Genomic DNA, 123,518 nt, shown 5'->3' with positions numbered 1-123,518 from the left:
CAGTAAAATGACATTTATGTATATAGTATTTTGTTATGATGATATTGTTACTAGAAATCTGGACAGATTTAAAGAGAATAAATCTATATTTATGAATGTGGAGCTCAGACAAGGATTTACATCAGTTCTAGATCAGCTCACAAACATGAAACAGCTGCTCTGTTGTTTCTATATTTATGTGGGTGTGGTTATGGTGCGTCCAATACATCCACAGGTGTGTCGCTTTGAATGTTGCTGCCCCAAGGAATTGGTGAAGCTCTCTGTCAGAGTCCACTGAGACTTCAAAATAAAATCTATAGTGAAGGAATGTATGAGGATGTATGAAACCAGAGATGCTGCTGTTCATCATATCAACTGTAATGAATTAATAGTGAGCAAAACATATAAAAGCAGACAACACAGAGGTTTACTTACTGTCATCAACACTGAGGGAACTGAGTCCCCCCTCCATGTGTAAGGTCAGAGCACCCTCTACTGGTTCAGACTCTCCTCTTTCAGTCTTCAGTCTGAATTGTGCTGTAACAGAGCTGGTCCTGACCTTCCCGGGGGCCCTAAGCAAAGTTCTGCTAAGGGCCCATGATTATTATTTACTGAGAAATCTGCTTCCATGGTGCCCAGTATAAACGCCTAATGAAGAGTGTAGAGACACTGATGTGTTTTGACATGATGTGTGTCTCTGAGGAGCCATCACAACTGTATACTGTCTGCACTGGTCCCCACAGAGGCTGCAGCTGGAGACACCACTGCTGTTGGCTTTCATCGAACCTCTTCACACACAAAGACACAGACCAGAGACTGGAGGCAGCATGTGAGACACAGACAGAGAGACACTGTCCAGCTCTATCAGAGAGACAGAGAGATGTTCATTAGCTTAATGCTGCAGTTATCTCCTGACCTCAGACCTGGGTAGAGGAGAACAAGTTGACCTTATTCTTGTTCCTGATACTCACTCTCACTCAGCTTGCATAGAGAGCATGAAGGGCCACCCTCTGGACCCTTGGGGGTCCTCTGGTCCTCAGGCTCAGATGGAAACAATGAACCTCAGGTGTAACTCAATAAATATTTAAACATAGCTCATGGTCGAGTCGCGTCGGTTTATCACCACCTGTTTCCTCAACAGCGTCACTGATCACCTGTGCAGACTGATGAGGTGTCAGTGTGTTTTCTTCTGGATTTGACAGGTGCGTGAGTCAAGTCTTTTACTTCTCTTCAGATGCAAAAGACATGTTCGTGTTCAGTTCTGTTGTAGCATTAAACAGTTTCACCTGGATGTTCACCTTTTAGTCCCTGAATTAACTTTCTAACCTACATAAAGATCCATGAGTTTAAAGGATGACAGGTTTTTGTGCTGCCTTCACGTTACCCTGACTGAAAAACATGTCACTGTTCTCAACGTTGATCATATAGAAAAGACTACTGTGGCTTTTGGTTTAATTTCTTAGCAAAAACATGGTTAAGCCAGTTAGCAGCTAATATTTAGCATCTCTTGTTTTATGGCTGCATTGTTGCACTAAATGGAAATATTGCAGTTGTGCATCTCTTCATTTCCAGAAATCAGTGTGACATCTGGATTCATGAAAAGACTCAGATGACTGAAAAAGCTGAGTGGACATGAAGTTAGATTTTTCTGGTGAAGAACAAACGTTCAGATTTGTGTGGGTTTAATCAGTGGTTGTTGACCCCGGTGATCCAGTACTGTTTAAGGGCAGTATGGGGATTTGAGTGTAGATAATATTCTGTTGTGTTAAGGAAAATGTATCGTTTTCTAAGAGGAGTCTTGTATAGAGTAAAATACGTTGTTGTGTTGCAGTGTTGTGAGGTGTGTATGAGTGGTGAGATTAGCAGACAAAGTGTCATTGATAGACCAGGATCAAACACTGATCTGTTATTGATCTGTTCATCTTGTAAATGTGGATGAATTCAGAGTGAACTGTCCTGTGTGCTGGAGGAAAGAGAGAGGTGACAGGTAGACAGGACCTGACGCCTCCTCAACCAAAGCACAATCATTACACAGCTCAGAATAAAAAAGGCTAAATAAATTATTGAAGAGTTGATGCCCTTGCACCGAGAAGCAACTAATTAGCTTGTCATCATTAGTGGAGGTGGTCAGTGTGTGACAGTTGTGAAGCCATTGATTGTGCCCGGCGATTTGGTCGACAATCCCTGGGGGTTAATCATTGACAGGATGGAGGGGTCAGCCTCTCCACGGCTCAAGGCGTACGGGGTCGGTCGATAACCCTTCATCTGGAACTCCCTGAGAATTTGTCTCAAGAGCTGCCGCTCCTCAAATCACCGATAGCTCCAACTTTATGAAGAGATTAGGGACATGGAGGCCTCGGAGGACGAGGAGGATGAGGAGGGCGAGGAGGATGAGGAGGGCGAGGAGGATGAGGAGGCAGCAGGTTCAGGTGAGCTGTCTGTCTGAAAACACTTAGACGATGAAGACAATGGAAAGCAGGTTATTAATGTTTTCTACAACAGAGGGACAACACCCTTGTGTTCTCTGAGCACATGAACTAAACTTACCTGCATGGGAAGGACAAAAAAAATTACTTATGTATTTATTTCTGTTTTTTTTACATTTTTATATTTATTTATTTCTATGTCTGTATATAAATTAGGTGGGTGGTCCTACCTCAGTCTAAAGCTAGATTGGTCATAAGGGTGTAATGGATCAACTGCCTTGACTTGACTGCTACACAGAGCACTAAACATTTGAGTTAAATTGTGTCATAATTAATGGATGAATTCATGAGTTAGGCCAAAAAGCTGTTTTGTAAGGTCACAGTGACCTATGACCCTTGACAACCAGATTCTAATCAGTTCATCCTTGAGTCCAACGGAATTTTGTTAAATCTGAAGAAGTTTCCTCAGGCGTTAGTAAGATATGAGGTTGATGAGGATGAGACAAGCTGAAAACATGAAGCTTCCCACTCTGACAGTCATTCACATTTATTCACATGAAATACACTGTGGATCTCACATGTGACTGTGATGTGATGTGATGTGTAGATGAAGCAGGAAAGTAAGTATTCCAGATTTCATCAGTGCAAGTGAGAAAATTCATGGTCGCTCATTTCAAGGGTTAATTTGTAAACTGTGATGGCCCTGCTCTCAGATGTACAGCTAACACAGCACTACGTTCTCACAATTCACCTGGATCTTTGGGTCCATTATAATTTGTCCTAGAGCCTGCAGCAGAGATGATGAGGGGGGGCTACAGAGGACAGAGGTCTGTCTGACTGGGGGGGTTTAGTCTAGATGACTCCTACAGGTGAGAGGTGACAGGTGTGGTGCTGCTACAGCCTACTGACCTACCTGTTCACCTCTGTGTTTACTGTGCAAACATCTTTACACTCCTTTCAAACCTGAGGCCACACACCTGAACAGTTTGAAACAGTGAAAAACCTCCTGAGAACAGGATGTCTCTATTTTTTAATGTGTATATAATATAATATAATATAATATAATATAATATAATATAATATAATATAATATAATATAATATAATATAATATAATATAATATAATATAATATATAATCCCAAAGTGAGACAAGGTCACCTGCCATATCTGAGTTATATCTGTGAGTTATCTGATGTCTGAATGAAGCTTCATAAATAAACTGAAACACAGTACACACTGTACACATTGTACACATAGTACACACTGTACACATTGTACACACTGTACACACTTTATACACAGTACTAACTGTACACACAGTACTAACTGTACACATTGTAAACACAGTGCACATTATACACACTGCACACACAGTACAGACTGTACACATTGTGAACACAGTACACACTGTACACACTGTACACACAGAACAGACTGTACACACAGTACACATAGGATACACCTACAGTAATAGCAGCTGTCCATAGTCACAGTGATGATCTACAGGTGCTGGTCATATAATTAGAATATCATGAAAAAGTTGATTTATTTCAGTAATTATATTCAAAAAGCTAAACTTGTATAATGAGTACATTCATTCCACACAGACTGATATATTTCAAGTGTTTATTTCTTTTAATTTTGATGATTATAATTGACAACTAATGAAAACCACAAATTCAGTATCTCAGAAAATTAGAATATTGTGAAAAGGTTCAATATTGAAGACACCTGGTGCCACACTCTAATCAGCTAATTAACTCAAAACACCTGCAAAGGCCTTTAAATGGTCTCTCAGTCTAGTTCTGTAGCTACACAATCATGGGGAAGACGGCTGACCTGACAGTTGTCCAAAAGCCGACCATTGACACCTTGCACAAGGAGGGCAAGACACAAAAGGTCATTGCTAAAGAGGCTGGCTGTTCACAGGGCTCTGTGTCCAAGCACATTAATAGAGAGGCGAAGGGAAGGAAAACATGTGGTAGAAAAACGTGTACAAGCAATAGGGATAACCACACCCTGGAGAGGATTGTGACACAAAACCCATTCAAAAATGTGGGGGAGATTCACAAAGAGTGGACTGCAGCTGGAGTCAGCGCTTCAAGAACCACCACGCACAGACGTATGCAAGACATGGGTTTCAGCTGTCGCATTCCTTGTGTCAAGCCACTCTTGAACAAGAGACAGCGTCAGAAGCGTCTCGCCTGGGCTAAAGACAAAAAGGACTGGACTGCTGCTGAGTGGTCCAAAGTTATGTCCTCTGATGAAAGTAAATTTGGCATTTCCTTTGGAAATCAAGGTCCCAGAGTCTGGAGGAAGAGAGGAGAGGCACAGAATCCATGTTTCTTGAGGTCCAGTGTAAAGTTTCCACAGTCACTGATGGTTTGGGGTGCCATGTCATCTGCTGGTGTTGGTCCACTGTGTTTTCTGAGGTCCAAGGTCAACGCAGCCATCTACCAAGACGTTTTAGAGCACTTCATGCTTCCTGCTGCTGACCAACTTTATGGAGATGCAGATTTCATTTTCCAACAGGACTTGGCAGCTGCACACAGTGCCAAAGCTACCAGTACCTGGTTTAAGGACCATGGTATCCCTGTTCTTAATTGGCCAGCAAACTCGCCTGACCTTAACCCCATAGAAAATCTATGGGGTATTGTGAAGAGGAAGATGCGATACACCAGACCCAACAATGCAGAAGAGCTGAAGGCCACTATCATAACACCTGAGCAGTGCCACAGACTCCATGCCACGCCGCATTGCTGCAGTAATTCAGGCAAAAGGAGCCCCAACTAAGTAGTGAGTGCTGTACATGCTCATACTTTTCATGTTCATACTTTTCAGTTGGCCAACATTTCTAAAAATCCTTTTTTTGTACTGGTCTTAAGCAATATTCTAATTTTCTGAGATACTGAATTTGTGGTTTTCATTAGTTGTCAGTTATAATCATCAAAATTAAAAGAACTAAACATTTGAAATATATCAGTCTGTGTAATGAATGAATACAATATACAAGTTTCACTTTTTGAATGTAATTACTGAAATAAATCAACTTTTTCATGATATTCTAATTATATGACCAGCACCTGTATAAGTCCACTCCAGGACTTGAGCAGCTCCTCTAGGGTCCTCTGAGGAGCCACTGGGAGGCGCTGTTCTCCAGCACACTGTGTCACTACAGTGTTCGGCTGCTGCTGTCTGAGACTGAAGTTCAAACAGCTCCCTTAAAACCAACCTGATGTTATTAGTCAGGCTCTGACCATCCTCTTCCTCCGTGACCCTCAGATCAAACTGATGAAGATCCTGATAAAGGACCTGTGTCACAGGAGATCCTGTTCCTGACTCCACGGCTCTGGGGTCTCATCAGGTTCTGACTGAGATGAGGCAACACGTCCCTGCGTGAGACCAGATCTCTGTGGCAAGGTCAGTCTCAGACTAGAACCAGCATTCTGCCCCATTCTGGTGTCCCAGTACAGACAGGTATGGGTGTGCACAGGTGACTCCTCTGTCTAACATGATGACATCACAGCAGCAGGATGGTCTTCAGTGTGTCTCACTGTGGACAGTTAAACTCAAACCAAGTCAGCCAGGTTTGTTTCATGCTACTTAGTAAGAGTCACGTCAAACAGAGAGGAAAAGGTGAAGTTTATTTTTGTCTGACATGTGACACAACCTCAGGTTACACAGCTGCTTTAATATAAATATATATATATATATATATATATATATATATATATATATATATATATATATATATATATATATATATATATATATATATATATATATATATACACACACACACACACAACTAAACTGAGTTCTGCTACATGACCGTCTGTCTTTCTTTCTGTCTTTCTTTCTTTCTGAGCCTGCTGGTGATCATTGATCTGCTTCAGGTAAATGACACCTGCTCCGTCACGCTGAGTCTTAATTGTAGTGTCAGTGTGTCAGTGCTGGTTCACACAGATGATCTTTACAGAGCAGGTTTCACCTCACACTGTGTCAGACTGAGAGAAGATGGGATTTAAAGTAAAGTTACTTTATAAAGCAGGTGGATGTTGCTAAGGTGGAGCAAACAGTGGCGAAGGAGGATGTTGTTAAGGTGGAACAGGCCTCAGCGGGTGGATGTTGTTAAGGTGGAACAGGCCTCAGCAGGTGGATGTTGTTAAGGTGGTGGAGGACAGGTGACCTTTTTCTCTCCATCTGTCCTCCTGAAACAAACGAGCCCACAGGTCGTCTGTCAGCAGGTTATTCTGACCCATAGTTAGGTTTTGTTGCTAGGTGACATCTAGTGGTCATAGTAATGATGACAGGAGCAGAGGGAAAAGTGTGATGACGTAGTTTATAGAGCGACAAAGTCCACGTCAAAGTAGCAGTTTATGTTGTTTCTATTATCCATGACCATTTGTTGTTATTATTGTAACCATGACAGCAAAGATCTGCCCCTGCTATTTCAGGAGATGCTCCTATGGGTGATATGAGAGGATTTAAAAAAAAATGACCTGGGGTTACGTTTCTATGTCAAGATAATAGTAGTGAACACACAAGTGAATGCACAGGTGAAGGGTCCTGTAGAGCTCAGTGGTGTAGTGTACTTTGTTTTAGTGGGTATATTGTAGCCCCTGCACAAATTAACCCCCCCCCCCCCCCCCCCCCCCCACCCACAGATTTTCTGATACTAATTTACAACTGATTATTTGGTTGGGTGTCTGTGCACCACCAGCACTGTTATAAAATAGGTTGTGCTTAAAGTTGAATTTTAACCTTCATCCCCCAAATCTAAGTGGATGGATGGAATATTGGCCTGATCAATTAGCTGATTATTGCCTTATTACCTATGTTTGTTATTGTATAATATGTCCTAACATAGACTATAATATAATCCATAGTTGGGAATATATAATCAGTTAAACAATGGGCTGTACCATGTCTACTCCGAAGTCTGGAGTATAAGGAATTGAATGATTCCACTCACATGTAGCTGCTGTGGTATACAGGTAACACCTGCAGCTGCTGTTTCAGGTCATACATCCCTCCGCGGGCGATTGTGTCTGTTTCTTTATTGTGACAGCCACGGTGAGAGAGAGGCAGGACAGTCCGGGAGAAAGAGAGGAGGACCTGCAGAAAAAGGCCGCGGGATGGATTCGAACCCGCATCGCTGAGGTTTGAACAGAGGTTTAACCCGGTTAGCCACCGCTACAACGTGCTGTGGCTCATCAGTGTAGAAGGAATCCACTGACACACTGACGTGTATTTTTCTCACAGCACACGGAGCTCGTCGGATTCACAGCTCCCGTTTTTACATGAACACATTGTTGAAGTGAAAGTTCCTTTGTTCCGGATCCTTGGGCATTTTTAAGTGGTTATACGGGAATTCCCAGAGCTTTCCCAGTGAGTACACGGCGTATACCTGTGTATTACATAGAATACACCACTGGTAGAACTGGTCCATGCATTTATCAGACTCATACAGTTTTAAACAGGATGGATCTAAGGATGTATTATGGTCAAATCAGAGAGCAGCAGCAGCTTTATGACAACAGTGGATTTGAGGATTTTTTACATCAGCGTGATGAGGACAGAGGACATACAGAATGTTCAGGATCTCATAGCCTATATATATATATATATATATATATATATATATATATATATATATATATATATATATATATATATATACACATATACACACACACATATACAAAATCTTCACTATAATTCACCTCATTTAGCAAATTAGATTGCATTAAATGAAGAGAGGCGCTGACAGGAGCCGGGCCTCGCTCTCAGCTCCTCCGTATTGACGCGCTGCAGCAGGGGGCTGATCTCTGCCTCCAGAGGTCATCCTCTCCACTGTTACCACTTGTTGCCAAAGCAGCTCGAAGCTCCGCCGATCAACACCAAACACACTTCAACTATTAACTCAGACTGCTGCCCGGACCTGGATGCTGAATGCGGAGACTCGGACCCAGGACTGAAAGAAGACTCCGATCCCTCTGATAATCATTTCTCGCGTCTGACGGAGAGAAGCATGGTTGATAACACGAGTATAGCAACTAAATCTGCATTGGTAAGCGGCCGGGACTCCTCATTTCTACCGGACACAGGGGACTCTGTCTGAGCTTTATTCTACTAATGTTACACACTGACTCAGTGTGTGTGTGTGTGTGTGGCAGAGAGAGAGAGTGTGTGTGTGGACAGTTTAACAGTGTTTTATCTGCTCAGTAGAAGTTTTCACCTCCGTCTGTGTGTTAATGTGAGATCTTTCAGAACCAGAACCAGACTCAGATCCCGTACCTGTGTGAGTCTGTGATCAGGATCACAGGTAGACCTTGTGTGTTTTCCTGGTAAAGTACCGGTGAATTTTTTTTACCGACCGTCCTCTCGTCCCTCCGCAGCAAGGCTCCTTCTCGACCGCCGGCAGCCTCCCCCTCCAGGCTCCCTCTGCCTCCTCCCACAGCCCGTTCCCCGGCTCCCTGTCCCACCAGGCCGGCAGCGGCGGCATGAAGCTCGAGGCGGTCATGGAGAACCTGCAGCGCCAGCAGGCAGCCCGGCTGGCTCTGGAGGAGAAGCTCCGGCAGGCGGAGAAAGAGAAAGACCTGAGGTCCATGGTGGAGTCCCAGATCCACCAACAAGCCCTGGCGTTCCGCCACTACCAGGCGGCGATGCGCGGCGCCCTGGCCGCCGGAGTGGCCGGATCATCCCCGGTGGTGACGCTCCCTCACATGGAGGTCCGCAGGGTGGAGGGGGACGGGAGCTCCTCCAGACCGGGCAGCGAGAAGGAGCGGGACGAGGAGGGAGAGGACACGGAGGAGCAGGAGGTCATGGACGAAGAGGAGGAGGACGAGGACGACGTCGGGCTGAACCACTACCAGCACCGACAGTCCTCGCTCCAAGGAGTCTGCCTGTCTCCGAAGGGCGCCCCAATGCACCTCATGGCCCGTGTCCCGGCGGCCCCCGCCCGCCGCGCAGAGTCTCCGTCGGCGCAGCCCCAGTCCCAGCACCACGAGTGGACGTATGAGGAGCAGTTCAAACAGGTAGGACCGCACTGACCATCTCAACACTGATAGACTGGTGCTGAAGCTAATTACACCGAGGCTTTATTAAGGCTTTATAAGCTGGAACTAACAGTTTACTCAAATGTATTATTTAGTAAATTATTTAATAAGAAGAATTTTTAAACCGTCATATTGTGAAAATCCACTTCAGAGGATCTGGAGAATCCAGGTCACGAACATTTCTCTATGAATTGCGACCAAGTAGAAAATAAAAAATTCAATAAGCAGCAGGTTTGACAGTGTCAGGCTGTTTGGTTCGTGTTTGCTAATGAGACAATAACATCATGGTGACCACATGAAGTTATTAATAAACACATTCTGGTTGAAGCTCTTTCTCAGCAGGTAAAAGGTCACATGGTCCTGTCAGTCAAAGGTTTTTTTTTTAATTAATTATTATTAAAGGCTGATAATTGATCTGTGAAGCTTCAGTGGTTTGTTAACTATTAATAAAGCCATTATAAAGTTAGAGTTTGTATTAAACAGAGGCTGCTCCTCCTGGTTAATGTTTCTGCTCACTGACTGTTAGTTTCCCGCCGGCAGCGGCAGATCTATACTGTCTGATGCGCCATGTCATCTCTTATTTATGATGGATCATTTACAGACTTCCCTAAATGTGATGTGTACATTAGTGACTGCATTAGTGCTGCACATTAAAGCAACACAATGCATGGAAATGCATTTTAAATAGGGGCTGAAACCAATAGGCTTAGAACAGAGACAGTAAAGTGTGGAGGATGGTGAGACAAGTCTATGGAGAAACAGTCAGCTTTGTCTTTATTGAAGGTGTATTAATAATTATTCTTGTTGTGAGGTCAGTGTGTGTGTGAGTGGACAGCTTCAGTAAGTTTTTCTCTGTTTAGCATTTAAAACACACCTTCTACTGTCATTACAAAGTTTTTACTTTTATCTGAAAACACTTTTATTTTCATAACAGCTGGCTTCCCGTGGCCGAGCGAGCTGCTCCGTGTAAAATCAGCTTCTATGCTTTAAAGATTCCTCAGGATGTGCCGTTATTGTGGGGGTCATTTGTATGTAGTCATTCAGTGTAATGGTCATGGGACAATAAAAGGATGCTTATGGCTGTTAGGCAGACAGAGTGGAGCCAGCATAGTAAGCATGCCCAAAGCTGCAAAACAAAACCACATTTGAAGGCAGTAAATGCATCTTTGGAAATAGGAACAAGATGTGGGCTAAATATAAAAAGGCCCCAGTGAGGCAGACGAGTTTTAATCGGATCTCAACTTAAAGGGACCAGTCTGTGTTTACACTGGCTCCTGAGTCACTTCGTGTAGTCAGAGCTGAAGCTAAAAGTAGATTGAACTTTTGTTTTTATTTTACATCAGGAATTAAAAGGTGACCAGGAGACAGATATTCAGTGACTGGCTGCAGTGTTCAGCAGAACCTGAAGAGATGAGGCTGGAAAACATAAAAGAAATTCCTGTGGTGACAGAAAAAGATGTTGAGGGGAGATGACAGAGGCAGAGAGGGAGGGGGGAGCTGCTGCTGCATGTAGTTTTGGCAGCAGATCAGGAAATGCAGGAACCTGGACCTGGTGGTATTCCCGCCTGGCTCACACCCAAAAATGCTGGGATCTCCCTGTCTGGCAGCTTGTGTGTAGCTGGGAGTCGGCTTTGTGCCAGACGATTACGACAGAAGAAAATCCGTGCTGTTACACACTTGATGATGTTTCCTCTCTGAAACACACGCGTGTTGTTTACAGGCATGTTGGCGGGGAAATGTGAGCCTGCAGGGATCTGCACAGACAGACAGAGCAGTGAACACAACACACACAGGAGGAGAGTGAAGTGCTCAGAAAGCTGCATGGAAATGAGCTTTATCTGAGGCTGCTGAGTCGTCTGCATATCTGCAGCGTTTCTCACTTTTACAGCCTCAGTCTGATGGTTAAAGGCCACTGGTGAATATACTTTGAACTTTTAGGTTAATTGTTCTGTAGGTTGATTTTCACAAGAACTGAAAACTGTTTATGGGAAGAAGTGAAAAGAAACACAGTGTGTGTGGTTCTGAAGGGAACACGTTGAACTGGGCTGCTCAGGCCTCTGCTGTCTTTTAAATAAAAGAATCACTTTAGTCAGTATTCGGATGCTGATGGAGAAAATACTGCAGTTCAATATACAAGAGCAGAAATGAACGCAACACACAGAAACATGAAGACACATCCAGACATGTGTCAAATACTAAAACAGTCTAACCTCAAACTGAATTACACTCTGGATTTTTCATAATGTTTGTATGAGTTTTAATATTTGGCTTGTTTCATTGACAATGTTTTTAGATTTATAAAATATACCGATTTTATTTATTTTATTGAAATGTAAAGTTAATAAATCCTAAAACACTTGAATTCACACTCTGAATTTAGCATTTTATGATACTTTATTTTGAAATCTGTTGATGTTATATAAAATATAATTGAGTCGTACGAGTGAAAACACCTCAGTGACAGAGAGAAAACCTGCAGTCTGAACCTGGACCGAAGTGAACCGACTGTATGTGTTGTGTGTATGTGTTGTGTTATGTTGTGCATGGTGATGAGACTACAACATTCAGACAGGTCTTTCTCTGACATTGACTCTCGTTTTTAAAGTGAATGATAAGGAAAATTTTCCTTTACACAACCTGAGCCTCTCAGTAAGTGTGACCTCTGTCATCACAGCTCTCTCTCTCTCTCTCTCTCTCTCTCTCTCTCTCTCTCTCTCTCTCTCTCTCTCTCTCTCTCTCTCTCTCTCTCTCTCTCTCTCTCTCTCTCTCTCTCTCTCTCTCTCTCTCTCTCTCTGTGGTTGTTCTGTCATTTCTAGAGGCTTCCTCAGGCTGAACAGTACCTGTTGAGAGAGTTGTTTTTACAGTCTGTGGCAGCTTGTTGAAAACAGGCTCTTCCAAGCAGCTTTGTGTTACTGCTGAAAACCTTCAGGGACAGAGACGTGGCCCCTCCCTGAGTGAATAATGCCATGAACATGTCGGTGTGTGGTTTGTGTTTGTGGAGCCGCTCCTTCTCATGGATTGGGCCTCTTCCAGCTTGTTTTTCCAACAACTATAGAAAAGTGTTGGAGGAGGCGGAGCTGCAGCTCGGCTGGTGTATGATTTCATCCCCTCCCCCTGCCACTCAAAACGTCCACACTGCAAAAATATCCATCTTCACTCATCATGTGGTGCAGCAGTGAGCTCTGTAACACACATTTGTGTAACAAGCAGAGACACAAAGTAAGTCATGAAAATCCCTGAAACGAGCTCTTTGAATGAAGACCATGAATACACATATAAATATGACCAATGCAGCAGATTTATTGATCTGATTCAATAACATCAGATTTTAAGAAGAACACACAGAACGACTTTTGGTTTGGTCTGATGTTTAAGATTTTATTTGCAGTGTGGTTCATTCTGCACCAAATCAAAGGTCCATATAGTCTAAAGGTGGATGTCCATGTGTTTGTGATTATAAAGCAGGTCTAGGTTCTATATTAATACTGTGAAAGTATCAAAGCCTCAGTCCACAGAGAAATGCACACAGCCTGTATTCAGAAACTGAGCCTTAAAACCAGCCATCAGGACTTCTGGAACTTTGTGATGTCACAACAAAGCAGTCACCACCCTCAGCCACGCCCCAAGCCCCGCCCACCTCAACCCATCATTCAAACCTTGCCGGATTTGGTTTCTCTGAGTGTTTACCTGAAATCTGCTATATTTTTATTGGATCACTCAGGAAACAGTCAGCCAATCAGAAGAGAAGATCAGAGCCTTTTTCTTTTTCTGTACAGTTGAATCCAAAATCCACCACAGTGAACAAGAGGCAGGTGTCAAGATTCAACTTTAATATCAAAGAGAAATGAACAGAACCTAAGGATCCCTGTGATAACACACTTCACATTTATACAAGAGACACTGGATATTCATCCAGTGTTTCTCAGCTGTTTATTCAGAGGTTGTGGTCTTGAAAAACAATCAGCCCTCTGATCTGACCCCTCCCCCTCAACCCCTGCACCACCCACTTTAATGTGACCATAAAACCAGGCAGGGAGACCCGGGCGGGAAAACACACACAAACACACACATGGTGCTGCAGCAGGACTCCTGTGTCAACACTGTCAGTGACATGGACACATGAAGCTACCGTAAAACACATCACTTCAAATGCTCTTCGTGGTAAAGAGCTGTTTTTTTTAATTTACATTTCTCAGACAGAGCAGTCAGGCGGTGCATTGTGTGGGGCCCCGGACCCCTGTCAGGAACTCTGGCTCCTCGTATTCATGTAACAGCTGCAGCACACATTAAAATGTGCTCTGTCACTGGACATGCTTTAATGGCATTCCTGGATTCTTTCAGTATGTCGTTACAGTTATATGAGGGGGGGGGGGGGGTCAGGTGTATGTGTGTGTAAGTGTGTGTTTGTGTATGTGTGTGTGTTTGTGTGTGTGTGTGTGTGTAAATCCTGGATAATCTTCAGTTTCACAACTAATACCTGAGCTGGATTTACAAGCCGGGTAATACAGGACCCGGGGCCTGGGGACCCAAAAGCCCAGGTACAGAGTGGCTAATCAGGAGGTACAAGGAGATTCAAGGTGGTTGTGGGTGGGGCTGGTGACCAGGTCAGTAAATGCAATAATTTTACTGACAGATGATAATAGACAGCACATTTAGTCTTTCATTTAACATCAGCTCAGATCTGCAGGACTGAATCTGGATCTTTGTGTGTGTGTTGGTCTGTGTGTGACGGTGAGTGTGACTGTGTGTTGGTCTGTGTGTGTGTGTGTTGGTCTGTGTGTGTGTGTGTTGGTCTCTGTGTGTGTGTTGGTCTGTGTGTGTGTGTGATGGTTTGTGTATGTTGGCCTGTCTGTGTTGGTCTGTGTGTGTGTGTGATGGTCTGTGTGTGAGTGTTGGTCTGTGTGTGTTGGTCTGTGTGTGATCTCCTGGTGGTTCTGGTGGTCCAGTCTGAGTCAGAAGTCCTGGACCAGTCTGTAGGCCACAGTCCCGGTACAGGTCTCTAAATGTGTGTTGGTCTGTTTGTGATGGTCTGTGTGTGTTGGTTTGTGTGTGTGATGGTCTGTGTGTGTGTGTTGGTCTGTGTGGTGGTCTGTGTTTGTGTGATGGTCTGTGTGTGTGTGTTGATCTGTGTGTGATGGTCTGTGTGTGTGTGTTGATCTGTGTGTGATGGTCTGTGTTTGTGTGATGGTCTGTGTGTGTGTGTTGATCTGTGTGTGATGATCTGTGTGTGTGTGTTGGTCTGTGTGGTGGTCTGTGTTTGTGTGATGGTCTGTGTGTGTGTGTGATGATCTGTGTGTGTTGATCTGTGTGTGATGGTCTGTGTGTGTGTGTTGGTCTGTGTGGTGGTCTGTGTTTGTGTGATGGTCTGTGTGTGTGTGTTGATCTGTGTGTGTTGGTCTGTGTGTGGTTAAGGGCCAAACAGCAGATTTCAGGAATTCAGTTTTAATATTTTTTTCTTCCTCTGCTGCAGTGAAAGGAGTCGACTGATTTACTTTAAATTATTCTGGCTAAAAGGAAAACCCAGAGCTACCTGAAGCTAGAGCTCAGTGACTTGAACCATTAATTGATGATTAACATTGTCATTGATTAATTTTCAATAAAGTAATTGGTCATGAATTGTTTTGGCTCTGTGGTGTTTTTATATTTTAAATCCAGTCCTGGATTTTTTCAGTCTGGTTTCTAAGTTTAGACAAATGAGACCAATGATTGCATGATCTTTTCTCCATTTTCAGCAGCATTTACAGAAGCAGCTTCATTCATCTTTAATTCCCCCCTCACACACACACACAGACACAGACACACACACACACACACACAGCCTGGCTCCTGAGGATAGTGTGGCCCTGGGGCTCCTCGCTCTGTCTGTGTGCATGAGCCCGGGAGTCGTCCTGCAGTGAGATCTGGGCTCGGCACAATTGCACCATTGAGAAATCCTTGTTTTTACTGCAGACGGCTCCTCTCTTTTCATTAAAACAGAGGCAGGGTCAGCCTGTTCAAACACTTTCCCCACCCTCAGTGTGGGTGTTACTTTTTAATCGCAGCAGCCTGGAATTTCTGCAGCTGCTTGCAAAAAGCCCCCCCCCCCACCCTATTTACGAGATCTGACTGTTGGGCAAACATTGCCTCATCGCTGCCTCTCAACTCACTTTTTCCACAGTGAGGCCTCAGAATGACCACGACAGTGTGTTATCTTTGGATTAGATACACGTGTGTGTCAGTGTTTAGCGTTGTTGTAGGATAAATGACAATATAAAGACACAGGGCTTCGTGTCAGTAGTTATGGGGCCCTGAGAGGCCCTTAATGGTTGAGTTATTGGGGGGATGAGGGGATGATGTCACAAAAATTAAGGGGCACAAATAAGGTTGTGAAGTGAATCTGACAGTGATGAAATGTTTCTCAAGCTTTATATCAGCTCTAAAATTAGCTCTGTGCAGTCACTGCTCCTCCCCCACACCTGAGAGCATTGAGCCCCGTGCTGTGTGTGCTTTTGAATTGTGTTTTTGACATCATCCATGCAGCTGCTGGTTTCCATTCATTATAGGAGGTTATGAAAGTTAACCTGCAAAAACTGGTTCAGTTAGTCCACTGTGGACACTTTCAAAGTTTTCAAGAAACTAAACCAGGGAACCAAAAGTTCTCTGAAGAACTATGGACAGTTCTCCCCTCAGAGCAGTGACCAGTGTCTGTGGTCGAGAAACTAGATTTAAAGTATGATCAAGGTTCTTATGACCCCCTTGACTACACAACAGTAACAGGACAGAACAGTGATAATTTTAATGGATACTGAATATTTGTTGGTTTTAGATTCTTCTTGTTTCTGTATAGTTTTCTGCTGGTTTGTTGGCTGGTGGATGGTCTTCACAACACACAGTCATGATCCACGATCTGAACTCTTGAGATCCACTGTTGATAGTATTCAGACTGAGACCAGCTGATGGACTCATCGTGTAGTGATCAGTGTCCACATCCTCAGACAAAACCTGTCGCCTCAGTCTCTCCAGTGTTTGTTGATTGTGTTGTTTGACTGGTCTAATGTGTCGGTCAGTGATTGTTTGTGTTTCAGATACAGAGATACAGATGAGGGTTGACCAGGTTGAACTAGACTGCTGCCCAGCAGGGTTTAGAAACACCTGACCTTGTGAAGCTGAACTGTTGCCACACTGCTGACGTCGAGTCCTTTCTTGGCACCACCTCCTCCTCCACCGTGCCATCTGGTCACCCTGTTGGTTTGTGAACGTGAAGGAGTTCAGCTGGTGCAGTGGTACCAGATCATGTAGATCATGGACATCTTGGAGATCGATGATGATATGACATCATCAGATCACCTCAGTGATCAGTGATCAGCTTGAATGATTCCTGGAGACCTGGAAACTCAGCAGACTGAGGAGACTCAGGTGTTCTCTGAGGTGAGCAGGTTAAATGTCTCAGGTTGGTGCTGTGGTGTTATCAGTGTCGTGTCGTCCTGTGTGGACTGGATGTAAAATCCTGCACACAGATCAGACCCTGCCTCAGAGGCCACAGATAACAAACCCAGGGCAGTAAATTCACTGATTCTTCAATATATGTGACCTTCAGCCTCATTTGCATTCACTATAAAGACCATTCAGCATTTTTCTGACCCAGTGTACATAATGAAACGCTCCACAGTCAATGGCTGGAGAGTTGTATGTGCCACCTGGGTAGCTGCTCTGCGTTAACAAGATTGAGCAATCACTGATAGACAAATGCTGAGCCAGCAGATTAGACTGGTGCCATAAAGGTTTGTTTATGAGTCAAGGTCTCTGGTGAGTGAGGAGGGTCTGAGGATCTGAGGTCTGAGGTTCTGAGGATCTGACTTCTGAGGGTCTGAGGATCTGTGGTCTGAGGGTCTAAGGTCTGAGAGCTTACAACCTTTGTGTGTGTGTGTGTGTGTAGATTGAGATAATTATGATGATGTTCACTATCCAGTTCACTGACGAGCTTTTGATTCTTCAGACGCTTCAAGACTTAGGTCAAAGTTCAATAACATCAAATATCACAAAATTTTTCATAATATCAAATTTTCTTTTTTTTGCAGTTTTGCACAGACTGATGTAACAAACTGGACTTTGGGGTCAGGTGTATGCAGATTCAGCCCCCCAGTGCTAAGACTGAGGTCCACTAAGTCTGGGTCAAACCCCGGCTGTTGTGGTTTCACCTGGGCTCTCTGTGGGGCTTATACTGGGTGACATATGCCCAGGTCACTGCTCTGGGTGTTGTTATTCATGGATTACACACCTCCCCTGCTCCCCCAGCCAACTGACGGGGGTTAGGTGAGGGTGGGGGGCAAACAGAGAGACACACACCACTTCCATCTGTTGTATGTCCTGTCATAGATTAATGTGTTTGTGCAGGTGTGTATGCACATAATACATGCCATTCCATTCCTATTGAAGCCAGAGGGGCCTCTCTGTATCAGTGCTGTGACACACTCAGTCAGATAGTGAAGAGTGTGTGTGTGTGTCTGTGTGTGTGTGTGTGTGTGTGTGCGCGTCTGAGCAGCCTGGTCTCTGCTGCAGATCCAGATTGAGGATAATCTGGATTTACCAGGTCAATGGGCCACAAAGATCAGGTGTAACATAAGTTAATTAACCTCTGTGTTAATCCTGCACACTGAGGACGTCTCCTTAAGGCCTCACAGAGAGAGAGAGCGAGAGAGAGGGAGGGAGAGGGAGACAGGGAAGGAGGGAGAGAGAGACAGAGAGGGAGAGGGAGAGGGAGAGAGAGAGAGAGAGAGACAGAGAGGGAGAGTGAGGGAGGGGGAGGGAGGGAGGGAGGGAAAGAGAGAGAGGGAAAGAGAGAGGAAGAGAGAGACAGACAGAGAGAGAGAGAGAGGTGGGAACGAGATGAAGCTCAGATTTACAGCCATCAACAAAACCAGAGTCAGTGAATCTGTGAATCTGTAAATCTGTGCAGAGGAAACAACAGAGTTCACCTTCATCTGCTAGTCCAGGACATTTGTACTTGTGATCCACCGATGATGTTTTTTTACTGCTGATACTGATACTGATCATCTGAGACTGAGATCAGCTGATACTGATCATCTCCTGTGTTTTGTTACAGCAGCTGGTTCAGAGGTTGGGACCTCCGACTGGTAACCTGAGTAACCTGATAAAACGATGACAAACAGTCAACAACATGATTTTACTTTGTTCAACAGATCAGAATAAAAAACTCCCAAAGAGCAAATCCTTCATCTGACAGGAGAACCTGGTTATGACACTGTTTCATTCTTCAAACATCTGCAGTTTCTCTCTATCCTTCATGTAAGTTATATCATCATCATATGAAATCTGTGCAGCAATCACATGGTTCCTACTGATACTGTACAGAGATAGATTTGATAGACTCCCCCGCTCCACTGTGACAATGAGAGAGGAGACCTTCTCAGCAGACGGAGCGTCGTTCCGACCCATGGTGAAATGACGTCATTGACGTGATGAGTGATAGAAAACTGGCTTTTATAACTTCTTTTTGTTGTTGTTTTTACGAGTGGCTGTGCCTCCACCCGACAAGAAGCCGACCTGGGCAGCACATATCTAAATCTACCACTGAGATGTTGTTTGTTATATCAGTGTGATTGGTTCGAAGGTGACTGGTGACTGATTAATTCTGATCTATGGTCATGTATTTTTAATGAAAAACCACCACACACACACACACACACACACACACACACACACACACACACACACACACACACACACACACACACACACACATACACACACACACACACAGAGTCTGACTCTGCTGATCTTCATTTAAACAGATAATTTACATTTTAACAGAAACTTTGACCCATTTTCAAGAAAATAAAGAATCAATCTGGTGAACTGCTGACAGCTCACCTGAGTGTGTTGCTCAGGAAGCTGCTGACAGGATTTTCAGAATAAAACGATGGCTGACAGTAACAAACAGATGAGTTGGAAAAACTGTGGCTCATTTCCTGTGTAATAATTGTTGATGTGTTAATGAGCCTCCTGCTCCTCTGGTGGGGGGATGGGATGGTGGTGGTGGTAGGAGATCATCTTCATCACTCTTCATCATGATGACCAGATCAGACCTCAGATCAGCTCACAGATGGATCACTGTCCATACCTACATCTACACTCACACACTTCAGACTGTCACTGAGACTCATCACATTCTGACACAGCGTTTCTATTTTAAATGCCGCAGCTTGTCTTGCCTTTACGGCACTGGTTATGTGACATTACTCAGCGAATCATTGAGTCAGTGAATGAGACACAGGATAGACGAGAGGTCGGAGAGAGAGGATAGAGGAGGGACAGGAAGAGAAGAGAACGAGTTAAAGCTGCTCAGTGGTTGAGACTGTTTAACGTCAGAGAAGATAAAGTCAAACTACACTTTTAATTTCATTTTATAAATGAACCCTGTGTTTTGTGGTCATTCCTTATCACAACTGTTAAAGAAAGAAGCACCTGTCTCTGCTGATTCTGCTGCTGCCTCCAGGATCAGATAATCGAGTGTCTCTTTAAATGTCTTCAGTCAGGCCGAGGCAGCGAGCTGCCACAGAGGAGGCTGGGAGATTCAAGTCGCAGTGGCAGTTCAGAGCCTCTGATTCAGGAGGTCAGTAACTCCACCCCCATCACTAATCACCATCTCCCCCTGCACACACACAGACCTGCTATCTCAGGTGCCCCCCTTCATGGGGGGTGTGAGTGACAGGGTGACATCCACCTAACAATAGCTGCTGGTCATGTTTCCTGCTCTCCTCTCACACCACTGCAGCCCGGTGGAAAGACAATCCCCTCTGTGGGTGATAGAGAAGTGTGAGGTGACACCTCCCCACTCTGTCCACTAATCAACAGAACCACAACCAGAACCGTCAGGTTACAGGTCATTTACAGAGCTGCAGGAGCACGACATGTTAAAATACTGCCATATACCTGACCAGTATCAGTGAATCAAAACAGTCGATTAATACCATTACAGCAGCAGACTCAGTCAGAGAGCTGCTGGTGGAGACCAAACACAGAGCTTAAAGAGCAGGAGCACTGGACCTGCTGTGATCTGTGAGCGTGCTCTGTCAGTAATACAGCTTCAAAAGAACATTCACTTTATTTATTTCATCATTTATCCCAAAGTTAAATTTAAGGTGAGGAATGAAACTGCAGCAGTTGCAGAGGACACTCCTGAGATTATCTTTACATTATGATGAGATTCATAAGGAGGTCGTTTAAAAACCCACAATTCTGATTTTAATGTAACTGATTTGTGAATCAAAACCACTTTTTAAATGATGGACTCAGCTGATATCACGCAACAATGGCTCCATGTCACGACCATAAACAGCAGCTGAGGTTCTGTCAGGATTAGGTCTCCTGGTCTTTAAAGGTTCCCTGTCATCAGGTCAGGTGGAGGCAGGGTTGATGCAGACTGGCCTTTGTGTTTTAGAATCAGTTTACAGAGAAATCAGAGAGAGGTCACTCACATAATTCTGGAGCAACATCCCTATCACACCAGCTGCAGTTTCCTTCTCCCCTCCCCTCAGTGAGAGGAGTCCTGACACAGGATGAGCTCCGCCCACTGACCATGACGACCATGACACGTGATGATATGACTGTAACCTGGTGATTTGACTGAGGGTCACACCTGTTCCATGCTAATCAAAGCTAACAGTAATACCTCAGCTGGATGTGTGAGCAGTGATGCTATCTGGGTTTTAGTGTTCTCTGTTTCTGAAGAACTTTGGAGAATAGCTCAATGTTCTGTGTTCTGTCTTCCAATAACCATAGTTATCGTTTGTCATCGTTTTATTCATAGTATTTTCCATGTAGAAGTAGCTCTCTAACATCTTGACAGAGATGTGTTTGACAGAGTGAGAGAGTGACAGGGTAAAAGAATGAACAGGTGACAGAGTGACAGAGTGCGAGAGTGACAAGGTGAAAGGATGGCAGAGTGACAGGGTGACAAAGTGATAGAGTGAAAGGGTGAAAGAGTGAAAGGGTGACAAGGTGAGGTTGAGCCTGAGCTCTGAGGTGACACGTTTCCAGTTGAAAGTTGAGTCAGACTCTGTTCTTGAAGAAAACCAGGAGAACTCTCCATCGACAGCTGCAGAAAGTCTGTTCTAAATGACGGACAGGAGGAAATTAGATGTGACGGATGCTGAGTAATTAGCGGCAGGTGTTAATGGGAGCCTGCAGTCAATTATCTGCTCTGTTTTATCCCAGCTGGTGGAGTGGACAGTGAAGCAGACGTGTCGGAGCACGCTCTTTATGATGATGAGAAAACTGGACTTCCTGTTAGCTGAGAGTGCTAACTGCTAATGGCGCCAGAGGTTGGGATGACTAGCTAATGAATGTGTAACCTGATCTTGTACAGGTGATCACAGCTTCACCTGTAGAGGTGGCGACTCTCAGCTGTGTTTGTACAGAGACCACGCCCCCCTCACTTTATTTTCATTTACACTGAAACAGCTGAGTTAAAGCTCTGTGGCTCCTGACACACGTTAAAATTATGTGACCTTCAGCTGCAGCAGTAGAGCCTCTTCTCTCTGTCCCTGCTCAGGTGTGTTAGACTTACACTGAAAACAGCCCTGGAATATTTGATTGGCTAACGCAGCACCGTGTCAGCTGATGTTATGTTGCTGAATCAATTTTTTTGTTGGTCATTACAACAAATTTTATATGTGAAAGTGTTTGAGGAATGTGGAAATATGGTCTTTATGTTTGAGATGATGTGATGAGGTGACAGCTCTGAAGATGAGACTGTACATCAGGGTGTCTCTTGTTGGTGGGGGTAGGGTGGGTGGGGGGGGGGTCGCAGAGGAATTCCACAGTCTGTTGACACATGGAATTGTCTTCATGGTTCTTTGTCCAGGCTTGTTACAAACACCTCAGTACACACAGTGAACAATGGCACAAAGAAAGAGAAGAGACTGCATGGACGCTGGGTGATAAATACCGTACAACACATTCACCAAGTCATTTTAATTGTGACTGAGAGGCTCAGCCAGCAGCATGTTCTCTCTTCACAGGGTCAGGGAAGCAATCAGTAAATTCAAGCTTAAGTGCAGCTGGAATCAATACAAAGCAGATATAGTTCCTAATGTGCTTATGGATTCTGTGGTGTGAAAAAAGGAAACATTCCTACTTCCTGTCTTTGTCTCCTTTTGTTGAGAAAACACTTTTTGTATAAACAGAGGAAGGCTTGCTGCGGCGCGAGAGGAACTGTAATTTATGGAGAGCTCGTGGGGGTGGGGAAATAAGTTGGTGACTTTAATTCACCCTAAACTGCGACGTAATGTTTCTTATTAATAATGACTGGAGTGAATCCAGGTTCACAGCTTTCAAAGTGACACCAGCAGCTGCTGTTCTTCTCTAAAACACATTATCCCATTTTGTGCAGGAGGAGACCTCATGATGTTAAAAAGGTCCTGATGGCCTCACCAGTTTTATCTCCAGTCCCATCCAGGCTCCTGACAAATGCGTCACCGTAGTCAGAACTGGACGTAGAGAAGAATTATTCAGCGTCGCTCACATGGGAATGAAAAATCAATACTGACCTCGATGGAAGAAAGCTCAGGGAGACCTGTGTTATTTGTGAGGGAGTCAGCAGCAGGAGGAAGCGTTGTGTTTGTCAAGCAGACACCATGTGACTGTGTGAGGAGGCTGTTAGTGGACTCTTCTTCTGGTCAGGTCTTCTTCAGGGAGAATCTCTTACTCAGACTCAGTCATTATGTGAAGCTGGTGCCTGTCTTCCACTGTGTGATGCTGATGAAGCAGGAATAATCAGAAGCAGCTACAGTCAGCGCTGTGTCACTTTTATTATTTAGTCCTAAACTCATTGCACTCTGTAAATCACTGCCCTGTCATCAAACATCAGAGAGAGATCAATAAAAATACAAAAGATTTCAGAGAAATCAAATCCTGGGTCATGGCTGAGGGTGGATACTGTTCCGTTGTGTCAGTGGCACATTTTAAACTTCCTCCAAATGTGATTTAAACTAAGTGAAATCCTCTGCTATGACTCATATTTAGTTGAACATGTTTTCATAAAAACTGGTCTGAAGCTCATCTACTCTGACTTCCTGATTGAGAAACCTGCATCAGGCCTTGGCCCCGCCCACCACCTGCTTGCTCCAGGTGTCCAGGTGAAAGAGCAGAGAGGATGAAGATGTTAGAGGAGGAAACATCAGAGACTCAGCCTCATGTTGGAGCCTCAGTCAGACCCAGACTCAGATGAGGAGTCTGTTGAGACCAGAATCAGAGACTAGCAGACGGATCAGAACTGTTAGCATAGTTAGCATCTTTTATTTGTTTATGTTGTTTGTTAGCTTGTAACTGGCAGTGGCTGACACAATGTTAGTGGGTGTGCTAATGCTAACTCTGGCTCTCTATCAGAAGGCTCTGAGCCTCTCTTCTGATTGGCTGGTTGTTTTCTGAGTGATCCATTAAAAATATAGCAGATTTCAGGTAAACACTCAGAGAAACTAAATCCTGCAAGGTTGGATGGTGGGTCCAACCTTGGCATGGCTTGGGGCATGGCTGATAGTGGTGACTGCTTTGTTGTGACATCACTAAGTTCCAGAAGTCCTGACAGCTGGTTTTAAGGCTCAGTTTCTGAGTACAGGCTGTGTGCATTTCTCTGTGGACTGAGGCTTTGATACTTTCACAGTATTAATATAGAACCTAGACCTGCTTTATAATCACAAACACATGGACATCTACCTTTAGACTATATGGAGCTTTAAATCTGTCTGTGTAGACTTGGCCTTATTTCAACACAGCCACTTGAATGTTGCATAAAGCAGTGAGGTCGGTGATGTATCATGGGCAGAACAGACAGACAACTGCTACGCAACAGAAGAGCCACAGACACTGAACAACAACAACACATCAGCTTCTCTCCTAAAATCTGACTCACAAACATGAACCTGTCCTGCATTGGACAATTAATGAGTTAAACCTACATGTCACCTGTTAGATGCTGCTCACTCCTCAGTATCTCACTCTGTCACATGACCTGTAGCCACACCATGATTGGCTGAACCCAAAATGAAAAACAGAACAACATTCAGACATAAACTCCTCACTGAGCAGCTGAACACATGAAGGGTGTTGTTCCATGTGCTTTTTATCAAGTTAACAGTCTGAGGGGTTAACCAACTAAAGCAGTGACACACATTAATGAGCAGTGACAATAATCTGAGCTGTAGCAGAAACAGAGGTCAGAGAATTGTTTCCTGTATGTTGGAGCAACAGCTGATTTGTATTGTGTGTGATGAACTCAGTGTGTGTGTGCAGACAGACACCCTGACTCTGGAGGAATGTGTCTGTGTCTGTAATGTGATCCTCTTTAATCGACGTGCACTCCTCTGAAATCTGACAGGAGCCGCCTGACACTTTACCATAATCGCCCTGTGAAGGCCTCTGACCTACTTGACCATCAGAACGCTGCTTAGTGCTCTTACATACCTAAATTGGTCAGAGATCACTGGGGGGATCCCAGTCAGATTAAAACCACAGATTAGCAATTGAGCAGATGAGGCCGGGGTCGTTTGCGTAAAGGATGAGTTGAGCAGGGAGCGTCAGCTGCTGCTACTGCTTCTGAAATGAAACAAAACCTTTTCATCCTGAGGATTTATCTCCAGTCTTCATCGTGAAGAACTTAGTTTATGGTAGAAGTTTGATGTTAGACGCTCAGATTTGTTGTTGCCCATATGGTTATCTTCTCCTTATGGCATCTTATCAGCTTGCTGTTCTAATCCCACATCCCATTTCAGAGGTGCCAAAGTTCCATGGAGGTACAGACCACTTCCTGTTCCAGCTCAGCAGCAGCTCACATTGTTGAGGTGTTTGTAGTGTAGTGTTGTGTGTTTGTATTTACACATGTGGTCAGCTTCTTCTCACACTGATGTTTACATTCACAGTGTTTTTGTTATCAGTTAATGTTTCAGTCATTTTTTATTACTAATGAAGTAATTCAAATGATGAATTCATTTCCAGAATTTTTGTTTTTAATTTATTATTGAATGTATTCAGAAACTGAGCCATCAGGACTTCTGGAACTTTGTGATGTCACAACAAACCAGTCCCCGCTCTCAATCATGCCACAAACCCTGCCCACCTGGACCCACCATCCAACCTTACAGGATTTGGTTTCTCTGAGTGTTTACCTGAAATCTGCTCTATTTTTATCGGATCACTCATAAAACAGTCAGCCAGTCAGAAGAGAGGCTTCTCAGAGAGAGTTTCTCTTCTGATTGGCTCAGTGACCTGTTGTCACTAGAGCTCCAGAGAGAAGCCTGAGAGAGATTTAAACTACATTGAGATGGTTTTTGCTTCTTAAAACCACAAATATATCTTCTGATGGAGATCAACACTTCAGATAAAACACAGAAGAAGAGCAAAATATGGAGCTTTAAATCATCAATGTCATTTTTAATCTAAATGATTTCGCTTTATTCTCATGCAGCAGCTCTGAGCTCCTCTGTTTCTGTTGTGAGTCACATTGTCGGTCATTGTATCCTTCAACACAAACGCACAAGACAAGTGATGTTGGTTTGCATACTGCCATGGCTCAGGTTTGATATGCAGCTGGGACACAGATGTTCATGTCTGGTCAGCTGATCCATATTATTACCATCACATATTATCAAAAGACAGATCACATTTCCATCAGACCTCCAGACTCAGATCCTGTCTATGGACTCTGAGTACGTGACTGACGTGGTCTGATCCAGACCCTGGAGTCTTCATCTCCCTCTGCTGCCGCTGTGGGTTTAATCTGATTACCATAACTTAATTCATCTAATAGATGGATGCAAATCAGACCATTAATCAAGTGACACTAAACCAGAGCTGCATGACAGGAAGTCTCTGAGCGGGGACATCATTTTTCCTCCATTACTAAAAAATACACTGAGGAGAACACTGAGGCTCCACAGGGTTCTCAGAGGAATCGAGGAAGTGTGGAGCACGTTTATATGAGAGAGGAGGAAAGTGCATGTGGGTAAGTAGGATGGGGGATGGGGTGAGCTGACATGGGGGGGGGGGGGTTTATGGCTCAAAGTGCCACATCACTACAGAGCTGGTATTTCCTGTCAGGACTCCAGGCTGCTCAGACCAGCATCATGTAAGCAGATACTACAAATCTGTACACACACACACTACCTCACACACACACACACACACACACACACACACAAACCTCTGGATGTTTTCATGAGTTGTAGGAGGTGTGTTCATGCTACAAGTGTACATGTTGTGTTAATCATCACAGGCAGAGTGGACCTACACTGAAACAAGAAACTGGACTAACAACACAGAAGACAAACCTTGTGTTACTGCAGTCAGATGAGCAGATGTCGTCTCCTCTGTGTTTCCTCGTTCTCCTGGTTATTTACTCAACATGATCAGGTTTTCAGAGAACACTGGGAACATGTTCCTTTCAGAAACAGACAGGACCTCATAAGACAACTGAACATTACTGTTGGTCATTTTAAAGCCACACTCGGTGTGTTTTCAATAATCTACTGAAAGAGCAATTTGATATCATGAACTTAAAAACAAGTAACTCACAAATGTTGCAAAATAATGTTTACACTCTCATGAGGTTTTTCAGAAGATTAGACAAAGCAATATTTGGCAAAATTGAAATGGAAACACTTTATTCACATTCATGTCATGGCCACTGTCGTATCAGGCCCCAGGGAGCCAGTTCACACAGATGCTGGAAATCTATCGTCACGCTTACTTTGAATGATACAATGAGAGGAGAAAAATCACTTAAATTTAAAAACCTGGTTAATGTCTTAAAATAACTGTTTGGAAGTTTCACTATTGCTACTGAGCCAACATTAGCATAAACAGCTGTTTACTTACTGTAGAAGAAACATTAGCAGATTTCAGATTTCTCTTCTGATTGGCTGGTTGTTTTCTGCGTGATCCAATAAAAATATAGCAGATTTCAGGAAAACACTCAGAGAAACCAAATCCTGTAAGGTTGGATGGTGGGTCCAGGTGGGAGGGGCTTGGGGCGTGGCTGAGGGTGGTGACTGCTTTGTTGTGACATCACAAAGTTCCAGAAGTCCTGACGGCTGGTTTTAAGGCTCAGTGTCTGAATACAGGCTGTGTGCATTTCTCTGTGGACTGAGGCTTTGATACTTTCACAGTATTAATATAGAACCTAAACCTGCTTTATGATCAAAAGCACACCTTTAGACTGTATGGACCTTTAAGTTATGCACTGTCAACACACTGCACATTTCCCAGAATGAACACATGAAACTGGAGCTCAGTCCCTCTCAGCTGTTGTGTTATATAGACATGAGTTAGAACAGAGCAGCTCGGAGCTAAACCTTGTGACACATCCAGGATCTGTGCAGCAAACATATCTGAACCATGAGGACATAGGAAGATGAGTTCAGGTCAAAGTGAATGACCACGGAGCCACATGTTAAGTAAAACGTTAGCCAGCCTCGTGGAGTCATGGTGGACTCAGCCGGGATCAGCTCAGCTCAATGTTGGGGCTCTGTGTGCTCTCTGGGGAGGTGTTTGTTGGAGGCCCTATAAAAACAAAGGTATCATGGGAACAGCAGCCATTTGGAGTTGGCCTGTCAGGTCCTATAAAAGGCCAGAACACACAGGGACAAGCTGTTGATTCGGCAAAGCTCCTCTTATCTACTGCTGAGGTTAATGAGACACTCACACACACAGCAGCCACAGAGTCTGCATCCTCCTGCTGCAGGAAGGGGGGGGGGGGCTCAGCTAGCCCTGTGTGTTTGCTAATATTCACCAGAGGCTTTGTGTCTGTTTGTGTGTGTGCGTGTGTGTGTGTGTGTGTGTTTGCTGTATTCCTCTTGTACAATTCACATTACACTACATCGCAGGTGATAGACAGTAGGTGTGGTCTGTGCAGAGTGAGGCTGGATTAAATTAAAGGAGCTACATGTAATTTTAGCTATTGCTACATAACTAACATTAGCATTAGCTGCTGTTTACTCACCAGTGTAGGAGAAACATTGTGAGTTCAGCATCAAACTTCATTCTGTCTCCAGAGGTGGAGACAAACACCAATGGCAACTCTTGTCTCTGTCACGTCCTTTCTTCTACTGAAGTTAGCATGCTAACCAGCTAGGTCCTCACTGTAGCCTCAAGTCTTTCCAGAAGATGTAGCTGCTCAGGGGACATATTTAACCTCTCGTATTATAAAGACGATGATGGCTGAAACTCTTGTCAAGACTGGTAAGTAAACATCCGCTAATGCTAATGTTGGCTATGTAGCAAAAAACTTGCATACAGCTCCTTTAATGTTTGTGCTGTTGGACCTGCTACACTGGAAGAGCTAAGCGATGGTTCATGAACAGAATCTTTTACCAGACTTCTTGTACCTCACCTAACCTTCATCAAGCTTTGATACTTTCAGGTGAGACAGTCATCATTTAGACTCCCTGGGATAATAGAGCGTGTTGACCAGCTGGTTTTCTTGGGAGCTGGACTGTGAGCTGCTGAGAGGACCACTGGTCTAAAACAGCAGGGGGGTCCTCACATCTCCAGGAACACCTGACAGAGGGCTAGGCTAGGGTTTGTCCTGAGCTCCTCTGTAGTTTGTGATAATGAAGTTCATTCAGGAGTATGTTCATATTTTGATGTAACTACAGTACAGGAAGAGAGCACAGGTAACGACAGAGGAACCAGCCTCATCAGATATTTGATGTTGTGCTTTATTGGTGCATGTTCCCAAACAATAATAAACACAGAGAGTGATTAACTAGTGTGATACTCATCATCAGGCTGACAGTTTTAGGTCTGGTTTCTGCTGGATTTGTTTTTCTGTCCAAAACTTCAGTCTAAAGAAAGAAGGTGTTCATATACACAGTCACACTTACATTACACAGTGATTATGAGGTTTTTTTGATCATGTTATTTATGATATTCTTACATTAGAAAAAGTGTGAGCTTTTTTTAATGCCTGATGTTGTTTGTGTTGTGTTCTGTGGTGTCAAATGAGGAGGCAGAAGGCTGTTAACAAGAGACCACTGACTTCTGTTCTTTTCTTTCCCTTGTGGGGAGGCTAGCATGTTAGTGTTAGCCTTTTTTCTTCATAACAAAATTATTTCAGTGAACTCAAATCTTTAGAGAAGGTGAATCAGATATCACTTAGAACAGACTACAGCAGCTTCGTTACATTCACATTTCAAATAATGGCTTTTTATGAATGTTGATGAACTTGGTTGGCTCAACAGTCACTGATGTTCGGCCATCTTAAAAATGTCTTGGACCAGAGCAGCACGCACACACATCTACGTCACCTGTGAGTGTCCACACACACACATACACACAGAGACTCCACAGCACACATGCAGAAGAAAATAAAACCAAAAATTAGATAATTAATAACAAAGGATGAACTGCTACACAAGCACACACAAAGAGACAGGTGAGACAGGTGACTGAGCCGTCCACCAGGACAATCACACAAAACAAAACAAAACTTTGAAAAAAAAGACAAAACAAAATGGGTGTAGGAAAAAATCAATAATAGAGAAAGAGCTGACACAGATACAACAGCAAAGCTCACAGATGATGTAGTGAAGTCTCATCATGTCACAAATGACCTCCACACCTCCTGGACAAACGTGTATGTTGTGTTTCTTATAATGAAGCTGTTCTTAGCAACAAGTAATTATCACACACACACACACACACACACACACACACACACACACACACACACACACACACACACACACACACACGTTCCTCACTGCCCTGTCACTGACATGTCGGTGTCCCACCACCTCAGTTTGTCGTGTTGCCACTTACTGCTGCCACACTGGTTCTTCACCACCTCCAAAATAAAATGGAGATAATCACAGATGCACACACACACACACACACACACACACACACACACACACTGCTCACTAACACTGACCTTCTCTCCAGTGTCCATGTGAAACCTTCTTCATATAAATCATACACTGTACAAGTTTAATTTAAATTGGGTATCTTCTGAATGATTTGCGATCAGCCTGAAAGTTTGTATGAATGATTAATGAATGCATTAACATTAAACTATCATTTATCTGAGCAGGTGACTCTACAGCTGCTCTAAATAACTTAATCAACCTGTTTTGTCGTCATTATGCCACTGACAGACTTTCATGCTCCTAAACAGTGTCACTGTTGACAGATTTAATGAAAGCAGCAGAAACATCAGCCATGAAAACCAAATGGAGGAAGGTGACAGGAAGGTTGTGTGACTGTGAACACAGACTAAAGACTGAGTGGAGGTGATCTGGTTTCATCTCTCCATCAGTTTCAGTCCAACACTTTGGTCCAGAAGTAGAAGGCTCCCAGAGAACACATCAACCCTCTGAGCTTCCCTCTGAACCACATCAGGAGAAATTCTTATCGGCGACTGAGGCTAAAAGGTCTGACAGCTGGAGGGAAACATTAACACCCACACAGCTGATGGTACTAATGGAAAGTGGGGGCAGGGTCTTCAACAGACTGGGATTGTAGTTGATTAGTTCCAGTTTATTGTGCTGTTCTAATTTACAGACCAGGTTCTAATTTGGATGAAAGTTTCCTGTAACAACGTGTTGGACTTTTATACGTTTAATATCAACAGTGAAAAGGTTGGTTTTATATTGTGAATTCAGTGTTCAATTCAATTCAATTCAATTCAATTCAATTCAATTCAATTCAATTCAATTCAATTCAATTCAATTTTATTTGTATAGCACCAAATCATAATATACATTATCTCAAGGCACTTTACAGGGTCAGGTCAAGACCTTACTTTGTTAAAGAGAAAAACCCAACAGTTCCCACAAAGAGCAGCACTTGGCGACAGGGGGGAGGAAAAACTCCCTTTTAACAGGAAGAAACCTCCAACAGAACCGGGCTCAGGGTGGGCGGCCGTCTGCCTCGACCGGTTGGGTTTAGGAGGAGATAAAAAAGGGGGGAGGGGGGAGGAGAGAGGAGAAAAGAGAGAGAGAGAGACCAGGAACAGCTGTGTAGGTAATGGTGTTATCAATAATAATGACAGTGGTTAATAGTAATGATCAGTAGTGGTGGACCTGAGATACCTGCAAAATGAGGACAGAGAGAGGGAGAGAGAGGAGAAGCAGAAACTACGGGGGAGAGAAAAAAAAATACAAAGTTAATGGCATAAAGTAGTCGAGAGAGAGAGAGAGAGAGAGAGAAAGAGAGAGAGCCCAGTGCATCATGGGAATCCCCCAGCAGTCTAGCTCTGTAGCAGCATAACTAAGGGATGGGTCAGGACATACCTGAGCCAGCCCTAACTATAAGCTTTACTAAACAGGACAGTTTTAAGCCTGATCTTAAAGGTAGAGAGGGTGTCTGCCTCCTGAACCCACACTGGGAGCTGGTTCCACAGGAGAGGAGCCTGATAGCTGAAGGCTCTGCCCCCCATTCTACTCTTACAAACTCTGGGAACCACAAGTTGACCTGCATTTAGAGAGCGAAGTGTCCTATTGGGAAAATAGGGAACTATAAGCTCTCCAAGGTACGATGGTGCCTGACCATTAATGGCTTTGTAGGTGAGGAGGAGGATTTTAAATTCTATCCTGGATTTTACAGGGAGCCAATGCAGAGAAGCTAACACAGGAGAGATGTGATCTCATTTCCTAGTTCCTGTCACTACTTGTGCTTCAGCATTTTGGATCAATTGGAGGCTTTTTACTGAATTTTTGGGACATCCTGACAATAAAGAGTTACAGTAGTCCAGTCTTGAGGAAACAAATGCATGAACTAGCTTTACAGCATCCTTTAGACATAGAATGGGTCTGATTTTAGCAATATTGCGCAGGTGGAAGAAGGCTGTCCTAGAGACTTGCTTTATATGTGAAGTAAAGGACAAGTCCTGGTCAAAAATGACACCAAGGTTTCTGACTGTAGCACTGGAGGCCAAGGTGATGTCATCCAGAGTCAGTATATTATCACATAGTGTATCTCTGAGGTGTTTTGGGCCAATTACAATAACTTCAGTTTTGTCTGAATTTAAGAGTAAGAAATTACTGGTCATCCAGGTTTTTATGTCCTTAAGACAGACCTGAAGCTTGGCTACCTGGTTAGTCTCACCTGGCTTCATGGATAAGTACAGCTGGGTGTCATCTGCGTAACAATGGAAATTTATCTGGTGCCTCCTAATAATGTTTCCTAGAGGAAGCATATATAGACTGAAGAGTATTGGTCCTAGCACCGAACCTTGTGGAACTCCATGACTGACTGTAGTGTTGATAGAAGAGTCATTATTAACATGAACAAACTGGAGTCTATCTGACAGATATGACTTAAACCAGCTTAGTGCGGTTCCTTTAATGCCGACCATATGTTCTAGTCTCTGTAATAGAATCTTATGATCGATGGTGTCAAATGCAGCAGTAAGATCTAGCAGGACAAGTATAGAGACATGTCCATTGTCTGAGGCTATGAGGAGATCATTGGTAACCTTAACCAGAGCTGTTTCTGTGCTATGATGGACTCTAAAACCTGACTGAAAATCTTCAAACAAACCATTCATGTGCAGATAATCACATAATTGGTTTGCAACAACCTTCTCAAGGATTTTGGAAATAAAGGGGAGGTTGGATATAGGTCTATAATTGGCTAAAACGTCAGGATCAAGAGTAGGCTTTTTAAGTAGAGGTTTAATTACTGCAACTTTAAAAGCCTGCGGTACATAACCAGTTGATAAAGATAAGTTAATCAGACTTAATATAGAGGTGTTGATTAAAGGAAAAACTTCTTTGAACAGCCTTGTTGGAACGGGGTCTAGAAGACAAGTCGATGGTTTAGATGAAGAAACTGTTGAAGCGAGCTCAGAGAGATGTACAGGAGAGAAACAGTCAAAATATAAGCCAGTTACAGTGGACTCTGAGGCTGCTGAACTGGACAGTACATCTGAGCCGGCTGTGGGGAGGAGATGGTGAATTTTTTCTCTAACAGAGACAATTTTATTTGTAAAGAAGCTCATAAAGTCATTACAACTGAGGGCTAAAGGTATAGATGGGTCAACAGAGCTGTGGCTGTCTGTCAGCCTGGCTACAGTGCTGAACAGAAACCTGGGATTGTTCTTGTTTTCTTCTATCAATGATGAATAATGGGATGTTCTAGCTTTACGGAGACTTTTTTTATACGCCAACAGGCTGTCTTTCCAAGCCTTTAGAGATTCTTCCAGGTTAGTAGAACGCAACCTTCTTTCTAGCTTCCTTGAATTTTGCTTTAAAGCTCGTGTTTCTGAGTTGTACCATGGAGCTAGCCTTCTCTGACTCACTACCTTCTTCCTCAGAGGGGCCACAATTCAATTCAGTTAGAAGTTATCAGCGAAACAGCAGCAGGCTTGCAGCAGACTTTATAATAAACAGTAATAAACATGCAGCTTGCAACTAGCTTTGCTAGTTGGTACCAAGACCAATGAAAGTCCACAATTCTTGATACCAAATTCACTATCACTGAAAACAACAGAGGCTGCTGCAAACACACACACACACACACACACACGCCTCCATGTAGTCAGTATACAGCTATAGTTTAAAGTGACTAACATGACATAACAAAACACTCTGTAGAGCAATCCCATCGCTGCCAACAATGTAACCGAGCTTACTGGGTTACTATGTTCTGTAATTATTAAAAAGAGACACTGAACACTCCCCATGTGCAGAAACCAGTGGCCATGCCGTCACTTTATTCTCCCCTCTTCACAACCACTGTCTACACTTTTCAGCAGCCCTACGGCAATCCCCCAGGTGACACAATACTTAAACCAACAATGACCAGAGGTCAGCCTAAACAAGCTAATGTTAGCCTAAGCACCCTAATGTTAGCCTAAACAAGCTAATGTCAGCCCAAACACTCGAATGACAGTCTAAACAAGTTAATGTTACTAAACAAGCTAATGCTAGCCTAAATAAGCTAGCGCTAGCCTAAACCTTAAGTATGAGCTTAGATGTCAGTGTCTCAGTTCACAGTCAGTGACAGAAACATGTTGTCGACATGTTGTTAATATAAACTGACACTCTCTGTCTGGACTCTGAACAGATCTGAGGTCTGTCTCTGAGCTGTGTCCTCCCATGGCCCCATTTACACACTGACTGATGACCCTCTATAACTCGTCCTGATGATCTGAGTCAGATACTAAATGTCTCCAAAGGTCAAAGTGGACCTATTGGTGTTGCTTCTGTTATTGTTTACTCTGCCTGTCTTCTTCTTCTACTTCTTCTTCTTCTTCTCTTCTGGTTTAATGTCAGACTTGTGGTTTTATAATACTGCTCTTGTCAGACCAAGAAGAATTACATCTCTAGTACCTTCAACATCTACAGTACCTTCAGTTCCTATGGTACTGTAGAAAAACAAGTACTGTCACAATTACAGAACTTTGGCATCAACTTGGTCCCAAGGTATCGGTTCTCTGGCGTCCCTGTATGGAACGGTCACCGTTTGATTTGGTTTAGGAGCAAAAACTACCTGGTTAGTTTAGGGTTAAAATGATTTATTTCTTAAAGTTACATCACATGACTCGTAATTACTACGGCCACTAGAGGTCACCTAGCTGTGGAGCGTAACGGGCTCAAGTGTGGTGTGCAGCACTTGCTGTGTCATGTGTGTTTGGAGTGCAGGAGCTCCGCGGTACCTCAGCAGTGCCAGTCCCCGTGGCATGTGGTACTCTCCCGCCTATGCATCCTCCAGCTCGTATGTGTCTGCCAGCACTGACGTCACGCCGCACTCTGCCTGACCCTTCTCACAGCGCTTGCACTGCAGACATCTTTGGCAGAGCTTTGGTTGGCCCGGATCCAGCTGGCTGAGTCCCACACAGATGTCTGAAAGCACGGTAGAGTGAGATTTACAAACTCATCAGGAACATGCTGCTGTTTGTGGTTAGCAAGTGTGTCTGTGTGTGCGTGTGTGTGTGTGTGTGTGTGTCTTTGTGTGTGTGTATCCATACTTGTGAGGACCAGTTGGTATTTTAGATCTTCTGGGTGAGGTTAGCTTTATAGTAACAATCAGATCAGATGTTAGATGAGGGTAGAATTTTACTTGTCCTGTTTCGATGTGTTTATGACTGTTTTCGTTCAGTTTCTAAATGCAGTGATTTGTGGAGGATATGGTGAAAGACTGAAGCATCACATTTACTGCAGCAGAAATGATTATTGTGCTGTAACATCCAGATCAGATGATGCAATAAAAATCCAGAAAAATAGGATCTTGACAAAACAAAGAGGACAGCCCAAAATGACAAATGATGAGACAATGATGTGTTCCACATCCATATCCAGAGGCACCCCCCCAAAAACCCTAAAACTTTGGACCTGAATTGAGATCAGACTCTCTCCATTCAGGGGTGGGGGTCATTGGTGGAGAAAGAGTAAGGCCCTCATTATCTTCCCTCCATCTGGTGATGAGGGTGTTAGACAACATTCTCTCTCGTTCAGGTGAAGTGCTGCGCTGTGCAGAGACGGCCTGCAGCAGAAAGGTGTTAAGACTGGTTACCATGCAGAGTGTGGGAGACAGCGAGGACATGTCAGGAGCCGGGTGGGTCATAGTTAAAATCCAGTTCTCCTTACTGATTGTAGTTCTTGTCAAATCCTGGTTCAGGTTCTTGTTGTGTTATTTGAGCAAGAAATTAAAAAACAAGTACATTTAGAGGAAAAACACCAGTTTTACCTGACCCAGAAAGTCTGGAACTGATCTGAACTCCTGCTGCTCAGTAAGAACGTCAGCCCTTTATGTTTTGAACTGCTGGTTTTCTGTTTGGTGCTGAGTGTGGTGGAGGCCATCAGATGGGAGTGGTAGGTGATATAAAATGCTTATCTGATGGGAGGACTGTTGACGAGACAGTCGGTCATTATCCTCCCGGGACGTCAGTGGAGGGAAACCAGGCGTAAGACTGATTAAAGCAGGAGAGGATTTGGGTGTTAGCCTTTCGTCTGGATGTCTAGGTGTGGTTCTGAGGGTGGGGGGTGCTGTCGCAGGCTCATCCACATCGATGGAAGTCTTGGTTTAGCACCCACAGTTTATGGCAGCACAGTTGCCCCTCCTCTCATTCCAGTGGCCTCAGTTGGAGGTGGCCATTTGGCTGATGAAGGCAATAATACTCTGAGAAACTTGAGATCCCAGAGCCTTTAATTAGGTTCCCAAAGTCCTTTGAAATGGTTTCCTCTCCACTGAAATGTTTTCCAGAGGCAGAGGCAGATTTCAGGCTCTCAGCACGGGATAGAGACTTGACTGACATGGTTTAAAGTGAAGGACAGTGAGGGTGAAGAGTCTTGAAGGGTTTCCTCGTTGATGGCTAATTACCCTCTCACCATACATGCCTCTACATGACCAGGAGGCACGTTCATATCTGAACAAAGACACCAGATCCACAGAGGGTATTGTATCTACAGGATCAATTTAGGGACAAAAAGATGTTGATCCTGTAAAGTGACAGTCAGGTTTTGGTTGTAAGTCAACATCTGTAAACCTGTAAAATAAACCTGCTGCAGACGTGATGTCTGTACCTGTGTAAATCTGATTGGACAATGACAATCCAATCACAAATGATGTGGACTATTGTGCTGCTCAGGTGGTTAAATTATATTTGATGATACTTCATAAAATAATAATTATAACTTTATTGTGTGGCCGATGTGTAAACCCACATGTGTGTGGAGGTGGCCGATCAGAAGGCTGGTGGTTCGAACCCCAGCTCCTCCACTCCACATGTTGAAGTGTCCTTAGGCAAATTACTGAACCTCAAACGATCAGTATATGTGTGATGGAGGTGCATTGTATGAATGGGTGAATGTGAATTTATTAAAACTATGAATACAGTCCATTTACAGTACATGCTCAAAGTCTTTTTAACCCTAATATGAGCCCATAGTTTTCAGATGCAGATGTTTTTAAGGTGTCAATTGTTGCTGCTTCAGCCCATTAAGTTTCAGCTCTAATGAACAGTTTACTGCCACAGCTGTTACAACAACAGTCACAGTCTGCAGGCTCAGCACAGCCTGCTCCTAGTCTGTTACTGGGACTCATCTTGACAGACTGGTTTCCCGAGCGTCCTGTGTGGTGGTTGATGGTGTAGGTTTATCTGTACAGTGTGATGTAGTTCAGCTGAACAGACGGTCTCTGTGGACATGACTTTTAAAAATCATATGAAGTGTGAATAAAAACAAAGATACACAACACTTCACAGTAGATCCCTCATATTTAAAACTCCCTACAGACTCTACCAGAGGTCAGAGGTCAGAAACATGTTCAGATCAAAAACCAAAACCTGATGAGTCATGACTTCATGGACCTGGTCCCTGTATCCAGCTCCAGTTACTGTGGGAAAGTAGAAGAATCTGTGGATCACACATACACAGACACACACGCACGCACGCACGCACGCACGCACGCACGCACACACACACACACACACACACGCACACACACACTCTCTCTCTCTCTCTACAGACACCTGGTTGGTCTCCTCTGATCTGTCATTAGACTGAAAACTGTCCAGTGGATTAGATTAAAGGCCAGAGAGGAGCTGAGGGTCTGAGCTGGTCCTGGGAACAGAAGGTGTCATCTGTCAGCAACATGGAGGATGTGATGTCATCACCACAGCGTCACTGTTTGACTGGGAGCTCAGTGAACTGGGTCTTCACATCTTATTCAGATCATATTCAGATCATATTCAGCTCTTCTCTCAGAGGTGACTGAATATTTACAGTTGTTGCTTCAAACCTATGAATCCAGTTTCCATCAGACATCAGCTGTTCTTCCTCCATCTCTGTTTTTAAAGCTCAGCTAAAGACATATTTTTATTCACAGGCCTTTTAGTCTGTTGTCATGTTCATGATTGTGTATTTGCTTCTTGTTGTTTTCTTGTTTTCGTCAGTGTGTATATATGTGTCTGTGTACTGGATATATACTGTGCTCTACTTGTGTTTCATTTATTTCATACACTTGTTTTACTCACTTTAAATTATTTATGTCCTTTGTGCAGCACTTTGGTCTCAGCTCAAATTTAAACATAGACAGACACACAAATGATTCATACATACACATAATACATTTTCACATCCACTAAAAATGTGTGTGTGATTGTAAATTCAGAAGTACAAGCTACATTCAATCCAATATAACTATAAATGTGCCAGGAACCACAGACAGGAACATGATGTTCTTTGATGTGGTCTGTAAGTTTCCATGTTAACCATCTCCACATACTGAGGACCAGCATCTGATTTCATTCTGCACCAACTTTTAGAGTGCTCCAGATGGGTTCCTATGACCCATCCAGACCTTCAGACCTACTGCAAGTTTACTGAATGATTCAAAGTCCTGGACCTGCAGGGTTGTAATCACACTTGCATCAGTGTCATTACATCTGGAATTAATGTCTGAATGGACGTACAAGTTAATCACAGAGGACATCTCCTGGCCTCAATCAGGGCAGGAGAGTAACACTGGAGACGCACTGGATGAGTGGCGTGTGCGCTGCTGTTGCTGATCTGCTGCAGAAAAACACGCGTGTGTTCACACTGGTTGTATTTCTGCTTCATCACTGCTGCTGCAGCTCTGTCTATGTACATAGAGCATGCAGAAGAGTAGAGTTTTTCATGTCTGTGAGATGTTCAGATTCAGCCTGGACAGACAGACTGTAAGTGGAAGGAGTCAGTGTTGTGTCATATTGCTGCTATCTATTCTCTGTCTATTTTTGCTGCAAAATGCATCATGTGTGAAAAATAGGCCAGATGCTGAACTTCTAGATTCCACTATACAGCCGCAACGCGAGGGACGTGCGTCTCACGCAGGCAGTTAGTCTGCTCTGACCCGTTAACATGGACGCGAAAAAGTAATTATCAGGAGCAGTGCCTTCCATAATTATGACAGTTATACTGTCGAAATGACAAAAGCAGCATCTGCTAACAGAAGTGAAAACGTTCCGCAGCCACCACACACATGATGCATTCAGAGCGTATCCAGCCTAAGACTTGAGACCAGAGTCCAGAAACCAGAGCCTGGGACCAGAGACCGGAGACCAGAGTCCAGAGACTGGAGAACAGAGACCAGAGACTGGAGAACAGAGACCAGAGTGTGTACGCAGGATGTTGTTAATTAAAAGTAGAAGAAGTCATGTTTCATCAGTGTACATTAAACCAAGCATTTCACCACAGTTAAACATTACACAATTAATGACTCCACACACGCACACACACACACACACACACACACACAGTTTCAGTTCAGTGATTTGCTGTGTTCCTCTATTTGAGGATGATGTGACTTTGAGGACTGTCACGCTGTCAGCAGGTCCTGACAGACTCTTATGTATGAGGCCAGTTCCACGCTCAGGTGTGAGGGTGAGGATTCAGAGTTACAGGTGAAGCAGTGATGAAGCTGCTGCCCAGAGTCTTCATCATCACCTTGGTCTGTTCAGGGACCTGCAGACTCAGCGGGTCTCAGTCTGATGTGGTGTCATCACAGTGTCATCATAATCCTGGTTAAATGAAGGTTGGAGGTTTTATTGAGTGTTGAACAGTGAATTCAGGTGAACACTGTTTTCTCAGGATGATTGTGGTGCTGCTTTGTTTACCTGGTGTTTATGGTGATTTAAGGGGTATTTATGATGAGGTCAGAGACTGAATGATGGACGACGTCAGACACCACACTGATGATGATGATGATGATGATGATGGTTATGTATGGTGGAAATATAGAGTATAAAGTGTGATGTGTAATTAAAAAGACATTTTTTCAGCCATAATATTCTGTAGATAAAACGTGTCCTCTGTGCTGAACATTAATGCAGCAGCTGAGGTTATGTTGTGATGAATAACCACAGTTTGTGTGGCTCTTTGTATGACTGCACTGTAAAAAACCACCTGAAGAGGTGCTCATTGACTCTCATATTTTACCTTGAAGACTTTAAAATCATCCAGGAATTCTCTGATCTTCTAACTCTCATTGTACCTAAATATGACAGAATTCGGATTCTTGGGGATTTTAACAATCATGTGTGTTGTTTACTGAATCTGAATCTTTTAACCTGACTCAGTTTGTCAACACACCCACTCATGTTAAAAGCCATACTCTTGACGGTCTGCCTCTTTATAATCTCGAGACTATAGATTTGTGAGTGTCAGATCATAAGGCAATTGTATTTGATGCTCACTTACTTCCATCTACCTTAGATGCTCTCGCATCTTTAACGTGACCTCTACATCCAAATTCTCTGACGCTTTATTGATAGCTCAAAGTGACTCTCCAATCAGTCAGTCATTTCCACAAAACCTGTTTTCTTGACTCCATTGCTCCTCTCAAACAGAAGAGGTCAAAATCCATGGCTCACTCGTGCAGCTCCTTAGAGAATGTAGAAAAGCTGAGCGTAAATGGAAAGCAAATAAGCTACAGATCTTCCACGACATCTTGAAACAGCAAATGTTCAATTATCAAAAAACGGTTAAGGATGCACAAGCTGCTTTTTTCTCAGACCTTATAGCAAAAAATTGTCACAATTTCAAGGTTCTTTTTCAAGCTATTGATTCTGTAATTAGGCCCTCGTCTTGGCACACACTCAAAGCCTGCCCAGAGAAGTGTGAGGAGTTCTTAGTCTATTTTAATCAGAAGGTGGACAGTATAAGATCCCTGATTGCACACTCTGACTTGGAGACCTCTGCTAACTCAGAAAACATCCACTTTCATTACTGGCACTAAAGGATACTGTTTCTCACATGAGTTCCTCTTCCTGTTGCTCTGATGTTGTTCCAACAAAGTTCCTTAAAGATGTATTTGATGCAGTTGGCCCAACTATTCTGTCCATTGTAAACAGTTCTCTGGTCACAGGGACCTTTCCCTCTGATTTTAAGCATACAATAGTTCAGCCTCTACTTAAAAAGCCCTCCCTTGAGACTTCTGAATTTTAGACCCATTTCTAAGCTTCCATTTTTATTGAAAGTCTTAGAAAAGATTGTTTTTATCCAATTATTATCTTATCTTAATCAAAATAATATTTTTGAAGAGGTTGTTTTTAGAGCATTACACAGTACTGTAACAGCCATTGTTAAAGTGGCCAATGATCTCCTCCTCACAGCTGATGTGGGTGATTGCTCAGTTCTTATCCTCCTAGACTTGAGCTCAGCTTTTGATACTGTCAACCAAACCATTTTGATTAATCGCCTTGAGCAGTGGGTAGGCATCTCAAGCCTTGCACTGAGCTAGTTCAAGTTTTATCTGTCGAACAGAACATTTTCTGTTAGAATTTGCAGCTGGGGTACCACAGGGTCCCCTCCTCTTCTCCCTCTATATGGTCTTGCTTGGCCACACCTGACCAGGCTGGGACTGGTCCGGTGCGAGAAAGAACTGATGAAGCCTCTTGGATGAGAGGTGAAACGTCCTCCTAGACAAATAACCAAGTCCAGTTGCTTTTGATTTAAAACTCCTTTGAGAATATTTGGAAAACCTACCATTAGAAACCATTTTACCAACATTCTCTTTCATTTTTCACATAATATGAAACCTGTTGCTATTAATTTAGGAGTGCTCTTTGACAGTGGCCTGACCTTTGAGGAGGAGGTAAAGAGGGCAGTGCAATCTTGTTTTTACCAGCTCAGAAATATCTCAAAAATCAGGTCTTTTTTATCTCACTCTGATTTAGAGAAAGTTATTCATACCTTTATTTCATCTTGTTTAGACTATTGTAACTCACTTTATTCCTGCCTCACTCAGAAATCACTGTCACGCCTCCAGCTTGTTCAAAATGCTGCTGCAAGAATTTTAACAGGCACTAATCATCAAGACCACATCACCCCAATCTTGGCACATCTGCACTTGCTACCAGTAAGATTTAGAAATGATTTTAAAATTTTATTAATGACATTTAAAGCACTAAATGGTCTAGCCCCAAGCTATATTGGAGACCTTTTAGACTACTATGAGCCAGAACGGAGCCTGAGCTCCTCAAGGAAGGCCCTATTAGTCGTGCCACAGTCCAGGCTCAGAACAAAAGGTGACTGCGCATTTGCTGTAAGGACACCTGTGCTCTGGAACAGCCTGCCCGAGAATATTAGGTTCACAAAATCCAATGAGTCCTTCAAATCCCTTATTAAAATGTACTTTTATAAACAGGCTTCTGTGTGAATTGTTTTATTTTCTCTTGTTTTATTCTTTATTTTACTCTATTGTATTTTTTTTCTGTATCTTGAGGAATGAGGATTTTAATTGTATATAAAGCACTTTGTAAACTATACTATTAATTATTTATTTATTTATTATTAAAAGTGAAAAAATTAAAAATCTTTCATATTGGTCACCTTGTGTGTTTAAGTGTTTAATATCTCATTATAGAGTCATTATTTTGCAGTGTAGTTAACAGTCATGTGAATGGTTCAGAAAGGTGCAGGATATGAGCTGCGTCTGATTGTGTACCTTTGGTCTGTGTGTTTCTAAATGAGGATTTTTGTAGTATATTTGATTTTATGAGACAGAGCAGAAGTGTCAAGACATGACAGGATGGAAAAGACTTTGAGCACTGTGTCAAACCCCAAGGCGCCCAGGACACCTGGAGAGTTTTTATTTTTTGGGTGTATTGAGACCTGTGACCTGGGACAACTGAGCTGAGTGAGAAACTGGAGCAGAAGATGGAGGGTTAGAATTCAATTCAATTCAATTCAATTTTATTTGTATAGCGCCAAATCATAATATACATTATCTCAAGACACTTTACAGGGTAAGGTCAAGACCTTACTTTGTTACAGAGAAAAAAACCCAACAGTTCCCACAAAGAGCAAGCGCTTGGCGACAGGGGGGAGGAAAAACTCCCTTTTAACAGGAAGAAACCTCCAACAGAACCGGGCTCAGGGTGGGGGGGGGGTCTGCCTCGACCGGTTGGGTTTAGGAGAAGATAAAAAGAGGGAGTGGGGGGAGGAGAGAGGAGAGAAGAGAGAGAGAGAGAGACCAGCAACAGCTGTGTAGGTAATGGTGTTATCAATAATAATGACAGATAACAGTGGTTAATAGTAATGATGAGTAGTGGTGGATCTGGATCCTGCTGCTCCCGAGGCAGAGAGACCTGCAGAATGAGGACAGAGAGAGGGAGAGAGAGGAGAAGCACAAACTACGGGAGAGAAAAAAAATACAAAGTTAATGGCATGAAGTCATCAAGAGAGAGAGAGGGAGAGAGACAGAAATAGAGAGAGAGCGCCCAGTGAATCATGGGAATCCCCCAGCAGTCTAGCTCTATAGCAGCATAACTAAGGGATGGGTCAGGACATACCCGAGCCAGACCTAACTATAAGCTTTACTAAACAAGACAGTTTTAAGCCTGATCTTAAAGGTAGAGAGGGGGTCTGCCTCCTGAACCCACACTGGGAGCTGGTTCCACAGGAGAGGAGCCTGATAGCTGAAGGCTCTGCCCCCCATTCTGCTCTTACAAACTCTGGGAACCACAAGTTGACCTGCATTTAGAGAGCGAAGTGTCCTACTGGGAAAATAGGGAACTATAAGCTCTCCAAGGTACGATGGTGCCTGACCATTAATGGCTTTGTAGGTGAGGAGGAGGATTTTAAATTCTATCCTGGATTTTACAGGGAGCCAATGCAGAGAGGCTAACACAGGAGAGATGTGATCCCGTTTCCTAGTTCCTGTCAGTACTCGTGCTGCAGCATTTTGGATCAATTGGAGGCTTTTTACTGAATTTTTGGGACATCCTGACAATAAAGAGTTACAGTAGTCCAGTCTTGAGGTAACAAATACATGAACTAGCTTTTCAGCTTCCTTTAGACACAGAATGGGTCTGATTTTAGCAATATTGCGCAGGTGGAAGAAGGCTGTCCTAGAGACTTGCTTTATATGTGAAGTAAAGGACAAGTCCTGGTCAAAAATGACACCAAGGTTTCTGACTGTAGCACTGGAGGCCAAGGTGATGTCATCCAGAGTCAGTATATTATCACATAGTGTATCTCTGAGGTGTTTTGGGCCAATTACAATAACTTCAGTTTTGTCTGAATTTAAGAGTAAGAAATTACTGGTCATCCAGGTTTTTATGTCCTTAAGACACACCTGAAGCTTGGCTACCTGGTTAGTCTCACCTGGCTTCATGGATAAGTACAGCTGGGTGTCATCTGCGTAACAATGGAAATTTATCTGGTGCCTCCTAATAATGTTTCCTAGAGGAAGCATATATAGACTGAAGAGTATTGGTCCTAGCACCGAACCTTGTGGAACTCCATGACTGACTGTAGTGATGATAGAAGAGTCATTATTAACATGAACAAATTGGAGTCTATCTGACAGATATGACTTAAACCAGCTTAGTGCGGTTCCTTTGATGCCGACCATATGTTCTAGTCTCTGTAATAGAATCTTATGATCGATGGTGTCAAATGCAGCACTAAGATCTAGTAGGACAAGTATAGAGACAAGTCCATTGTCTGAGGCTATGAGGAGATCATTGGTAACCTTAACCAGAGCTGTTTCTGTGCTATGATGGACTCTAAAACCTGACTGAAAATCTTCAAACAAACCATTTCTGTGCAAATAATCACTTAATTGGTTCACACAGGACTGTGTCCACAAACTTTTGGCTATGTACTACATGTACACACACACACACACACACACATATTTATATATATATATAATATACAGCATATAGATTAATATTAAAGTCTTTGTTTTCACTGATTGAGTTGAGAGATCAGCTTAAAGGAGAAATGATTATTGGATGAAAGGATGAAAAGAATGAAGGGATGAAATGACTGTATTGTGTATACGTGTATACACATATACACATACCTGTATACATGTCTGTGCCTGCAGCAGGACTCAGTCTGTTGTTCCTTCTGTAGTTACAGACTCTCAGAATCATTGCTGACTTCATGTAAAGGTTAATCCTGGTTTATTGTAGAGTGTGACTCAGCTGATGGAGCTCCTCTGTCTCCACACAGAGCAGAGCAGACGTCTGAGCTGTCACCAGACTGTAGAGTTGAGCAACATGTGACGACGGCTGCTCAGTGAGTCTCAGGTGGTGAAACAGTGATGATAGTGACTCATTATCAGATGGTAAAGATTAGCTCCATCAGACTTCTCCTGTGTGTGTGACTGGAACATTAACACACTCATTCATGGCCTTGTTGTTTCATAGAATCTTATGTGACTCTATAAAATGTAAAGGTTCAATGTTAAGTTGTGTAGAAACGTAAAGAACAGGTTCTCCTATGTGGTGTGACAGGGAGCTCTGAGCAGCTGCAGGACCACTGCTCCATTTTCATCCAGTCTCTAAGGTACGGTGGCCCAGAGAGCTCAACATATGCAAACACACAAAACACACATTCAGACAACATCTTCATGAGTGTGTTGACAACATAAGCTGCAAAGACTCACAAAAGAAGTGTTTCCAGGGGATACTAAACAGCGATGGACCTGTGGGGACACAGTTGTTGTTCAGTGACTTGTGAGTTTTGAAGTTAAAAATTTGAGCAACAAGTAAGCATGGATCTGTTATAACACACGTTATATATCCCTCCATCCCTCCCTCACTACTCCTCCATGAACTAGTTTATTAACAACTGTTATAATTTAATGTCCTTCCTTCTCCATAAACCTCTTACAGATCATTTCTTTATATCTTTTTTATATTTGTAATTTGTTTTAACTCTTATGGTGATGGTACCACTGATGAACCAACACCATGTTTGAAAAAAAAGTAAATCTCTTAAAGTTTGACACACAAACAGTGTGTTTGTGTGTTCAGGATGTCCTACAACACTGATCACTATCACAATGGCTCTTTATGATGGCTGTAGGTTGTTTTTATAGTTGTTACCCACAGACTGTAAATACAGATGGGCATGGCCTCCATAATATCACCCTCAGGTTTCTGAAGCTCAGTGAGCTGTTCCACCATCGCCATCTTGACAGTGCCTGACTCCGCCTCTAACTTCCATCCAATCCAAATATGATCAAAGAGGTGGGGCTTGTGTGGAGCTAAGACTTTGGTGCATGGACGGTTTGTGTCAAGCATACACTCACCCACCTGTCACTCAAAGAGGCCACACCCTCAATTCTCCATAACCTCAGTCCTTAATAAAATGTAAACAGGTGAGTTCCATAAAATTCATCCCGTACAGGTGTCATGAAGGAGTAAATTAGCTCTAGAGACCAAAAAACCAGGCTCTAAACATGTTTCTTTCTGCTGTAAAGTTGGACATTTTAACATGGGAGTCTATGGGGACTGACTCACTGTTAGAGGCAGATCCTAGTGGTCATTAGGGGAACTGTAGCTTTTCACTTTTTTTTTTTTTTTCACTTCACTGTTGATGCTTCATGGTTCAGTGGAGGTTGATGGTTGGCATTACCCCACACACAGATACAATAATATAAGTGAAAACTCAATGCTCCTTGCCTGGTTTGCTCATACAGAATTTACATGAGGTTTCCAACAGATTTTGTCATCGAGTGTCACATGCAGAAATGTATTTTCATATACTCTTTCAATATGAACATTAACTATCATCACTGTGTGATTATTTTGCACAATAAATTTGATGGTTTACTGTCACCATACAGAGCGTGACATTAAACTCTACATACAGAGGTGACTGATGTCCAGAACTCTCCATACATGCTGATCTGCAGATGTTCAGAAAATGTTAACCTGAGCCTGCAGGTGTTAATAACATGTTCAGGACCTAATCAAAGGATAATTACATCAGTAACTGTCTGAGCTTTTCAGCACTTTACTGGCCACCTGAATCTGACTTCAAGTGAGACACAGACTGTTTGTGTGTTGGTTTGTTTGGTTTATAAAAAGGCCTGAAATGACAGGTCTTCAACATGAAGGTACATCTTCTGTTACCTGAAATATTCTTCAACCAGCCCAGTAGCAGATATCATCAGCTGGACTTTGTGACCAGTGCTGCTCTTTGAATCCTAATAAGTTAGAATTAACATCAGCTCAGGTTTCAGCACCTACAGTATCACATGCTTCCTGTTTAGCTTTAACTTTTTTAAGAGCCTTCACTGCTGGTGTGGAATAAATTAATCAAGCCTGAGAAAGAAAAACAGGTCTATAAACAGACCATTAAGCAGCTGCCTAACAGCGGCTTTTTAATATCACAGGTCTAACGGCTGCTTGTCTGACACTGAGTAATACCTCAGCTCTGAGCGGCATCCAGCTTCTTTACCACTTCTATTTCACTGAGGCTCTGCTGTAGCTCTGGAAATAGTTTTGGACTTGAGCGCTGCCTGTGTATGTCTGATGGGCGCCTGCAGTAACATGAGATGGGTAACACAGTGTTGTAGTGAGCATTAAGGAGTAAATGATTGTTTCTAGTAAATATTGTAACTTCGGGAATGTCATGTCATCCACAGTTCACTTCAGGTCCGGTCAGTAGTCTGAGGACAGGGTGACATTTTGGAAAATGTGCTTGTTTGTCATCAAACCCAGATGAGTGGACACCAGGTCTGGGAGAATACACTGATGGTCCATCTCCATCACAGCAGGGCTGGGTGTCGTGTGACCCTCATCACCTCTGAACTCCACGTTTGGTTCAGATTGAAGTATATCAACAACTGTTGGATGAATATCCCTGAAATCTGATGAACACACCATGTTTCCCCAGGGCGAACTGTAACCACTCTGGTTATCCTCTGACTGGCCAACATTTTAATTTGTCCAAGACCAAGTACATGCAAACCTAATAACATTCAAATCAGCCACAGCTGCTCTTTGTGTTTAATACTAACTATCAAAAAGTAGCATGCTAACACATTAGACTAAGTCTGTGAGCATGGAAACCATTACCTGCTACACATTACATGTTAACCTTAGGGACGCACACATCTCACTTTTCTCTCCTGATACCAGTTCTTCTACAACAACCAAGGACATCTGCAGATATTTAGTACCAGCCAGTGATGAATGAATCAGTTGACTTCACTCAGCTCTACAAAGAAGTAATGGCACAAATCACAACATTAGACTTATTTTACTATGAGAAGGGTTAATACATTTTCGGTTTATTATGAAACTATGGTGGACAAATTTAGTCTGTCTTGCAAAGTTGTGCAACACACAATATGCCACAAAGAATGCTCCAACCCTCTGAGGCTGTATTGAAATGTTCCACTCTGCTTTTCGTTTGTTTTTGTTGGTCAGTCATGCAATCGCTTTCCACTGCCTCGATATACCAATGCATCATCAATCCACCTGATCACATTTTTAGATTTTTTTTGGGGCATTTTATGCCTTTATTATAGATTAGTGGAGACTGTCAGGAAAGGGGGTAGAGAGAGGGGAATGACATGCAGGAAAGAGTCGGACCGGTCGGGAGTCGAACCGGTGACTGCCTGCTAAGAGCGTCTTGCGCTCAACATGGTACGCACCCTAACCACTTGACTACCGGGCCACCCAATCACACCTCATTTTAAGACCAATGGGTGCTCATTTGGCAGACGCTTTTATCCAAAGCAACTTACAAGTGAGGCACATCACAGTAGTACAGTCTTTGAAGTACTAAGTACTAAATCTGTTCATAAGACAAAGCCTAAGGAGATCAGGTTAAGAAATATGCAGTAAATGCTAGTTAGACATGTTAGGGTGTTAGAGGTGTTAGGAGAGGATGTCCTCTCTGAAGAGATGAGTCTTAAACAGACTGACTGATTGATTTTAGACTGATTGTAAACAAGCTGGGCTGCTGCATTCTGGACCATCTGTAAAGGTTACACTGTGCATGCTGAGAGACCCACTAGAAGGGCAATGCAGTGATAGAGGCAAGAGAGGACCAGGGCCTGGACCAAGAGCTGGGTGGAGTTCTGAGTCAGGCTTGATTCTTCTGATGTTATAAAGAACAAAGCAGCAAAACCAGGAGATGAATCCAACATGGTCAGAGAAGGAGAACTGGTCATCAAACATGACAACCAGGTTTCTCATGACTTTGGCTGGGGTAAGAGATGATGATTTTGATATCGATTTCAGAGTTCAGTCTTAGAGAGGTTTACTTAAAGGTAGTGTTCCTTCATCCATATGGATATGTCGGAGAGACAGCTGAGATCTGTGTCAAGACCCTGTGGTCATCTGGTGGGAACAACAGATACAGTTGAATGTCATTTGCATAGAAGTAATATGAGAAGCCATGCTAGTGGATAATTGGACCCAAGGAGGTGGCGTATATTGCATTTACATTGACATTTATGACATTTACTCATCATTAAAGCTTCAGTACAGTAGGAGACCTTGGTCTAAGGACAAAGTAGTACATCTGTTTAATAAGTGCAAGGAGAAGGATATTTCAAAAAAAGGAGGGGCCCCAGCACTGAGCTTTGGGGCACACCTGTGGACAAGCAATGGGATAAGTATATTTATCCTTTGCCTGACACATTGAAGGAGCACCCAGTAAGGTAGGAGTCAAACCAAGAAAGTGCTTTGCCTGATATGCCCATTTCAGGGAGTATGGCTAGCAGGATGGTTCACCATGTCAAAGCTGCTTAGAGGTCCAGTGAGATAAGAACCGAGGACTGAGCTGCAGTTCTAGCCGTCAACAGAGCTGTTTCAGTGGAGTAGCTGCTCTTCAAGCTTAAAACAGGGGTGTTACATAGGCCTGTTTGAAAGTGGTTGGAATCGGTCCTGAAGCTAGTGAAGCATTTATCACATGTGCGATTGGTGGCACGATGGTGTGAGATATGGCCTTGAGTTTTGACACATTCTTCTTAGAGAGTGTGAGTGAATGGAGGGAGTCCTGCACCACTGACCAGAGGAGACAGAAAGTAGGACTGCCAGAGGTTTGGTTTGTAGGTGCCCTGCCCTCAGGGAGAGGTCTGACCATGGAGAGCGATGTGCTCTTAACCTGGGGAGTTGTCTCCCAGAGGTTCAGAGAATTGGCTACTGATGGCCACCACCTTTTCAGTAAAGATGCAGACAAAGATATCAGCTGAGAGGTTGGTGTCTGGTGGGGGTGGTGTAGGACTGAATAACTAACAAATAATTTCAGAAGATACTGCTGATCTTATCATTGTAAAATGCAGTTTTGGCACCACTGATGCTGCATAGTGATACTGATAGTCCTTGAGATCAGTGGGGTTGCTGGATCCATGTCATTTGCTCTCAGCTGCTCTAAGATTGGTACACAGCTTTCAGATGGTGTCAGTCAGGAATAAGGGAGGCTGGTTAGAGCGAGCAGGATGGCTGGATACAGGACAGAGATGACGATCCAGACATGAGGCTGTTGTAAAGCAGTGAGACTCCACAAAGGAAAAGTTGGCGGGACACAGGTTACCAAGGTTGCGGTGGAATGAGACCAGAGCTGGTGGAACAGAGGAAATGAATTAGTAGTCAGAGAGGTGCAGAGATGTGACTCAACTCAAATAAAGTTTTATGTAAAAATTCAAATGAGCATGAGGGACAGGAAGTCGGCAGAGCTCAGATTGTCGAAGTGGATGTTCATATCACCTGACATCCAGAGTAGCTGCAGTCTTACACACAGGAAGTGATGCTTTTACATTTTTTGTTTGTTCAGAATTAACAGTTCTATTTATGGCATCAACTCAAATAACTCAGTCATAATGTGGAGAAAATCCATAGAAAGAAATGACAATGTTGGCTGCAATCTGTGGACTGTGTCGCTGAACCACAGTGCGATGCGGAATAAAGTCAGCCTTTATTTTTGGTAATTATAGAAAGTGCTTTAATAGACACCTAAAGTTATAATGTACAATTCAGATTACATTGATTAATGAGTTGATTGGGGTTGATAAGGTTGCAGCAGGGTGGAGTGGGTGGTGCTGTGGTTCAGAGGGATAACCACTGATTAGAGGCTGGAGATCCAGTGAATTGAGTGACCTCAGTGTGTCAGCAGATTGTGTAACATGGAGCAGTTTCCAGCCAGACTGTGTCACATTGTGTGTAACACTCACTACCTGCTGCTCATTGAGAGTTCATGCTGAGCCTGCAGTTACGCTCGGAGCTCTGTCTCTCGTCACCACTGTTTGTGGAGGGAAGGGGCCATGTCAGTTAATGAAATTTCTGACTTCCATTGTGGTCTTCTTTATCCCCACCACCCCAATCACTGTCACTGTCTGTTCTGAGTGTTGCTCTTTAATGGTGGTTCACTGGGATGGAGTCTTGGGTTTGTAGTTTTTAGTCATGGTTTCAGTGTGTTTTAAGCAAATTTCCCCAAAAAGTTGGCAAAAGAAAATGTGAATGAATTTCCTTCAACAAATGTTCTGGTAAACTCCCACACCGTAGCGGGGCCTTTGTTTGCCTTCACCTCAGAGAGAATTCGGCCTTTACATGAAACAGGTTTTTATTCGTGACAAAACTTCATTTTGAATTTCTTTTATTTCATAAGTAAAATTTTGTTATTGGCTATTTTAGTAGGACTCTCCCATGTTAATTATATATTGGCGGCGCTGTAATGAAGGCCTAAAATGTCATTTTGGAAAGGCCACACCCCTCAGACCAAAAAGTTGACTCAAAATTTGACACCTTAGTGTGATCTATAAACAAGCCTCTTGGACCATAAAAGTCCACCTTAATGGTTTAATGGTTTATCCACCATTTAAAATTTTTTGAAAAGCACATTTTTGAAGTCTCTTATGAAACTGTAGATTTGACTGATATTAAATCGTCTGTAGATCATAACTGGACCAAGTTTATCAAACAATGTATAAATCTTGTTGAGTTCTTATTTAATTTTCAGTATACTGGCCAATTAACTTCAAAGGGGTGGGGCTTAGCAGAAAATTAGCCATAACTCATTAACCATTTGTCCAATCATCATAAATCTTAGCAGATATTTTCAGTCCATGTTTGGGAATTACCCCATGAAAGCATTTTGACATCAACCCATAGGGGGCACTACAAATTCAAAAACACACGTAGCTCAAAACAATGTGGACAGAATCTCACCAGATTTGGTGAACATGATCTGGGGGCCAGTGTTAACAAAATTCTCAGGGCACATATTAACAGATGAATATGATCATAACTGGAAATGATCTGTTCTGTTTCACATGAAATATGATCCCAATCAGCCTGATGGTGGCGCTATAAAGAAACCAGTGTTTATTACTGTCATGGGTCACAGTAATAATTGTAGTTTTTTCAGTAGTGAATAGTGTAATGAATGATTATTTCAATTCCAGTAATAAGCACAAAATATACTGAAAGTCAACACTTATGCACAGATGTTTCATATTAAAAGCCATCCCGTAGTTTCCTGTCTTGGTAGGCTTTCAAAGTGAAACATCAGCAGGACGTGTTTAGTTTCACTGACAGACACAAACTTGCATGAAGAGGCAACTGAAATTAATTAGAGACTGTAAACAGTCTTTGTATAAAAGAGACACAATGATCAATCACATTCACAAACTGGACCAGCTGGGGCTGAATACTTCGATGTGCAACTGGCTGCTGGACTTCCTGACGGAGAGACCACAGTCTGTACGGGCTGGCAGCAACACCTCCAGCACCATCACTCTGAACACAGGAGCCCCCCAAGGTTGTGTGCTGAGCTCCCTCCTCTTCACTCTGCTGACCCACAACTGCACACTGAAAGAGAGCTCCAACATCTTCATCAAGTTTGTGGACGACACGACTGTGGTAGGTCTCATCAACAACAACGACGAGACCACCTACAGGAAGGAGGTGAGCCGACTGGCCGCGTGGTGCAAGGACAACAATCTCTGTCTGAACGTGGAGAAGACAAAGGAGATTGTTGTGGACTTCAGGAGAGTGCACACCCAGCACGCTCCTCTAACTATCGACAGTGCTGCAGTGGAGAGAGTGAGCAGCACCAAGTTCCTGGGTGTGCACATCTCTGAAGACCTTACTTGGAGCAAGAACACTGCATCACTGGCCAGAAAAGCCCAACAGCACCTGTACTTCCTCCGTAAACTGAAAAGAGCCGGTGCCCTAGCCCCCATCATGCTCACCTTCTACAGAGGCACCATTGAGTCCATCCTGACCAGCTGCATCACTGTGTGGTACGGTGCCTGCACCGTGTCCTGCCGCAAGACCCTGCAGCGCATAGTGAGAGCAGCTGAGAAGATCATCGGTGCCTCTCTCCCCTCCATTCTTGACATCTTGACTCCCCCGCAAAGCCCTCCGGATTGCAGGTGACCCCACCCACCCATCCCACTGCCTCTTCAGCCTGCTTCCATCAGGAAGACGACTGCGGAGTCTCCGGGCCAAAACCAGCAGGCTAAAGGACAGCTTCAGCTGCCCCCCACCGCACACACAACCCTCCCCACTGCACACATAACCCTCCCCTGCCTCCCCCTCAGCATCTGACACCACTTCCACCCCTACAGACTGTCCACCTCTGCACCAGCCACTTTATTTTATTTATGCACTGTATCACTGCACTATATCATTGCACTACATGGCACTGTCCAGCTGTAGCTCTTCTGCTGCTCTGGTACATTACTGCTTTTCACTCATTTAGGTTGCATCCTTACATTCATGTCTGTCTCACACTGAACTGGTCTCACCTGCTGTTTGTAGTTTTCTCCAGTGAAGGAAAAAATCTCTAATCAGGTCAGGATGTCTCCACCAGTTTATCTTTGTGGTATTCAGGTGTCTGTGTTAGTTATGGCATCTTTATTTAAATGTCTGTATGCACTAATTCAGACTTTACATTAAACCATGAGTACAGTTACTGGTTGAAGCATTTAACCAGAGAACTGACCCACTGACCCAGTGTTAAGAGGGAAGTGTTAGTTAGTATTTTATCAGGGGGGATTAATAGGGAGGTTTGAGTGGAGGCGCTAAGACATGGAGGCTCAGGACTGAGGCACTGAGCTGTGAAACAGGACAGGAAGGGGCTGAGGTGGTGCTGAGGGATTTGTAGAACACCTGTTTGGGTACTTTGGCCATTGAGTCTATTTTTAATGACAATGCAGGACGTGGTGGTTTTTCATGTGGGAATATATAGAACAGCAGCCTTGAGAGCTCAAGAACACTGAGTCAGCCTGGGACAGGGTCCAGGATCCAGCAACCAGGATCCAGGGACCAGGCACAGAGGAGAGGAAAAGTGGTGCTGGCAGACTGGCCTGTGATGGGACTGCTCCCAGTTTAAACTAGAGCACCTCTGAGACATCAACTAAACATCAGTGGTTTTCTTTTTTTTAATCTGTCTGAATTCATTTGAGATAAAAGTCCCTGACCCGCTGTCAGTGGTTCAGATGTCTCCACTGTATCACCCCAACATCCATGTTCACATGTTCACATGAAAGTGTGAAATAAGACCCAGAGTTAGTCTTTATGCTCTATATACTATGTATCATTCAGTGACAGGCACCAGACTCTGTATCCTGGACCATTTAGAACTAGATCTCTGCTGTATCTGCACAGTAGCAACACACATTTTAATATTTTAATGATACAAACAGCTCAACATAAAGAATAAAGTTTTAACTGAACTCAGGGAGCACGTTGATGCACAGAGGATGAACCCTGACATTTTAATGAGACTGTTTCTGTGGCGCCACCCTCAGGACAGAAGTAGAGAAATGATCATGTTAACCTCCAACAGCATATCGTTGAATCAGAGCATCTCTTCATCCTGACTGTGACGGATATTCAAACGTATTTATATAGATTTATTATCAGTTCTCATTTTAATGCTTGTTTCTTCTTTCTCTCTGACTTCCAGCACTAGCATTCAACTCTGTATTTTATATAACAGTTAATAATTAGTTATTTATCAGTTATTTATTTGTAACTTGACCAAGAACTCATTTATTTAGTAAGATGAACACTGTCAGTACTGTAAACTTTATTTAAATCAGTGCTCCTCTACAACAAGACAATAAGAACAAAACCAGAATAATGTCAGTGTCACTGCAGTTCTATCAGACCATACTGTGACTCTGTTGTGCATTCTGCATTACATGTGTGACAGTATGTGGTTAAATGAAGAAGCTTTCTTGCATCTTAATATGACAGCAGCTGATCAGGAGGAGGAGCCTCTGAGGATGAAAGGATGGCAGTGACAGTGTAGTGATCTGGTGTCTGCAGTGATTTACTGGGGATTTACTGTGTGTGTGTGTGTGTGTGTGTGTGTGTGTTTGGCTGGAGGCCATGTTGGTCTTTGAAGAGTCCCAGTCTGCACTGAGACATGGAGGCTGCTCATCATGTGTGTGGTCAGTGTGTCACAGCACAGAGGCTGGTCCGATTCTGTGGGTTAAAGCAACAGAAACTAAAGACAGTTGAGTCCAGTCTTTCAGGGGGTTTGAGGAGAAGTGACCAGGCTGCAGTAGTGAACACATGAGTCCATGTCTCACTTCTCTGCAGTAACACAACAGACTCACTGTGCTCTGGACATCCAGATTGAACCAGCAGCTCAGTCACTGTCCAACCTGCACATTACTGCAGCTACCTGTTCTCTCCACAGAGCAGATGAGGGTTCAGGAGCTGGACTCACTCACCTGTTCTCATGTGTCTTGAACGTGAACCTGAATCTGAATCTGAATCTGAATCTGAATCTGAATCTGAACCTGAACCTGAGCTACAGCATCAAACTAAGAGAGATTCAGATTTTTTACCTTCACCCTGCAGTCACCTGGTCTGACTGTGTTCTTGGAGGCCAGCTGGTCTCTTTGATCCTGAGCAGGTAGTGGACAGTGCTGCTGACTCACACAGTGAGAGTGAACCACGACAGGTCACTGTGTTCATGTTGTGAGACACCAGAACAAAGAGCCTGAAGTTAGTATCGTTTATATGGATAAACAGACAGAAGCTTAATGCAGCTGTGACTAAATTATTTGGCACTTTACTACAGGAGGTTCAGAGGACTATGATTCAGATCTGTTTCTGAGACCTAATCATAGAACATTAAATGTCCATCCAGTCTAAAGGTAGATGTCCATGTGTTTCTGATTATAAAGCAGGTCTAGGTTCTATATCAATACTGTGAAAGTATCAAAGCCTCAGTCCACAGAGGAATGCACACAGCCTGTATTCAGAAACCAAGCCTTAAGACGAGCCATCAGGACTTCTGGACTCTGCAAAAAATAACTATTGTTATTGTTATTGTTACTGGTTCATAAGAACAAGGTCAAGCAGCAGACCATGGGGACAACAATGCTACAGACCGACAGAAGGCAAAAACGACTCTCCACTGACCGGGATGACTGTCAACTCACTTGAAAGGTCACCTAGCAACCATAGGAAGACATCAAGTGACCTACAAAAAGAATGGCAAATGGCAGCTGGGGTGAAGTGCACGGCGAGAATGGTTTGAAACAGGGGCAGGGCTCAAGTTGTGTAAAGCTAAAAAAAAAGCCCTTCATCAATGAGAAGCAAAGAAGAGCCAGGATGAGGTTTGCAAAAGACCAACGGATTGGACCATAGAGGACTGGAGTAAGGTCATCTTCTCTGATGAGTCAAATTTTCAGCTTTGCCCAACACCTGGCCATCTAATGGTTAGACCTGGAGAGGCCTACAAGCCACACTGTCTTGGACCCACTGTGAAATTTGGTGGAGGATCAGTAATGATCTGGGGGTGCTTCAGCAAGGCTGGAATCGGGCAAATTCATCTTTGCGAAGGATGCATGAATCAAGCCACGTACAAAATTATCCTGGAAGAAAACTGGCTTCCTTCTGCTCGGACAATGTTCCCCAATTCTGAGGATTGGTTTTTCCAGCAAGAAATGCTCCATGCCACACAGCTAGGTCAATCAAGGTGTGGATGAAGGACCACCAGATCAAGACTCAGCCCAATCTCCAGACCTGAACCCCATTGAAAACCTCTGGAATGTGATCAAGAGGAAGATGGACAGTCACAAGCCATCAAACATAGCTGAGCTGCTTGTATTTTTGCGCCAGGAGTGCCATTAAGTCACCCCACAGCAATGTGAAAGACTGGTGGAGAGCATGCCAAGACGCATGAAAGCTGTGATTGAAAATAAGGGTTATTCCACCAAATTATGATTTCTGAACTATTCCTAATTTAAAACATTAGTATTGTGTTGTTTAAAAATGAATATGAACTTGTTTTCTTTGCGTTATTTGAGGTCTGAAAACACTGCATCTTTTTTATTATTTTGACCATTTGTCATTTTCTGCAAATAAATGCTCTAAATAACAATATTTTTATTTGGAATTTGGGGGAAATGTTGTCAGTAGTTTATAGAATAAAACAAAATTTTTCATTTTACTCAAACAATAAATAGTAAATAGTAGGTCTTGTTATGGGACCTTTAATCTACTCAAAAGTCTGATTAGATTAGAGCTTTCGGACTCAAAGCCTGAGTGTGACCTATGACCTTTGTGTCTCTCAGACAAAGACCTGTATCTGTCAGGTGAATCAGGAGCTGGAGGGAGCAGGTTGATGGACGTGGTTCATCTCCTGTTTCCTGCCAACAGTCAGTGTTGCTGTCGTTCAGCCATGACCATGATCAGGCCCACCCAGTTGTTTTTTACCCACAACAACACAACCTTAACTAAGTAGTTAACCTGAACCACAGTTGTTCCACCACAATCAGTTTGTGACACTAAGTTCTAACTGTTTTAAGACTCTGATGAAGGAGGTTGTCCAGTAAATGACTGTGAAAAATCACTGTTTGGAGGAGCTGTTGGTGAATAGTAGTGTTTGGTTTATTGATGATGCTTTGACATCCTCAGACATTAATCCTGAGGTGAGAAATACCTGAGTCTGATGGCTCCTCCCCCCAGTGACTGATGACAGGGGGGACTCACTCTGCTGTTTTGTCGTTTATATGATCTCTGGACGCTTGTGTTCAGTCTGCACAGGAAGTGGTGACAATAGTAAAACATAATTACCCATCCTGTCAGACTTTATTAACAAAAAGACAGAGCTCATCAAGCTGACCTGCTGGAGGAGCCAGTTTTGTAAAACCAGTCTGGAGCTGTAGAGCTGCTCACACTGTTTGAACAGATGCTGAAGCAGCTGGACTCTTCACAGCAAATGTTTGTCTCTGTCACTGCTTCAGAGACAGTTTCCATCAGAAGCTTTGGAGAAGTTTGGTAGTTAAGTCATCATCCTCATCATCATCATCATCATCATCATCATCATCATCATCATCATCATCATCGTGTTTTCAGGTTTGGTTTTCCAGCAGATCCAGTGATTCCTCATTTGTCCCTGCAAGCTTCTGTAGTCTCAGGTTCATTCCAGCTCATATTTGTCCTCACTAACTTTTTGCATGAATGCAGTGAATGAATGTCATTCTTTGCTTGGTTCTATCCCTAATGTTGTTTGCTGCACTGTATCAGGTAACACTAAGTGTGTGTGTGTGTGTGTGTGTGTGTGTGTGTGTGTGTGTGTGTGTGTGTGTGTGTGTGTGTGTGTGTGTACTTGTACTTGCTACATAGTAAGGACCAAAAAAAGTATTTTACTAACAGAGTGAGGACATTTTGGGAAAGTGAGGACATTTTGAGGGTTAAGACTTGGTTTTAGAGTTATGGGTAGAATTAGGTTTAGGTTAAGGTTAGGGTCAGGGTTAGGGTTAGGCACTCAGTTGTGATGGTTAAGGTTAGGGTAAGGGGCTAGGGAATGCATTATGTAAATGAGTGTCCTCACAAAGATGGAACTACAAGTATGTGTGTGTGTGTGTGTGTGTGTCCTGCAGTGTCCATGGTAAAATAACACTTAGAGCTGCCAATATGTGGTCAGCCTGTTGCCACTTAATCCTGAGGATCCTCCTCATATTAGCTTCCACATCTTCTGTTATTGGTGTGTGTGTGTGTGTGTGTGTGTGTGTGTGTGTGTGATAGAGAGAGGAAAGTCCTCGCAGAATGCTGTTACTAGTGGCACAACTGGAAGGTTGCCAGCAGCATTATTCTCTAATTAACTTGTTCACACACACACACACACACACACACACAAAGGCAAAGATAAACATGTAATGATAAATGATGAAACAGTTTCACATCATGTTTTCTCACATCATCACAAATGTTTCCATCAGCTCTCAAACAGAGAACTCTGTGACTTTAATCATGATAACGTTCTGTTTCATTGGTCGCCTGTCAGTGATGTCATATCCTCAGTGTTGTGTTTGTCTGACAGAAGCTCAAACTGACTTTCAATTCAATTCAATTCAATTCAGTTTTATTTGTACAGAAATAAATCACAATATACATTATCTCAAGGCACTTTACAGGGTCAGGTCGAGACCTTACTTTGTTACAGAGAAAAACCCAACAGTTCCCACAAAGAGCAAGCGCTTGACGACAGGGGGGAGGAAAAACTCCCTTTTAACAGGAAGAAACCTCCAACAGAACCGGGCTCAGGGTGGGCGGCCGTCTGCCTCGACCGGTTGGGTTTAGGAGGAGAGAAAAAAGGTGGGGTGGGGGAGGAGAGAGGAGAAAAGAGAGAGAGAGAGAGACCAGGAACAGCTGTGTAGGTAATGGAGTTATCAATAATAATGACAGATAACAGTGGTTAATAGTAAAGATGAGTAGTGGTGGATCTGGATCCTGCTGCTCCCGAGGCAGAGAGACCTGCAGAATGAGGACAGAGAGAGGGAGAGAGAGGAGAAGCACAAACTACGGGAGAGAAAAAAATACAAAGTTAATGGCATGAAGTAGTCGAGAGAGCAAGAGAGCGAGAGGGAGAGAGAGAGAGAGAGCACTCAGTGCATCATGGGAATCCCCCAGCAGTCTAGCTCTATAGCAGCATAACTAAGGGATGGGTCAGGACATACCTGAGCCAGTCCTAACTATAAGCTTTACTAAACAGGACAGTTTGAAGCCTGATCTTAAAGGTAGAGAGGGGGTCTGCCTCCTGAACCCACACTGGGAGCTGGTTCCACAGGAGAGGAGCCTGATAGCTGAAGGCTCTGCTTTCTTACTTTGATCCAGTCTCATGTTTCAGATCCTCTTTCTCCACCTTGGTGGTTTTCAGCTATATATTTGATCTAGATGAAGGATTTTAGTCATGTTCGTCAGTTTAGTCAGTTCCAGTCTTGAGTTGAGCAGCCTTCCCTGACTTGACCCTGGTGACTGACAGACTGAGCGCAGCCTCCAGGTTCAGTTGAACGCAGTGTCCTCCAGCCTGTCTCAGCCTGTCTGTTCATTTATTTCACACACACAGAGGGTTTGTGTGTGTGTGTGTGTGGGGGGGGTTATCGTATAGTTTTCAAACAAACAGGAATGCTGCCTGTGAGCTACAGGAAACAAAACAAACTGAGTATGAACCATTAAAGCAGATTATAACAGGAAGTAGGTGAAAAGTCAGAAGAGTTGACTGCTCACTTCATACATGTCGAGTCTGTGCAGACAGCCAGACAGTGTGTGTGTACTTGTACTTGCTACATAGTAAGGACCAAAAAAAGTATTTTACTAACAGAGTGAGGACATTTTGGGAAAGTGAGGACATTTTGGCCGGTCCTCACTTTTTCAGACACCTTAAAATCACATTTTGAGGATTAAGACTTGGTTTTAGAGTTAAGGTTAGAATTAGGTTTAGGTTAAGGTTAGGGTCAGGGTTAGGGTTAGGCACTCAGTTGTGATGGTTAAGGTTAGGGTAAGGGGCTAGGGAATGCATTAGGTCAACGAGTGTCCTTACAAAGATAGAAGTACAAGTATGTGTGTGTGTGTGTGTGTGTGTGTGTGAGGTTCTCACTGTCATGGTTTCAGTCTGATCACACAACATGTTTATGTGAATGGTTCACTGGAATGATCTGACACTGTGTGAATCCTCATCTCTTCCTCCCTGTGTGTCCAGAACAGACGTTTCTATCTACCTGCTTCAATGCTGTAGTGTGAACGTGGACGTTGTTAATAAAGCTAAATAACATTATATTCATCAGATCAGCGGCAATGTTTCAGGAGATGCTCCTGTGGCTGGTATTAGAGGGTGGTTGGACTGGTTGTTGTTGTTAGCAGGTTTTTGGTTCAAGTAAAAATCTACTTTTAAACTCAGTACACAGCTTTAGCTGAACATTGGATTTTATCAGTCCACTTCACATAAAGTCCAACACATATTCATTTTATATTATATTTATAATTTTATGTTGAAGGCTGTTTTAAATCTTTACAATCTGTATGAGAAATAAATCTTAATAATTCCTGTAATAATAGGTTATTAAATTCTATAAAACACTGAGGATTTCATGAATTATTTAATGTTGATAACAACTGAACAAGACGATGCTCAGTGTAGCTGCACATCATTAAAACACACAAAGAAACAGAATAATTTCAGATGAATATAAAGGTAGTTTCATGTGTGTAGAAGCTTCATAAAGATGTTTTAAATCCATGTTACTGATGTATTCCTTTGTGCTGGTTGTGTGTGTGTGTGTGTGTGTGTGTGTGTGTGTGTGTGTGAGTGTGTGTGCGAACATGTGTGTTATTGTGTGCAGCAGCACATGCTTATCATTTCCTCTGCTCTCTGAGGGCCTCACCATTGATCCTGCAGCTTTGTCGTCCTCTGTACATCTGTGCACTTAACATTTTTGCTGTTCCTTTACCTTTCGATATTCCCTCCGCCAGGGACCGCCTGCAGCGCGGCACTCACTCTGCAAGCTCCCCCTCCCCCAACACACATACACACACACACACACGCATACACACCACCTCCCACCTATGGAACCCTCCCTTTAACGAAACCCCAACCCCCCCACAGTTTCCTCCTGAGTGCTGACCTGCACTGGTCCTTTAATATTGGTGACAGCTAATACACTTCTAAATGATCAGTTATTATCTCATGGGCCTCGTCACCAGGGCCCCACTGATTCCAAAGGTCATCCCTCTGTCTTTCAGTATTGATCATGTGGGCCTGTTAACATGGCTGTGGGCCTCACTGAGAGTCAACATTGCCACTAACATATTTCCATCAGCTGTATCTGGCTGCTGAGGCCCCTTTTAAAAGCCTCTTTGACTCCGTTGCTGCCCCAGTGAACGGAGCAGGATGAGGAGCATAATGGAGTTGCCAATAAGGAAACTAGTGCTACTGAAATAAACCGAGGGCCACAGGCAGGTCTGAGTCCAGCAGTCTTCCTGCTCACATATTATATGATCTATTTACAGTGTTTTCAGATCAACAACATGTGACTGAGCTCAACACACTGAAGACAAGATCTTCACCACAGAGACTACACATTTATTATTTTCAATGATTCATGATTACATTTCATAATAAATGTACATAGTTATAATGACAGTTACAGAGCTCTGAGGAGAGGACAAAGGACAAACAGAAAACTACTCAATTACAATAGTTGCAGAATAATCACAAACATTTTCTTTTTATTGTATATACCACATATCCATACATTGACTCATTCCTGAACTGAATATATACCCATATACAAGTGCACAAAGGGCCATGGCCAGGTTAACCTTTAACCAGGGTCTAGTGGCAGCTGGGGAGGATGTAGAAATTCATATTTAATCTGCCTGACAATAAATAATTAACTCATGAAACTAAAAATAAGACAAATACTAACTAGACACTGAACCACATAACAAAGGTTCACATTTTACACTTCTACATTCTTTTATTCAATGTTTTAATCAATCATCAACTTCCAGGTCTGAAACATGAGGCATCAACAGTGAAGAGCTAAAAGCTGCAGTTCCTCTAATGACCACTAGAGTCTGGCTCCAGCAGTGAGTCAGTCCCCAGAGACTCCCATGTTCAAATGTCCAACTTTACAGCAGAAAGAAACATGTTTGCAGCCTGGTACAAAAACTGTTCTGGTCTCTAGAGATTAATTCCTCCTTCATGACAACTGTACGGCTGAAATTTATAGAACTCACCTGTTTACATTTTATTAAGGACTAAAGCTATGGAGAATTGAGGGCGTGGCCTCTTTGAGTGACAGGTGGGCGAGTGTATGCTTGCCACAAACTGACAACTGAAGTCTCAGCTCCACACATGCCCCACGTCTTTGACCATATTTGAATTAGCTGGGAGTTCATGATATTTCTAACCCTAACCTTGACAGTGGTCAGGGTGAAAGACAGACACAATGGAAAAAAAAAAACATTCTTTTCCTTTTATGACCCAAAGTGTTTGTAATGTATGTTCGTAAGTAACTTAACTGATTGAATCACTGTGAACATGAATGTAAATGAACTATCAGCAAGTTACTGCAAAATGTCATTAAACTAGTAATTTAAACTAGTAATTTAATTACTTTTAGTTACTCCAACACTGATAATTAGTGATGTCTTCAAAAATGAGCCAACATGTATCAGTGGAGAAACATCCTGAGGGGTCTGACAATAAACACAATACAATACAATACAATATAATAAAATACAACAGAATTCAAATCACATTTTTTTTGTGTCAGTAAAAGGCAGCAGGGTGTAAATACAGTTGAGTTGTTGTTATTTATTATTTATTGTTTGTTTGTTGTTTATTTGTTTGTTTGGTTTATGGTCACATGACCAGACTTGTGTCCAGATCAAAATCTCCATCATCACAGGAAGGAAACAAGAAGTCTGTAATGATCAGCTGTTAACACTGATCATTAGAGAGCGGCTGAGTTTTACCTTCATTTCACTATATTTGGAAAATGTTTCTAATATTTTGTGCCACATGATGAGAGAAACAAACAATAAAAACCTTTGAATGAATGGATCTGGCTGTGTTCTGTTGGTGCTCAGTGAACACGCAGGCATGAACGGTGCACAGGCAGCTTGTTGTAGCAGTTGAACAGGTGGTCGTCACTTGTTCAGACCAAGTGCTCAGTGACAAACTTTGACCTCTGAGGCTGCTCAGGGTCAAAAATCATTCTCCTGATATTGTTCCAGCAGAAGTAGGTCGCTGCATGTCTCTGTGTTAAAGAGCTGCAGTAAGTTTAAAGAAATGTGATTCACATCTGAATCACTGCTTGTCTTTTGGTTTGTTTGTTTGTTTTGTTTTGTTTGTTTTGCTAACAAACAGAATGACAGCTTTGCTAGCACTCCCACTGTAGACACTGTGGTTAGCCGTCATTAGCAGTCAGGTTTGACTGACAGTCTAATGGACCAATAGAAGAGCAGCAGAAAGAAATACATGTTTGTATACGGTAAAGTCAGAAGAACAGTCTCATGTTTATGTTTCACTTGTAGCTCAGTCTGTTTTCAGTGATAGTAACTGTGGTGTTCAGTCGATGTTGGTTTGTGATTCCACATTTTTATCATCTTGCTGAATCAGAGTGTGACCAGCAGCCTGACACTGTGGTCTGTCAGAGGGTGGGTCACCCCCACCACCACTGATGGAGAACATGTTAACAAATGACTCACCGGCTCTTTTTTTTCTTTTCAGTTGTACGAACTGGACGATGATGAAAAGCGCAAAGAGTTTCTTGACGACCTTTTCAGCTTCATGCAGAAACGTGGTAAGTGATTTCCACCTTAATAACAGCATCACAGATGTCTGCTTAGGTCTCATCCTGTGACCTGGAGCCTTGTGGTCCTGCAGGTCTCAGCCTCTGTACTGGTCCACACAGTTCAGGCAGTGACACCCTGGCCTCCACAGGCCTCCTCTCTATACGATGACTCCTGTGTTTTTATTGGCCACTCACAGAGCAGCAGTGTGAGGATTCAGTCAGCAGCTGCTGGTTTTACTGCAGGGGCAGATCTGTGTTGAGAGCCTGGTATAATGTGAGGAAGTTAATCACCCAGCAGAGAATAAAAGGCTCTGCCCGTCACAATGACACCATCTATTTTAGGAGCACAAGGTCACTGCTGTGTTTTTGTTGTTGAGCATTCCGGGTTCAGGACTTGATGTTTTACAGATACATTTGTTTCCTGTCCTCACCTGCCCAACCCTGACTTCACAGACAAACACTCAGTTTCATTTCTCTTCTATGACAAACAATCATCTGGATTATTTTTAGCTTCTAATCAGCTATTATTTCCATCTTCTGTTTCCTGAACAGTGTGAGAAAATAAAAGCTCCTGTTTTCATCAGGCTGAGAACAAAACAAAAACATAAATTAAATCAGAGTTCAAATTTATACTGAAACATTCAAAGTGTTTTTCTCACAGAAAATATAAATATAATGAGAATTTAACAGCTGATCCAGATCTGTGTAATCCTCAATGTCTTGAAAAATCATTATGGTTATCACAAACATTATCACACACTGATGCTTTTATATCTGAATGTGTTTAACATAACATAACATAACATAACATAACATAACATAACATAACATAACATAACATAACATAACATAACATAACATAACATAACAGTTTTGTCAAATCATATCAGTTACCTACCAGTAGTGACAGCCACACATAGATGAGATCATTTCTGATACCACATTCTCCATAGTGTATTAAACAGTAAAATATATTTCTTTCTCTATATTATAATTTTTCTTATATGTTCTTTTTTGTAAAGACTGAATAATGATAATAATAATAACTAATTATGAAAAAAGAGTAAAGAACCAATTAAGTTTTTTTCAGGTTTCACTTGTTAATTTAAGAATACTCTTTATTCTTTATCTGATATTTTTTATTTTTTATTCTATTCACCATACGCTTCCACTCCAGTGGTTGCTAATCTTCCTGGGGTCAATAAAATCATTCATACACCAACAGCATTTAAACATACAAACAACACTAACAAACAAAGAAGCATTGACGACACCCTGTCAAAAAAATCAAAATACTCAACATAAAGACAATAAATATTCATCTCATGCTGACCTCTCACATTACACTGCTGTGAAGCTGCTGACAGAGTCAACATGTTCAGCTTAATGTGAACATCCTTCACAGTTAAACATTGATGCTTCTTCCTCATGTTCTTCCATTTATAATTATGATATAATATGTTACAATTATTATAATATTATTATGATACAATATACTATAATTAATAAATTAAAAACATAATGCAATTATAATAATGCAAATTTAATTTTTTATTAACTGCATTTTTTCAACCTCTTTTGTACATTTCAGAACAAATTTTATATTTTTCTATTTGAAGATGAAATGTTCACTGTCAGCTGCAGGCACACTGTCTTTAGAAGAGGAAAATTATGGTATACACAATTTAGAGCTGAACAACTAATCAAAATATCATCAATATCACAATATGACCAAGGAAACATCCAAAACACAGGAGCTGTAATTTTTGTCGAAGGTAAAATACAACAGACCATAAATACAATACAAAACAAAAATCACATCTTCATCATTTTTTTTTGTTTTTTTCAGTGAAATAAAAAATGACCATCACCACTAAAATGTAACTCATCACAGTATCTGTCACAATAATTACAATATATAATTTTAATGCACATTGTTCAGCCCTAACACAAATTTTTATTTTTGACACATGAGTTTATGAACATCAAAGGAAAAGCTCAAGTCCCTTTGACCAGAGTCCAGCTGTGCAGTGACAGCTGCAGGAAAACACGCGTTGATGAAGTAATGATGTAGCTGGACGGTCACTTGGGTTTTGGAGACAGTATGGATTGTTGTTGGAGCGTTCAATTAGAGATTGATTTTGGACTTAGTGTAGGGAGACATTGTCAGTGTGAAGCAGATCAGCTGCAGCCTATCTCCACCACTGGCCCCTGACAAGTGTGATCAGAGAGGAGCGCTCCAAATGTCCTGATCAATGTTTTTACAAAACATCACTGTCACTCTGTAGACACACAAACCTCACACTAAATACACAGCTGCATATACACACACCATCATATACACACACCACTATATACACATATACACACTCCATCTTATACACACACCATCATATACACACACGACTATATACACATACATCTTGTCCTGGTGTGAGCGTGTGCAGAGGGTGTGCACAGCTCTGAGCTGCTGTATTCAGATTTCATGATGGTTCAATCACTATGTCACCATGGCAACCATAGAAATCACCACGAGTGACACCATATGAATCTTTTTCAGAAGGGAACAGACAGCTCCAAAACATCAGCTTCAGATGCTGTGGGATCAGTGTTAGCATTAGCATTAGCGTTAGCTACTCTGTTGCTAACGTGTACCCACCAAAGTCTGCTCTCTCCAGCTGAGGGTCAGAGGTCAGACTGGGTGGACAGCAGCTCTCTGTGGTGTGGTGCAGTGTGGTCGGATCAGAGTAGCTGGGAGCCACCACGGCAGAGCTGCAGCCACATCCTGTCTAAAGCAGCTTCATTTCAGGACAGTGCTGCAAGGGTCATATAAATGTTCATCAGGCCATGGTGGGAACACACTCAGTATATTAAGACTTTCTTTTGATACACAACTTATTTTATGTAGACAAATGGAGAAAACAGGAGGAAGTTCTGCCTGCAGGACATTCACAGCTGAACAAGAAGATGTTTCAAACAAACATTTCTGCAGAACTGAAGTCAGGGAGGTCAAAGGTCACTGATCACTGAGTCTGTCTGACTGTTTGTGTGACAGTTGTAATAATTAGTGTAGAATTGCTTTGAGGGACGATGTATGTTGAGCCAGAGGTTCATCCCCCCACTGACTGCTGCTTCTCTGGGACCAGCTCACAGTGCAGCAGGATCCAGACCCCCCAAGCACCATCATCCCCCTCCTCCAGTAGCTCCAGAGGTGTTTCCATTATTATAAATATTATATTTATTATACAGCTCAGACCAGAGGGAACAGACCCACCTACTGTAGATGAGTTTACACGTGACCGTGCAGTGTTCACATGCAGTCAACTATTAGCAGATCTACTATCTATCAGATCAGCAGATGCTTCAAATATGAACCAAGAGAAACAAAAGTTGAATCATGAATAAAACCCCCAACAGTTCAGCTTAGGTCACTCTGGAATTTCTTTGCTGCAGCCTGAAGCTTCATACTTAAGGACAGATGTGGAGGTGTACAGCTGCAGACACAGACAACACGTCTCTGCATGCATGTCTGCATGTACAGACCTGTTCCACACTCACACTAGAAACCGAGATGACAGCAGGAACACGAGACTTTATGTTTGTTGTGTTTGGTTGAACTATAAGAAAAAGTTTGAAGAAGAATTAATGAGAGAAACAGCTGAATGAGAACAGAACAGGACACATGCTGCTCCTCTCAGGCTGTGGTCACATTGAGCAGACTCATGTGGATCCTGATGGACTTAACCGGACATAAACATAAACTGGTCTTTACTTGGTCTCTGTGTGATGACATCACAGAGTTATGACCCTTCAACAGTCTGTAACTTTTAACATTTAACACATAAGTGTCACTGTGGCTGCTGCTGAGTTAATGTCACATTACACTGAGGGATGTTTGATGGACACGGGTCCCTGCTGAAGTCGGTCAATGGTGGTCACTGTCCTCCTCCTCAGGTTCCTGTCTCTCCTCTCACGTTCATATTTCCGGTCTTTATATTCAGGTTGTGAGGCTCTGCAGGTGTCAGACAGTGTGTGTGTCTCTTTCTGTCTCAGATGTCCTGTCCCTCTCTGTCTCTGTCCCTGTGACGCCCTCTCAGAGGGTCTTAGCAGCCATGTTGGTGATCATCCTGGAAGCAGAGAGCTGGAGTCCTCAGAGCAGACAAAGGCAGTGATGGCCTCCTTTGTGTTTCTGATAAATACCCAGGGTGATTTACTGTTGCCCCAGGGTTGTGGTTATTAATTGATTATTATCTCTGAGGACCACCATCAGCACTTTTTCTCAAACAAGTCAACTTTTGTCTGCTTCTAAGTGCTTAAGAACAGTATGGTGGAAGAAAAGGCTGCTGGAACGTTAGCTTAAAAAATGAACGAGTCTTCGATCGGTGTGACACTAAAAATTCCTCCCAACTCTGCTGCTGTTTCCTGCCTCCTGCTCTCAGCTGGATCCTGCAGCTGCTGCGTATGTCTGCATCACAGTTAACACCTGATTTCTTCTTCAGATGGTTTATATGAGACACATGTTGTATCAAACGTCACATCAGTCACAGTCAGGTTTGGTGTCAGAGCTGAGTCCAGACGACAGGATCTGTACGAGTCTCAAAGGTTTTAAACGCTGCTGAGAATCCGTTTTATTTCTCTGTTGTTTCACTGGTGTTAATTATTTCTTGTTGCTTGTCTTTTGCACATTTCAGGCCTCTGTCAACACACACAACACACAACACACAAGTGAACTAATTATTACCATAAACATAAATATTTTACCATAAACTGTATTTTAGACCACAGCTGTTTCCCAGTTCAGGGGTTCAGGTCCTGTAGAGTACCTGGTCTATGAAGGTGTGGCCCTGTGTAGCCAACGTAGATCGTGAAGGCTGAACCAAAATGACGGTCTGGTCTATGGATGATTTTACTTTGTGTCACCAGCTGTTCCCGCCCTTACTGTTGCATCACAAAGCGCGGCTCCTGTTGCTTAGCAACCTTGACAACAGGTAACTTTTTTCACAGAAACTTGAGGTTTTATGGCCCTTGGTTTTAACAGTTGTACCGTTTGCTCCTAGCTAGGACACATGTGAAGGAGCCTTAGAGATGAAACAGTCTAGTCCAGGGGTCGGCAACCCGCAGCTCCGGAGCCACATGCGGCTCTTTCATCCCTCTGCTGCGGCTCCCTGTGGCTTTTGATAAAAAAATAAATAATGAATATTCAATTTAAATTTATTTTATTTTAGTTCATTAGTATTTTAAATGTTATTCTAAATTTGAAGATTATGGTGATCTTGTAACATTAAAATAAAACGTGTTTAATTTTTTGTCGCTAAAAATATGCATCACAACCGCCGATGTGGGACACGCGATTTATTGAGCTTTTCGACTCTCGGTAGGTCAGCCATGGATAAATCCAAGAAAGAAAAGTTTTTGAAGAAAACAGAACGTTTAATGCTACGTGGGCAGATTCATCAAATAAAATTTCGTTTTCTCTGTAGCAGTTCATTGATTTCATAAATGCAACACACTATAGTTTTTTTATACATAGCATAAAGGTAAAAAACAATATATGCAGTGTTATCTTCATTTTAGATGTCAAAAGGGTTTTGTGGCTCCCGGTGTTTTCTTTTCTGTGGGAAACAGGTCCAAATGGCTCTTTGAGTGTTTATGGTTGCCAACCCCTGCTCTAGTTGATGTGACGCAGTCAGTCTTCAGATGAAGGATGAGACCCTGAACTGAGACACAGATATCTGAGTTTGACTAATGTTAAGTTTTAAGGATTTATGAAGTGTTACATCATCATCAGCTGATGCTGACCCTCGTTTCTCCTGACGTCACTGACATCACTAGACACAACTGTTTACTTTTTTTAAGATGGAGATTGTGTTGCCCTGGGAGATGGTTGTTTGTTGACGTTAGCGACCACATTTCTAAGATAGCGTTAGCTGGTGTTAAACATGTTGGTGGTGTAGACGAGCTGAAGGAGACACTGAGGCAGCAGGAGCAAGAACATCACATCCTGAGACCTTCACATGGAATCAATCCACACCTGTCAGAGAGGAGCATGTGACGGTCTGTTCACACGCTGGGAATAAAAATCTGTTCATAGATGTAAATCCCAGTCTAACATGTTAAACCTTTGATAGATGGTGAACAGATAAACACTGTAGCTGCCCACGCACAATCAGGTCACATCATCAAAAGTACAAATCTTAGACTTATCCATCTTTCAGTTTGATTTGTTTTTAGTATTAATAGAATTTTTTATTGATTGAACAACTACTTTTTATCTTGGTGTTTGTGACATGTATGATGTATGTCAGTGTTGAATTATTGTGGTTCTGTACAGCAGCAGTGTTGTGTGTCCAAGTCAAATCTCCCTCTGGGACAATGAGGTGTTCCTCCTCCTCTTCCTCTTCTTCTTCCCCTGAGTCGAGAATCATTGTTCTCCTCTCCTGCTGCTCACTAATCCAATGAAAAGACCCAAACCACAGGGTGTTAGTCCATCTCTAAACACTGTCTGACTTCTCCGACACAAGCTCGTTGGCTCCTCCTGGAGAACCTTTAAAAACAGCTGGAGATTTAAACAGGGCCTCTGTCAAGGACTAATCTTCAGTAGTGGATTAATTACATTTGTGCTGTAGTGAGTGTTTGGGGTATCAGGGTGGTGTGTGTAACTGAGTCAGAATAAACTACAGTGTATGATGAAGGAGCCTCAGTTCACACACTCATGGTGTGTAACTGGTTTGAATTTTTACTGGGTTTGAAGACAGAAAGAAAATAAAGGACATCTCCACCCCTTTATGCTTTCAGGCCAATTAAATTCTTCTTGAGTCCCTAAAACATTCTGCCCTGGCCCCTGGATCTTCACGTCCTGATGATGTTTGAGGCTTTCCTCTTCCTCTTCTTCCTCCTGCCCATCTTCATTGGACAGAAGCAGGTAAACAGTCGTTTCCCCTGCGATGCTGCATTAATCGTTCATTTCATGGGTTAAAAGAGCAAAGTCAATGAGGAGGAGAAATTCTCATCCCATTATCGGCTCAGTGCAAAGTGAACATGTCAGCGACGAAGCCAAGCATAGAGATGATTACTGTGCTACCACAGCCCTGATGCTCCACATTGTTCCCATTACAAACTCCTCTCAGCCGCTGAGGGATGAACTGAAGACCACTGTTACGACTCAATGCCACTGTGCAAAGTGGATTTCTTCCACCTTGTCCTCCATCACTCATTGTCATAATGATACATGGCCTGATTAGATAGTTTGTGCTGACAAAAGGTCCATCCTCACTCTTTTATTCCTTATATCTCTTTCAGGGAATCACAGGGACAAATACATCACCCGGAGTATTGACTCCACATAAATCTTGTTTTAAGAGGCTTGTCTCTGCTCAGGTTCTGTCAGACAAAGGCTCAGACTTTTATTTATGACCTCAATCCTTGTTTGGTGGCTATTGTGTCTTCAACATAATAATAGTTTTATAGATCAGCTCGGATACACATTATAATCTGTGGTAATAAAGATAAGCTGTGGGGGGCTGGGGGGTGCTGAAGATCTGCTGCTGCTTTTGTTTTGTTTCACAGTGTTTTACTGCAGAGCTCAGCTCACACACATTAACTGTATCTATATCTATATCTATATATAGATATAGATATAAGTAGATAGATAGATATAGATATATATATACTGTATATATCCTCCTGAACACATGTTTGTTATAATAATAATAATAATAATAAAATAATAAACTTTATTTATAGAGCACTTTTCATACAAGAGATGTAGCTCAAAGTGCTTTACAATTAAAATGTAATAGTACAATAAAATAAGGTGAATCAAATTAGACAGATGATAAAAGATGTAAGTGAAAATAACAGGAACCAGTCAGACCAGTAAAATATGAGAGAATGAATTAAAAGTCATGTTAAATAAATAAGTTTTCAGCTGTGGTTTAAAATGCTCACAGAGCCTGAATCTCTCACAGCTGTTGACAGGGCATTCAGCTGCACTGCCTGTTTTCTTCTGCGTGAAATTGTGTGTATTTAAAAGTCTGGCAGTTGAAAGATTATAAAATATGAAGTGTGAACTGGTCCCAAACCATGAAGAGCTTTAAAAACAAGGAAAAACAGCTTAAATCTGAACTGTAAAGATACTGGGAGCCTGGAGTGAAGCTAAAACCAGGTCATATGCTCTTGTTTTAGTTAAAAGTCCAGCAGCACATTTCAGAATAAACTAAAATAAATTAAACCACATTAACATATCACAACACAATAGATCCGTTTTAATCATAATTAATATCTGCAGTTTTTTATTTAAGGTTTGGTGAAATGTCAGGGTAAATACATGTTGAGTTAAAGGTACAGTCTTCACCAGCTGTGACACTTGTTGTCAGTCTGTGTGTTTGTGTCTTCACATGACTCAGTCAGTCTATGACAGACTGACACACACAGTCATGAAACTTTACAGGTGTGTACAGGTGTGATCTGAATGAAGACTGAGTGAAGATGGGTGTGGTGGCTCCTGCAGCATGTGGACACAGCTGATCTGATCCCGTCACTTCTTGGTCTCTAGTTGATTTTGTTGCAGCATCAAATCACTTTTTATTCCTCAGTGAAATATAAAGACCAGAAAACCAGACTGTGCTGGTCGTCTTCTCCCTGGACAGAGGACAGAAATTATCTGCTGCGCTGCCCCTCTCTGCAGCTGGCCTCAGATTTTCTTAGTCATGTGTGAAACAGGGAGTTACAGTAGTGTGTGTTGGGTGGAGCAGTGGAGTTAAGGTGGTGTGTGGTTTGTGCAGTAGGTCTTGTACAGTGCTCCATGATCTGGTTCTGTGCTGCTTTGTGTTCTGGTCCAGGAGAGCAGTGGGTGCTGCTCTGTGGTCCTGGTCTTGTCTCAGCAGAGCGTGCTCAGCTTTCAGCAGCTCCACTAACTGTTCTCAGTTGTGCACGGTGATGAAGGTGCTACACGGTCTTCCTCCTCTGCTGCTGTCAGGGTTTCACACAGGGACAAAAGAGTGACAGTTATCTAAAGCAGAACTTTCTGCTGCTGAGCTCGGTCTTCTTCACCACGTTGCGTTTATCAGCTGCTCAGGTGAGTTTTCAGCAGCTTGTCCTCAGAGCGACAAGGAGCTGCACCGCCTCAGACTTACTGCTGCTGTTTGTCTTGTGAGCAGAGGAGAACATCAATCCTTTGTTTTAATAGTGTCTCATTCGTTCACATGCCAGCACCACAAAATGAAGCCGTAATTACTGCCCTTAATTGATGTGGTTTTACCACCTCAGACGATACTTCAGAGCCCTGCTCCCCCCTTGCTGTAAAGGCCCCGGTGCTGTTGTTTGCACTATATTTCTGCAGCTATTGATTGCTATTATGGTAAATCCGATGGGCACAATGGAACTCTATCAGCAAAATGCAGGTTAATTATCTCAGGGTCAACCACTTTGCAATCCTCACAAAGAGCCAGCCGTTCTCTCTTTATTGCCTAACATTAAATTGCAAATACAAATTATTATCTGAGCCCCTTTATTTTGCTAATAAGGAGGTGGGTTGGCAATCATTAATAGAGGATGACCTCCCATTCTCCACAGAGTGTCAGTGAAGTTTTAAACAAGTCAAGACTCATTTATCTGTAGTTCTGCAGTTTTTTCTCTGCTCATTCCTTTTTCTTTTTCCTGCCTAAAACTGCAGATTTTAAAGTGACCAGTCCAGGTCACACCTGTGCAGTGTAACCAACATCTGGATGTGCCACACCTGTCAGGTGGAGGATGATCTTGCTCACTAACGCAGATTTAAACACATTAGTGAAAATAAAATCTCTGTGTCTTTTATTTCAACTTAAAAAGAAACAAAAGTGTTGTATTTATAGTTTTGTTCAGTCTATGTTGTGTCAATATTGTGTTAATGTTGTGTAATTTAAATGACTTTAGTGTGCTGTGTCTCTACATGTTTTCCTGGAGATGAGTTTGGTTAATAAACCGCAGTGTCCGGCAGCTACTACGCTCAGATGTCAGAAACTTCTTGTTGAAACTTATATTTCCTGCTGCTAACAGAGCTGTCACACATCTGACCGGCTGCAGATAAATTGGCCTTATGAGGAGGAGCAGGAGCCTATTGATGAGAGGAACCAAAGTTAATGGAATTGATTATGGATATTGTTTGCTTTCTGCAGGGACTCCAGTGAATCGGATTCCTATCATGGCCAAGCAGGTGTTGGATCTCTACATGCTCTACAAGCTTGTCACAGAAAAAGGCGGCTTAGTGGAAGTCATCAATAAGAAAATATGGCGTGAGATCACCAAAGGCCTTAACCTCCCTACCTCCATCACCAGTGCAGCTTTCACTCTCCGAACACAGTGAGTAACAGAGAGGAGACTGATACTGCTCCAACATGGAGATCATATCATAACCACAGGTTGTCAGGTCTCTTTCACATCTGCTCAGATTAAAATATGATCATATAGGATCATCAAATATCATCAGTATAAATATGATCAATTCTGTAACTTCTGGTCATCACACATGGTCTTCATCTGCAGGTAAACCCAGTGGAAAACACTCTTATTAATCATTGTTATTTAATCAAATATTTTTCTGTTGGTTGAACTGTTTTAACTGTTGTTGCCATGGATACCAAAATGATGACTCTGATACGATACCTGTCTGAACATATGGATCCTGATGCAGAGACGACACCATGAGTCTGTTCTCAGTAGATCACAAACAGTTCCTCCTGAGTCGGTGAATCATGTCATGAGGCACAGCTGTGACAGGAGGAACACATCATCCAGGTGGTCAGGGTGTCAGAGCACCCAGCCATACAGCTCTGCTCCCCATCGTGTGCATAAACAGATCACCCAGACCAGGCTCCACCAACTGATGTTGTCGTGCAGAGGGATGAGGGTGACACACTGCAGATCCTGTTTGTGATGAAAGGGGGATGTAGTTGTGGGTAGCAATGTGAACTGAGGAACTAGCTAGTTTATCACAACATGTCCTCCTACCTGAATGACCATATCCTATAGGTCATCTGTCCCCATGAAACCACAGGAGGCGTACCGGGTGTTTGTTGTCATGGTGATTAAGGTTATGGAACAGTCAAAGTTTGTGTATTATGGCCCAATTACACACTGTGTACACTGAAGAGTGGGTGGAGTCATTTGGACTTCACAGTCAGCAGAATAAAAATCTATGCGGAAGGGAGCGGAGCCAGAAAACCAGCTCTGCACCAGTATTGGCCCATTGAGTCACTGTCAGGTTTAGATTCAGGTTGTGGTTTCATTCAAATAAGGTCATTAAGATTGTCCCATTACAAATGAGGTCATAGGTCATCTGTCAGCAGGTTATTATGACCCATACTTAGGTTTTGTTGCTAGGTGAAATCTAGTGGTCGTAGTAATGATGACAGGAGCAAAGGGAAAAGTGTGGTGACGTAGTTTATAGAGCGACAAAGTCCACGTCAGGAAGAGGTTGGGGTGGATGGATGAATATGACCCAGGAGAGCGGTGTTCGATTCCCATGTGACAGTAGCAGCTTATGTTGTTTCTATTATCCATGACCGCTGTTGTTATTATTGTAACCATGACAACAAAGATCGTCTAATGTTGAGGAAGTACTCATTTTAACCCAAATCACCATCTTTTCTAAACCTAACCAAGCCATGACCGTTATTCTAGTAACCATGGCAACAAAGGTAGGAATACAGCTCGGCATATTTATTATTGTAACCTGACAACCAAGGTCTGATACACCTGTAGGGGCACTATTTCAGGAGACACTGCTGGGGGTCATATCAGAGGGTTGATGTGGTTCAGGTTGGAGACTGGTTGTTGGGTTAGATGACGGACCTTTGTTGTCATGGTAACAATAATCACCACAGTTAAGTTTGTGAAATGTTGATGAATGAGTTTAACACAGGAAACAAATAGAGCTGTTTGTTTTAGTCGATCAGTTTGTACACTCTGACCTCCTCCTATATTCTACATCACATGACTTCCCTATTCCCTATTTTCCCAATAGGACACTTCGCTCTCTAAATGCAGGTCAACTTGTGGTTCCCAGAGTTTGTAAGAGCAGAATGGGGGGCAGAGCCTTCAGCTATCAGGCTCCTCTCCTGTGGAACCAGCTCCCAGTGTGGGTTCAGGAGGCAGACCCCCTCTCTACCTTTAAGATCAGGCTTCAAACTGTCCTGTTCAGTAAAGCTTATAGTTAGGGCTGGCTCAGGTATGTCCTGACCCATCCCTTAGTTATGCTGCTATAAAGCTGCTGGGGGATTCCCATGATTCACTGAGTGCTCTCTCTCTCTCTCTCTCTCTCTCTCAACTACTTTATGCCATTAGCTTTGTATTTTTTTTTCTCTCCTCCGTAGTTTGTGCTTCTCCTCTCTCTCCCTCTCTCTGTCCTCATTCTGCAGGTCTCTCTGCCTCAGGAGCAGCAGGATCCAGATCCACCACTACTCATCATTATTATTAACCACTGTTATCTGTCATCATTATTGATAACACCATTACCTACACAGCTGTTCCTGGTCTCTCTCTCTCTCTTTTCTCCTCTCTCCTCCCCTCACCCCCCTTTTTTTCTCCTCCTAAACCCAACCGGTCGAGGCAGACGGCCGCCCACCCTGAGCCTGGTTCTGTTGGAGGTTTCTTCCTGTTAAAGGGAGTTTTTCCTCCCCCCTGTCGCCAAGCGCTTGCTCTTTGTGGGAACTGTTGGGTTTTTCTCTGTAACAAAGTAAGGTCTTGACCTGACCCTGTAAAGTGCCTTAAGATAATGTATATTATGATTTGGCGCTATACAAATAAAATTGAATTGAAATCAATGACTTCCTCCTCTGCTGATGTCATAATCACTCCGGCTACTGGAAGTCGCCTCATAGTGAAAACCAACCATGGGTCATAAGAAACTGCTGCACAGACGAGATGGAACAGAACAGATTCATTTTAAACTCAACATTCATCTTTGATTTCATTCAAGAGCAAATTCTGTGCTTTTTTCAATCCTGCTTCCACCCTGAAGAAATCAATTGATCAATGATTGATTGATCATATGGGACAAAGCGACTCAGGAACAAAAAGCTGAGTAAATCTCTTCCTCTCCCCTGCAGGTATATGAAGTACCTCTACCCGTATGAATGTGAAAAGCGAGGGCTGAGCTCCCCCGGCGAGCTTCAGGCAGCTATCGACAGCAACCGGCGGGAAGGCCGTCGGCAGAGCTACGGCTCTGCCATCTTCAGCTACTCTCCTGTGGGAACCCCCACCCTCCTGTCTTCACCAAAGATACAGATGTCCCACCTACATACGCTCACCCACAACAGCGGCCATATCTCCCAGGTGCCTGTGATCAAGAAAGGTATGACAACACAAAGATGAGCAGGATCTAACACAGCAGCTAACACACAATATCTAACACAGAATATTTAACACCCAACATCTAATGCACATTACTTGAAAAATAAAACAAGACCAGCGGCCTCTGTTTTCAAACACAGCTCTCACTTGGCACTCTGCAGATTTTCCCATTAAAAGCCTTTAAGAGGCCCAGTTGATATAAAACCCTCTTTTCCTTTTAGGCTTTTGAAGCAAAACGTCTGCAGGAAGTGATCAGAGTTATTGACAATATCTTAACAGTGATCGAACCCTGCAGAGTGAGGAACAGAGAGGTGTACTGTAGTGAGGTGTACTGTAGTAAAGAGGTGCACTGTAGTAGTACTGTAGTGCTGTTACACACTGTGTGTCATGACTCTGTTGTACTGATGGAATAATTCTGTGTAAACGTGTATTACACAAATGTTATCATGACATCATTAGATAATTATGACACAGGACAAATTAATAAAATAAAAGCACAGCTGGACTGTTCTAGAGGAAAGTAAGAAAGAATTTGGGACGCCACGGTCCCTGTTCACAAACAGGACCAGGATCCTGCAGCTGCTGATGAAACATGGGTAATAAGAGGAATGCAGCTTTCAGCAGGACACATCCTAAATAAACTGGTTCTATTTCTGTGCCTCTGAAGGATGATTCATCTCCTCCATCATGGATCCTTTTTGCACATGATGTTTTACACACATCACGACATCGCTAGATAAATTGTTGCACGATTACTCAGCCACGTAAGGAGAAGTCATCGTGTTTGCATGGCAGAAACTGATTTCACAACCGCTGCCTCGTTTCCATCCATTCATACTCATGTAACCTGTGGGTGGTGTGGTCATTCCCCCCAAAGAGGAAACATCTTGCAGGACTTCCTCATATCAGTGCCACCGATTTCCAAGACACTCTAATGCACCACAGAGAGGCTGGGAGCTCTTTGATGGCAGGTCTTCAAGGAAAGGCAGCAGCTGACTGGACGGCGTAGCGTGCCAAAAAACACATCACAGTTATTTTAGTGTCACTTGTCTGTAAGGTCACAACATGAGATAGTACAACACACTGAATAACTGAGATCTCCCAGCATCCTGTTGGCTCAGCACTAGTCATTGATGGGACATCATCAGTCCCATGTGTCTGTTGCTATAGGGCCCAAAGTTAATTACAACTGTGGCTCCTGACAGTAAAACCAGGACATGTTACATACAACAAGTCTGTGTGTATAAAGGCACTGTAGCACTAGGGCCACAAAGCTCACACTTCATTAATTAAAACTTTATTAATCCACTTTCCCTCATACAAAAATAAAGATGTTACACAAAAATATCTCAACTAATATTCCTCTGTTTATCTCTGGGTCACAAAACGTAATCCACAAATTCTAAAATAATCCACAACACTGTTGTAAACTGTGCTGCTGTTGCTGAACTGCTGGTTCATACATGTAGCTGTTCAGGTGTCACACACTACAGAGAAAACACAACTGTCATCATACACACATTATACACATTCTACATGTGGAACAAACATAATAATGTATGAAACAGCAACATGATGAAATATAAAAATATACACAACAATAAATAATATTCAGCTTTGGCTCCTGTACATGTACAGTTTGTAAATATTTCACACTACCCCAGTGTTATTGTCCTCTAACAGTCACATGACTGTTTGGTCCAATCATGATGGAGTGATCATACCTGGGGTTAAAGTTAAGCTGTAAAAAGATCTGAACTGAACTGTTGACTCCAATCAGTCCTGTTCTGTGACGACCGGATCTTTATGATTATTAATAACTTCCCTGACTGGTTATTGTGATATTAAAGAGGATTTTATCCATAAGGCCCAGAAAAAAATATATATGTTATGATTTAATCAGAAGATGAGTCAAGTTTATTTCCACAGCACCATTCAATTTAGAGAGCTTAACAGAGACACGAAATACATTCAAACAGAACAGATGGCATGAAAACAGCATTTAAAAGCAATAACAACACATATAACACATATACATATACAACACATATACATAAATAAAAATATTGAAATAAATCTCATCACAATTACATAAAATCAGTTCAGACAGCATTTTAAAAGAGTAGCTGCAGTGATAAAAGTAATTAAAAACATGATTAAAAGATGTTAGTCTGTGATTTAATGGTGAGCTGCAGCAGACAGAGATGTTTTAACTAAGGTGACAGTTTGAAACAGAGCTCAGGTGTTCAGGAAGCATCTTCCACAGGTGAGGAGCAGAGAAACCAAAAGCTTACCACCTGACCATCACAAGCAGATCACCTGAGGGTCTGGATGCTTCTTATCATATGAGTAGATCAGAGATGTGGTCAAACCAGAGACCATTTATATACTAGTAGGATCTGACACACAGGAGACAGATATCAGCTTTCTAACAGTCTTCCTCTCTCCAGAGGAGCCCATGATGTCCAGCTGCCTGCCCAGCCGTGTGGCTCTCCCCATGTCACCCAGCAGCCACCACGCAGCAGCAGTGGCTACCCAGGCAGCAGCGGCAGCTCAGGCAGCGGCAGCAGCTCAGGCGGCGGCAGCTGTGCAGGCAGCAGCTCTGGAGCAGCTCAGAGAGAAGCTGGATAGTGGAGAACCACCAGAGAAGAAGATGATGATGGTTGCGGAGGAGCAGCAGCGGATCATGCAGCACACCCTGCAGCAGAACCTGCTGGCCATGGCCACCCAGCTGCCCCTCAGCATCAAGCTCAACAACAGAGGTGAGAGTGTTCCCTGTCTGAGTGTTCCCTCTCTAAGTGTTCCTTGTCTGAGTGTTCCCTGACTTAGTGTTCCCTCTCTGAGAGTTCCTTCTCTGAGTGTTCCCTCTCTAAGCATTCCCTCTCTGACTGTTCCCTCTTTGAGTGTTCCCTCTCTGAGTGTTCCCTGACTGAGTGCTCCCTGTCTAAGTGTTCCCTCTCTAAGAGTTCCCTGCCTGAGTGTTCCCTTGGTGAGTGTTCCCTGACCAAGTGCTCCCTGTCTAAGTGTTCCCTCTCTAAGAGTTCCCTCTCTGAGTGTTCCCTCTCTAAGTGTTCCCTCTTTGAGTGTTCCCTGTCTGAGTGTTCCCTATCTGAATGTTCCCTTTCTGAGTGTTCCCTCTCTAAGCATTCCCTCTCTAAGTGTTCCCTGTCTTGGTGTTTCCTGTCTCAGAATCAGAATCAGTTTTATTGCTAAGTATGTTTCCACATACAAGGAATTTGTTTTGGTGATTGGTGCAGTTGGAGGTTCTTGGAGGTTCTTGTAAACAACAGGTTTACACAGTTTTAGTTTCTGCCTGTATGTGGGAATCAGGTGGACCATGACATGGTCAGAGTGGCCCAGTGCAGCCCGGGGGATGGCGTGATAAGCACCACTGATTGTGGTGTAACAGTGGTCCAGAGTGTTCCCCTCTCTGGTCGGGCAATTAACAAACTGTCTGTATTTGGGCAGTTCGTGGTTGAGGTTACCTTTGTTAAAGTCACCAAGGACAAGAACTAAGGAGTCCGGGTTGGTCCGCTCCACACACAGTATCTGCTGTGGCCTGTGGTGGGATGTAAACACCGACCAGGATGAATGAAGTGAACTCACGGGGGGAGTAGAAGGGCCTGCAATTTATGATGAAAGTTTCCAGGTCAGGAGAACAGTGCTGCAGGATCACTGTCACGTCTTTGCACCAGCCACTGTTAGCATAAAAACAGATTCCTCCACCTTTCGTTTTGCCGGACAGCTCTGTGTCGCGATCCGCTCTGAAGAGCTGGAAGCCGGCCAGCTCCAGCGCAGAGTCCGGAATCGATCCACACAGCCACGTCTCCGTGAAGCACAGAACGGAAGATGAAGAAAAGTCTCTGTTCTTCTGCACCAGTAGCTGAAGTTCATCCAGCTTGTTGGGCAGTGAACGCACCTTGGAGAGAAAGATACCTGGGAGCGGTGTGCGAAGTCCGCGCCGGCGGAGACACGTAAGCGCACCGGCACGTTTTCCTCTCCTCCGGCGTTTCACTGCGAGAGCAACGGTCAGTGCACCTCTGACCAAAATGTCCAATAATCCCACAGGTGAGTCGAGAAAGGTGGAAAAGATCCTCTGGAATTGTTTCTCTGATGTTAATGAGCTCTTCTCTGGTGAAAGAGCTCCGGAAACCAAGGCAGAAACTGAATTTATAAAGAAAATAAGGCAAAAAAGTGCGCACCAACACACTGAGGCAGCCATCCGCGGCGCCATGGCAAATGGAACTCATGGCAACTCAGTGTTTCCGCTCTGGGTGTTCTCTGTCTGACTGTTCCCTCTCTTAGTGTTCCCTCTGTGAGTGTTCCCTGACTGAGTGTTCCCTCTCTAAGTGTTCCCTGTCTGAGTGTTCCTTCTCTGAGTGTTCCCTCACTGAGGGTTCCCTGTCTGACTGTTCCCTCTGGATGAGCTCCCTGTCTGAGTGTTCCCTGTGGGAGCATTCCCTGTTTGAGTGTTCCCTCTCTGAGAGTTCCTTCTCTGAGTGTTCCCTGTCTAAGCATTCCCTCTTTGAGTGTTCCCTGTCTGACTGTTCCCTGATTGAGTGTTCCCTCTCTAAGTGTTCCCTCTTTGAGTGTTCCCTGACCAAGTGTTTCCTGTCTGACTGTTCCCTCTCTGAGTGTTACCTTTCTGAGTGTTCCCTTACTGAGTGTTCCCTGTCTCAGTGTTACCTCTTTGAGTGTTCCCTGTCTGAGTGTTCCCTGTCTAAGTGTTCCCTCTTTAAGAGTTCCCTCTCTGAGTGTTCCCTTGGTGAGTGTTCCCTGTCTGACTGTTGCCTGACTGAGTGTTCTCTCTCTAAGCGTTCCCTCTCAGAGTGTACCCTGTTTAGTGTTCCCTCTTTGAGCGTTCCCTATCTGAGTGTTCCCGATCTGACTGTTCCCTCTCTCAGTGTTCCCTCTCTAAGCATTCCCTCTCTAAATATTCCCTGTCTCTGTATTTCCTGTCTCAATGTTCCCTGTCTGAGTGTTCCCTGACTGAGTGTTCCCTGTCTCAGTGCTCCCTGTCTCAGTGTTTCTCTTTGTGTGCTCCCTGTCTGACTGTTCCCTGTTTAGTGTTCCCTCTCTGAGTGTTCCCTCTCTAAGTGTTCCCTGTTTAGTGTTCCCTCTCTGAGTGTTCCCTGTGTGAGTGTTCCCTCTCTGAGTGTTTCCTATCTGAATGTTCCCTCTCTGAGTGTTCCCTCGCTAAGTGTTCCCTATCTGAGCATTTCCTGTGGGAGCATTCTTGTCTGTGTGTTCCCTCTCTAAGTATGCCCTCCCTAAGTGTTCCTTGTCTGAGCGTTCCCTCTTTAAGTGTTCCCTGACTGAGTGTTCCCTCTCTAAGGGTTCCCTGTCTGACTGTTCCCTCTGTATGTGTTCCCTGTCTGAGTGTTCCCTGTTGGAGCATTCCCTGTTTGAGTGTTCCCTCTCTGAGTGTTACCTGTCTGAGTGTTCCCCGTTTAGTGTTGCCTCTCTGAGTGTTTCCTCTCTAAGTGTTCCCTGTCTGAGCATTTCTTGTGGGAGCATTCTTGTCTGTGTGTTCCCTCTCTAAGTATGCCCTCCCTAAGTGTTCCTTGTCTGAGCGTTCCCTCTTTAAGTGTTCCCTGACTGAGTGTTCCCTCTCTAAGGGTTCCCTGTCTGACTGTTCCCTCTGTATGTGTTCCCTGTCTGAGTGTTCCCTGTTGGAGCATTCCCTGTTTGAGTGTTCCCTCTCTGAGTGTTACCTGTCTGAGTGTTCCCCGTTTAGTGTTGCCTCTCTGAGTGTTTCCTCTCTAAGTGTTCCCTGTCTGAGTGTTCGCTGACTGTGAGTGCTCAGTGTGGGTCTGTTAGACTCACCTCTCTCTCTCTTTTCATGGACCAATGATATAAGAGGCTGAAGCAACAATAAATGTTCCCACACAGTGAAAAGACAAAATAAGACTGATGATGAACCTGTAAAGACTCAGACCTGTTAACGAGTGCTGTGTGTGTGTTCCTCCATCATCATCCTGTTAAATCACTGGTGACATTTTCCTTCATCAACATGAACACACACACAATAGCTGTGTCCCAATTCAGGGGCTGATTCCTTCTGCGGATGTGTACTATGATGGCGGGGTCGTCATAGACCACATCAAAACCAAAATGAGACAGTTTGGTCTATGGAGGATTTTCACTTTGCATTACCACCTGTGCCCAACCTGACCATTGTGTTGCAAAGTGCAGCTCCTGTCGCCTAGCAGCCTGGACAACATGTGACTTTTTTTTCATAGTAAATTGAGGTTTTAAGGTCCTTGGTTTTGACAATTGCACCGTTACTGTGTACTGTTAATGTTGAACTGAGCTGAAACACAATACTGACATTTAACAGTGTGATCCTCAGACTCTCTGTTGGTGTTGTTTGCTTGTGCAATGAATCTTGGGATAGGTTGGGCCACGAAGTATCCACCTGTTGGAGCCTTGGTTGCCCAGGAAAAGAGGGACACCTCTGGAGGAATGGGACAGCTCTCTGGAGGAGCAGCTCTGAGTTGGGACACAGTTGGTACATGTTTGTGAATAGGTTTAAAGATTTAATTCTTCAGTAGGAACCAGTTAGAGCCACAGACAGAGGAGGGAGATCAGAGATGGACACAGTGACTATGTGGAATAAGCCTAACCTGAACTTTTTACTTTGAAAGGTTACACAGACTGATGTGTGACATCGGTATTTGTTGAAACACCGAGTCTAGTTTGATTGTGTGTCTTTTAAAACCAGCAGTCAGCTGCAGTGATCCTGAGATGACAGTGTATGGTGGGCCCGTGTCAGGAGCAGCTAATGGCTCCTCCAGACGCCTCAACCACTAATGTGCACATAGTTCATCACATCACATGTAATTTGCGGCTTATCTCCACAGATGTGTTGAAGAAATAGTTTGTGTGGACCACAGGCTGCAGCCAGCTCGGGCTGACACACTATAAGTCACATGTGACTTAATGATGGAGGCTAAAGGAAGAATGAGGGCCTATCTGCTGCACTGTGATATCATCTCTGTCTGCATCACTGCCTCGCTCACATTAGTCATAATAGCAGCTTTTACACTTGATGCTTGATGGAGAAATGAGTGAGAATCTCTCTGAGGTTAATTCTTGCTCTGCCTCTTTCATATAAACACTGTCATTTAAAGATTACATCCAAACACTGTTATTTGTCTCCACCCAGATGAGTGTGTGTTTACACATGGTTTGATATCAGTGTGTGTGTGTGTGTGTGTGTGTGTGTGTGTGTGTGTGTGTGTGTGTGTGTGTGCACGTTTGTGTGTGTGTGTGTGTGCGCAGTATTGGTCTCTGTTCTTAAGACATTTCTGTCACATTTATTCAAGTTCTCCAACTGTGAGCTGCGATAGGATTCATCCATCACTGACATGTACAAATGGCTGTCACATCTTTTGACAGTTCTGAGCCCAGACCTCTTTAATAAAGCTCTCCTTATCCTGTCACTCTCTGAATTATCACCAATACTCCACCAGCCGCTCCTCCTGCTCCTTCTGTTCCCACTCTAAATGCTCATATTGAGTTTTTCTCTCTGTTCCTCTCTTGACAGATGATAGACAAGAGACCGCATTGAACCTGTCTACCAACGGCATTAGCAGCATCAACATGTCAATAGAAATAAATGGAGTTGTCTACACAGGTAAATAGAGGGGCCGTTTGCTGATGTAATTGCAGGCAGGAAATTCAATAAGTTATAGCAGCACCCTGGTGCTTAGTCCTCCACGCAATTTGATGTCTTTGCTATAAAATCCATCGTAATGAAGTGGCAGTCCAATAGAGTTAAAAAAGTTAAATATCTCAGAATTGGGCCTGTGGATTTGAGGTCGATGGGGCTTATTGTCTTATGAGCCTGCCTAGAGTGTGTGTGTGTGTGTGTGTGTGTGTGTGTGTGTGTGTGTGTGTGTGTGTGTAAATGGAGGCAGCTTGTGTATTGCAGTAATTACTGCCTCTCTACATGGACCATCTGTGTCAGGGTCTGAGATGGTGGCCATCTGAGCTCTGACACAGACTGACTTCACATCATTGTGTCTCTGCAGGTCATTAAGGAGTCTTAAAGTCACACTTAACATTTGAAATGTTTTATTCATTTTGCTTCAGCAGCAGAATCAGAGGTCTTGATCAGCTGTGTTGATCTCCATCAGAAGATATATTTGTAGTTTTAAGAACCAAAAACCATCTTAGTGTAGTTTTACATCTCCTCTCTCAGGCTTCTTTCTGGAGCTCAAGTAACAACACATGAGTCAGCCAATCATAAGAGAGGATCTGAGCCTCTCTTCTGTGACATCACAAAGTTCCAGAAGTGACGGCTGGTTTTAAGGCTCAGTTTCTGAATACAGGCTGTGTGCATTTCTCTGTGGACTGAGGCTTTGATACTTTCACAGTATGAATATAGAACCTAGACCTGCTTTATAATCACAAACACATGGACATCTACCTTGGACCTTTAAATAAGATAGACTCCTCAGAGGGGTCTGTCTTCCAGGAGGAGACAGATGTTGTATCTGCAGAGACAGAAGCAGTTGTGGTCAAACTGGACAGAGTGAAGATATTTATTAAATAATTGTATAAAATTAAATATATATTGCAGTTATTCTCTTGTCAGTGCTAAACCTAATTCTACATTATACTGTCAGGATGGGGGGTGGGGGAGGTCCTGTTTGACAAAAAATATAGAAACAGTGTCACCATACTTTAAGACCTGATTCCAGTTCAATGTGGACTCACACCTGATCTTTGCTCCGCAGGCGTCCTGTTTGCTCGCCAGTCGGCCATCGCAGGGACACTGGGACAGCGTGGGAAAGAAAGCAGCTGTCAGACTCAGGGAAAGTCCAGTCCTACACAGTTCCAGCCCTCCTGCTCCTCCTCCTTGTCCTCCTCCTCTTCCTCACTCGACGGACACAGAAACTCCTCCCCCTGAGTTTCCTGTCCGCCCTCACCTCCCCACCTCCTTCTCCCACCCCTCCTACCCTCAAAGACCCAGCAGCTGGAGACATGACCATCAGAACATCCTCACAGGTTACCTAGCAACACCCCCCCACTCAGAATCGGTCGCTCATCAGCCTGCACAAAGCCAAACCAAGATGTTTCCTGACAGACCTCAGAGACTCTGCTCACAGCTGATACCAAAGAAGAAGAGTTTCTGACCCTGAGCACTGAGCTTCAGCTCCACCCATCACACCTGATGATCAGAGCAACAACACAACACAGCTGTTTGGACTGGTTAGCTTAGCATCAGGTGTTCAGCTCCATCAGGATCCTGGACAGGTAGGTAATAATATGTGTAGACCAAGGTGATGGTGAAGCATCAGACAGTTGGGTAGACCAGCAACTGCATCCCAAAGGTTATCAGGGCCACATTAACATGTCAGGGTCCCCAGGTCCATCTCCCTCTCATGAAATTATCAATAAAACTACGTGTTGACACAGGGCCACAGAGGAGGGCCACCACTGCATCAGTGTTTTAGTTATCCTAAAGATTATAATTAGTCTAATTACTCAGAGCAGGTGACACACAGATGATCTGGGGTGCTTCAGGGTGTTGGGCCCCGGGGCCCTTGCCGGCTGAAGAATGGATATTGTCAGCACACAGTCCAAAGATTTATTCCTCACATCTGGAGCTGTCCTTCACAGTGTGGCACTGACCTCTGGACCCCTAATGCATCCAGCTGTGGATGTTTATTATAAGACATGGATTGAGCCATTTATTCATTAGCTTTACTCTCAGTTGATGTCACACGCCCAAAAAAAACCCAAAAACAAAGGAAACCAGTGGTCTCTTAATATCTGTGTTATCTCTGTGGTCTGTAGGAACGTGGGGATTTTTTAATACAGTACCAAAGTTGACCACTGGGACAAAGCAGCAGCCCAGATGTTACATTGCATTCTGGGATATATAAACTCCACGTTCACACAGTTAGGATGAGTTTATAATGTGAGTTTTGGACACAGTTGTTTTTATATGTTATAGCTAGCATGCTAATCAGACTTATTATCAACAGCTGTGAGAATTAGGGTTAGCTACATGGAGAATTCTTCCCACACATCAGTGATGAAATACTCAAACTGCACAGTTACTAATCACATGTTCAGACGTGTTCAATCGTGCGTAATCATAACAACATGGCCACCAGAGAAGCTCGCCACTGTGGATGAGTTTGTTGTTGTTTTTTCTTTGTTTTTTCTTGTTTTTAGTTGGTTTTTCTTTTTTCTTTTTCTTTTTTTTTTTTGCTGTGATCAGAGAATAAGTAAACACGACGTTTTCATCATAGAATAAATTATTTGTGGAGTAGAAAAAACAAAATAGTAAAACATAAATGATTTTAAAAACAAGCTCATTAGTTAAGATGACAACGATGATGATGATGATGATAATGAGAAGAAGAGGGACATGCAGAGACACAGTGACTGTGATGATGCTTTCCTCACTCGTCTGGTTAAACACTGCGACATCGACATCATTGCTCCAGTGTCGTGGTCGTGGTCAAAAACACTTACAAAACCTGAGCTGGGCCAAGTGTGGCGCAGAGTCTCTGACGTCTGTTCACACGACAAGACAAAGCACAAAGCTGGTGTGATGCAGGACAGAGGAGGAGAGCAGGAGACAGGCATCAGTGGTTTATGTTGTGAATATGACCCAGGTTTCTTTTTTATTTATGCACTTGTTTCTTCTTCTTCTTTCACTTTCTTTATTTCTGCTTTCATAGAGATAAAAACTATTTTCTTTATTGTGAAGGGAAGCAAACAGTTTGGAGATTTACAGGGTTTATTAACTCTGTTAGAGCTTGTAATTTTATTTATTGTGTTTTATATTTGGTCCTGCTAATGCTGCATTCAGCTCCACCACTTTGCATTTTTCACACCCTGTCTGAATGCAGATACCTCACACCTACCTGTATATAGTCATAGTAAAGTATGAAACAAGATATACCTCATACATTTCTTTTATTGTTATTGTATAGCCAAATCAATGTTTGACTTCAACAGATCACTGGATTTTCTTTATTTTTCATTTTTTGTATGATCAAACCAAAGAAGGGAATATTTTATTGACACACATCTACCTCATTCGTTAGAGACTGTGCCAACGAGCATGTCCACCATCTTTAATTGCCAGTGTGTTCATGGTGTTTCATCTCCATGTGTTTGTGTGGATACAGATGATTTTCAGTCAAAATAAGAAACAGTAGAAGATTCTAGAGAATCAGTGAAGCAACATGTTCAAAGTGCTTTTTATTATGTTCGGTGTTGTGCCGGCGCAACAGAATAGCGAGGGGGGGGGGTAGCCGTCTTCCTCACTGTGCTGCAGGTTTCACGCAGCTGTAGCTTCGTGACGGCAGTGTCCCGGCCCCAGCTGATTCCTGGTCACAGATTGAAGCTGATGATATATTGTGTGACTGTGTGTGTCCATGGTGATGTTGAAATTGTACAAACAATCGTGCAGCAGAGAACAATCCTCAGCCAATCAAATGAGCTGATCCTCAACCAATCAGACAAGCAGATGAAGGTGGTTTATGCTTTTAATTCTCGTGTTTACTTGGAATGTTTCTCAGCACCCAGACGCTTCTGCAGGTAGATCCAGATAAACCACTCCCTCACATCATCTCAGTGTTCCTGGAGCTGGACCACAGACCTCCCTGATCTGGACTGTTGGTGGTTTTCATGTGGTCCTCAGACCTCAGACAACCTTTCTCCACCTTTAACAGAGCTGTGACGTGGGAGGAGTTTTAGCCAGGGTCCAGAAAAGTCTGCTTAACCTTCTTGGAGACAAAATTAGACTTAGAGTGTGAACATGAAAAAAACCTGTGACATGAAACTGAGATGTCAACAACAAATCAACAGGACACATCCAGTCATGTGAATGAAAACAGCTGCTGCCACCTGAATTTAAAACTACAGATTAGTTAATTATAGTGAGCTCTGAATGTGTTGATCATGGACTCTCAGAGATACGAACCTGCTGCTGGGCTGTGACCCATGTCCCTGATTCTGACCTGAACCAGGATCAGGTCAGAACCATGAACATAACTGTTGCCTAAACTGTTAAATTGTCATTTATCACTGTTTAAAGAGGCTTTGACCATTAGTCTGCTTCTCCCTCCTCACAGCTCCAGCTGACTTTCAGAACAGGTGTCATATGACGTCCAGATCCTCAAGACTTGTCCTGGGTCCATCTTTGATCATGAATTATATTCAAGAACAGCCTCGATCCAGGACCATCAAGGTCCAGAATCAGGATCAGGATTTTTTTGTCACTCAGAGGCTCCAGACGCTGAAACTTGTTGGTGGTAGGAAATCTAACTGGAGACTTTCAAGGTGGAAAGCAGCAGATAAGGTCTGAAGTGTCTTTGCAGAGGTGTCAGTACGAACAAAACTCAGTCATAAATCTGTGACTTTAAATTTGTTTATGAATCTAATGACAGGGACCCCCCCCTGCCCCCCAAACATACTGCTGAACGATGCCCATCACTGGACTCGTCAGATAACTGTCTCTCCTCTCACTAAAGCGTCTGTGCAGCTGAGCAGGCTCGGTTCGGTGGTCCTGGTCCTGGTCCTGGTCCTGGTCCTGACAGACAGCAGCTCTGCATGCAGAAAACTGATGTAATCCAATAACGGGGTTTACTTTGTATTTTAGCTTTTAGGCTGTGCTGGTAGCTTTTAGACACTAATCGCTTTACTCGCTGTGTATAAGGCTTTCAATGTTTCTTTCATTTCCCTTTTGTTCATCTTGGATGAATCCAGTGCATTATGGGAAAGCTGGATTGTGGTGCTCAGGGGTCAAAATATACAAAAAAGAGGTGAAAGAGATTTTCCTTTTTTCCCATTTGACTCGTAGTGTATTTAGAAATAAAATCATGCATTTAACTTCAGTGTGGTTCTGTGTCCTTCTTCTTCTTGTCAGTGACAGTTCCCTCCTAAAGGTCAGCAACAAACATCAGGCCAACATTACTGCAGGAGGCCACAGCCCACATCATGTCTACAGCTCAAACCTGTGATAAAACACTGAAGTCCTCAGTGTACCAGAGGCAGTGAATAATGAAAACATCAAAACCTCCAAAAACCTCCCATGTTCCCCTTTTTCTTTAGATCAGCTGATAGAGGGATTAAGGATCTGGGATATTCTGGTCTGGTTGAACTTTGGTATCTCAGCGCATCCACATTTGTGATCCAGACCACCACAAATCACACATGTTGTTCCCTTATATGTCCCCCCGAGTCTCCATCAGACCTGAGTCACTGTCTACAACTGAACTCAGTCGACCCAAGGCTCCAAACACGTTACGAACACATGGCACGAAACATACTGATGATAAAGGGAACATGTGATTGACTCATCTTCCACCTGCACGACAGGGGCTGCTCCAATATGAAACGCTATGAATGTTTAAAATTAAAATTCATCACATCTCTTCAGAAGAAGTGTTTTCAGTCCTCAGGTTTAGGCCACTGGTCACATAACACCAAAACTCTCTGCACTGATAGAGGAAAGTAGTTAGTTTTCTGATCCCACAGTCTGGTTCAGGTTCTGGTTATGGTGCTGGTTCTGTTGAGTAGTGAACACTGTGACAAAACTCTGATGATCACTTTCTCTCTTTCCAGAGACAAAGTCAATAAAACAAGATAATGAAAAACGAAGACGTTTGCTTTCTTTAAAAAATGACAAGTGGGAAACTGAAAACTCCAATTCAGCAAATGCACACAGTCGAACTAATGCAGTTTGGTTGAGTGCAGCATTAAACAGGTGAAATGGGGTAAAGATTGGTTAATTAAGGCTGAGAATCTTCGTGTAATTAGGAGCAGCAGAGATTAGTGGGCGTCGATGCAGCCACAAGGATTTGGCAGTAATAGACTTATTATTGCGGTTGTCGGAATGTTACTTTATACCTCTGAATAAACAAAAACAAATTAGAAGCAGTTGTCCAATAATGGGTTATCTTGTCAGAGGCTGACAGAAATCCATGCCCTTTTACCACAGTGTTAATTTTATGCACCACTGACAAGCACAGTGCGAATCAATAGCACTACTATAAAATAAGGTGAAGCATCAATCTGCAGTGACGTGGTGGGTGGAGCTGAGATGTGTCAGCAGGGTTTCTGAGGGATCTGCTCCAAACGCACAGAGTGTGAAATCCAGACGGACTGATGCAGCAGGAGGTGGTGCGGGCTGACTCACTCAGTCCGGGTCTCAAACTGTCTGTCATACAGTAATCTGATTACATTCTGTATGAGGGGTCCAGACATCTCAGCGGGCACTGTAGGCTGTGCCCCGACACCTTCATTACTATGGCTCAAATTAAAATGATCCTGACCACATTCATATTCACTTCCTACTGGGAACACTGGGAGCATCAGTAACAGGGAGTACTGTGGATGGACAAGGATGATATAAAAACAAAAGAAGAAAAATCAGCATCGTGGTTTTTGAGTTTACGGGCCCCTGTCAGTCACAGGCCCTCAGTGTCATCCTAACTCCCCCTCCCATACAGTGTTAGGGCACATACCATGTGGGTGCAAGTGCTCTGAGCAGACAGGTCCCCGGTTTCAGACTCTTTTCTGCAGAGAGAAATGCCCAGAAAATAACTGACAGACTGTGTCTGTGTGTCTTCCTCCTCTTCTTCCTGACACCACCAGGTGTTACACGTGGTTCTTTGGATCTGTTTCCTGAAGGATTTATGTTTTAGGAAAATAAAGTCAATTGGCCATCAATACTGTAGCTGCCATGTTTTACATCAAATCGGTCATTTAAACGGCACAGTAACAATTTTAATCAATTTGTTTCAGTAGCAATAGTCTCATATATAGTTCTAGTTATTTATCTGTAAGTCAGAGATGTATAGGCAAGTATCTGCAGTGATGATGACGACGCTGAGACAGAGAAAAATAACAGAAGCAGAAAGAATTAAATGACAAGATTAACAGTTCAAGTAATCAGTAGTGTGTGTGCGTGTGTGTGTGTGTGTGTGTGTGTGTGTGTGTGTGTGTGTGTGTAAAAGTACAGGAATGCTGTCGGTCCACAGACTGAAGGACATGTCAGCCAATCACACACTAACCATTGTGAGCAGCTGAAAGCAGGTGGTGAAGAATACATTCCTCCTCATCATCAACATAGTTTAAAAAGTCTGTTAAGTAGCAGTTTATTGAGACATTAAAGAAACACTTCACTGACTGGACCTGTTGCTTGGCAACAACTCAGAGGAGCCACATCGAGGAGCCTCAGATCAGGTTTCAGGTCTATCTCAGGCTCAGAAACACTTCAGAGGAAACCTGATCATCTCATTCGTCACCCCCCTCTCACCAAATCAACTTTAACCCCACTCACCTCAGGAGTCCTTCAGTCCAGAGATGTCTGCCTGTTATTTCAGGTGTATTCAGGTGTCACAGTTTTGTTAACTGTGCTGATGGACAGCGGACAGATACAGATACAGATGTATAAGAGACAGTTTATAAATGCAAAGAGCTGTTTCACCATCAGAAGAGCTCTGTGTCACACACTATGACAAATGAGGAACCTGAGCTAAATTTACAGTCCCAGTAAAGTGTCTGAATACTTCTGTCAATTTCATTTTTTACTTTTTAATACATTTGATTTTAGCACAAAACTATAATATAACAAAGAGTGAGAAAGGGAAGGGGTCTGAAGACTTTCTGAACAGTGGGCTGTGTCTGAAAACCAGCAGAATGAATATCAGCAGAGTATTTAGCATTTTTATTTCCTACTTTGCATCACAAATCTTACCTGAACACCTGAGAGGTGCTGTTTGAGCAGGAGCTCTCAGACCTGTGTGCACCTGCCAGAGTATCCACTGGATTGGAGGACAGGGAACATTTAATATGCAAATATGCAGAAAACATACAAAGAGGCAGCTGGAGCCTGGTGGTGATGAATGTCTCTGACAGCCTCACAAACAGAGACACAGCTGTGGCTCTGCTTTGCCTGACAAATACAACCTGGTCATGGTTACTGCTGCTCAACACAGTCCGTGTCTGACATTGTCTCTGTCTCTGTCTCTGTCTCTTACTCCAGTCTCTGTCCCTGTCCCTGACTCTGTCTCTGTCTCTTACTCCAGTCTCTGTCCCTGTCCCTGACTCTGTCTCTGTTTCTCCCTCTGACTCTGTCTCTGTTTCTCCCCCTGTCTCTGTCTCTGTCTCTCTCTCTGACTCTGACTCTGGCTCTAACTCTGTCTGTGACTCTGTCTGTGACTCTGTCAAAAGGTAGACAAAAGGTATTAACAGCTGTACTCATTTGTTTTGTGGGAGCAGAGGGCAGAATAAAGATGTCACAGTGAGTTAATTAACTGTGAGCTCATGGTGATTAGTGATGAAGCTGAGCAGCAGTGATTCACTGACCTCTTCTGGTTGAAGGTTTCACCAGCCGTGGCTGTGGATGTGTGGTCAGATGTGGTCTCTGTTGCAGCTGTACCTGCATCCACAGGTGACGTCAAGGTGTACTGACGTCTGCATCATTGCAGTGAGATGATGAGTAAAAACAAGACTTCAGCTGAAGTTCTTCTTTTAGCAGCAAAATAACACAGAAACTCTCACAGAAACATCTGTAACAGACTCAGAGAGCAGCTGCTGAACATAGAGGAGCATTTAACAGCTGAAGAGCCAGGGGCCAGCTGCACAAAATACCTTGAGATCTTCCTTTAAGTCTGAGTTAAGGTTTCCTTCAGTTAAAAACAGTTGTACAAAATACCCTTAAGTTTTCCTTTAAATGTTTACTGAAGTATTTAAGGTTTTCTCCTTGTCTTAGTCTTACACTTAAGGAATCACTTAAGGTCAGTTTAACCTTAGTGACCAAAGTAAGAAAAAAAAATAAAGGTTCCTCTGACTCTGAACTCAACATGATGCATTCATAGTGATAAATGGTTAACATGAATAGAAGAGAGTTTCAGACCTGGAGACACCTGAACCATGAGGACCTGGTTCTACATCAGATCTGACCTCAGGTCAGTTTGTGATCTGTCTGACCATCTACAGCTGGATCACTCTCCACAGCTCTATGGTTTTATGTCACATGATCTGTCCAGTCAGATGTAGTGAAGGTGTTTCATGTCAACAGATCAGAATCAGAATCAGAATCAGAATCAGGTTTATTGCCAAGTATGTTTTCACGTACAAGGAATTTTTTCTGGTGATTGGTGCAGAGCGCACCAAAACACCGAGGCAGCCATCTGCGGCACCATTAAAAAGGGGGGGGGAATGGGGAAGAACAAGTGGAGAGGAGAGGAGAAAAAAATAACAGAACCCAAACTATACTCCTGGGGGGGTGGGGGTGGGGGGGGTGGTACAGTGTGGGATTCGGGAAAAAAAAAACCTCAGCAACATAAGTATATATAAACAAACACATCTTACAACACAGTGACTCAAGACAATTTGCTCCAGGGGAGGGGGGAAAGGGGGGAGGAGGTGATTCCAGTGCAGACAGGCAGCCAGCTGCAGCCGCTGCCATTATGGCGCAGCCATCGGACCCCGCCCGCCGCACTGGATGGGAGGAAGCGGCGAAGGCGTGGGATGGGGTAGTGGGATGGGGTGAGTTGCATATGTACATGTAAGAGGTGTCCGTGAATGTGTGTGTGTGCATAGGCCTGGAGAGTCGCTTCGTCTAGTTCACAATCAGTGCCTCAGTTCGCAGGGTGTCATCGCAATAACACAACAAGTTGCCATGGAGACATCCTTGATCGGGTCCCGGACGGAGTCAACAATCAACAGGTAGCCGTGGAGGAAGGGGGGGGGGTAGGAGTAGAAGCGTCTCACTGCAGAGATCTCGTGGGGGAGTTGTTCCAGCACCGGCCTTGGCCAAGGCTGGTGCTGCGGGGGCCAGAACGCAGATTAGATTATGATTGTTTGGGTTAGGGTGAGCAGTCGTATTTCAATAGACACGGCTTACTCTGTTTGTCCATTCTGGTCATCTTCATCCTTTCTCCTTTCCAAAGCTGAAAGCTTCTCCAAGATGTGACCCATGTTGCGATTTATGACCACAGTCTGAGCATTAACAGCTCTGTCTATTACCACAGACAGAGTGTTGACAGCTCCTTCCAAGGTGGTTCCCAAGTTGCGGTTCACAATCACAGTCTGAGTGCTTACAGCTTTACTCACTCCATCAATTATGTCGGGCAGCGTGGGGATTTGGACTGCTGTCACCGTCTTCCGAATTTTCCGATACACCAGGGCAATGCCTAATCCAATCAGCAGAAAGCCTGATATCACAGTTCCGAATATGTAGAGATCTTCGATGTCCTCAACGGAAAGAATCGCCAGGCACACGACCCTCCACTCCTCCCAGGAGTTCCTCATGTAACCAGCGGCGTACATTCCGCCAGGGCAGACAGGTTCCCCCGAACCCGGGCTTCTCGTCGAGAAGATCCTGTCAATTGCGTTGAGAGACCAGTTGACCAGTTCCATGATTTTAGATTTAGAGAGCAGTGCGGAGAGAGGCTTCCAAGGTTTAGACAAGACAGGACGAGACGTGAGATGCAAAGCAGGGAAAAAAAGGGAGAGGAGAGAGGGGGAAGATGCATCCGCCTTCGTTGAGAGCCGGAAGAAGTGTGTGCCGGGTCACATGATCAGCAGTATGCTGGGTCACATGATGAGTGATAAGCTGTGTCACTCAGAGTTTAAACTCTCTGTGACCTTCTGTCAGAACAGGAGGATGAGAAGCATCACAACAGTGATAAAAGGTATCACAAGATAATGGCAGCAAATCTCCATGGAAACAGTTGAATGTTACTGCTGTAAAATCTCTTTCACTGCTGCAAATACCTCAACCTTTCTTAACTCCCTCAGCTAAGGTGAAATAAAACCTTAAGTGTTAACACTTAAATAGGAAAGTTAAGGTGTGCAGACGGGCTCAGATGTTTCCCTGAGGAGCTGGTGGAGACCAAACATAGAGCTAAAAGAGCTCTTCTATTGTCATGCGCATGTAGTATCGAAGTTCTACAGGATATGTGACTTTATGGGTTTGGTATGTTTAGATAGGGGCCCCAGGTCAGAGGATGTACTGGGAGATGGGTGCTTCTCTGTTTAGGAAAATGTGGCCTTTTTTGGTATGGATCATATACGTTGTCTTAGGTTCATGAAGACAACCAACCTATATAGACGGGGAGTTAGAGCAGTTATTCAGAGGAGATTCATATTGGCTTCGACTCCTCTCTCAGGCAATCCATGGTGCTTGATTTGATACTGGACTTCTTTGTAATAAACCTCTTTATATACAAGCAAGACTTTGTCAGCGGAGTTTTCTTCATCATCATCACATCATTGCTGTTTAATAAACAACACACAAAACAAGAGAGAAAAAGGTGAGAGATGTGAATCTTTGGCAATTAGACCCCATCATGATGTCGTTGTGATGTCATGATATGTGAAAAGGAGGTGAGGCTGTGTGAAGTATAGGACAACCCGCAGGCCTAGACACTGGTGGTATTCCTGGAAATCTTGATGAAGAGCGATGATGAGCTTGGTCTGCACTGAGGATGGTGAGGAGGAGAGAGGAGACAGGCAGGAGAGGAGAACAGATTTTAAAGTTTGACAGGGACAATGTGATTGGCTGGTTGAGATCATGATGAGATCTGACTGGAGAAACGAGAGGCTAGTGAATGGAAGCAGAAAGAAATAGTCCACATGACTTAAGAAGTGAAACAGCCTCACTGCTGACACTTTTCAGGTCTACAGTCCCATACAAACTGTCCACCTGTTCCCTCAATATATCTCAGGAGCTCACTGTGTTGACTCCAGTATTCTACATATTCCACATTCACCTCCTGCTCTGACCCTGACCAGGTGTAAGTGACCTGATGAAAAGTTCATCATTTCCTTCATGAGGTTCATGTAACTCCTCTGTGAAAGACTTCTCTTGGTTATTTATGTGCTGCACAGGCTGAAACAGCGGGGTGTGATTTCCTCTGTTGGACTCTCACAGCCTCCATTGATTCCTGTAATGACAGAACTACAAACTGTGTAAGTGTTGCTATTACAGCACGGTGAAGAACACCTGCCCACACACACCTGAGCACATGTAAAATTTAAAAAAACATATACATAAAGTAGAACTGCACCATCCTACACAGTTAAAGTGATGAACATAATGTTGGCTAACTGGTTAGCTGCTCATTTCAAGGGCTGTGTGGAGGACACAGGCTGACAGGGTAACAAGGCTCCAGACAGATGTGAGAGGGAAGCTCCCAGAGGAGGAGCTCCTCCAGCAGCTGAACCCCTAACAAGCCTCCACGCAGCAGCTGCTGCTTCAGTCCTCATAATTGGGATCTTGCCTCTGTCTGCTGTCCACTGCCAGTCAGAACCAAACTGCACTTAATAAAGGCTGTGTAGGTGTGTACCATCTACCTCTGTCTTTGTGAGAACCTATTAGAGCTGTGGAGACTGTTGAGTTTACAGTCCTTTCTCATTTCAAGTAAACTTGCGCGTTCGTTTGATGAAGTTAATGCAGGAGGCGAATTCTTTTCACTAATTTATTGAACAAGCTTTCACAAAATTAAAAGAGGATCGTTACAGAGCTCCAGGTCCAAACTATCTTTCCCTGACAACAACATGCAGCTGTGCCAGTTCACGAAGTTTGACACAGTAGCTGGTCTTTTTATTACTGTTACACAAAGGAAGCAAAGAATGTAGGTTGAACTCTTCTTCATTGGCTGTTGCCTGTCCGGCCTTCGCCCAGGTGCCTCCTTCGCGGTTATTTGACTCCATTTGACCTCCTTCACTTGTGCCTGGGAACAGCTGATTTTTCCTGTGTGAAACAGAGAAAAGAAGACAGAGACAGACACAACACTCCCACCTCCTCAAGGTTGTCTCACATCTATCAGTTAACCGTGCCCTTGCACACTTCTGTCCTCGTCTTTACCTATGTAGTCTATCCGTGGCATGTCTGCCCCACATCTGGAGAACAACCCCTTCACACATCCTTGACTTCACTATCTGTAACACCCTGTTCCCTGTTGAGACTTCAGCAACTCCCCAACATATAGTTATCAAAAGCAAGCATCCTACCCCAACATGTTTCTCATAACCTTGCATTACTCACATACTATTATATAAAAATATTCTTCAATTCCCCCTTTTGGCCTCAGATATTCTGAGGCCACCTCTTCTTCTTCACCCGCTAGCAGAGGCATCTGGTACGGAGGAGGAGCTTGTTTCTCCTCGATGGTAGTAGTGATGAGACGTACACAGAGAGAACGAATACATGGAATACAGCAACATCCACATAAAATAAGCATTCCCGTGACTGCTACTAGAGAAGAAATCACTGACACCACCAGATTGCGCCATTTACCAAACCATGATTCAAGCATATCAGTGAATGGGTTGTCAATACCTGTGTGAGATGCCATCTCCTCATTGAGGGCACGCAGAGCAGTCAATGCTCTGGTGATGGAACCATCTGGAGCAGTGTTGTTGGGGATAACTGTGCAACACTGATCTCCGAACATGTGACATACACCCTCCTTTTCAGCTAACAACATGTCCAGCGCGATCCGGTTTTGGACTGTCATCAGAGAGTTTGCAGCCTCTTGCCCAGACAATCCTACTATGGCATCCCCAGTATGATTACCCAACCATTGCACATTGTAATAGATGTAATTTATGCGATCAACATTTTTATTAATTGTACACCACCAACACAAAGTAGACTCAAACCCTGCAGCAACCTGATTCACCAGTTTGTGTTTGTCAGGGACTCCTCTGGGAACTCCTATGGAATCAATATAGGTTGGTAAGTCTTTCATTGGATCAAAGGTACCATCAGTATCTCTCTTATGTCTACCACTTAATGTGCCTTGGCTAATCTTTATTCCTACCGCCTCTAATGGAACTGCTAGTCTCACTAGACTGCATACTCCTGACCACTGACTAGGCAAGGTGTTGTACAGAGTGTTACCTCCGCAGTACAAGAACAAATCAGCTCTAGCCCACACCAGAGTGCTAGCGTTGGTCCACGAGGTCACGTTTACCGTGTCCTGACACCAGTCCTCTAGGACTTCTCCCATATTAACTACACTAGTTCTAGCTAAGCAGGTGTAGTTACCTGGTCTTGGAGTGAACACAGGAGGGATGGTGTTATTCTCAGTAGGTGGAAACATAGCACTGAGAACAGAGCAATTAGCTGGGTGTGCTGCCATATGTAGAGCAAGCATACAGTGAAAACCAGTTGGATCTTTTTCTGGGAACAGAGGCGCAGGTACCATTGAGAGAATGGGTCTAGCTGCTGCGCAGGCTAGACAGTCAGTCATACTCTTTTCAGTGGCACTAGCAGTTACCCAATCGAGCCACAGGTTTTTGTCAGCATATCCAGTTGAAATTTGGACTATGTCTTTGCCTGTTAATTTGGCCAGATCCAATTTCAATACACCACTTTGCTCCTCCTTTTGCACTTGGGTATCAACTTTGGTTCTTGCTGGAGTAGTGGTTGTGGTCATAGTAGACACTTTTTTCACAGGTTTGAGGAAATTAATTTTAATCAAACCCATTGCGTCTCTGCTAGATTGCTCTACTCCTAATACTAGAAATAATGCGTCTCCAGGACAATGATGCTTAATCTGTGTGTTTCTTGTTGGGTCTTCCATCATGCCTTGGAGAGTAAGAATTATGGGATTCAATCCGTCCCCACTAGTGCCAGTGGTCCAGGCCAACACTAACTGGCTCCTGACGCACACCATGCCTGTTGAACAGGGGCTCGGATTCCACCATACTCCTGAATAAGCCACAACATGATCCCACGTCTGACACCATCAGTAATGATTAGTATGTACACATACGTAAAGGTCGTAGTCCCTCCATTTCCCATCAACCCCTTGACAGTCAATAACACGGCACAAATCAAACTGCCATCCTGTGCTACTCTCTCTGGTATAATTCAACTCCATACCTCCATATTGCTTCAAACACGAATCAGTTGTCTTACCATTCTTGTTAGCCAGAGATCTCTTTGTGCGATTGGTGGGTTTTTGTGATGCTAGGCTTACCTGTGCCTGGTGTCCGTGATCTCCCTCTGTTAGAGCAGTCTTTTCCCAAATCAAAACTGGTACAACAATCAAAAGAGAAATCACACAGAACAAACAAGATAAACAAGATAATATGAAAAACCACTTTCTATTTTAGGACTGAATCTTAACCTCTGTATCTGAGAGAAAACCTTTCTCCAGAGAGCACATAAAACCTTCACAGCCTATTCACTGGAGTTCATACAAACACCTCAGAGTATATAAAAACACTTTTAAGCAAAATATGCAACTGGCAATAAGCTGGATATATGAATGTTTTTGTTTTGTTTTTTTAACGGTCACAGAGTCTAATCCTGGCCGAGCTGGCTCCTGGCCTCGGGAACTGTTGTCCTGTGAAGAGTTCAAAAGGTGTGAAACCTATCATGCTGTTCACTGTGCTCCTGATACACATCAATACCAATGGCATTGCATCTACCCAATTTAGTTTAATTTGAGCACACACTTTTCCCAACTTTTCTTTCATGTTTCTATTCATTCTTTCCACTTCTCCTTGAGATTGAGGAAGATACACTGTCCCAAAGGCATGTTTCAATCCAAGTATCTTTTCTACTTCTTGTAGATCTTTGTTTTTGAAATGTGTGCCATTATCAGATCTGATTCTTCTGGGAAAACCATGAAATGGAATGTATTGATTTATTAAAAATTTGATTACCGATTTTGCATCTTCATTTTTTGTTGGTACCGCTTCTGGCCAGCCGGCGTATGCATCCACCGCCACCAGAAGATATCTGTAACCTCTTTCTCTTTTTACCATGTCAGTATAGTCAATCACTATTTGCTGACCTGGAAGTTTGGGCAACGGAAATTTTCCTTCGTGAGGTTTAACAGTACTTTTTACATTATATACATTGCAGATTGAACATTCTTTCACATGAGTTTCAATCATTGCTGGCAGGTATGGATGCCACCAATGACAGAGATGTCTTTCCATCTGTCTCTTACCACAGTGTGTTAACCCATGAGCTTCTGTCAGTACTGATTTCATCAAACCTCGGCCATCGGCCGTCCGGTTCATCTTGTTTCACCGCTACTCTTTCAACCCATACTGATATATCATTGGGAGATTAACATATTTACATTACACTCAGGTAACTGTATTGAGGCTGATACCCTGCTTTCCTTTTGGCTGCCTTATCCGCTTCCTCATTTCCTCTGGCTGCCTGCGTGTTTGACCTATCATGTCCCTTGCATTTCATTACCGCCACTGCTGTTGGTTTCATTAGCGCTTCTGCTAGTTCTTTCATTTCTTTCTCATGTTTGATAGGTGACTGGGCTGATGTCAAAAACCCTGCTCTGATCCATTGGCTGAGCTCAACATGTACTGCTCCTACTACATAGGCTGAGTCTGTATAAATGTTCACCTTCCTTCCCTCTGACAGTTCAAGGGCCATTATTACTGCTCTTAATTCAGCTAGTTGAGCTGACACTTTCCCTTCCACTTTTTCTGCTCTGACTTCCTCAAACTGTCCTAGGGATGTTTGTTTTACTATGGCAAATGCAGCTTGCAGCCCTTTTGTGGTATGTTTATAGCAGCACCCATCAGTATACAGTGTGTCATCTGCATCTGGGATTGGTTTGTGTTGTAAGTCTGGTCTAACCTTTACATCTCGCTCCACTCTTTCCTCACATTGGTGTGGTGTTCCTTCCTCTATGTTGTCAGCCATGTTGATGCCTTCATGTGTGTAGGTGATGTGTGCAGCTCCTAGAAGTTTATCTAGCCTGGTCTGCCTTAGTGATGTCATCGTGAATGTAGCTGAATTGACATAAGCCACAATGCTGTGTGTTGTTAAAAATGTCAATGCATGTCCCATTACTATGTGTGCTGTTTTTTGTAGTAGTTTAGCTACTCCTGCTGCATGTCTTGTGCATGGTGGATGTCTTGCCTGTGTTGGATGCGTGCGACGTGCTGCGGTAAGCATATTGTGTCACTTCCGGTTGTTGGTGGTGTTGTTGTTTGTTGCTGCTCTTCCTGAACTCAGCTGATCCTAGTTGTATTTTTGTAGACAACCGCTAATTACCTGTTGTACTGTCGAACTTCTGTTCGATCACTCCTAGCTCTCTCCTCTTCGTGAGATTCTCATTAAAACACAGCTGTTTACACGCTAGCTCTGTTAGCTACTTTAGCTTAGCAGTTAGCGATGGCTTCTGTCTCTCCCTCTCCCTCTCCTGCTCTCTCTTGCTCAGCCTGCTTCATGTTTAGTTACTCCTCTGCCTCCTTCAGCGATAATGGTACATGTAACAAATGCAGTTTGTTCGCAGTTATGGAGGCGAGGCTCAATGATTTGGAATCTCAGCTCCGCACCATGGAAACCACATCTTTAGCCTCTCCAGTTAGCCAGCCCCCAGTAGCTGGAGTGGACCGACCCAGTGTGGCTCCTTCTATAGCTCCTTCTCTCCCCCCAGCAGCTCCCGAGCAGCCGGGAGGTCAGGGCGGCTGGGTGACTGTTCGTAACAAGAAGAGGCTTAGTCCTAAACAAAAGCCCACGGCTCACCACCAACCTGTTCACGTTTCTAACAGGTTCTCCCCACTAGCGACACACCCGCTGGGAAGCAAACTCTGGTCATTGGTGACTCTATTCTGAGAAACGTGAAGTTAGCGACACCAGCGGCCATAGTCAAATGTTTCCTGGGGCCAGAGCGGGCGACATTGAATCAAACCTGAAACTGCTGGAGAAGGATAAACGTAAATACAGTACGATTGTAATGCACGTCGGCACTAATGACACCCGATTACGACAATCGGAGATCACTAAGATTAATGTGGAGTCGGTGTGTACTTATGCTAAAACAATGTCGGACTCGTTAGTTTTCTCTGGGCCCCTACCCAACCTGACCAGCGATGAGCTGTACACAGCCGCTTGTCATCGTTCAACCGCTGGTTATCGAGGTGGTGTTCCGCTAACGATGTGGGCTTTGTTGATAACTGGCAGACTTTCTGGGGAAGACCTGGTCTGATTAGACGAGACAGCATACATCCCACGGTGGATGGAGCTGCTCTCTTATCTAGAAACCTAACTGAGTTTATTAGTAAGCCAAAGCCATGACCATCCACAGTTGAGACCAGGAGGCAGAGTCGCAGTCTTACACTCTTCTCTGCGCCTCTTAGAGCAGTCGCTGCCATTCACCCCCTAAAAACTGTGTCTGTCCCCCGACCACCTAAATTTAAATGTAATAAATCAAAAGTGAAAAGAGGAGGAGTTAGACATGAAAACCTAATAAAAATTAACACAACTGTTATTCCAGAACCAAATAACAGGAAAATTAAATGTGGCTTATTGAATATCAGATCACTCTCATCTAAATCTCTACTAGTCAACGATCTGATAACTGATCATCACATTGATCTGCTCTGTCTGACTGAAACCTGGCTGCAGCAGGATGAATATGTTAGTTTAAATGAATCAACACCCCCCACTCATGTTAACGTTCATATCCCTCGAAGCACAGGCCGAGAAGGAGGGGGGGCAGCCATCTATCACTCCAATTTATTAATAAATCCTAAGCCTAAGGTTAATCATAATTCATTTGAAAGCCTTATTCTTAGTCTGTCTCACCCAAACTGGAAGACACAAAAACCAGTCCTACTAGTTACTGTATATCGTCCACTTGCCGCTTACTTTGAGTTCTTATCTGAGTTCTCAGACTTTTTATCTGAGTTAGTTCTCAGCACAGATAAAGTTATCATGGTGGGTGATTTTAACATTCATGTAGATGTTGAAAGTGACAGCCTGAGTATTGCATTTAATTCATTATTAGACTCAATTGGCTTCTCTCAGCATGTTAATGAACCCACTCACTCTTTTAACCAGACCCTCGATCTGGTTCTGACTTATGGGACTGACATTGAATATCTAACAGTTTCTCACAGAAACCCTCTTTTATCTGACCATTTTCTGTTAACATTTTAGTTTTCAGTCATGGACTACACAGCATCTGGGGAAAAAATCTATTACAGCAGGTGTCTGTCTGACAATACCGTTAGCAAATTTAAAGAAAGGATCCCATCAGTACTTAGCCCACTGCCATGTATCAATGCAGTAGGGAACAGCTCTCTTAACTTCATATCCACACAGGTTGATGATCTTGTTGAAAGTACTGTAGCCTCACTGCGTGCAACTCTAGATACTGTAGCCCCTCTGAGGAAGAAGGTAGTGAGTCAGAGAAGGCTAGCTCCATGGTACAACTCAGAAACACGAGCTTTAAAGCAAAATTCAAGGAAACTAGAAAGAAGGTGGCGTTCTACAAACCTGGAAGAATCTCTAAAGGCTTGGAAAGACAGCCTATTGGCGTATAAAAATAAGCCTCCGTAAAGCCAGAACATCCTATTATTCATCATTGATAGAAGAAAACAAGAACAATCCCAGGTTTCTGTTCAGCACTGTAGCCAGGCTGACAGACAGCCACAGCTCTGTTGATCCATCTATTCCTTTAGCCCTCAGTTGTAATGACTTTATGAGCTTCTTTACAAATAAAATTGTCTCTGTTAGAGAAAAAAATCACCATCTGCTCCCCACAGCCTGCTCAGATGTACTGTCCAGTTCAGCAGCCTCAGAGTCCATTGTAACTGGCTTATATTTTGACCGTTTTACTCCTGTACATCTCTCTGAGCTCGCTTCAACAGTTTCGTCATCTAAACCATCGACTTGTCTTCTAGACCCCGTTCCAACAAGGCTGCTCAAAAAAGTTTTTCCTTTAATCGACAACTCTATATTAAGTCTGATTAACTTATCTTTATCAACTGGTTATGTACCGCAGGCTTTTAAAGTTGCAGTAATTAAACCTCTACTTAAAAAGCCTACTCTTGATCCTGATGTTTTAGCCAATTATAGACCTATATCCAACCTCCCCTTTATTTCCAAAATCCTTGAGAAGGTTGTTGCAAACCAATTATGTGATTATTTGCACAGAAATGGTTTGTTTGAAGATTTTCAGTCAGGTTTTAGAGTCCATCATAGCACAGAAACAGCTCTGGTTAAGGTTACCAATGATCTCCTCATAGCCTCAGACAATGGACTTGTCTCTATACTTGTCCTACTAGATCTTAGTGCCGCATTTGACACCATCGATCATAAGATTTTATTACAGAGACTAGAACATATGGTCGGCATTAAAGGAACCGCATAAGCTGGTTTAAGTCATATTTGTCAGATAGACTCCAATTTGTTCATGTTAATAATGACTCTTCTATCATCACTACAGTCAGTCATGGAGTTCCACAAGGTTCGGTGCTAGGACCAATACTCTTCAGTCTATATATGCTTCCTCTAGGAAACATTATTAGGAGGCACCAGATAAATTTCCATTGTTACGCAGATGACACCCAGCTGTACTTATCCATGAAGCCAGGTGAGACTAACCAGGTAGCCAAGCTTCAGGTCTGTCTTGAGGACATAAAAACCTGGATGACCAGTAATTTCTTACTCTTAAATTCAGACAAAAGTTATTGTAATTGGCCCAAAACACCTCAGAGATACACTATGTGATAATATACTGACTCTGGATAACATTACCTTGGCCTCCAGTGCTACAGTCAGAAACCTTGGTGTCATTTTTGACCAGGACTTGTCCTTTACTTCACATATAAAGCAAGTCTCTAGGACAGCATTCTTCCACCTGCGCAATATTGCTAAAATCAGACCCATTCTATGTCTAAAGGATGCTGAAAAACTAGTTCATGCGTTTGTTACCTCAAGACTGGACTACTGTAACTCTTTATTGTCAGGATGTCCCAAAAATGCAGTAAAAAGCCTCCAATTGATCCAAAATGCGGCAGAACGAGTACTGACAGGAACTAGGAAACAAGATCACATCTCTCCTGTGTTAGCTTCTCTGCATTGGCTCCCTGTAAAATCCAGGATAGAATTTAAAATCCTCCTCACCTACAAAGCCATTCATGGTCAGGCACCATCGTACCTTGGAGAGCTTATAGTTCCCTATTTTCCCAATAGGACACTTCGCTCTCTAAATGCAGGTCAACTTGTGGTTCCCAGAGTTTGTAAGAGTAGAATGGGGGGCAGAGCCTTCAGCTATCAGGCTCCTCTCCTGTGGAACCAGCTCCCTGTGTGGGTTCGGGAGGCAGACCCCGTCTCTACCTTTAAGATCAGGCTTAAAACTGTCCTGTTTAGTAAAGCTTATAGTTAGGGCTGGCTCGGGTATGTCCTGACCCATCCCTTAGTTATGCTGCTATAGAGCTAGACTGCTGGGGGATTCCCATGATTCACTGGGCGCTCTCTCTCTATTTCTGTCTCTCTCCCTCTCTCTCTCTCTCTCTCGATGACTTCATGCCATTAACTTTGTATTTTTTTCTCTCCCGTAGTTTGTGCTTCTCCTCTCTCTCCCTCTCTCTGTCCTCATTCTGCAGGTCTCTCTGCCTCGGGAGCAGCAGGATCCAGATCCACCACTACTCATCATTACTATTAACCACTGTTATCTGTCATTATTATTGATAACACCATTACCTACACAGCTGTTCCTGGTCTCTCTCTCTCTCTTTTCTCCTCTCTCCTCCCCCACCCCACCTTTTTTCTCTCCTCCTAAGCCCGGTCGAGGCAGACGGCCGCCCACCCTGAGCCCGGTTCTGTTGGAGGTTTCTTCCTGTTAAAAGGGAGTTTTTCCTCCCCCCTGTCGCCAAGCGCTTGCTCGTTGTGGGAACTGTTGGGTTTTTCTCTGTAACAAAGTAAGGTCTTGACCTTACCCTGTAAAGTGCCTTGAGATAATGTATATTATGATGGGATATATAGAATGGGTCTGTGTAATCGGGAACAGCGAGAACAGCAGCTTGAGACATGTCTTGTTTGAGGCTGATGAATGCTTGTTCCGCTGCAACCGTCCAATTTAGACGTGCAGTGAGGTTTCACATACCTTGTTCATTAACTAGGCGGTGAAGAGGAGCTGTGACTTCACAAAATGCTGGAACAAAATGTCTGCTATATCCTGCCAAACCAATAAATGACAACATCTCCTTCACTGTGGATGGTTTAGAGTGATCAAGAAGTGCAGATCTGTGATTACCAGAAATGGCAGTGCCCTTAGAGCAGTGGTTCCCAACCTTTTTCTTTAGGGACCCATATTTTTACCATTGTAAACTTTGGTGGCCTGCTAGTGACAACAAGCTCTCTTTTTCTGATGAAAAACTCTTTGGGCTTACCCACTGTCTCAGGATGTTTAGTTGTCTGGTGTTGCTTCAGTTTGCAGGGCTTCAAACTTTCATTTGCCAGTTTCTCACGGCAAAATATACAGTCAGCTCTAATTTTATCCATTGCTTCTATGAAGCCAAACTCAATATAACTTTCTTGGTAGCCCCTCTTTTTCTTTTTGACATTTTCCGCAGTCTCCTCTACCTGACGCCATTTCTCCCTTAGCTCCGTTTACGTTGCTAGGCAACGGCTGCAGCACGAGAGGCGTTCACGTCACACGCTCTGTTCCTCGTGATATATATAACTTATTTGTTTATCTATTTAAATACATGAATAAATGTTTAATGTGACCCTTGAATATAGTTGATTTTGTCACATATATGAATTAAATGCTTACTCATTTATTTAACATTTTAATTACATAAAAATTATTAAACCCCTTAAAATCAAGAGGGCTTCGTGACCCCCCATGGATCTTTGGCGCCCCCCTTTGGGGGTCGGGCCCCCCAGGTTGGGAACCACTGCCTTAGAGGACACCACGTGACCTAGAAATGTCACTGACTGCCTACAGCACTGTAGTTTGGATTTTGAGACTTTAAAGCCTATCTCGAACAGCTTCATTAGCAGGGAACGTGTCGCCTCTAGGCAAGAGTCAGGTGATGGAGCAGCTAATAATATATCATCTACATATTGAATTAGTACCACACCCTGTGGCAGGTGCAGCCCACCCAGCTGTTGTTTGAGTACCTGGTTAAACAGTCCTGGTGACAAAATGAACCCCTGAGGTACACAAGTATACCTAAGATGGCGTCCTTGGTATGTGAATGAGAAGACATCACGCAGATGGTAATGGAAGACAGAAAAATGCATTATCCAAATCTATGCATGAAAACCACTGATGTTGAGGTGTGAGAGTTGCCATAGCAGTATAAGGATTGGGCACGGGGACCGTCGGCATCGCCATGATCAGATTAATGCGTCGCAAATCATGAGCAATGCGGTATTTGCCTGTTTGTTGCTTCTCCACAGGAAAAATTGGAGTGTTCCAAGGTGAGGAAGAGGGTTCAAGAACACTGGCTTGTAACAGTCCTTCAATGGTGTCCTGTATGCCTAGATCAGCTTCAGGCTTATGTTTATATTGAGGTTGCCAAATGGGTGTGTTGTCAGATAAGTCATGTGATTGGATCAATGTGTGAGCAAAAACCTACATCTGTGGGTCCTTGGGACCACAGGGAGTCAGGTAATGTGCTAAGCATCGCACTAGCATCTTCATGGTCAGTTTTTTCTCTGCCATGGAACCTCTCAATTTGCGTGTGTTCCAGGATCACTACATCACGTGTTGCATGTTTTATTTTATATGCAGATTGTGAAGGGGAATACTGAAGGCCAGAAATGAGTTGGCATCCAATCTGTGACGCCAAACCAACCTTTTAGTCATGGGACCCAAATCTTTAGCTTGATGATTAGCATGAACCATTAAGGTGATATGAGGTATGGCTTCTGCAGCCATCTCATACCATACACTTTGTTCTGGTGTCAGATCAACGACTGCAGCCACACCCTCTGGACCTGCCAAAATACACGGAGAAGTAATGATGCTGCCTGAACATACTGATGATGAAACACCTGTCCCGGTGTTGAGTGGCAAAGCTTCTGGTCTACCCGAGAACCCAACAACCTGGACACTGTTAGAAGAAAGTCTAGATTTGGACAGTTCATTAATGATGGTTGAATATCTTGCTCCTGTATCCACAAGGAAAAGCAGTTCTTTGTTATCTACCATCATAGGTATGTAGGGGTCTGCCAATCCTACATGCTCCTGAGTCAGTACTCATACTCTCCAGAGATCATAGGATATTGACCCCTTGGTGGTGCAGTCCCTGAGTTTGGTGCTTGATGCATGCGCTGTCCCTGTTGCTGAGGTGCTGGACCGCGATTGGGAGGCTTCCATGGCCTCGGCCCTGGCTGATATGCTTGTGGGCAGTCTCAAGCCTAATGTCCTGTTTGACGGCATATGTAACACTGATCTAGCGCATGGTCAAACCCTCAGTAACCGCTACCTCCCCTGCCTCTGCCCCGAAAGACCCCTGCCCTGCCCCCTGTGTGATTTCTAGGATGTCTAGGTGGTCTAGGCACCCACCTTGGCTCTGGATACAGGTCAGGATGGGTGGGCGACTGTGGTTGAGGCTGTTGCACCATTTGTTTTGAGGCTTTCTTTGAATCATTCACAAGTTTTCTGGCGGCCTCAAGCTGGAGCTTAAGAAGCTGAGTTTGTGCTACTTCAGTCTCTGCCTTCTCTGCATCAGTTTTACTTTTGTGGGCTTTTATATGGTGAGAGAGATGCTTCTCCCACTTTGCACAGTCACATCCTGGGATGTCGGGATTGCTTTCCATAGCCGTTCTAACAACTTTGGGCATTCCCTCCATCACAGCTTTCCTAAACAGTGACTTCTGCAGCTCGCTAGAACCTGGATGCTCTCCAGTGATGTTTGTCCACTGTGTTTTGCATCATTAATTAATCAGAAAAGCTGGAACATCCTCTCTCTCCTGTATTGAGAACACTAGTACACTGCCCCATGTGGAACTGGATATTTTACACACATTGCTATATAACAGTGGCATGTTGCAAAAACGGCGCTACGTCGGCTGCTCCCCCGAGCTTAGTCATCGCCTCTACTTGTCTTACTTCCCATTCACCAACCTGTCTGCCCAGGAGAGCTCTCCAATCCCCCATAGCCAATTGGTGGCCCATGGTCAGCTGACAAAACTTTGCCATCCATGGGCCTCCTCCCTCTGTTGGGGGTGGCATTTTCTCCACTATGCAGTTCATATCAGTGAGTGAGAAGGGCTGATAAACCTGCCCTTTACCTGGCCCACGATCTATTAATGGAAAATTTCCCTTGGTGGTTGCTCCGCTGTGTAAAGGATACGGAGAGCGCAATCTATCTGGAGGCTGTAAAATACCCGCTGGCACCTCAACACGCCCACTGAACGAGAGAGTGATTATTCTGTCCCTCATCTCTGCTTATCGCCTCTCTGTAGATGCGTTCTAATTCTGCATCATTTAGCCCTCGTTCATCGTTGTCGGATTCCCCATCACTATGGTTCATATCCTGTTCGTTAGCTGGATCGTTTCTCGGTTTGTCCTGTTGCATTGAAAACTGAAGTAGGTCCTGTTGGGTGTCTGAAAGCTGCTGCTTTAAACTCTGAATGTTTTTCCCAAAATCAGCCTCACATGACCCCACCTGCCTGTGCCCCTCTTGTGCTTCATTTTGGAATCTCTCTACAAGTGTAGAAAATGGTTGTGCATATGGTGTTGATGTGATGGTGTTGGGAAAGGGGATGTGGTGTGATGATACTTCACTGTTAGAATGATGTGCTGCCCCTGCACCTGACAGGTCTGTGAGTGCTACATGATCTCTCTCCATATTTTCAGTTAGCTGGCTAGTCTCTGCTACTCGCCTCTTAGCCTGCGCTATCTCCTCCCTTATCACTTCCTCCAGCAGTTTGTTTTTCTCCTCCTGGCTTATTTCTTCTGTCTGCAAAACTCCCTCTACCTTGACTACTGGCATCTGATAAGGTGGTAATAATGCATTTAAATCAGGATACAACTGTGGGGCTGTTGGTGGTGACAGTTCTGCTGCTGATTTAGACGTGTGTTGCATTTTTTCACCCATGTGTGTCATTTTTCTCCATGCCTCAGAATACACTCCTGCACAAGGCATGGCCATATTATGAACTCGAGTGCGCCACTTATCTTTCTTTTCTAGCCCTTTTTTCCATTTCCCTTTCTGAAAAGTGCCTGGTGTTTGTTTACCATGCTCCTCAACCTTTTTCTTTGCCTTTTCCTCTGCTGTCACTAGATGGATTGTCACAGCCTCGTTACTCTGATCTGTGGGTATCTGTCCCTCAGTCTGCATCTGCTTCCAGACCTTATCGTATTTTTTCAACTTCTTTTCTCTCTCCTCCCTAGAACAACCACTTGATAGTTGTGCTCTCACCTTACTCCACTGCTCTGCCACTGAACTCACCATCATATACCGTGGAGGACCACACCCTCCATTCTCCTCACATTCCCGATCAAATTCCCCATCCATTATAATTACCTTAACCTCCCCTTGACAGCCAGTCAGTTTGTATGGCATACACCTGAGCAACTGACCTGATCAATTGATAGTGTGTTCAGCCAGTCAGTGTGTATGGAGTACACCCAAGCCACTGACCCAATCAGTCTGAACTCACTTTTTCAGTGAGACGTTTGGCGTACGTTAGTACCGTTTAGGTTTCAGCCACACGTTTTTTCAGACCGAGACACTGCACACACAATCACTGAGACACTGTTAATATCTACCACCCGTTTCTCTGAAATCGGACAGTGTTACAGGGACTGTCCATGCCCGTTAACACAAAAATATCACACAGTTTGGTCCCAGACCATCACCCTCTCAGGCCACTACAAGTAACTTCAATATGAAACTTCTTACTATAGCTGAGAATCACAAACTCATCCCAAAAACAACAAAATAAACACTCTGCGAAGGACTCCCCTTGTCCCCCGCGTCACATTTGCTTCCCTGGCCTTTTAAACGGGCTACAATTTATGCAGTACTCTAAAACCTACCGCAAGGGCCTCTAACCCAAATAAGATTTAGAGAGTCGACTAACCTCTACGTCCCTGACACACCTGAGCCTTGGTCCCTGACCGCTCTTAATTTAACCGGCCTCTCACCGGAAAGGCAATAGCCTTAGAATTTGTATCCTGCCTTCATCACGTCGGGGTCACCAAATTGTTGCGTTTACAGTCCTTTCTCATTTCAAGTAAACTCGCGCATTTGTTTGATGAAGTTAATGCAGGAGGTGAACTCAGAATTCTTTTCACCAATTTATTGAACAAGCTTTCACAAAATTAAAAGAGGATCGTTACAGAGCTCCAGGTCCAAACTATCTTTCCCTGACAACAACATGCAGCTGTGCCAGTTCACGAAGTTTGACACAGTAGTTGGTCTTTTTATTACTGTTACACAAAGGAAGCAAAGAACGTAGGTTGAACTCTTCTTCATTGGCTGTTGCCTGTCCGGCCTTCGCCCAGGCGCCTCCTTCGCGGTTATTTGACTCCATTTGACCTCCTTCACTTGTGCCTGGGAACAGCTAATTTTTCCTGTGTGAAACAGAGAAAAGAAGACAGAGACAGACACAACACTCCCACCTCCTCAAGGTTGTCTCACATCTATCAGTTAACCGTGCCCTTGCATACTTCTGTCCTCGTCTTTACCTATGTAGTCTATCCATGACATGTCTGCCCCGCATCTGGAGAACAACCTCTTCACACCCTGTTGAGACTTCAGCAACTCCTCAACATATAGTTATCAAAAGCAAGCATCCTACCCCAACATGTTTCTCATAACCTTGCATTACTCACATGTTATTATATAAAAATATTCTTCATTGCTGTTGTTGTTGATCAAATTAAAGACATTTTGGCTGATCCTCACTTCTTCAAGATTCTGGTTCATTTGGACTCAGCTAAAGGGTTACAGCTAAAACTGGGATCAGTGTGTGTGTGTCGAGGGGGGGGGCAGACTTGTCTTATTATTATGGTGATAAAATTAAATTCTCATAATATAAATCTTTCCTTTTTTAGGTGGAGACATGTTTTAAATTTACATTTAAACTGTAACTGCGGCCAGTAGCACATTTCTCATAGAGGGAATCAGACTGTGTACAGAAAGTTGTGTGTCTGCACAGTGGTATATTGTCCTGTGGTGGTGGGGCCCAGTGCGACATCGTTTCATGGGGCCCAGAATCCCTGAAGGCGTCCCTGGTTGTGTGAAACTTGGACTTCAGTGGGAGTCAAATATTAAATCATTTGTATTTCTAGACATTTAACACATGAAGCTTCAAAGTCCCAGATTTTAAATGTTGGTTTAATTTTATGTGTATTTTCGATTTGCACATAACACACAGTGTAAATGCCAAACATTCCCAATTCATAAAAAGTGTGCACACCTGGTGTAGGTGTAAACCAAACCTGCCCTGTTCCTCTGTGTAAAATACAACGTGGTTGTGTCTTCCTACTTTCTCATACTCATTACCAGGTCCTCTATCTCTGTACAGCATCAGTATGAACCATATGACTGCTGGGCAGATTTCATATGATCATGAAACTGATGACTTTAGTTTGACATTTCTCATTTTGATGAGAAATGTCAGATTATAGATGGCAATTTAAAATTTGTGTGTCTTGTTTGAAGTGTGTAACAATGCATTAATCAGGTTCTTCTAAGTGTGTTTATCTAATTGTGGGATGAAGGATTTGTGCAATTTAGTGGTTTGATTATCTCTCTCTATATATATATACACACATGTATATATGGTGCCCTGGGGGCTGCCCAGGGACATCACCATACAAGCTAGAATGGTCAGTGCTGGTTCTTATGGATCTCCTGTTGTATTCAGATTCTTTATAGATCAGAAGATACTGTACAGATTAGAATCAAGCCTGATCTGCTGTTGTGAGACTGATCAACTGATTGTCAGGGGCTGGGGGACATAATAAGTAATAATTAATCATTATTAATTATATTAAGTATTTAGCATTTTACCTCTTCCTGTTCCCTGGTCCTGAGTCTCTGGATGTGTGAATGTGTTTCTGGTTCATGACTGAAATCAGGTCTGTGTTTAACACCAGCTCCAGACAGTTTCAGGTTTTATTCTCTGACATAAAATGTGTCTATAAATCCCTCAGTCCTGATTTCTTCAAGCTTTTCCGTCTGTTAAAAAAGGCTGGTTGCTAACAAGCGTCTAAATGAGACTGAAGTCATGTGACTGTGGTGTAGTTGGTTTATAGCCTTATATAAACTTTTTACTGCTGATGAGTGTATTTAGGCTTCAAACATCATAAAGTGTCCCTGTCCAATCATAAGGTGTCCTGCTTCCATGGGAACCAATATGTGTGTGCCATGTCATAGACAGTAAGGAAATTTGCCAGCCAATGAATGTGAACACTAGAGTAGGGAATGCACAGATGCTGAGGCTATGTGTTCAGGTATAAAATGGTCGATCTCTGCTTGTATCAGCTGGATGAGGGGAAAAGTTGGGAGCTCTGACTACTGTGGCTACACTGACTTCCAATGAGAAGGGAGTGTTGAAACCCCTGTTTGAGAGTAAGCAGGTTTTGGATGAAGAACAACCAACACCCACAAAGTGACTGAAATTGGAATCTTTTTTTTTTTAAAAGGAGTCACCGCAACACTGCCAAACATTGACCTACATAAACAAAAAGATGAAAGTTAACAAGCAGACCTTCCAGCAAAAGTTTCTTCTGGCTTACTAGAACACTGGTGTGGCTTCTGTGATTCTGTGCGCCTTACCCCCAGTTGCTGAGGTTTCACAGTGGGATGAGTCTCCCACCTCCAGGGTTGATGAAGTGGATGGAAAAGAGGAGCCTCAATTGCCCACCTCCAGAGTGTATGAGACGGACGGAAAAGAGCCCCAGTCACCACCGTCACCCCCATCTCCAGGTCCACGCAACTCAGCCGACAGTTTCTCCGACTTGGAAGATATGGAAGTTGACATAGAGATATCCCAGCTCCCTGTCACTCAAGAGTCCTTGCAACGGGAGTCCTTGCCACTGCCGCCATCCCAAGTCATCCCCTCCACCTTGATGTCTCCTGCTTCTCCTACGAAATGATGGCTGGATATTGTCTGTTTTCATCAAGACCATAAAATCCACTGTGCTCCACCTGATCAAGCCTTTTCACACTCAATGATACCTCCAATATGCTAATGTGATATTATTCTGGGGGACAGATTGATTTCACAGTCTAGCGCCACGCACCCCTACAGATTCATGATCGAGACTCTGCCCAACTTTTCTGAGGATATGCTAAAGATTTAGCACGGGACTATTTTTTAAAGATACATCGGGAGCTATAGACTCCATTGTAATTAATAACAGTTCTAACAGAGGACTAAATCAGAGAGCCAACTTCACCGCCAATTCCAGAGAAGTATACCTGCTGGGTCCTCTCCACGGGGACATATTTTTTTGTGAGAGACTCCTTTTGAACTCAGTAGATATGAGAAATAAACTGACCCATGCCATTGACGCCTTCTGCCTAATAGGAGGCACAAACTCCAATCTTTTCCATCTGAAAATATTGGGGGGCTCTCTGTTTGTCAAGTCTCAGTCTCCCCTGCTGTCTGGTTAGTGCACACAGCAGGCTTGATGAGGGGCAACGCGCTCTACCCACTGTCATGCGTTAATGTGAAAACATACTCTATACTGGAGAACTCCAGGATATATAGCTTGGAGAATCTCTTTCTGGGTGACATGCTGAAATACGTGGTTTTGGCCATGGTGCATCACAGGGAGAACAGACCTGTCACCCTTCAATTTTATCCACAACAATGTGGAGTATCTGGCCCTTGGTCAGGACGGCAAACAAGTTCAGGCCAAGGCTTTCCAGCCCCAGTTTAACAACAGCATTGTTGTCAGAGAGTTTTACATGTTTATCGCTACAGGGAGATGTCTCAAAGATTTGCCTCTGAGCATCAATTGCCAGGAGTTTAATGTCAGATATTCTTTGTTTGTGTTTAATCTTAACACCTGAGCCTCAAAATGGCCGCCTGGAGTCCTTTGCTTATTTTGACCATAAAAAGGTCAGAAAATGTCCTGTGAGTAAGTGCTTTTGTCCATGTCTCCAGAATACTTGGAACTTTCAATATCTGGCAGTTATTTTCAATTTACTGCATGGTCTAACACTGCAATAAGAGTTTACATGAAGGGACAACACAAAGAGGGAATTTGAGTTTAGAGTTTTAGTAAAGAAAAAACACTGAAACTGTACACAAATAACAGGTTTTCCATCCTAAATCTGAAATTTGAAAAGTATAGAACTATTTACAATATAATTTGTGAACTTACAATAAACCTGTAGTGCATAACAGACCATAAAAATAAAACTATATACAGGGGTTGTTTCCCCACACAGGGCAATTGCTCCTCTCTGGCTGTGGACTCAAACGCCTTGGTGGTGGTGCTAGTAGCAGTTCCTCTCTGGCTGCAGACACAGGCGCGCATCACATTCCTGACACTTCCAGAGAGTGCTCCTTTTACGGAGCTTGCAGCGCCGTCGCCCCATGCTGGCTCTTTCAGACTGTGTGTGGCCCATATTGAGAGGGGGTTGGACACCTGGGGTGCGTTTGGGGTTGAACCTCGGTGGTTGAGGGACTCCATCATCAGGCTCTGCCTCAGTCTTCCACCTGATGACGCGGTGAGCGGCTACGGTCCCTAACACCATCACCGGAGCCTCCAGCATCCCCACGGCTTCTCCCTCTACGGCCCTGAATATGACCTCTGATAGATAGATAGATAAACAAGACTTGGTAACGTAACGTTGCACGATTCTAAAAAAGTCACCATGCAATACAAGCGTCGATTTACACATACAATAACGTAAAAAAAGTAAAAACTAGATAGAGAAAAGTTAGAGAACTAGATAGAGAAAAGTTCATTCAGAAATTCAACTTGGAAATTCAACTCGTCTAATGTTACCTTTCTTCGTCGGAGGTTGCTCCTTCAGTTGCTCCTTCGTCCTCAAACCCATCTGTGACCGTCCACGGAGGTTTTGTTGCGCGGGAAGGCCGTTTTGCTCACATTTTCCATTAGTAATGTGCTGTATTTCTCCACTCTGCTGTCTCTGTATTCAGGGCACTTTCCCGGTTTCATGGTAGGAGCGGGAGTGAAATTACCATAATGACATCTATATGCCTATAAAGCGCAAGGTCTTAGCTTTCAGAGACTGTTGGAATTTTTCCGATCACTCAAACTGTTACAGTGTTATGGTCATCCAAAGTGCGCCTGCGCAAATGTGTCGCCGACGACATTGACAATGAAGTCTTGTCCCACGTTTTCAAAGGTAATTTAAGACTGGGAATGAGATTCTCAGTACCCTTACAACATACCACCACACTTGTTGTCTACACCTGCTATGATTCCATTCTGGGGATCGATTCTAAATAAAAGGCAGGTGCTGGTGGATAAAAAAAAAATATGAATAATCATTAACTGGAAAGTTGTATACATCATCTACTAGAGGAGGTATTTTGTGGCATGTGGCCTTCTGACCAGCTGCCCTTGCTGAGGCTCACGTTTACAATACTCATCTACCTTATCATCAACAAGCACCCCATACACATGCTCGGGCAGCACTGGTCAGCAATGACTTTAGAAGAGGACAGCAAAGCTACCATTTTTGCCTCTTACAGATTCCCACTGGATTTTACTCATTACCCATGGGACTTGCTCTTTGCAAATGTTTAAAGATTGCAACAACTTGTGAAATGTTTAGATTGTTTTTTATATTATTAAACAATAATAAAAATATCTGTAGATTCAGAATGCAAATAATAAACGCTTTACTGAGGAAGGACAGAAAACAATGACTTGTCTTTTACAAAAGGTGATATGGGGAAAGGTCAACCCAATGCAGAGGTTTGGTCATTTTACGTAATCTGGTCTTTAATCTGAGATCTGTAGAACTTCCTTATTCTTTGTCTTCTTCTTCTTCGGGTCTAAACCAAGTGGCGGATAGAGTTGTTTTTTCTTCCACTTCACTGTCCATGGGTCTTGAGATTTTTCAAAACCGGGTTGCGTGCCATCCATTTTGACACGACAGTATTGACCGCGAGCTTGAGGGTTTTTCACAGGGGATAAGGGAATGTTGAGTTCTGCCAGAATAATTAAGAAACTAGCCCAGTCTCTGGGCGGAGGGCTTTGGGATTTTTTTATAAGAGAACGAAAGGTTTTTAAACAGATCAATCATGTGAGAGCCGTTCACAACATTTCCCTTATAAACAAATTATCCTTTTGAAGTCCAACCCCTGTCGCTCTTGGATAATTTCTTCATGATGTACTCCACGTTTATACGAACATGTGAGGGGAAGCTTCTTAAGACCTCATTTGCCATGTCATCCATGTCCACCTGTGCAGACTCGGGAACACTGTCGACCTGATAGTTTGGGTTCAGCCATCAGGTCATCTGTCAACGGGTCGCGTTGCAGAGTCAAAATCAGTCATTGCTTGTCTTTCTGACCAAGCTTTTTCTTGCTTTTTAAAAAAATTTCATAAGAACTCCATCTCATTTCATTTAATACCACTCTCATCTTCGTGCCCACATCATCTTTGGCTGTTTGTCTGATGGATGCCTCAGGTTGAGTCAGACGGTTTTATTTTGATGGGGTGAAACAAGAAACATTTTCTGCATAGTCCTCAGAGACATTTTTTTTGTATAGGATTACTATTATCACCTTTTAATGATTCCTACTTTAAGATCTCTGATGATAGGCATTGCAGCTGAAAGCAGAGGTAAAATAAAACAGCCCTGCTGTGCCTTTAGAGCCTTTTGTTTGTGTTTTAAGCCAGCAAGCTGATAATTTTCCTCTGCCACAGTTCGATCCAGACTCTGCTGAGTCGTCTCCTGGCTCCAGGTTAGAGGCCTGGATGAAACTGCAGATTGCTCGTCTGAACATGGAGAAAGAGAGGGAGGAGCATGAGTTCCAGCTCAGGAGGGAGTTGGAGTTGAAAAGGTTGGAGGTGGAAACTGCGATCAAGATGCGCGAGTTAGAGCTACAGAAGGGCACAGCCAAGACTGGCTCTCCTGTTAGTGCACAATCTGTCCCAGATTCAGCTACCACGTTTGATGTGAGTAGACATATTTCCCTGGTACCTGTTTTTCACGAATCTGAGGTGAAATCATATTTTAGTGTGTTTGAACGCATTGCTAATGCTTTACACTGGCCAAAAGATGTGTGGGCAATACTCTTACAGTGTAAGTTGTCTGGTAAGGCGCAGGAAGTGTGTTCTTCTCTTTCTTTGGAAGACAGCCTTGTGTATGATAAGGTGAAAGGTGCGATCTTAAGAGTGTATGAGTTAGTGCCCGAAGCTTATAGGCAGCGTTTTCGGAGCCTCAGGAAAACATCAGGCCAGACATTTGCTGTCTTTGCTAGGGAGAAAGAGCTACTGTTTGACCACTGGTGGCGTGTAAGGCTGATGACCTTGCTTCAGTGCGTGAGCTAATGCTGCTTGAGGAGTTCAAGAGCTGTGTACCTGAGCGCACTGTGGTTTATTTGAATGAGCAGAAGGTAACCATTCTGCAGCAAGCGGCCTCTCTGGCTGATGAGTTTGCCCTTACACACAAAGCTGTATTTACCAAACGCGATTCAACTACCCGTGATCCTTCTCCGCAACCTGGGGATGTCTCTCGTGCCTCCTCACCCATGTCCGGTGTGAAGGCTGGAAAACAGTGTTTTTTTTGTCACAAGCCTGGTCATTTGGTGGCTGACTGTCTGACTTTGAAACACAAGCAGCAAGCGGCTGCTGCAAAGCAGCCAAAAGGGGTTGGGTTAATTAGAACAGAGTTTTCCTATGGTCGGATCACTGCTCTAAAGGTGCCAGATGAATGTTTTAAACCTTTTATCTCTTCTGGCTATGTGTCTCTCACAGGTAAGCCAGAGGACCAGCGCCCGGTCACTGTGTTGCGTGACACTGGGGGCTCTCAGTCTTTCATCCTTTCCGGCGTCCTGCCCTTGAGCATGGAGTCTGCCTGTGATGTAAGCATTGTGGTCAGAGGTATCGGGATGAATTTTGTGCCTGCGCCTCTCCACCGTGTGCATGTAGAGACTGACCTTGTCACTGGTATATTTCCAGTAGCTGTTCGCCCATGTTTTCCTGTTGAAGGTGTTGATTTTGTAATGGGGAATGACATAGCCGGAGGTAAAGTATACCCCACACCTGAAGTTGTTAGTGCCCCTATTTCTGAGTCTGCCCATAATGATGTAGCCCAGTGTCATCCAGCTTGTGTTCTGACCTGAGCCCAAGCCAGAAAGCAAGCTCAGGATGTTTATTTGTCTGACTCTTTGTTTTCTTCCGTTCGGTCTGAAGAAAAGCTACCCCCTGTTGGTGAGTCAGTAAATCATGTTCCTGTAACCTCTGAGAGTTTGGCAGACCCTGTGCCCCTGCCACTGACACGTGAGGCACTCATCAGTGCCCAAAAAGGTGATCCATCCTTGGTCAAGTGTTTTGCTGCTGCTGAGGGTGCTCATAAGTGTGGTAGAAGGCAGTCATTCTATGTGAATGATGGTATGCTGATGCATAGGTGGGTTTCTCAGTCGGGTGCTGTAGCTGAGGACTGGTGTACTGTGCACCAGATAGTAGTTCCCACTGATTGTCGACGGCATGTGTTAGCGTTAGCACATGAGCACTCATGGTCTGGTCATCTGGGTGTCACTAAAACCTATAATTGTGTTTTGAGACATTTCTTCTGGCCAGGAATGAAGGCTGATGTAGTGCGTTTTTGTAGAACCTGCAACACCTGCCAGATTGTGGGAAAGCCGAATCAAAAAGTGCCGCCAGCTCCTCTGCGACCTATCCCTGCTGTACGTGAGCCTTTTGAACGTGTCATTGTCGATTGTGTTGGTCCATTGCCCCGTACAAAGTCCGGTAACCAGTTCCTCTTGACTATCATGTGTGCTTCCACCCGGTTCCCTGAAGCCAATCCATTGCGGAAAATCAGTGCACAAGCAGTCATTAAGGCTTTGATCAAGTTCTTTACAACCTTTGGGCTACCAAAGGTTGTACAAACTGATCAGGGAACTAATTTTCTCTCTAAAACCTTGCAGTCCCTTGGTGTCACTCACTCAGTGTCCAGTGCATACCACCCAGAATCACAGAGTGCACTAGAATGTTGGCATCAGACTCTAAAATCGATATAGAGAAAATACTGCTATGATACAGACAGAGACTGGGATGAGGGAGTACCTTCTGTTCTTTTTGCCATCCGAGATGCTAAGCAGGAGTCTCTGGGATTTAGCCCAGTTGAGTTGGTGTTTGGTCACAATGTGCGTGGCCCTATGAAAGTGCTTAAGGAATGGTTTATGTCTGATTCTCCTTCAGAGAATAATGTTTTGGACTTTGTCTCTCAGTGTTGGGAACAGTTACATCATGCCTCTACCCTAGCAAAAGAAGCCCTCTCTTCCTCCCAGGCTGGCATGAAAAGACTGTTTGGCTGTGGCTGACACGCTGTCCCGGGGGTAAGGGGATTGTGTTACTGTTTCCTTCCTGAAATCTGGTGGTGAGTAGCAACATGATGTGTTAGCTAGGTGCTGCGATGTGCCAATATAGTGATGATCCATCTATAGTTTTAGCAAACGGGATGTTTGCTCTCATGGGAGGGGGTGTTGCGGCTGTTGAGCCGTGTGTAGGTGTGGTTGTGTATTTCCCTCCTCTCATTCCAGGTATCCGCCTTCTTTTTCCCTTCCCCCGTTCTCATGGTAAGTGAACCCACCAGTGTTCACTTGACTAATCAGGTGGCTTGGGTATTAAAAGCTTGAGGAGGAACCTAGTCGGTGCCAGTGGGCCATTTGGCAGCTTGAGTGCTGTGTGTGTGAGCTGTGAGCAGTTGTTGTGTACTGGATTTGGTGGAGTTGTTAACCTAAGTTTAACATAGGTCTTGGTGCTAATTTAATTCTTTGTTGCATCTCTGTTTCAGGCAGAACAACCACTTCCTTCCAAAGAAGTCCGCTTTTCGTTGATGTTTCTTTGTGTTAGTGATTGTAAATAAGTTATCTTTTTTTTTTTTTTTTTGTGAACCTCCGCTTTCCTCCTCCTTTTCCCCAGGTTTAAATTTGTGTTACTCCCCACATCCCCTGGCCACATAGGAACATAACACAGGTCTACTTGTGGTTCCCAGAGTTTGTAAGAGTAGAATGGGGGCAGAGCCTTCAGCTATCAGGCTCCTCTCCTGTGGAACCAGCTGCCAGTGTGGGTTTGGGAGGCAGACCCCCTCTCTACCTTTAAGATCAGGCTTAAAACTGTCCTGTTTAGTAAAGCTTATAGTTAGGGCTGGCTCGGGTATGTCCTGAACCATGTTGGAGGTTTCTTCCTGTTAAAAGGGAGTTTTTCCTCCCCCGTCGCCAAGCGCTTGCTCTTTGTGGGAACTTTTGGCTTTTTCTTGATAACAAAGGGTTATAGAGAAGGTCTCAACCTTACCCTGGAAAGTGCCTCGAGATAATGTATATTATGATTTGGCGCTATATAAATAAAATTGAATTGAATTGATTACTTACTTTGGCGCAGGTACGGCAGAGGGTGAACACACATTTCCCTAAAGATGATTTGTGTGGTAAAAAAGGGAAAAAGAGTCCATGAGGCAAATAGACTATGATTTTGATTAACCCAAAGTAGTTTTAAGATTCACTAAAGTCGTTGTGGATGATGGTAGGGT

General features: G+C 43.5%; 2 protein-coding genes across 2 annotated transcripts; one reads left to right on the top strand and one right to left on the bottom strand.

Annotated features, from left to right (window-relative positions):
• The first annotated feature begins 8,289 nt into the window (after positions 1-8,289).
• Positions 8,290-90,949, top strand: arid3c (AT rich interactive domain 3C (BRIGHT-like)). The gene is made up of 8 exons (XM_071481722.1): positions 8,290-8,479; positions 8,808-9,446; positions 64,691-64,763; positions 74,909-75,092; positions 77,840-78,084; positions 80,534-80,845; positions 85,633-85,722; positions 86,828-90,949. The coding sequence occupies exons 1-8, from the start codon at positions 8,441-8,443 to the stop codon at positions 86,998-87,000; spliced, it is 1,755 nt and encodes a 584-aa protein (XP_071337823.1). The 5' UTR covers positions 8,290-8,440; the 3' UTR covers positions 87,001-90,949.
• On the bottom strand, positions 81,331-84,261 carry LOC139623471 (protein enabled homolog). The gene is made up of 3 exons (XM_071481702.1): positions 84,254-84,261; positions 82,770-82,844; positions 81,331-82,634 (listed from the first exon to the last, which is right to left on the bottom strand). The coding sequence occupies exons 1-3, from the start codon at positions 84,259-84,261 to the stop codon at positions 82,385-82,387; spliced, it is 333 nt and encodes a 110-aa protein (XP_071337803.1). The 3' UTR covers positions 81,331-82,384.
• Positions 90,950-123,518: the final 32,569 nt, after the last annotated feature.

Source organism: Trachinotus anak, unplaced genomic scaffold (assembly GCF_046630095.1).
Source record: "Trachinotus anak isolate AG129_WGS33_773 ecotype Australia unplaced genomic scaffold, CSIRO_AGI_Tana_v1 ptg000008l, whole genome shotgun sequence".
NCBI lineage: Eukaryota > Metazoa > Chordata > Actinopteri > Carangiformes > Carangidae > Trachinotus > Trachinotus anak.
Note: the sequence above shows the minus strand (reverse complement) of the source record. Positions and strands in the feature narration are given on the sequence as shown.

What these genes read in the sequence shown, in the direction of transcription:
- arid3c (XM_071481722.1), top strand. Translation starts at nt 8,441, where the DNA reads ATGGTTGATAACACGAGTATAGCAACTAAATCTGCATTG. An exon ending in CAGCTTCATGCAGAAACGTG is followed by an intron (nt 64,764 to 74,908) that starts GTAAGTGATTTC and finishes TGCTTTCTGCAG; the next exon opens with GGACTCCAGTGAATCGGATT. An exon ending in GCTTTCACTCTCCGAACACA is followed by an intron (nt 75,093 to 77,839) that starts GTGAGTAACAGA and finishes TCTCCCCTGCAG; the next exon opens with GTATATGAAGTACCTCTACC.
- LOC139623471 (XM_071481702.1), bottom strand. An exon ending in GACAGGGAACACTCAAAGAG is followed by an intron (nt 82,635 to 82,769) that starts GTAACACTGAGA and finishes ACACTCAATCAG; the next exon opens with GGAACAGTCAGACAGGGAAC.